The sequence below is a fragment of the Macrotis lagotis genome, chromosome 7 (assembly GCF_037893015.1).
Source record: "Macrotis lagotis isolate mMagLag1 chromosome 7, bilby.v1.9.chrom.fasta, whole genome shotgun sequence".
In the NCBI taxonomy this organism is placed as follows: Eukaryota; Metazoa; Chordata; class Mammalia; order Peramelemorphia; family Peramelidae; genus Macrotis; species Macrotis lagotis.
The window spans coordinates 162,822,664-162,966,842 of NC_133664.1; the positions used below are offsets into that span (position 1 = coordinate 162,822,664).

Genomic DNA, 144,179 nt, shown 5'->3' on the forward strand with positions numbered 1-144,179 from the left:
CAAGATCAACAAAATTAGATTTTGAAAAAAACATAAGACAATTAAAAGATTTTATCTTTTTTGAGAATTTAATTAAATAACCAAATGTTCTTCTAGCTTTCTTAGTTAAAACTTAAGTAGAGGAAAGCTTTTTTTTAGCAATTTTTCTACATTTAAAAGTTTTTGGTTAGATTTTTAAATATTTAAGCTAATTCACTGAATAGATGTAATGATCAATGTTATACACATACACACAACCACACACACACACACACACACACACACACACACACACACAAAACACTATTCTACACATTTCCATTCCCATTGCTTATTTTTTCAAGCAAAAATTTTCTATAATTTATTATTTTACAAAAAGTGTATTAAGCAAAATAAACCTCATGTACATAAAACAGTAATTAGCAACTCCTTACAAATCCAGTAGATGGTGCATGTTAGCTAAGAATAAAAAAGAAATCCGAATTTGTTAAAGGAAGGAACAATTAACTGGCATCTTACAGCCTCTTCTTTATTAAATCCATGTCCTCCATACACAACCCAGTCTTTGCTTCTTAATAATACAAAGTTTGAATTAGCTGCAAGACAGCCTTGAGTCAGAAGGGTCAATAAAGAGGCTATTGCAGTTGTCCAGGCAGGAGATGCTAATAGATTGAGAGTAGAAAGCAAAGAGTGAAAGATTTTTGTATTGATGGAAATAGCAAAATTTGGTAAATGACTAAGTTTTTGAGGAAAATGATGTTGCACAAGTGAAGATGTCACAATTTTATAGCTCTCCTTTTTCTTCCCTGTTAATATCATTCCCTTTTAATTGTATCTAGACATAGACATTTTCTGGATTTCAGAATTGATAAATATTAATAATTTTATAAAAAATTTATAAATTTATAAAAATAAATCAAATAAATGTTTTTCAAAGGTTTATTATATTTCTAAATTGTATAATCAGTACTAAGAATTTTTTGCTATTTTGGGGGGGAAAAATAATTTGATGCTGTTGACTTTATCATTTAGGTTAATCCCTCTTTTTCCAAATATCCTTTAAGGTATAGAGAAAGGATGAGATACAGATTAGATCTATACTAACAGAGTGAAATGGAAGACAAAATCAATTCTATTCATATATTTTTAAGCATCCTTGTACCCATATTCGACATGTGTTGAGGATACAAAATTCCTTGCCTTCAAAGAATGTGCATTTGTGTATGTGTGTGTGTGTGTGTGTGTGTGTGCACGTATATATGTAACCATTCTCACAATTGAAGTTTTTAAGAGAGTAGATGAAGAGAGAATATATTGCAAGTTTGGTCAACAGTTTAAATAAGGGCATAAAAATAGGAGATGGTATGCTAGGTTAGGGGAATTCAATACATGAAAGATATGATCATATCACTGAGATTATATTGTTATTAAGTACTATATATATTTCTTCCTTTAGTTAAAGATATCATATTCAGAAAGACACTGTTAAAATATACACCAGCTAAAGGTCAATCTCTCATTAATAATGAATATCAAAAATTAACAAGGATTCATTTATCATGTTATCTAGTTATCAAGTATTGGAGTCCAGGAACCTGAGGGAATAAGACACAATGTATGTAGGATTTTAGCAAAGAATGTAGGAGACAAAGTCTGTAGTATCTGGCCTTGTCCTTATGGAACAGGGTTGGATAGGACTTGGTGGTGCAGAACCAGGTCACCTGAGGGATGGTATCAATGCCTATCAGATGGAGGAAAAGGACATCAAAGATAAATTTCAATTATTTGATAATTCTGTTATAAGATCTTCATTTCTGTTTTAGTTCTTTAGTTAAGTTTGACTCTTTGTGACCCCATTTGGGGTTTCTTGGCAAATATATTGGAGTGCTGCCATTTACTTCTCCACTGGATTAAGGCAAATAGAGCATAAATGATATAGCTAGTAAGTATCTAAGGCTGAATTTGAATGCAGGTCCTTCTCAATCCAGAGCTCTATTTACTAAGCCAACTACCTGCCCTATAAGAAGTTCTCTGAAGATGCAAAAATCTAAGAAAGCCATGAGATGATTTTTTAATTGTTCATATACTATAAATGCAAATTTAAATTCAATAAACATTTATTAGGAATTTACTTTGAATGGAATACTAAACTACATGTTAGAAAAGAGAAAATATTGATAAATTTTGACATCTATACTTTTATATAGAAATTATCTAAAAAAATGGTAAACTGTACCATCTGTGGAGCACTTCACTAGAATAAGCTGACATTAAGCTAGTAACTAGTTTATATCAAGGAATCTGATCAACTGTAATAATCATTATCTAAAGGTACATTGTGTTTTTTAAATAATCTTTTTTGCCAGGAATTGAAATAAAGCTCACTGGTCTATACTTTGTGGACTCAATTCTTTTTTTTTTCCATTTTGAAATTTAGGACATTTAATTTGCCCTAGTTCTTCACATTCTTTATAAAATAGGTAGAGCTCTTGTACTGAACTGAAAAGAAAAACCCTAGTTCCAGTTCCTGTATACATATACTCAGCTATGTGATCTCTGTCTCAATATCTTCAACTGTAATATGGAGATCATAAGAGCTCTTTTGTGCCTTTGGTATTGTTTAAGGAATCATTGCAGCAGAATACCTGGCACATAAATACTTCATAAATGTTGGTTCTCATTCCTCTTCCAAGATCACATGGACCAGTTCTTACTTTACCCTAGTATGTAGTTCTGGTCTTATTGGTTTGACCTCATCCAGGAAAGATTCCCTGATAATCTTCCTATTTATCATGGATATTACCTAACTACCTATCAATTTTGGTGTGTTCTTTCCAGTCCAAAGATGATTCTTTTCAAAGAAGATAGAAGCAAACTTAAAGTCGAATAACTCCATTTTCTCTTTGTAGCTTAGTTATCATCATCCCAGCTACCTGATACAGTAGTTCTATCTCTTCATCCCCCCAGCCTACCCCAAATGGGAAGAGGCTATTCAGTTAAACTTTAAAAGATGGACTTCAAAAGGAAAAGTGATCAAGGAGGATATTTTATGGATTGATATTAGTATGATCAAAAACAGAGTTTTATGCATTTGAGTTTCAGGAGGAATAGAGAAGAGATCATTTTGGCTGAAAGGTAGGGAGAATAGAAGGGAATAATATCAGAAGGTACAGTCAGTGGTTGACTTTGGGATTGTAAACACCTATCTATTATTTATGGTTGTAATGGGAATAATAATGAGTATTACTATCTTATTTCAAATTGCTGTAAAAATTTTCAAGAGTCAAAACTTCGCAGTTTTAGGTCCGGGAACAAATATACATATATCTTTCAAAGTGTCTAATGGTAATAGTAAATTAAAGAGCCTCAGTTGAGAATAATCTAAGGTAGCAATTACATGCAATATCTTTAATCAAATTAACCAAATGATTTTTCCTTCAGCATATTAGGAAGAAAGTAAAAATAACTTTCTGAATGATTCTATCGCAAACCAAAGAATTGTAGAATTGGAAGGCACCATATAAATGTAATCAACTTTTGAGTCAGTTTTTCAAGTATTTGGCAGAAAAGTTTTATTGCACATTTTTAATCTCTTTAATTTTTCCACATGAATCCAAAATGTATCATTATAATCTAAAAAAGAATCACATCTACAAACAGCTGTAACTTTCATTTTATTTTCCATTAACATTTTCCCATGATAAAATATTTATCTAATAAGAAATATTAACCTCCATTCTACATGAACACTAATGTAATTACATCAAAGAATTAACCAGACTATGGAAACATGAGCACTACACAAAAGCATGAAAATATAAGCAGTTAGATAGATTTTATCTTGTTAAAAGTTTTGTTATTAAAAAGTCATTTTCAAACACATCTAAAGATACATGAAGACATAGAGACCTTTATATTTGTCAGACCAGCATCTTCTACTACAGTCCGTAGTTTTTTCCATTTTTCTCACTAGTTCAGCATCATGACTTCACCTGTCTGACTATTGAAGAGATACTGCTTTCCTGTCACTGAAGGAAAAAAAAAATGAAATTATCAGTGTTAGTATCCATTTAAGATCTTGCAGTTAAGATATAGCAGTTAAGGGTTTACAAAAGCACTTTACTTATCTTCTTTAATTTGATCCTTCCAACTCTGTGAAATGGATGTTAGTATTATACCCCTTTTTACAGATAAACAAATGGATGTAGAAAAAGGTCATATATATTTCCCAGAGTCACAGAGATACTGTTTATGAAGGAGGATTTGAACATAGTTCTTACTAACTAGATTCAGCACTTACTCGATTCACTATTCCATTCTATCTCATTTTCATCACTACTAAGTTCAATTTTTAATGTTTTTAAATAGGAAATGTAACTAAACAGATGTTACAGATATGTTAACATTTTATAATATTTTACAAATTTAACAATTTAGGAAACTTAAAATTTGAGAAATTTTATGATTATAACATTAAATTAATTTTACCTATAACAGCATATGTGTATACATGTTGTATATGTGTGTTTTAAAATCAAGTGCCTCTGTAATCTTGGGCAGTTCACGCTCTTGAATATTATTGGAAAAATATAGATAAGAATTGTACCAAGGGAGGTACCATAGAAACATTATTTTTTTTTTAAAACCAGAGGTGAAGTGTCCTTACTCATGAAATCAAAGATCCCTCAGTATAATCATTTTGCTTTTCTTATTCTTTGTTCAGTTTAATTACAAGGTGTTGGATTGTTTTTTTTTTGCAAGGCAATGGGGTTAAGTGGCTTGCCCAAAGTCACACAGTGGGATAATTATAGGTCATTATTAAGTGTCTGAAGTCAGACTTGAACTCAGGTACTCCTGACTCCAGGACCGGTGCTCTGTCCACTGCACCACCTAGCTGTCCCTTGGATTTTTATTCTTTACTGATTCAATGAACTTAATATTGATTCTGATGGCAGACATTTATTTTAAATGAAAACAAAATTGAAATAATTATTTTAACTTCTGTGACAGAGTATTTCTTTCAATAAAAGTCACCAAAGCCTTTATCACTGCAACATGTATGAATTTTCCAGATTAATTACATTTATCCTCTTCTATTCAAAAGTTTTCTTACTAACTAGAAGCCAGCAAACTTGTTAAATTATAAAACTGTAAATATCATTTGAAATCAAAAGTAAATCCATTACTTTGGCTCCTCCATCTGAGTCACATTTTCTTTATGCCTAGAAGAGATTTGATGTAAGATATATACTATAACAATTCAAGAAAATCAACAGTATAAAAAGTGACCATAAAATTTAATATTAATTCATATGATTATTCTTGTACATTAATTAGAAATGTTACCAACAATTTCTCACCCCTTATTACCTGCAGTTTTCCTTATTTAGTATTCACCACTATAACAATATGGCGTTTTATCAATCTTCATCTTTCCTGAACGGTCTGCCACATTTGATAAGATGGATCAATATCGTGAATATTCTCTTCTCTTTAAGTTTCCTTAACACTGCTCTCTCCTGGATTCCTTCTATCTGTCCAAATGTTCCTTTTCAGTCCTTTTTAGTCCTTTTCAGTCTCTCTCTGCTGATCCTTCATCCATATCATGCCAATGTATCATGAGTGATCTAACAGAGTTAGGTCTTTTTTATTTTGATAAAATAGTTTATAGTAATTTCATCAGCTCTCAGGGTTTCAATTATCCTTTCTACTATGCAAATGACTCTCAGATCTACATATTCAGCCCTAATATTTCTTCTGAGGTAGACTCATGTATATCCTCATATATATCTTGTATGTACCTATTTTTTACATGTTATTTTCCCCATTTGAATGAAAATTACTTGAGGACAGCAAGTGGTTTTTGTTTCTCTTTGTAGAACCTATATTTAGCACAATATCAAACATATAGTAAAAGTTTAAAAAATGCTTTTTGATAAAATAATGATAATAATAATAATAATAATAATAATAATAATATCAACCAGGGAGAACCTCTTATTTTTTACAAATTTGAGAAATAAGACCTTTATCAGAGATATTGCTATAATTTTTTCCAGTTTTCCACTGTTTTTCTAATGTTGACTGCATTAGTTTTATTTGCACAAGAGCATCTTAATTTCATTTAATCAAGATTATCTATTTTTCTTCCCATAATCCTTTTTTGTGTCTTCTTGTACAAAATGACTACTACAGATCTATTTCAAATGATTTCACATTTTAAATTGCTTACTGTTTCAGAGAGGGAGGAAGAGAATAAAGAAGGAACAGAATTTGAATTTTTTAAAAAATGTTTTAAAATTAACATGGAATTGGGAGAAAATATTTCAAAAAAGTATTCTCTAGCTATCAAAAATATCTCTAGTTACTGGTGTCATTGACCTCTATTATTGAGAACTGTTAACCTTTTTAATAAACAGATTATGCTCATAATTTATTATAACTATGTATTGTATACCTCATCAAATCCATCACTCTTTCTTAGCCAGTAACAGATTGTTGTGATCATTAATGCTTTACTTTTAAATCTCAACCAGTTACACTATATTTCTTAACATTTTATTTTATTAACTTGAGCTGCCATGAGCAATTAATATTTCTTCAGTTATTTAGCTCTGTTTTTATTTGGATGAAAAATGTACTGTAATTTTGTTTATATCATATAATCCCTGGGTTTGTCTTGGCAGGTAAATTTCCATGTATTTTATATATTCTTCAGTTATTTTAAATGGAATTTCTCTTTCTATATCTTGATGCTTGGTTTTGTTGATAGTATATAGAAATGCTGATGATTTATGTAGGTTTATTTTTACATCTTATAACTTTAATGAAGTTGTTAAATGCTTCAACAAGTTTTTTAGCTGATTCTCTGATTTTCTCTAAGTATGAAATTATATCAACTTTGAAAAGAGTAAGTTTTGTTTCCTAATTACTTATTTTTATTCCTCCAATTCTTTTCTTATTATTTTAGCTTATATTTCTAGTTCAACAGTCTTGAAAATGGACATCCTTGCTTCACTTCTAATCTCATTGGGAAGGATTCAAGTTTATCCCTGTTAAGCCTGCTCTTATTTTAAGATAGATATTACTTATCATTTTAAGAAAGGATCCATTGATTATTATGCTTTCTAGTGTTTTAATAGAAATGGGTTTTCTACATCTGTTGATATAATCATATATTGTTTGTTTATTTTGTTATTGAAATTGTCAATTATGTTAGTTTTCCTAATATTGAATCAGGTTTACATTCCTGGTATAAATCTCCCCTGGTCATACTGTATGATTTTTGTGATATATTCCTACAATCTCCTTGCTAGTATTTTATTGAAAATTTTTAATCAATATTAAGGAAATTGTTCTATAGTTTTCTTTCTCAGTTTTTACTCTCCATGATTTTGGTATCAAAGTCATCTTTGTATCATAAAAAGAACTTGGCAGGACTCTTTCTTTACCTGTTTCATCAAATAGTTTTTCAAGTATTGTGATGAATTTTTCTTTAAATGTTTGGTAGGAACTTGTAAATCCAGGCTTCAGCTAATGCTAGGGATTTGAAAGTTTTCCATCCAAGGTTATGTGATCTGGGGAGAGGTACAATCACTACTCTCTTGGACTACACTCCGTTTCTTACCCAGGAAGGGCCCATGGTCTGTTCAAATTGCAATTTATACTAACCCTCAGGGTCCCTGTTGCTTTTAGTAAAAGTCCTCAGTCCTTGAACTATTACCTAGAAGTGGGTATGATCAATGGAGTTGTCACACAGCACCTGGTCTGTTGGTGCCAGCACACAGGTACCTCTGTCATCACTTTCTGACCAGTTGTCAGTCTCCATACTGTCTCTGACTAGAAATCTCTCAAAGCTTCTGATGCTTTTGTCATCACCACTTAGTCCCATCACTGGTGTTTTCTTCATCTGGATCCATAAGCTAGGTTCCTTCCCTGTCTCACAGATCTTTCTTTTCCATCTCTTATCTTGACTTGGGTTGGAAGAATATCTTATTCTGACCTTTTGTTGACTCTGCACTTAGAATTCGATGTGAGGCATTACTTTGTTTAGAGGGGAATGCAGGAACTGTTTACTTTTTAAATTGTTTCTCAAACAACTAGAACAATATCTTATACTTGATTGATAAAACTTGATTTTTATATTCATAACTGAAGATTTCTCAAAACTGATCATGCATATTTAATGTCAAGATGATTAAGTTGAACACATTTTACTTTGAAGAATTCTGTGATGCTTCTCAGCATGGGAGAAAAATTGTTACTATGTATACCATATTTCATTTTTTAAAAACCTGCAGATTTATTGTAGTCACTATTCCATTAATTCAACTATCAATTTCTAATTTTGGTGGTGTACTGCTGACATCCTGTGGTATAGTTGGGAAGTAGCTAGATATTCTCTATATTACAGGGCAATGGTTACTTACTCCTAGTTTCTCTTCAGTAAATTTTCAGTGAAACATGGAAATTGTAATTATTTTTTGGAAGCATGGATATAAATGTTCTAATTTCATTTGAAAACACATTAGAAGTTTAAATTAACATTTCATTCTAATGAAAATTATGTATCTTTGCTTTAGGGTACCTGTAGCATACATACGTAATTTATTGTGAATATTCTACAAACAACTATGAATTTTAAATATCTGATGAGTATATGGAGCAAAAAGGTTCAAGAGAAAATCAATCCTTTACTAATTACAAACAATCTCATTGACTTAACATGTATACAAGTGTATAAATAGACATTCTCCAAAATAAACTTTGATCAGGCTTAAAGCCAGACAAAACCAGTATGAATTGGAATAAATCCCAAAGTTTTGAAACTAGGACTCTAGAGGATCAAAAGAGGAGTCCTTTACCAATATTATGCTATTTCTCATGCTAGGAAACATAAGCACTGAATGAATTGTCAAACATTTAATTCACTTATAATTACAAATAGTTGACCTATATACAGAATCACAGAGTTATAGTATCACAGAATTTGAAGACACCTCGGGGGCCAATTACAACTATCCACCTTGCCAAAAATGAATCTCTTCTACAAGATACATAACTAGTGGTAATCAAACCTTTTATTGAAGACCTCTAGTAATTGGGGGTGGGGGTTCTATCTCCTATCTATCTCCTAGTATAGCTCATTCTACTTTTAGAAGTTTCTTCATATGTCAAATCTAAACTTGCCTAAGCACTTCCACCTATTGTTTCTTCTTCTCTGAAGGGCAAAACAGTTTAAATTTAATCCCTTTCTTACATGAAGTAATTTGAAGAGTTCTTCTATCTGTTCAAAAGGTTTTTTTTTTCCTTTGATGTTACTCTTAGTTCATTTTGTCAGTTGGGCCACATATGACTTGAACCTTTTCACTAATCTGGGTACCCTATTTGAGATACTCTTGAGCATGTCAATTCTGAAAAATTGGTTCTCAGAACATGAGATGACAGTGGACAGAGTAGAGCAGGATTATTTCTTCCTTATTCATGGAAACTAATACAATGTAACCTAATGCTCTGTTAGCTATAATATAGTGGTTGCTTCCTCCCAAAATGCAGAATCAGATTGAGAATAGAATTTCCTAGTTTTGCTTCTTCTACCATCTGAAACATGATATTATCTTCAAGACCAAGAAAGAAGTTTTTAATTTCTCTGCTTTTAGAAGAGACTTAAAGCTCCAGAAAATGTCCATATATTTATAATGACTAGTCATTATAGTATAATTCTTCTCCTCAGGACTTGTAATATTTTCAGAAATCATCTATTTCCTTTTGATCTTTTCTTTTTGCATGTGTATCTATCTGGAGAAAGCCCTTTTTCTTTGTTATTCACATTTGGGTTTTTCCTTCTTCCTCTCTTCCTCTTCTTAGTTGTTATTTGAATTTTTTCATATGTCACCCTTTCCAGATTGAGTTTTGTCATATGTAGTGATGTATGAGTGAGGGTAAAGACAAATCCATACAGATGTTCCTCATTTACCTCTTGTTCCCCTATAAATTTGTTGCCTCCATCCAAATTCTTTTCTGATTAACTGGATCACTGAGTCCTGTCTCCATTTCTCTCACCCCTCCTTCCCTTGCTCTTGAACCGAGAATATTGGCCATTTCTCAGATTTCCTTTTTCTTTTTCTTTTTTGCAAGCAATGAGATTAGGTGACTAACCCAAGGTCACACAGCTAGGTAATTATTAAGTGTCTGAATTCAGATTTGAACTCAGGTCCTTCTGATTTCAGGGCAAATACTCTAACCACTCTGCCATGTGGCTGTCCCAATTTCTCTCATTTCTTAAGGCAAAAAACCCTGAATCTGAGTCAAGTTTTCCTTTAAAGGGAGTACTAATGAAAAACTTTCTTCAGTCCTTTATGTATAATCATCTATCAGTATGATTGAATGGTTGTAAGTTTTCTACTTCAAAATGAGAGAGGAAGAGACAGAGGAAAGAGAGAGAAACAGAGCCTGACACACAGAAAAAAGGAAACAGAGTCCAAGAGACAGATGGAGAGACAGAAAGGCAGACAGATAAAGAGAGACAGAGTGAGCAGGGGCAAAACAATGTTTACAAAGAGACAGTCATAGATGAAAGATCTCCTGGAGAATGAAAACTCCCTTCAGTTTCTTGTTTGTTTTTTACCACCACAAAAAAGTTACTGCAAATATTTTTTGCATATGTGATTTTTGTCTTCTTTTTTTCTATCTCTTTGGATTTAGCTAGCAGTGTTATAGCTGCATCAGAAGACACATGGAGTTTCATAACTTTTTGTTTTGGTTGTCCCCATTCACAGATCCACCATCAGTACTCTTATATTCCATTTTCCCACTGTATCTCTAACATTTTACATACATTTAGATGAAGTCACTATGTAACTAGTTTTACTTAACTTTTATTTTGTTACAAGAGACCTTTCAGGAAATTGGAATCATCTGCAAAGCACAAATATAAAAGTATTTAAAAGAGGAAGAGGAAGAAAGAATGGAAAGTCAAGGGAAAGGCTATAAGAGGTCAAAGAGGATCTGAAGGTTTTGAGCCCAGATAGCTTGAAAGGCTAGTAACTTCAACAACCTGAAGCATTAAAATTCAGAAAAAAGGACACTGGGGAAGAGGACGAGATGATGAAGAGAATGATGATGGTCTTACATGCTGAGTTTCATTGTTACTAAAATAATGATATTATTAAAAATAATAATGATAAAATAAATATTAATAATTGCTCATTTACCTCTGTTACAAATATTATTCCAGTCATTTTCATAAACAAAAACAGCTAAATTTGAATATTTTAGTCTCATTTATGAAGAAAGACAAGAAGTGAGGCAGGGGTGATTTGTACCTCACCTGAGATTGCGCAATCCTTCACAAACCGGGTTGAGAGAGTTCAGTAAGTGCATGCCTGTAGATATTTCTCTGAATGTCACTAGTCTAATATTTGTAGACTCTTTTATTATATATGTTCATTTTACATAGTGTAGATGATGCATTTCATGATATGTGTATAAGATATTTAGTATTTCTGATCTTTGATTTTAACTGGTCAATCATCCACCTGGTGAGGTGGTCAGTACATCTGCCTCATTGAAGGGGGACATTTGTATACTTTATCTATTAGGCTCTTACAGTGCAAACCCTGAATTTGATACTGTTCATCCCCCCCCACCCCAAGCATGGACCCTAGTATAAATCACTTCTCATATATGCAGGTAGAGATATATAGTAGGCAGATGGAGACACAGTATTATGGTTCAGGGGTAGATTAGGACTGAAGATGAAAGATTTGGAAGTCCTCTACATAAAGAGTACATTTGACATGCTTTCATTTCCGGGGCATTGAGGTGGTGCAGTGGATAGCATATTTGAACTAGAATCAGGAAGACTTACCTTCTTGACATAAGCTTACAGAAATTTAATGTGTGACCTTGGCTAAGTAACTTAATCCTTTTTACCTCAGTTTCTTCATCTTTAAATAAGTTAGAGAAGGAAATGACAAACTACCACACTGCCAAGAAAACACCTAATGGGATCTTAAAGAGGCAACTGGACAGTACTGGACTTGGAGTCAGGAAGACCTGAGTTCAAATTCAGTCTCAAACAATAGCTATGTGACCCTAGAAAATTACTTAACTCTGCTTGCCCATTTATAAAATGAACTGAAGGAGGAAATGGCAACCCCCTTCAATATCTCTGCCAGGAAAATCCAAAATAAGATCACAAAGTCAAAAAAAGAGGCAAAAAAATCAAAAATTAACAATAGCAACAAGTATTTCCAAGGGATAGAGAATAAAGACAAAAAGAAGACCCAAGATAAATCTTCAAGGGACATACAAAGGTGTAAGAAGAGGATTATATCAATGAAAGAGACTAAAGGTGAAACATTAGAGAGACAAGAGGAGAAACAGGAGAGTAATATCATAAAAGTCAAAGAGAATATATAGGAGGAAAGGCTTGTCAAAGGTGTCAATGGGACTAAGAATTATTTGAAAAGATGATCAGATTTAGCATTTTTGACCTTTGAACTAGCAGTCTCAAGAAATGGGCAAAATTAGATGAAAGAGTTCAATTCATTTTATATTTAGAAGAACAATTCGGGGCGGCTAGGTGGCACAGTGGATAGAGCACCGGCCTTGGAGTCAGGAGTACCTGAGTTCAAATCTTGCCTCAGCCCTTAATAATTACATAGCTGTGTGGGCTTGGGCAAGCCACTTAAGCTCATTTGCCTTGCAAAAACCTAAAAAAAATAATAAAAAAGAACAATTTATGAACTCAATATCATTGAAAACCTTATCTCAATTGGTGTTTAGGGCTTTCATTTTATCAACAGATTTTTTTAAAGCTATTCAGAATATGTGCATGTGTGTGTTTTTTTACTTATCTACTTCTTACCAGGATCAATTGCACGCCCATCATAAATTGTTGCTACCTATAAGAAAATGAAAATATAAGATAAAATTACTACTCTATCTCAAATGTGTCTTTATTTCCCTAGATGCTTATATGATCAATTCTTTTTCTATTTCTTAAATAAAATTTTAACTTTTGTCCATTAATCATACTATTTTATAAATACTGACATAATATGTAATCACATAATAAACCTGAATTAAAATTGAGGCACCAAGATACTGTAGACTGGGATTCAGGAGACCTGGGTTCTTGTCCAATTTCTACAAATTTGCTCTAGAAAACTTGATCAGTATTTCATTTCTATGGACCAGTGTTTTCTCAATGGTAAAATTGGGAAGTTGGACTCATTTATATTAGTTCTAAAATTCTATTATTCTGTTAATTCTTCTTGTGCTTATATGTATATATGTGTGTGTACATACTACATATACATTCACACAAAATATATACATATAATATGTGTTTATGTTTATTTGACAATAGAAAATATGGTAACCTGCTATTTGAAACTTGGTTACTCAAAAGTTCAAGAATGATTGGTATTTTATGCTTAATGAATCTCCTATGATTTCTTCCAGGAATTCCCAAATTGGTATAATTTACCTCATGATTTTGAACATTTCAAAGGAACAAAAGCAAAATAAGAATGAATTTTCTACACTAAGATGTTTAGTGATTAAAAGTAGAAAGCTTCACTATTATTCTTCATTTAAATAGTTTAATTTTCATACTCCAAGTTTCTAACTGTCAGTTGTTTTTTTAAGTGATTTTAATGTTTGTCTTTTTCAATTTCTACTCCTCTTTTAACTCAGTTTTGTATCACACTTGCCACTTTTTGGGTTTATGAAGTTCATTATTTCCCTTCTTAATTATTAACAGATGCATTCTACTGTCTTTTAAGCTTAAAGGTTCAGGAGTATTTAGTTTAGTAAAAATGATTTTGCTTTTTCTCTTTATACTTACATTTTCATTTCCAGGCAGCAGAATTGGCTTTGCATTTGACTTTTGTTGGCAGTTTAATGAGTCTATGTTCCTAAATAATAACATCATAGAAATACTGAGAATCTATAGGTGAGCACTTTTTTCCTGACAGCTTATCCCCCACTTGTAACTAAACTACATATTACTAGGAAAGATAACATATGAACATTTTTGTGTCACAAATCATGTCAGCATAGACTCAGGTACCAACAGAGTTCACACACTACATATAGAATCTGTGTTTTTATCTTCAGGAGGAGTACCTACTAAGACACCTTTTTTTCTTAGGTTTTTGCAAGGCCATTGGGGTTAAGTGGCTTGCCCAAAGCCACACAGCTAGGTAATTATTAAGTGTCTGAGATCAGATTTGAACCCAGGTACTCCTGACTCCAGGCCTTGTGCTCTATCCACTGCGCCACCTAGCTGTCCCAAGACACTTCTTCTACTAATATAAAAAAAAACACAATGAATAATTTAGAATTTCGATGTTAGGGACTTGCTTAAAGTAAAGAGGAATTGTTGTTTGCCCAGATGTCACACATTTTATATCTAATAATTGTCAGTAATTGAATAATTACTGACAGTAATGTCAATAATTGAATTCAAATTGATATTTTCCCTTTCTCTGTCTCTTTGTGTCTTTTTGCCTCTGTCTGTCTTCCAATATCTCTGTCTCTCTCTGTTTTTGTCTCTGTCACTGTCTCTGTATCTCTGTTTTACACACATATATGCACATTTACACACACACACACACACACACACACACACACACACACACACACAATGGAAAAATCATTACATGTCAGGAAGCTGGGTCCAAGATTCACCTTGACAGGTTATATATGTGAAGCTGTGCAAGGCAGTTCAGTGTAAGCTGTGATGTAAATGCTTTTGTTCATTGATAGTGCTGACTTTTGAAGAATTCTCTAAATGAACTTAAAGTTATAGTAAAATGAGGAAGAGAGATAGACTCAATCTCCAAATTATTTGTTTTGGGTGAATCTGTATGAGTTTAATATTATTTTTCTATTAAATGATGATCTAATAAGCAAAGGAAGCAAACCTAATCATATCCAAGAACAAGTTAAGTTCTGGACCCTGTCTGAAGTTCAAATATTTTTCCTATAATACAAATCTAAGGATTATATTTTTTTCTTTAAGAAGAATCGTATTGGTTAAGACTTCAATGTGATTTCTTTATGTAGTGGAGGAAGGCAGAGAAGGATAAGGTTCAGGGGCTGGGACCTTAAAACACATACTCATAAATGAGTTATTTATGTGCAAAAATCTATGTTATAGCTGTTAAGCAGGAAAAAATAATCCTAAAATCTGCAAAAGTCTTTAAACTGAATTAAGATAATTTTAATTAAAAATAATACATGATTCACTGTTAAAATATATTAAAAGAATTGTTAAAAACTTAAAGATGACTGAGATTAACAAAAAAAAAATTGAACTTTTCTTCTACCTTGGAATCTCGATGATTTCCTTAGTGGTAATACTAGGTTGGTTCATTTGATGCTGGTGACAATTGGGAAAGAATCTTGAACAGCCTGGAGCACTAAGGAATAAGGGAATAATATATGTTAACATGAGAGAGACATAGGTATCTAAGGCATAAGTGGTGATATTTTCAATGAATCTGACACTTATTCCTTTGTAGAAACCTATAGGTGGGCTAAACAAATGCCTTTTGGAATAGCTAGGTAAAATTTCAAGGAAAAATGTAATTTGCCCTTCTTGTAATATAACTATTTTGTCCTATACCTCCTTCTGAGAACTAACCAAACATACTATTCTTAATATATCACCTCAGGTCTTTATTAACAAAGTAAGGAGGAAATGAGATATTATGTCTAATTTGATAGATATGTGCTGGCCACAATGTTCTTTAATTATATTTCAGGCAAAAATATTTTTAATTTTGAATTACTGGATAAATTCTCAAGTCCTCAGCCTAGACATCCTCTTTCAGGGTCTCTTTTCGTCATTCTTGGTTGTCTTTCCTGGGAATTAAAATGTTTAAAAGGAAGTATTAATTCAAATCTTACTCTTTGAAGAGGCACCATGCAACAGCATAGACACACATCAAAAAAAGAACACTGGTTATAGTAATCACAGAAGAAATCCAATTATCAGGGCTCCAATAATATGAAATTCTCATTAATATAGATGTAGTCATCTGAAAATAAGAGAACATTTTAAAAAATATTAATAGCAAGATGCCTTGAAAAACATATCTTGAAGTTTTTCTCTATTGGCATTAGCTTCTAAGTATTCCATCCCTGTATGTCAACTTTCTTTTTTAATAAAATGAACCTTTAATCATTATCATTACCATAGTTAGAAAGAATAAAGCATTTTCAAATTTGAATATTTAATTTTCTGCCTACAGAGAAAAAAAAAGAGTTTTCCTTAGCTGCTTTGGTGAATATGGCATGAAATGTTGAATAAATTTACTTCTGATGTGGAAACAAGTTATTGGTTGATAATATAGGTAGTAAATTATCAAGAGAAGGAATCAAAGAAGCATGAATTCACAGACTGCAACCAATAGAAAACAAGGCAAAGGAGAAATTATTATTCAAGTCAAAGCAAAATAGGACAGAACTGTCAATCAGCAGGATTTAAATACTACTTCGCTGGATTCTGCCTCCGAAGTACTCTAGTCTCATCTACATAAAATTAGAACATCAAAAGTGATGAGGATTAGGAAGTGAGAACTCCTGTTCCTAATGGAGACTCAGCAGAATTCTATTAAACTTAAAAAAAATCAATAATGTGGAAATTATTCTCAAAAATTGAGAAAACATTCTACCAGATTCATTTTAGGTGACAAATATGGTCCTAATACCCAAATCAGAGAAGAATAAAACAAAGCACTATAGATCAATATCATCAATGGAGGATTCAAAAATGTTTAAATAGAATTTTGTGAAATAGACTATCCCAAGTCATCTCAGAAATAAACATGTTCAATTTGGATTTGTACTGGCTTCAGATTAAAGAACACAATCATATTAAAAAATATCAAAAATGGTATCATCATCTCAATAGATGTAGCCAAAGCCTTGGAAAAATACAATTATTACATGATAATTACCCTAAATAGTAGACAGAGAGGAAACTTATTCAATATCATAAAGAAATGTCCATCAGAAACCTAAAACAAACATCATTTGCAACTAGGAGCTTTCTCAATAAATACAGGGGAAAAAGAAATCAATATTATCAGTATCAATATTTGATATAATTGATAGCAATAGCAGAAAGAACAGAGAAATAAATTAAAGACACTAAGTGAAGTAGAGATAAAAATATTCCTATTTATTGATATCATGACTATAAGAAAATCCCAAGGAATCAGAAAGATATTAATTTAATAATTTAAGCAACTTCAACTAAGTGATAGACTACCAAAAAACCCTCAAAAGTCAAAAGATTTATATATAATAATAATATAGAAATCCAAATATCTATAAATATAATAAATCCCAAGAGACAATAATTGGTGTTTCCTTAGTTGTGAAAGAATTTGTTAATTTACTGAAGATTTTTTTTTTTAGAAATAAAGAACAACTTGAATAGCTGGGTTATGACAAGATAAAAAGTGTCATACTACCAAATTCAATTTACATTTTTATTGTTATATCAATCTAATTAGCAAATGGATTTTATAGAACTCTAGAAATTCATAATTAATTAATTTGGAGAATAAAAAACTAGAATATCAAGAAAAGTAATTTAAAAGACAGAGATGAAATTGGGAAAGCATTTCCAGACTTCAAATTATATTATTAAGCAATAGTCAATAAAACAATTTTGCATTGGTTAAAAAAAACAGAGAAGTAATTAAACAGATTTGAAAATGAAAAATCAGAAATAATGAAACTCACCAATTCAATATTTACTTAGGAAATTATTACTTCAAAAAGAATTCCCTATTGGACAAAAACTTCAGGGAAATCTTGAAAAGTCTTGCAGATATTAAGCATTGACTAAAATATTATGCCCTTTTTTAAAATAAACTACAAAATACTGAAAACTTTTGCTTTTTAATCAAAATTAATACACTTATGACAAGAAAATAAGCCATCAAATATGAAAGAAAAAAACAAAAAAACTTTTAATTACATTTCTTAGACAATAGGTTTTGGTACCCAAAAGACATACATATATATATATATATATATATATATATATATATATATATATATATATATATATATATATATATATATATATATACACATAAGTGTGAATAAACAATGTGTGTATATACACCTATATATATACCAATACAGATAGATAGTGTGTTTCTATGTGTTTTTTAAACACAGTTATGTAAGTAGATATGAAAAAATCCATTTTCAAAAGATAAATGATCTGATATGAACAAATAGTTGCTAAAATGAATTCCAAAATATTAATGACTAAATGAAAGAATACTTCATGTCACTAATAACAAGAGAAATAGAAGTCAACGGAATCCTACTGTTTCATTTCGTATAGAAAATTAACAAGGATATTAAAAAAAGAATAATAAGTGTAGGACAAGTTATAGGAAAACAGACACAATATTCAGTTGTTGAAACTATGAACCAAGATAAACTTTTAGAGAGCAATTTAGAATTGTGAAAATAAAATGATAACAATGTCCATAACCCTTGTTTTGAAAAGTGACTCACTTCTAGGCTTATATCCCCATAAGACAAAAATCCTATTATTTGCCAAAATCTTTATGGCATGTTTTGTTTTGTTTTGTTTTGTTTTTAGTGGTAGCAAAAATTGGGGGGGATATCCATCAAGAGGGGAATGGTTAAAAAAAACTAAGGCACATGAATATAAGAGTATTAAATATGTTGAATACAAAGAAGCATATAAAAATGTATATGATGGAATGCAGAGTAGTATAAAATGTCAAGAGAGAATATACAGAATAACTATGATTTAAAAAAAATAACCAACACACACACACACACACACACACACACACACACACACACACACACACACACACACACACAGAGATACACAAATTCAAAAGTAAATGTAGGGGCAGCTAGGTGGTGCAGTGGATAAAGCACCAGCCCTGGAGTCAGGAGTACCTGGGTTCAAATCTGGTCTCAGACACTTAATAATCATAATAATTTTGCCTTGCAAAAACCTAAAAAAAAAAAAGTGAATATAGCAAAATTTAAAACAAAGACCAGAGCTCCAAAGGAGTGGCATGAGAATTCAACTCACTCTACTCCTCTGCAGATTTGGAAAGTCCATTGGCATGGTACTATACATATATTTTAGATATTTGGGGGAATTTTAAAATTCATGCTTTCTGAATTTTTATTCTTTTTTTAAAATAAAGTTTTATTTGTAATACAGGATGCCTCTATAAGAATAGGTAAGAGTCAGAGAGAAATTGTGTAAATTACATTTTTTTCCAAAAAAAGATATAAGTGAAATATAATTTTTAAGTGAAAGTCAAAGCATAAAAAAATAAAGAAATTCTTCCCAAATAGTCAGGAATGACATTGAGGAATTTTCAGAATTGTCTATGTGAAATTCTTTTTTTTCCTTTTTTTTTTTTGCAAGACAATGGGGTTAAGTGGCTTGCCCAAGGTCACACAGCTGGGTAATTATTAAGTGTCTGAGTCCAGATTTGAACTCAGGTACTCCTGATTCCAGGGTTGGTACTCTATCCACTGTGCCACCTAGCCATCCCTTATGTGAGATTCTTTAAAATATCTTGTCTAGTTTTAGTTTCAAGAGTTAAAAACAAATATTAAAAGCATCAACAATAACAATGGGCACAGTTCCCAAGGTAATAAAGTAATAGCAGATACCAAAACAGTCTCTACTGGCTCTTAGTTTTCTGCCTAAAAACATCTGCCTTTGTTTCAGACTAGTTACCTCATTCTTTCTTCCTTTTCACTGATAAGTATCTTGGAAAAAGCTATTACAATTTGTTACTTTTTCTTCCTTATAATCTGTTCATTCCTTATTCTCCTGATAGAAGCTAAATCTAGGGAGCAAGGACATTCTATGTAGTATATTCTCAGTCCTATTTTTTCATTTATATGCATTGCCAGTAAAAATCTTAAATGGACTTTGAGCCACAGCCTTACATAACTATCTGCTGAACATTATCACCTAGTAATTTAACTTGGCTAAGAATGAAATTGAATTTACTACTTTTCTTTCTAAAACTTACTCTCTTCTCAAAAGAAATTGCCTAGTTTCGTTAATAGCGACACTATTCTCCAGGTAACCCCATCTCAAAATCTCAGATGCATCTCTGACTCTACCTGATCCGTCATCCTTTAGTATTTGTCACAGTTTTGTAAAATGAAGGTGTTCAAATATATATATATATTCTAATTAAATTATAATATAAAAATATAAATTCTTATTAAAATTATAGATAAATGGCTGCATAGGTGGTTGGAAGAATGAACAATTGAATGAATGAAGGGATTCCACCAAAGTATACATTAATAATGAATCAAGGGAGACAGGTGAGACAACCAGACTCAGCAAGATCTGGGTTCCCATCTTGCCTCAGATATTTATAATAATCAAATTTTTATATAATCTTTAACCTCTTTCCTTTCTTAGTTGTGAACTATATTTAAAAACATTTTTCTCCATCCACTCCACATTAGAGTTTTTATATCATGTACATGCTAACTTGATTTTAAGGAATTTATTGAATTCTTGATAGAATTTTTCTGTCACTTCATCTTCTGCAAAAGATATCATTATCTCGGCAGTTGTCTCTTTGCCTATGCTGATCAGATGACATTGAGGCAAAATGACCAATTGATAGTAATGTTTCTTTTTGCCTTTGATCCCAGATAAAACAAATTCCTCTAACTCCTTTGAGAATCTCCAGTGAGAATCTCTGAACCATCCCTGCATTTAGCTAGAACGTCCATATGGATTCTGGTTTCATTTATGACAGCTCTAATAAAGATGTCAGCATTGAGATGGTTTGGTCCCTCCAGTGCTCATTGATCACTGGAAAAGGATAAGGATTTAGACATTTAGCAGTTAAATCAGTGTTTATGGTTGACTTTAAAATTTTGATTTTCTGTCCCCTTTTCTGTCATTCCAACATCTTTATTGTCAAAGCAAAAGCGATTTTAGAGGAATTAGAACAGTTTTGTACTTTTCCTTGTTTCATGGTTTCCATTGCCATATAGTTCATTAGTCAATTGTAGATTATTAATAAATAAGCCTGTTCATATCTAGCTGAGCTGGTCCTCAAAATGCAGTGTACAAGATCATACTCAAAATTTTCCCAAAATGCAGAACATACCATAATTTAGCTGTAATGGAATTATATTTCATGAATTACAAATAAAAATAAGATTTGAGATATAAGACATAATTTATTCAGTTATTCAATTAGGCCTGGGGTTTTTAATTAATCACTCAATGTATTAATTTATTTATATTCAGTCATGGACCTCTAGTCTAACCTAGTGAGAGTTCTATGGACTTCTAAGAATTTTTTTAAATGCAGAAAATGTGTAGGATTATAAAACAAAGCTTAGCGAAAAATAAAGATTTAAAGTTCTCCTCATTGAAAGTTACCCACCCTCAGAAATTTATTCATGAACTTTTGTATCTTAAATTAAAAACTTTGAACTTCAAGGCAAATACAACATTCCAATGATTCAAGACCATATTATTAAAGTTTACAAATGAAAAATGCCTATTCTCTTTCTCTGCTTCCTCAGGAAACATGCACAAAATATAGATTATGGGGTAGGACATATAATAGGCAAAAATATCCAATTACCTTCCAAAGGAATCAGATATAGGGACAGTAGCAAAAATTTCTAAAGCAGGTTTTCCCTCCATGAGTAAACAATTTCCACTTATACCAGTAGATGGCAGCATAGCACATGATAATTTTTTTCAAACTTTTATTGACATTTTCTAAGGCAATATAAGGTACCAAGCTAGATTTCTACATGGAAAAAAAAAAAAGGAAAAGTTGACCCAAAAATTTAGAAATGAAATAAGCCAACAAGATGATTACTTTAAGGGCAGGAGATCAAGTATTTTTTTTTTTTATTTAATGAAGCAAAACAATTTTGATTACTGGAAATTTCTGGTAGAGTATAAAGCATTGTTTAACTCTATATTACAGTTCACAATGTAAGAATTGGGCATGTCTGGACAAAGAAAGACCAAGAGATGAGAATAAATACTGACAGTGCCTATTGTTCAGTCTACTGCAATCACAAGTGTTCAATAGACAGAACTGGTAACAATATAGTTCAGTCATTAAATCACCCAAATTCCTCCTCAGCTCCTCTGGAAATGATACCTCTACCCAGAACGAAGTCATAGGAAATATATATATATATGTGTGTATGTGTGTGTGTATATTTGCATATATATATATGTGTGTGTGTGTGTGTGTGTGTTTGTGTGTGTGTGTGTGTATAAACAATGTATATAATCAGTGGCCCTGGACTTTAGCTCTGAAAAAGAAGCAAAGGGAACAACCAAACAATCAACAAGCCTTTATATTATCAATTATCTATTACTTGATGGACATTATATGTGATTCTCTGATTACAAATGGAAATGTGACACTGTGTGTGATTTTAGGGAGTTAACAATCTTCAACCCATTAAAGAAGGATTCAATCTTTTTTGTTTGTTCGTTTTTTGATGTTTTGCTTTTAGAGTTGTTTTGTTTGATTGTTTTGTTTTGTTTTGGTAAAGCCATGGGGTTTAGTGACTTGCCAACAACTTAGTTTCAACTATCTGAGACTGCATTTGAACTCAGGTCCTGCTGACTCCAGGGCTGGTGCTCTATCCTTTTCCCCACCTAGCCACCCCAAGAAGGGTTCAATCTAAGAAAGATTTAGTAATACTCTCGGATTATAAATTTTTAAATTCTCAAACAAAATCTTGCCCTGCTTAAATAAATGAATGAATGAATGAATGAATGAATGACTAAGCAAATAAATAAATGCATGAAAGTGGTATAGCAATTATAGTGATAAAAATATTGACACATACAGGCAATACAATCATACATGTGTGTATATATATATATACACACCAAGCATATGATTTTGCTTATATATCATATGTGTCTACACATGCCCATTTTGTATACGAGTTAGGTATGTATAGTGAAGTCATGACTTTTAATTTAGGCTCCATTTTGAACTTGGCAAAAATAACCACATAGTATATTAGATAAAAACTGACTTTAAGATTAGAAAAACCTGGGTTTAAGTTTTTCCCCCCAATATCAGTAATATGCCTACCGTCATATCATTTAGCCTTTCAGCACTTTTACATAATTCTCTAAACATTAGTAATGAGAATTTACACACCTGAATTATCTTTTTGATTCTAGGTATATAATCTGTAAGGGGGAGCAGCTAGGTGGCGCAGTGGATAGGGCACTGGCCCTGGAGTCAGGAGTACCTGAGTTCAAATTAGGCCTCAGACACTTAATAGTTACCTAGCTGTGTGGCCTTGGGCAAGCCACTGAACTCCATTGCCTTGCAAAAACCCTAAAAATAAAAGATAATCTGTAAAGGAGAAGCTAGATGGCTCAGTGAATAGATGAGTCAGGAAGATTCATCTTCTGAATTCAAATCCAGCTGAAACACTTACTAGTGTGTAACCTTAAGAAGTCACTTAACCATATTTGCTGCCATTTCATTATCTGTAAAATGAGCTCGAGAATGAAATGACAAATCACTCCAACCAAGAAAATCCCAAAAGGGGTCAAAAAATGTTGGACATGGCTGAGAAGACAACCACATAATCCGTAAAAGGTACCTTTCCAAGCCTCTTCACACTTTATCTACACAACATCAAAAATTCACTCTTCTGATATGTGTGAGCGTGTGTATGCACACGCAGATATCTGCCTGTTTATGTAAATGCATATATGTCTATATAATATGAACCTAAAATTTTTTTCTGTTCATAGAAAAGATATGTCTTAGTTGTTTTTAGGGAGTTCAAAGGAAATTTGAAAGTTTGAATTTTATAAGAGAAGGAAGTATATGTAGAGAAAAATCTTTCTACAAGGATTAATGATAACAATACTTTGAATTTCTACAACATGTTAACTCCAAATAACTTTCACATCTATTATTTCAGTTGATCCTAACAACATCCTTGTGAAATAGGAAGGACAAGTAGTCTAATCTTCTTCCTAAACCCTGTACCTATAGTAAATATTTAAATATGTATTTAATTACCGGCATAGCTCTTTTTAGTTATATTGTCTTTCAATTCCTTGGCTAAGTCTCTTGTTAGACCCAAAACTCTGGGTCAGTATTTAGTTCTCCCATCTAGAGAACAACATTTGTTAGCCCAGATTTTTCTGGGGCTAGTCTGATCTCAGTCCCATCCCACTCCTATGGCCTCGATCCAAATCATACAATTAGAGCTTCTGGAAATGGGAGAAGAGTGGAGAAAGTAATATTTATCCAGTTAAATTCATTTTAATATTGGTTACCATTGCTTGTCCAATTGAATCTACTGCCAGATATTCTACCTTCATAACATTCTTTTGTGTTTCTTTACATTCTCCCCACTCACTCATGAGAAGTACCACCTTATTTAAGGTCTTCCTTCCTGCTCTGTACACTGATTTATGATATTGCTAAAGCCTTTAAGCTTGTCTCCCTGTCTCAGATCTCTACTCATTCCAATCCATCTTCCATTTTTTTAATTTATTTAAGGCAATGGAGTTAAATGACTTGCCTAAGATCACATGGCTGGGTAATTATTAAGTGTCTAAGTCTGGATTTGAACTCAGCTCCTCCTGACTCCAGAGCCAGTGCTCTATCCACTGTGCCACCTAGCTGACCTCTAGGTTATTTTTTTTAAATGCAGACTTGAAGTGAGCTAGTGGGTACAAAGAGCACTGAGCCTTGAGTCAGGAAAATCTGATTTCAAGTATAGCCTTTGACACTAGCTGTGTGTCTTTAGGAAATTCAATGAAACTCCATTTACCTCAGTTTCCTCATCAATAAAAAATAAAAATATTAATTTTCCTCGATCAGTTAAAAAAATTATTTCTCAGGGTTGTATTGTGTGTCAAACCAAATCTTAGCACAATCAAAATTGCCATATCAATTGCTTGCCATATCAATATTTTCTTATTGCTGTTGCTTAGTTGCATTTGACAAATTGTGACTACATTTGGGGTTTTCTTGGCAAATATATTGGAGTGGTTTGTCATTTCCTTCTCCAGCTCATTTAACAGAAGAGGCAACTGAGGCAAACAGGATTAAATGATTTGCTTAAGATCCTTCAACTAGTAAATACTTGAGGTCAGATTTAAACTCAAGAGGATGATGATGTTTGTCCTTCATTATCAAAGAAGACTTTGACATCAGGAAGGTTATTCCAGGGCAAGCACATGAAATGAATTTGAGTGAGGGGGTGTGTGAGAACCAGGGCAGCTAGTGATTGTCTTGAACGTGAGACAATCAGGGTTAAGTGACTTGCCCAAGATCAACCCAAATTTTAACTCAGAAATTGGGTCCTTTTGGCTGTGGACCCAGCATTTTAATCAATATACCACCTAGATGCCCCATAGAAATATATACTCATGCATATACATATATGTGTTTGTATGAGTCTACTATACAAATGCATACATATGCATAACATATATTATACATATTATGTGGATAAATAGATATAGATAGATAGATAGATAGATAGATAGATAGAAAGATAGATAGATGATAGATAGATAGATAGATAGATAGATAGTCTGGTTGTTATTATTGTTAGATGTCAAAAAACTCCAGTGGATACTTTATATCTCCAAGATGAAATATATATTCCTGTGTTTGACATTTAAAGCTCTTTTTAACTTGACCCTACTTTCTCAGTCTTTTTACACTTTACTCTCCTCCCAAACCTCTATGAATTCTATGTTACCCTTCTTAATAGTCCTCTAGCATTACACTCCATTTTATATCTCTGCAGTTTCATTGGCTGTTGCCTATGACTGAAATTCTCTCTTCTCTATTCCTTAATTTCTCTGATTTCCTTCAAAATCAAATTTAATTTCACCATCTATAAAAGACCTAGATTGGTCACCTCAGCTGTTAATGCCTTCCCCTCATTGATTACCTTCCATCTACTCCTTATCTATCATGTTTGTACTCAGTTAATTACCTATTCTATTCCCCATTAGAATGTTAGCTCCTTCGGGCTATTTTTTACTTTTCTTTATATCCCTAGCATTTAGAAACAGATGGTCACATAGTTAAGTGCTTAAGAAAGGCTTTCTGACAGTATTTAACAATTAGATTGTATCTACTTTAAAATGGATTTTGCTCATTGATCTATCATATGTGCTGTAGTTTACCCAATAGCTCACTTCATTTGTGAAAATAAGTTCTAGATAAACATTTAACCAGGAATAGAGTCAAGACTAAATAGCCACTTATTTTACTCTTCTAAAATTATTAAGCCTGTTTAGTTCAATAACCAGATCCTTCCAGACAAATCATATTTCTAAATAAATTTTGATTCAAACGCATAGATGCATTTCCACTGGACTTCAAGGTTTTAAATCAAAGGATTGGTCTGGAAGTTTAATTGACTAAATAATCTTTAATCTAGGAAAAATACTAAATGAAACTTCATTTACTAGATGACAGAATAAATGTTCAATTTCATAAATTCCTAATTTTAACTTTCTGTTGCCTTTCAGAACTCTTAAGATTTTTGCAGGTAGTGTGTTACAATAGAAAATTCAGTAAATTTGAAGTCAGAGGACCTAGATTTGAATCTCACTTCTACTTCCTGTTTCACCATGGGCAAAGTGATGGACATTTAATCTCACTCTGCCTTAGTTTTTTATCTGTAAAATAAGGAGGCTGAACTACCTCTAATTCTGTAATCCTATAAAATTATTTATTTTGCAAACATAATTCTCTCAAATTTCAAGTCATTTTTCATTCTACTCTATGTTCAAACATGATTTCCAAATTTGTTTTCATAAAATAGGGATCTTAGAGTCAAACTAGTTGGTGTAGTAGAGACTGAGCTTTGTGTCAGGAAGAATTGAGTTCAAATTTGACCTTAGAATGTTACCATGAAACAAAGATATTCAAACATAGATCCTTCAAAGATATATACATTTTATCATTGAGGACCCTTTTTCAATATTGCAATCAGTCTCTGAGATACAGTAGTCCCCAGTTACTGATCGGGTAGTTAACATTCTGGTGAAGATCCTTTCTGAAATTAACTCCTTGAATGACAGACACAGTCTATGGCTAGGCATGAACTCAAAATCTTTCCAAATTAGTAAGACCCTCTGAAATTTACTCTTTATGACTCTTATGGTTGCCTCCATTTCTGAAAGACATCAAAATAGGACATTAATGTATTTACCTCCATAAAGATAATTTGTTATATATGAAAAAAGTTCACATTTATTGAAATTGTATATTTTAACAAAATAAATGCTAAAAGAACATTTTTCCTCGTTTAATTGCATATTCATAGTTGAATTCTCTGCATGCATCAGATGCTTGTACATGAATGTACTCCAAAACTTGTTCTTAAAAAGGATTTTATCTTGCACAGGAGGGCATTTTAATACATACTTCTGTTTTTATCATGTCAAGAAAATTTTCCTTTTTTAGCTTTTAATTTAGAACATACTTAAAAAGTGTGGAAAAAAAGCATTTCTACTCATCAAGTGAGTAATTCTCCTTCACAAACATGAAAAAGTGTCGAAATAAATGACGAATGATGTACAGAAATCTGAGTTTGTATGTCATCAGGGAGTCATCCCACTTTTAGGTAAGTGACCATTGAAAAAGTAGAAGTTACCATGTGCCATTTGATCATGCGTTAAGTGTCATACAGCTGTATCCAGTTAATTTGATTTGATTCATAATCTTAATTGCTCAACTTGCTTCATTGTCCAAAAAATGACAGTGACAGTACTCTGCCTTGTCATGATTCTTTCATCAGTAGATATTATTGTAGCATAAATATACACAGAACTAAAGGATATCTACTGACATTTTAAACTTTATAATTAATTCTCAGTTTAGTTATTTGTTTTTGTTTTAACTCTTTCTATGTCAGTAATAAATTTCCATTCATCATAGTCAAATAGTAATATGATATTCAATGTTGATGGAACTAAAAAAATCTAAAAGTAAATTTTTATAGTTTGAGTTTAAAGAACTGTGGTAAAACACATAATTTTGACTGAGTTAACCAGAAACATTGAAAGAAAGTAAATAGGAAAGCAAGGAATGTTAGATCTGAGGGTGACTTTTGGGAAAATCTGATCTAAAAGATCACTATACCTCCCCTTTTCATGGATGAAGAAGGGATTTTTGACAAAAGTCAAATAGTGAGGAAGTAGCAGTCAAATTTTAATACCTCATCCATATTCTTTCTACTCTATATTACTAACATTTGTATAAGAAGATGCAATACTTTCTAAAGCCCAAACAAGCAGCATATAGAACTGGAAAATTTAGCAATCACCTGATGAAAAAAGTTTTATTTCAAATACCCAGAAAACAGATAAGAACTTTTGTTATAAATGAATATGAAGTCAGGATTATAGAAATATGTACAAATATGTACAAATAGTGCAATGAAGCTGCCTAATATTTTTTATCATTTATGTGAAATTTGTCCAATTGTTGTTTCTGTGAAATTCATAAAATAGCTACTTCTTAGGAAGTCATGGATCATTGTTCTAAGAAGAACCAGAAGAAATGCAGAATAGAGGAAATGGAGCCAGAGGATTGTCCCTAAAGTGTCCATCCATTAAACTTTTTCAATGAGAGGAGGGCTATCAGGGCATTTTTTCTAAGAACCTCGGCAGTCAAGTCTTGAAGGAGAATTTATCCTAGAAGTTTTAGGAGTAGTCTAGCTTCAGAGAGAGGCATTATGAAGGCCAAGATTCATGATACTAAGCCACAAGTAATGTTCATTTTGGACAAGAGGGAAATGAGGACATTTCAAAACCCAAAGCAAATTAATTCCTTGAGGCCAAATGATCAAGAAGTTAGTGAAAATTTGTCAAGAGATAAGAGACAGCACTCTTAGAGTATTAACATCTTCAGAAAGTGGCAGAGAAAAAATCTTTACCATCTTTGAACTGAGGTGGTCTAGAACAAAGAATTCAGTGAGAAGGTCTAAGGAAGACTTTTAAGATTTACATATGTCAGACCCTTTATTCATACATTATTTGAAAATGAAGTTTTGGAGAAAGTTTCTGGAAGATTGTGACACTACTTATCCTTATCAACTAAAACAACTAAAACTTAGCTAATATCAAGGACAAAAAGAAAAAATTAATTCAAGAGAGAAGAGGAAGCTAAAATGAGCAAAAGTCATTTTGTTATAGTTGATACATGAGACCAATAGTTGTTATTATTGTCGATGTTGTTCGATCATTTTGTCAGTCATATCATATTCTTCATGAGCTTATTTGGGATTTTCTTGGCAAGGATACTGGAATGATTTGCCACTTCCTTCTCCAGCTCATTTTACAGATGAGGAAACTAGGGTAAGGGACTAGCCCTGGATCATATGGCTAGTAACTGATGGCAGATTTAAACTCAGAGAGATGAATCTTCTTGACTCCAGGTCTAGCATTCTATCCATGTACCACAGAACTGCCCCAAGTAGGGGCAATTTTTCTTTTATCTATGATTATAACCTCCATTTCCTCTATTTTGTTTCATTAGGAATATTCTATAGTAAATTATTTTTAAAATATCTAAGATACTATATTGCAGTGAAGCAAAGGCAGAATTCGATATTAAAGGACTCAGAAAGAAAAGGACAAGTAGTGGTAGCATGAAACCAGTAAGGAATAATAATGAAAGAACAATGCATGAGTTTATTTTGCTTATGTAGGCACAGTGGTTGCAATTTATTTTTTTGTTTTTTCTTTCTTTTTTCATTGGGGATAAGATAACCAATTGAGAAGACAGATTTTCATTAATGACAAAAATTATTTTTTTAATAAATAAAGGAACCTCAACTAATAAATTAATGGGGGGACAATTTTTACAGCAAATTTCTCTAAGTGTCTCATTTCTCAACTATATGAAGAACTAAGTAAAAGGTATAAAATTAAGAACCATTCCTCAAATGATAAGTGGTCAAAGTTAGTTTCCAGAAAAAAATTGATCAAAGTTGTTAAATGTCATAAAAAAATTGCCTTAAATCACTATTGATTAGAGAAATGCAAATCAAAACATCTCTGAGATATCACTTCACATTTATCAGATTGGCTAACATGACAGAAAAGAAAATTAACAAATGCTCTCTGGAAATGTGGAAAAATAGGAATACCATTGCACTGATGGTGGAGCTGTAAATTGGTCTGACCCAGCTGGAAAACAATTTGGAATTATAGACAAATACCTATAAATTTGTGCATCTTTTTTTTTGACTCAGAAATACCACTACCAGTTCTTTATCTCAAAGAGATAAAAAGGGAGGTGAAAGACTGATATGTTAAAAAATATTTAGAGCAACTCTTTTTGTAGTGGCAAAAGATTGGACCATTGATGGGATGCCCATCACTTAGGGAATATTTGAACAAGATATGGAATAGAATTTAATGGAACCCTGTTGAGGTATAAGAAATGACAAGGAGGATAGTTTCAGAAAAACCTGGGAGACTTATATGGACTCATGCAAAGTGAAGTGAAAAGAACCAGAGTATTGTACATATTAATGAAAATATTTTAACAATGATCAACTGTGAATGACTTAGATATTCTCAGTAAAACAATGATCCAAGGTAATTTCAAAGGACCCATGATGAAAAATGTGACTATCTCCAGAGAAAGCACCAAGGAACTCTGAGCACAAATTGAAGTATAATTTTTTCACTTTATTTTTCTTGCCTTTTCTTTTTTGTAACATAACTAATACAGAAATTGGTTTTGCATGGTTTCACATGTATAATTGATATCATATTACTTCCTTATTGGACAAGAGAGAGAAAAAGCAATTGTGTAAATCAAATTTTATTTTAAAATGAACATTAAAATTATTAACATTTTTTAAAAAGCAAATAAATGGGGGGAGGGTGAAGTAGGTATATGCCTCTTGGTGCCAAAACAAAATGGCAGCAAGAGATGTGGGAGATTGATGGGGAGAAGCAGTATGTACATTCTTTCTCCCCAGACCTTAGCCTATTAAATCATAAGACAAGTATTCCTGACTCTGCTTTGAATCCCCAGGTATACGAGGGTCACAATCTTTTCTCTTACAGATAATAGAGGTATCTCAGAAAGTTTTTTTCCTACTTACCTGTTCTGAAAATGTCTTCATTGTCATGGTTCTGTAATATAGTATTGCTTTATGGAAAGGGAACTAGAATGCAACCCAGTTCTTCACATACACTCTCATTAGCTCATCATCTCCCTTAACCTCTAAAGTTCCAATCTCCTTTTATACATCACTTCCAGCACTAATAAATATCCTGCAACTTCCTCAATAGATATAGAGTCTAAATAACTTCTAAAGGTAGGTAGGGGCCTCTCCTACCTAGCCACACAGATGTATCCCATTACCAAATACCCTAGCCTCTAACAGACATTTTCATCATTTCTCACCTCTACCATAAGAAACATTTGCCAAAAGTTAGCAGGAAGAGAGAATTGGAAGTGGTGGTGAAAGAACGTAAAACATACTAGATTTTAACCTTTTTTGAAATGGTGCTTTACATTTTACTTACTTTTTCCATTTTGTCTCCCTTTATATTTCTGAAAACACTGAAAATGCTGCCCATTGTTCAAAAATAATATTAATAAAACAAACCTTTCAAAGAAAGACAGCTCATCTTCCAAGTACCAAGAAAATACAATTGAGTTTAATGCTCATGTCCCTGTGTGGACAATAGTAATTCCGTGACGAATGAATCAAGTCTATTAGCTCCCTGTGATAAAGCTGAATTTTATTGTTTTCTTCTGTATTGGATTGAACTTCCTTCTAAATAAAGCTGTTCAGTGCACTCCCAGCATATGGAGCTCATATATAGTAGAAGACTATAAAATCTTAGGCTAGAGACACTGCCAAATGCTTTTGGATTCAATTCATAGGCAAGCTAGTATATGTGACTGAACACACTTCCTTAATTTTTATAAGGCATACTTCTAAATTCATTTATAAGAGTACTTAGTTTCTGTTAAGCTTCCACAGAATAAACCAAGACACCAGGTTAAGCTTTTGTGTTTTTTCTCCCCCCCCAAGATAAATTATCCTACTTTATGATATTTCCTCCATTCTACAGGAAAGCATAATGAAACTTAATTAGGTACTTAAGACCATAGGCTCATAGATCTAGAGCTGAAAGGTACCCAGAAAGTCAGCTAGTCTGATACTTTCCTTAACAGAGAAGAAATTGAGGTATAGGGCAGAAAAGTGACTTGTTCATACAAGTAAATCACAGACATAATTCAAGTTGAATCAAGAGACAAAAATGTAATTAAAATAATTCTATACAATGCTTTGAAAATAAAAATTATGAAGTAGATTATGAGGACTTATAGTTTGCTCAGTTCTTTGCAAATATCTTATTCGGCTCTCACAACCACACTAGACCCCATTTTACAATTGATAAAAATGAGACAGATAGAAGTTTAGTAACATGTTCAAAGTCTCACAGCTGAAAAATATCTGAGTCTAAATTTAAACTGTTTGTCTAACACTAGGTAAAGCACTCTATCTAATGTGCCACTTAGCTTCCCCATTCCAATCATATCCTCTTACTGTAGCTGTCCCACAGGGTTCATCCTGGACCTCTTCTCTTCTCCTTCTGTGTATACTGCTCCATTTGGTAATTTCATCAGCACCCATGGACTTAATTGCCAACTCTACTGATAATAATTCTCAGATCTACCTATTCTACCCCAACTTCTTTGTTGACCTCTAATCTCACATCTCCAATTGCCTTTCAGACATCTAAGTAGACTCTTAAACTCAACGTGTTCACAACTGAGTATATTATTATTATTTCCCCAAAGTCTTAATCCACAGAGGGCAACACCATCCTCCCAGGTTTTCAGACTCACAACAAAGGGGTCATCCTCAACCACTCACTTATGTTTTAAGTTCTCTATCCTATCTGTTACTAAGACCTGAAGGTATCACCTTTGCAATATCATTCAAATACATCCTCTTCTCTTTTCTGACACTGCCACTACTCTAGGGTATACAAAATGTTAAGGGAAGACTAGTACCTCTGGTGTTATGGCTACAGAGTCACTTTCAGAACTTTGATATCTATCTGTGACTCAATTCTTACTGTGGCTCCAAGAAGGCATAGTATGTGCAGTGGTTATACCCCGGTAAAAACATTTCCACAGATGAAAACCAGGTTGTGGGTATACCCAGTAGGCTTCAAACCCTTTGAGGTACCTACTCCACACATGAGATAACCTCTCAGATAGAACAGGCAGATATGAATAATTTGTTCCAAGAGGTCATGAAGGCAGTGAAAGCAAGTGCTATGGAATGTTTACAACTTTGTTAGATACCAAAAACACCAAGGTCATCCAGTACATCCTAAGTCAAGTCATCACTAGTAATTTTGACTTTTTCTTGCCACCAGTCACTAATGACTCTGGAAAAGAAGATGAGACCTATAACTTTTCACAACTCTGTCTCACTTAAACACAATGTACGCAGAAGTCAAAAGACTTCACCATACCATTTTAAAAGTTCACTTCCCTTTCTAATATACTTTTCAATGATGTAAACATACATGATAAAGTTAACATATACATTGCCAGAGTCAGCTCTGTTTGTGAGACTCCAAAGGGAAGTATAGGAGAAAAGAGAACAAATGGAAGCTCTACAGAGCTATTATGCCAACCTCATTGTTGTATACCTGTGAAACCTGCACAGTATCCTGACACTTTAATTGCTTCCCTTTAAAATGTATTAGGATTATTCTTAACTTCACCTGGCAAGAAAAGGACCAGACACTGAGATTGTTCTCCAACTGAACTGTTAAACATTCAAACTCTACTTCAGAGAGTGCTACTCCAATAGGCTGGCTAGGTTGTTAAAAGGCTAAATGTTTGTTTCCCTAAAAAAGACTATTTTGTGGGTAACTCACTCAAGGCAAGTACTCACAGAGAGATCAGAAAAAGTCTTACAAAGATGGTGCTATGAACAAAGCAGAATAACAGTAATTCAAAAGAAATAAAAGATAGACATTTCCATTCTAAATATTATATGAACAATCTGTTCCTGACCTGTAGTAGAGCTGATCAATCATAATCAGAAGCACTGTACTTTGACCCTCACTTTATAATGCCATTTTGATCTTCTTCACCTACAAAGGACAACAATCACCTTTCTAATGAAGGTCTTCATCATCTTACACCTGGACTATTCTAATAGCCTGCTGATATGTCTGCCTGCTTAAAGTCTAAACCTAGTTCAATCCAACCTCCAGTCGACCACTGAAGTCATTTTCTTAAAGTGTAGATCAGACCATGTTTATCTTTCTACTCCATAAATTCTAATGGCTCCTTATGGTCTCTAAGATTAAATATAAATCTTTTGTTTGATTTCCAAAACCCTCCAAAACCTACCTCTGCAACCTTTCCAGTCTTCTTAAACTTCACTCTATACTAACTTTAACCCAGCGGCACTGGCTTCCATGCTTGTCCATTAATAAGTGACTCCATCTTCCAGTGCCTAGCAATTTCTCTAGTTGTCTCCCAAGCTTGGGGAGTTAGGTGACACAGTAGCTAGAGCAGCAACCCTGGAGTCAGGAAGTCTGAATTCAAATCTGGTAGTTTCAGACACTCACTTACTAGCTTTGCCTTGAATGCAGAGCCATCTCCATGTTTATATCTGGCCACTGGACCCTGATGACTAGAAGAGAAAGCAAGGCTGGTGACTCAATACAACACCCCCTCATACAAATCCAATTTCCTTTGCACCTCCCTGATGCCATGGTCATCTTCAAGAACAAAAGAAAAATATCATCATCAATCCCATGCCTGGAATATTCTTCCTCATCTCTATCTACTACTTTCCTTGGTTTCTTTTAAGACCAATTAAAATTAACTTCTACAGAAAGCTTTTCCCAACCTTGTTCTAGTAACTTTTATTTTTTTAACTATTTTTTATTTATCCTCTACATATAACTTTGAATACATTTCTTCTCTTGTTCCCCCCCCCCATTAAATTATAAGTTTCTTGAAAGAAGAGTCTATTTTTTGCCTTTGTTTTGTATCCCCCAGGGATAGGCATAGTGCCTTATACTTAGTAGACAGTTAATAAATATTTATTGACCCACTGATAATGTGCCCTAGAAATAGGGAAAAAAATAATAATAAATTGAAAACAAAATTTTACTGATACAAATAGTGCTTGCAGAATATTTCTGTATAAAGTTTTGAAATTGATATGCAAGTAAAATAAACTGCTTTCCTTGCATGCCCAAACATTGTCTTACTTTTGTCTCTGTCATAAAAGAGGATGAAATTCTATGAGAACTACTAAGAGATAATCCTTTCAGACTAGGCATAGCAACATACACAACAAAATGTAACTTATCTTCTTCAATGTCTTAAAAGCACAAAAGAAAGTTCAAGTTGTTCTCATATACTCCTTGGGGATTGTATTGGATATATCATATTCCACCCAAAATGCCCAGGAACTTTCATTATAAAATCATTTTTACATTATTTTATTCATTTTTAAACAATTTCAGAAAATGACTAAAACTGAAAATTACTCTTGACATATGAAAAATATCTTGAGAACACCATCATTTTAATTCCTTCATTTAAAAAGGCCAGAGAAACAATATAAATCAGGTTTCTTAATTTTTTAAATCATAGTCACAGAGACCTTTGGCAGTCTTTTGAAACCTATGGACCTCCTCTTAGAATAACATTTTGAATTGCCTAAAATATAATACTCAGGATTACCAATTAAATAGAAATGCAGTTAATGAAAGAAAAAAATTAATACCATGGCCCTGTTAAGAATCCTTCATGCAGAGGCACTAAGAACTTTATTGGAGATGATAAATTAATGGAGAAATGCAAAATTGATATCTACTTACAGACAAGAAAAGTCAGATTAGCACTCTACATAAGATTTAAATTATTCAAGTTAGGATATTGGATAGAGTTTCCAGTGCGGTGAGAAGACATAACTCTTAAAGGTGTGTAGAAAGTATAGATTGTATATAATCTACCAGGAAAAAAGAAAATCTTTTGACCTTTAAGGAGCAACTCGACTATGTGAGAAAGAAGGTATCATTGAAATATTACTCTTACAGCTGAGAGTAGGCACATTTTTGCCCTGGTTTCTCTTAATAATTTTAGTTTCACTTTCTTACTACTAAACAGATGAAAATCTCTCCCAACTTTTCTTTCTGTCTCTTTCCTTTCTATACTCTTGAACAAGACTTAAGTGTAAAGGGGACATTAATGTAATTACAAAAAGTAGCTACATCTATTGAGTTGTTCCATTGATCAAGTGAAAATTAGTCAAGAATAAGTTCTTGGGGGAGGCTAGGTTGCACAGTGGATAGAGCACCTGCCTTGGAGTCAGGAGTACCTGGGTTCAAATCCGGTCTCAGACACTTAATAATTACCTAGCTGTGTGGCCTTTGCCAAGCCACTTAACCCCATTTACCTTGCGAAAACCTAAAAAACAAAAAACAAACAGTAAGTCCTAGACAACCCATTGAATCAGTCAATTACCTATAAATTTAATGTGACCAACTCCTTACTAAATTTTAGAGGATATGGAGCACCAGCCTGGAGTCAGAAAGAACTGAGTTCAAATCTAATGTAAGACACCTAATATTTACCTAGCTTTGTGACCTTGGGCAAGTTACTTAACCCCATTGCCTTGAAAAAACAACCCCCAAAACCCCATAACTTTTAGAAGAGTGATGTACTTTGATCACTGAGTTAAAACATATGAAAACAAATAGGGAATGAATTGAGATTAGTTAAAGGAATCATATGCACCAATTTGGAACCAATTACAGATTAATTAGATTAATGCAACAAGACAGTCTTGTGGCAATTAAGGAAGTGAGAATGGGAGGAATGAATTTTCTCTCTTCCATCCAGTGATTAAAAAAATAATAGTGAAATTCAAAATATTGGGAAGTTTGACATCTGCAAAACTGGAGTACCATCAGTTATTGATAGTAATATCTGCATTGGGAGCTAAGGAAAACACTGAGGAAAGAGAGAAAAATCAAGTAGCTTTAGATCTCTACAAGATCATCTAGTTTCCCAGTTTATCAGAAAGATATACAAGGGGAACTTCATGAAGACTTCCTGAAGTGAGAAAAGAATTTCCAGTAACCAGAAGCTCTGAGTTAACATTTTTCCATAAGGGACCTCTAAATTTGTGCCCATTGTCTCATGGACCAGGCATTTTGGTTTTGTGTTAATTTGTAAACCTAATTGGAAAATGCTCCTTTTAAAATGTTCATTGTTCAGTCGATAATAAAAGGGGTCACTAGATGGGAACTCATAAGTAACAATACTGGAAAATTCCACAAAATCTCAGTTAGCAATTAAGCTATTAAGGTCTGGGACCTTAATTTTCTTTAGAAAGGGGAAGCAGGTCAATGTTTGTGGCACTCCTGCATAAAGTATGGGAGACTCTAGGTTGGTTATAATTACCTTGGCAGTTAATGACCCCATCTAAAGATGATCACAGCTATTAGCAGTGCTTCCATATATCAGTGAATTCCCCCTCCTTACTTTCCCACTTCTCTATGGCACATATACTGACAAACAAATATGCATGCCCTCTATTTTTTCTCATTCTATTATATATTATCCTTAGGGATTAACTTTATATTTTGCCATTGATTATAAAACAAACCTGTAGTTAGGAAACCAGATAAGAGAACACTTTATCACCTTCCATGCTGCTAAAATGAGCTTTCTGAACTCTCTTGTTTAGTATCAGTCATATTTACTATATAAGGTTCACTTGCTTCAGAAATTAAAATTCCAGATTTCCTTGAGGACTATGCAATTCAGAAGGAAGTGATACATATGTAATTAGATCAATGGCTTTATATCAAAACCAAACCTGAAGGGGGAGGATTTAAATTTGATTCATATAACATGATTAGGATATATTCTTCCCTTTTATCAAGCTATATCAAACATCTACGATTCAGTATTATATATAGATTAATGGAAAACAGATAGCACTTTTGTTTTACCTCAGGTTTGGCAGGGTTTATTTACTGGCACTTTATTTAACTAAAAGTTTCTGGTCATAAGTTAAAAGATCTTTGTTTAAAGAGATGGCTTCCTCTATTTTTTTAAGCTTTGTTCAAGTGCTGACATGTTTAAGGAATGTATTCAGTTAAGTTATACAAAGTTCTTGGTCAACAGCTTAGTTTTATTTGTGTCTTTCATTTTACCACATTATTTTTGTTATGATGGAAATATTTTCCCCTGGGCAAAATGGGTTATAAAATATCACTAAGGTAGCCCCTGACAATTTCTTTTAATCTCCAATTTGACCTTTTGTTTTACTTCCTGCTTTACCTAGTTATGTAAAAGGCAGAAAGTTAATAGACATTTAATGATTTATCTTAGTACAATGTCTTCAAGAATGCCATCCCAGTTAGAGAAAAATACAATAATGAAGATGAAAAGATCGGGTTGATGCTCAGAAGACTGGTAATGCATCAACAATTCATGAACAGAGAACACAGAGTAGTTGGTCCCATAGCCAGGAGTATCTGGGCTCATATTCTACCTCTCATAATAAAGGACAAGAAGCCACAGGCAAATTACTCTTCGCTAACCCAGCCAATTGTCTAATTATAAATTGCCACTTGCTGTGGTAGAAATCTTTCTCAAGAGGCACCCTCCACTGATAAGTTCACAATCAAGTGTGTTTATAGGTATATGTTTATATATTTGTGTATGCCTCTGTGTATGTGTGTAAATACACAAAAATGCATATATATGTATATATCTCTTGTATAACCACTAAAATGGTTCATAAAAAGCTTGTTACTGAGGTCACCATGGCTTTCAACAATTTATTTCAAAGTCTGAGAAATATACTGAGAAGGAAGAAAAACTGGAAGTGAATCAAAGCAGTTCACAAGAGATTTGAAAATATTATATAGAACCAATAAGACATTTGGAGAGTATGTCCACAGTTTGGATTTAATTAATGTATTCTTTTAAAAAATAAGGTATCTTTCAACTTTTGGTATTAATGAATCCTTCTTTTAATGCGAAATCTGCATTTTATCATAAAGATGGAACAAAATGTACTCAACTTATTCTCCAAAGAGGCAGTCTCTTTTGTGCACTTGTTTAGCATAGAATTAAGACATATGATTGCAATAACTTCATTTTAAGCATGCATTGCAGAGTATATATGATATATGACATATAATATATATATATATATCCTATACAATAAATACTATATTATTCATAGAACATCTAGTGTCTCCATAAAGTATTTAATAAATTCTTCATTGATTGAAGTTACTATTAAAAAGTACACATATGTAATAAAATGAAGATATGTTGAAATCAAAAATCAATGCAAAAATTGGCATCCTATATCATGAATATTTCATTCATAATATGTGTTAAATTATCCCTTAAGGGATTCAGATTTGGAATTCAGTATAGCAGGAACTCACTCTCAGACTATAATGGTACTAATTACTATTACTAATGTAATTACTAATTATATCCTTATTAAGAATCACAAAATAATACAGCAATCAAGTATATAAGATTAAAAAAATCATAATAAATATCAGTGCAGCCAAATCTTCTCCTATGTCTCAACTAGCTCTCTACATAAACTAGTCCTGGATATCCACAAGCAGCAGATCACATAAGAGATGGTAAAGATTTTGCAAAATAGGATAAACAATGTCCTCCCTGCCATGTAATTGATTTTTCCCTTAAATGTTTGATGCTGTGTCAGTCCATGGAAAGTTCACTCAATTTTCAAAATTGAGACTTCATGACTTGGGTGTGTATGTTTTTCTCTTCTCCCTCAATTTTATAACTTTACTTTTTTCTCAACGTTTTTTCTTCTTGAACCTTATTTTACTGGTTAAAATCTTATTATGCCTACTGCCTTCCTTTCTCCTGCTTCCCAGGGATCCTTCTTAAAATCCCCCTTGATGATTGACCACCCCAACTGTACTCCCTGGTGAAACTTTCTCCTAAAATTGCTCTGAATATTCCATTAGTGCCATAACTGACCACCATGGTTAATGACAAGTATTACCTTTCTTATAATTGTCCTCCTTTCTCATCTAAGAGGTCAAACTTTGCCAAAAAAAATTGCCAAAAATGATTATCAGTATGTATAAAGAGATTCAGTCTATCAAGCAATAAATTAATTTTTAAAATCCCTTTTTTTACTATGGCCTTATAAATGCCCAGATAAGTTTGTCCACTACACTTAAGATCAAACCTATATATGTATTTCATTAATAAGTAATTATTCACAGTCACATTTTTCCCTTCTTCTTTCCCCACCTTCTCTCCTCTCCCTTCTCCTCTCTTTTCCCCCTTCCCTGCTTTCCCTTTCTTTCCCTCTTTTTTTCCCAACCTCATCTCTACATTTTTCCTCCACCTTTTTTTTTCCTCCCTCCCTTCCCTGACCTAGACTAGACAGTGCGGTGGTAGAGATGGTCAAGCAGGACATTATTGGAATGTGCCATGACATGTTCTTCAAAAGGGCCATATACCCAACAGGCGAACTGACAGGCACCAGTGAAGACTATAAACTTCTGAAAAATATGAACAAACTAACTTGAAGTATCTAAACATAAGTAGAAACCTAAAGGACTTAAAGCAGAAATAGGCAACACTTCAGCCTTATCTGAACCAGATCCTTGAAGAGTAAATAGCAACTCTTGAGCATGCAGCCTACAAGTTGGATGCATATTCAAAGAAACTAGAAGTAAAGTACAAGAAGTTAGAGAGGCGATGAAAGAATTCTTTAGCATAAAGACTTTAACTACAAGAATATTTCATAAGAGCTGAAATGCATGGGATGGAAGTTATCAAACATCTATACTTCAATTCCATAAAAGAAAGCAATGCTGCTGGAGATCCAAGGAGAATCTCAGCCCTCATCTTTGGTTGGATATGTAACTGGCGATTTCTTAATTTTTTCCTAAAAATTGTACCCCTTTTTATCATTTTATCATATACTTCATTGTAGGCCCTGGACCAAGGCTAAGAAATCAAGATCAGTCCTGTCTGGAGCAAATACAGATGAAAGGCTCTGGTCTCCCTGCTCACTCCCTCCTCCTCCCTCTCCTTTTCCCCTAAAGTTCCATTTTTACTCTTTGTTCTGAATGTGACCCCGACTCCCTTCATAATCAGTTCTTGAACATAAATAATAAGTGCCAATTTGTGACCCTCAAAAATAAGTAATTCACAGATATATTTATTTGAGAAAGATAACTTCTACATTACTAAATATGTACTGCCGTTATTTGGTTGTTTTCAGTCATGGCTGACTTTTCATGATGACTTTAAGAGTTTTCTTGGCAGAAATAATGGAGTGGTTTGACATTTCTTTCTCCCACTTCCTTTTTTTACAGATGAGGAACTGAGGCAAATAGTGTTAATTTGACTAGTCCCTTTTTTATATTTTGCACCCCCAGTATGTAGCATGATGTCTAGTACAGTGTATATTTCATAAATGATCAATTGATTGATATATCTGGTGCTTCCACAAATTCAATCTTATAAATGAATATGGGTTTATGTATATATACATATATACACATATAAATATATGTGTGTTTGTATATGTATTTATATATCCAGATAGATAGACACATAAACTATTTAATCTCTCTGGATTTTAGTTTTCTCATTTTTAAAAAAATGAAAGACGAGCTCAATGATCTTTAATATTTCTTTCAGTTTGAACATTTAAACCTAAGTAACGTAGTAACATAAATGAATATATATAACATATTTGAATATATTATATATAACATATTTGAATATTATATATATATGAAATACTGGAGTGGTTTGCCAGATCCATTTGACAGAAGAGGAAACAGTAGCAAATAGAGTTAAGTGACTTGTCTAGGGTCACTCAGATAGTAAGTGTCTGAAGCTCTTCAGAAAGATAAGACTTCCTGTCTCCAGACCTGGTACCACTTAGCTGCCCTACTATAAAATTCTTGACATAGTCAACTTTAAAATAAATAGATATGTTAAAATTTCATTTGTATAATTATACATAGTATGCTCATACAAAGATAAATTTACTCATTTTCTCATTTATCCTGTTTTCACCTCTTTAAGGCCATGAGCAGATTCCAATTGGTAGTAGGGAATAAATAAAGTCATGATGACTTTAGGGGACCTGAAGAGATTTGCACACTTTTCCAGAAAGTATTGTACTATTCAATTCAGTTCAACAAACTTTTAAAGTGATTCCTAATTTTTTTCCTGTTACTACTTTAACTTCTAAGTCAATTTCATATTCCCTATCTGACATTTTCAATTAATTTCTATTTCTCTAAATGCCCCTTTCATTCTCTAATCTTTTTTGTTCTCCACCATATCAGAAATATTTAATAGTTTACCATTGTCTATAAGAAAATTAAAAATTCCTATGTAGAATTCTAAGTAACAATTTCTACTCTACACCAAAAGAAATCATCTGTCACACTGATCCTTAAGCATAACACATTTTTCCCATTTCTGTGCCCTTGCTCATGCTATACACATTACCTGAATATTATTCACACTTCCCATAACATAAAGGACTAAGATCATCAGAAGTTATTTAGTCAAAATTCCCTATTTCTACAGAAACTTGAAGCTCAGAGAAGGTAGGTGATTTGTCTAGAGTATTACAAATAGTCAATATCAGAAGCAGGATTGGAATGTGATGGCTCTCACTAAAGACCCAAAGATGTTTTGTCTCACATTTTCTATCCATCTTTCAAGCTCAGGTCAAAAATAATGACCTATGGACAACAGATAAATTCTAAAAAAATACTGTTCAATTATACAAATTCTTTTTTTTAAAAGGGCCACATCTCTTTAAATTAATACACACAAGCATAAGTATTAATATTGTTATTATCATTAACTAATTTTATTAAGTGAATTAAATAACATGTATATTGAACATAATCCACTCTGAGAACCAGAAAATATACTAAAATCACTTTACTTTTATTTTCACATAAAAGAAAGCCCCATTCACAAGTAGGAAAAAAGCACAGAGCATTTTGGGGTCATAAAAATTCCACTGTGTAAACCAAAAGAAAAAAAAAACCACTATAAGACATGAATTCATAGTGAAGGGACATGGTAGAGAATGATTTGAGACAACATTAACAGGGTATTTATCTTAAGATCCAATTAATGGCTGATAGCTACAATAGTTTTCTGTTGTTGAAGAAAATCCAAGTAGATTGAAATAATTGCTTCATTGATGTTTCTTTGTGCCAAAAATAGGAATAACTCCAGTTGGACCTTGCCAACACTTTGTTTATGCTTCCCATAGACTAATTCAAACTACTCTGTAGTTCTATTTCATCACTAAGTACTTACTGTTGTTGCAATGGTTGTTTTTGTGGCTGTAGTTGGCTGAGGGGTAGTCCAGGGCAACATATGAATTATTACAGTTGTAGTGGTTGACAGCTGACTAGCTTTATTCCCACCTAATTCATCAGTAATTTCAATAAGTAGCTGGAAAGTAGTGGGCTCTTGAATCCCTCGAAACACATCATGCTGGAAATTCTTAGTGGTGGCCAAAGAAGGAGGATCAACACCTGGTCTCTCTAGTGTGAACCAGTTGTTTGTGTTTCCTGGGAACAATGTTGTAATAAAATTAGAACGAAAATGATTTCATGTAGAATGTAGCTAATATTGCCTCTTCTGGGCAAGGCTGTTTCAAAAAGAATCATAATAGTATGTTTCTAACAGTTACAAAGTATTTTCTTTTCATAGAAAAATTTATTTTAAAATTTCTCTCACCTCTTATAATTGAATAACTGAGTGCTTTATGAGAAGAATCTTTGTCAGAACAATTCAGTTGAAGGAAGGGTATCTTAGCTGGAGCATAAATAATCTTTTCCAAATGAGGTGGATTGCAGATAGGAGGTTCGTCATTTATGTTCTAAAACATGAGCAAATGGTTCATTACTGAGACTGAGTGTTCTGAATATATTTGTTGGATAGACATGAATTAGGTTCTATATTTGAGCACATTATTCATATAATTTTCCATTCTTTAAAAATATTATACATCTGGGGTTCTTAATCTGGGGTTCACAGGTTCTTAGAAATTTATAGATAGATTTTAGGGCTCCATAAAACTGTATAGGAACAACTTTTCATCTTTTTCTTTCAATATAATTTATTCTCCTTGTAATCCTATTTATCATATTTCATATATTTAAAAACATTATTTGTGAAAGTCTATATAGACTTCACCAGACTAACCAAGAGACTGATGCTACAAAAAAGATTAAAAACCCTTGTTTTACGTGAATTTTCTATTTAATCTGCATACTTGTAAATTATGTGTCTACTTTTACAGCAAGTACATAATCAACTTTAAATAAATTTTTTTATTAATTGCCTACCATGTGCTATTGTTTTCAGGATATAAAGAAAATAAATGAAATAGTTTTTGATTTCAAAGTGTTTAAATCATACTGATGAGCAACAATATGTATGTAAATAGGTAAACATAAAATAATTTGGAGGTCAATAGGAGGCCAATGGGAACTGGGAAAGGCCATGGGTAGAAGAAAGCACTTCAGTTGAACACTTCAGGTGGCTAAGGGTTCCATGAGGAGGTGGCATTATCAAACTACTAATTTTTCACACATGAAACAATAGAGGTCCAGAGATGTTATAAATGTAATGCTTTTTTCATAATAAAATACAATTTGTTAACAGATGCCAATTAATCTGAATAAATTTGTCCCACATTTTAAATGGCCATTATATCCTAAATTATTATTTTATACCAGAGAACACTTACAACCAAAACTGATTCATAATCCCACCAAATTTAGTCATTCCTAACTACAATCAAGTCTATTTAAATCATGAAAAACAAATTGAGATCTCCATTGCATTACCTTACTATTTAGATGAACTTAAGTTGATTAATTCAACAACTATTTGCCTATCAAATCTTATCTCCCAAAGTTCTGTTCTTCATATCCTTTGATATTCATACCTACCCCTTTACAGTCTCTAGACTCCTTAGAACACTTCCAGTAAGAACATAAAGGACTGAGATCATCAGAAGTGATTTAGAATTGTTAAAGTGCAGCAAACAACTAATTTGACATATTTTTCTGCTCTTTCTTTCTTCTACTTTTTATTCAACTTTTGTTTCTTCCTTTTAAATTGCTTCTCTCTTCTAGTATCAAATTTATGCTTCTTCTCTAAGGATACCAATTTCTTTATCATTTTGTCAAAACTGACCATTCCTAAATTTAAGATCTCCCATATATGAGTAGATAGCATATATCCCCACCCTAGCCCTATGCTCCCATCATTTCCTAAACTTTGGCCTGCCACTATCATTCAACAATCTCTTCAGATCCTTGCATTGCCATTTACTAATTTTCAGAATATTTTCATATCTCCTTCAGTGACTCTTCACCACCATTCTCAGAATTGTCTATGCTTTCCCATGTCTGCTATCATCCTAGGAGTAATAGACCTGTCTTTATCATATTGATGGAATTGATATTTATAAAACTCGACACCCTGAGCTCTCAGTTTATCAAGATGATGAAATCCTAAGTTTTTCAGTTTCACTGTACCTTAATCATTCATAGGTATTGTTAAACTTTCACATCATTAAGTAAAATTCTTCTCTATCTAACACTATTCATAATCTTTTGTCCCTTCACAGTAATACTGATACCAATCTTTTCATAAGCTAATACTGTTATACTTCAATCATTGACAATTCACATTATCAAATGTATAACCTAGTCATAGATTTCAAGCTGAAAAGTTTTCTAGAGCAACCTTCTCTTTCCAAGGATAAGGAAACTGATACCTGCATTAGGAAGCAGTAGCTCAATTGGTCAAGTCCAATTTTTACATTCATAGTTTTTTTTCCTGATGTATTCCGCTTCTCTTCTACTGCCAAGTCTTTTTAGGGATATTAGAGGAAAACAAATATTTTACTACTAGGTATTCTATAAATTATTCTTATCTACCCTCTACTAGACTTTGATGAGAGTTATGGAAGTCATCCTAAAATCAAAAGAGTATATACTCTCAAACAAACAATTATCTAGGTGTAGGTTGAGACTTAATTCTCTCTCTTCCCCTTGCAGACACACTCATGATGGTAATTGATGCAGAACTCAAGTCTCACATCCTAGGGACTTGGGGTGACCAGATAATATATCACCTAGGCAAATCTTTCTGGTATATTTGAAACAAATAAATTTCAATGATTTTGTTTCTTGTAGGTTAGGAACTAATGATTACTGTTATTTCCTAATTCATATCTATATTGAAATTCAAACTATGTCACAGTGTCTACTCCCTCCTTGTATTACGGTTCAGGCTTGATCTCAGATAAATTGCCATATGGCCTTTCAGATACTTGGTGACCTTGTTATTCATCACCAGCTAATTCTCTCATAATCCACACAGCAACTATTAAATATTTTCTCTTTTCTTAATCCCCCAATTTCATCCCTAGTTGCCACCATTTTTGCATATGTATTCTCCCTTTCACTCAATACAGCACTATTTTAATTGGGACCTTTATCACGTCACATTTAGACCATTGGGTTAGCTTCTTAATTGATCTTTTCCCCCTAATACTCTCATCTATAATACAACACTCACAGAGTTGCCACAATATTATTCATAATGCATGGATCTAACCAAGTCATTTATCTGCTTAAAAAATTTTCTTTGACTTTTATAACCTAAAATGTCATATAAAAGTTCCTTGGCCAAGCATTCAAGGAATTCTACAATTTAATTGTGACCTCTTTTCGCATTGCTGAACTATGAGCATTTTATAATCAAGCCAAATTAGACCCCCTAGCAACTCTCTGATCTTAGAAAAGACTCTCTTGACTCCATGGACTTTATTTGAATTTGTTCAGGCCTTCTTTGATGGATAGTAAGCAAAACCCACTCTTTACCCTGCATATCATAACCTACTGAAATTCAAAGCCTCAACCAGGTTCTACTTCCTTTACAAATATTCTCTTGCTTGCATAACTACTTTGATCTCTCCTGTTTATTTATTGATTTGTAATTGCATAATATCTTGTTTGTATGGGCAATTTATTTCCTTGGTGCTTACAAAGTTCATGAGAAAAGAATTTTTTCTCTAAACTGAACAATTAGTGAAATGCTCTAAAACAAAAGGTATTTAATAAATGTTTTTTGAAATATAGAAAAATGGAAGAAAGGCCTAAACCTATGAGGTTAGAAGGAGTATATGACCATCAACAAGGATCCTGAAGGGGAAGCTAGGTGGCATAATGGATAAAGCACCGGCCCTGGAGTCAGGGGTACCTGGGTTCAAATCCGGTCTCAGACACTTAATAATTACCTAACTGTGTGGCCTTGGGCAAGCCACTTAACCCTGTTTGCCTTGCAAAAGAAACCTAAAATTAAAAAAAAGACCAAGGATCCTGAGGTCTCTAACAAGACCAATAAAGATTTGCCATCTATTTTTCTTCTAGTAATCGGTATATAGAGAACCCAGAAAAATCAAATACTTTTCTTAATATATGTATATATATATATATATATATATATATATATATGCAACATGAAAGAAGAGAACAACTGAACAGAAGAGATCAATGAATAAGGAATGAAACATTCAAGAAGTAGAATATTTGTAAAGGAATCAATACCTGTTGTGACATTAAACAATAGAATTGTTAAAGTACAGCAAACAACTAATTTGACATATTTTTCTGCTCTCTTTCAATTGCAATTTTCTTATCAGATAGAATGATTCATTTTATTAGAGGTTCTCAGAAGGCAATTTGAAGCCCACAGCATCATTTTTAATTTCAATTATTTCCCTGTTGATTTTGCTAGTAATATTTTAAACTATTTTTATTAATTCATATTTACTAATAGAACTATATTCTGATTATTTTTATAAAAGTCATACTATAATAGCATTACTACTTTTTGCTAATTAAATCCCAAGAAAACACAAATCTCAGTTTCTCCCTAATTTGAGGTATCACCAGATTGTGGAATCTAACACTCCCTGTCCTATACTAAGTAACTAATGGTCCAGTATCTCAGTGATAAAGAAGGAGACTGAACCTCTCTCAATGATACCCAGTACCTGTATATTCCTTCACAGGGATGTGCTTACCCTACTACATACATTATAATCTATTTGACATTTAAAATCCTTCACAATCTAGTTACAACCTCTAGACTGATTTTATATTACTCTCTCTCATTCAATCAAAGTTCCAACCAAGTCTGTTTCCTTATTCTTCCCATTATGTTACATTACAACTACTCCTCTCTCTATCCACCCTACATCCCAGGATGCTCTCCCTCCACACCTCTTCTACTGGGAAACTCTTAAGAACCATTTCCTGCAAGAGTCCTTTCTCAATTTTCCCAGGTATTAAGTGCTTTCCTCAACTTTCCTCCTTTCCCCCACAAAATACTTACTGTATTTAAACTTTATATAGTTTCTATTTACTTATCTTACTACATATTAGTGGAATGTAAATATTGATAGACTATTTTTCGTTCTGGATTTGTATCCCCAAATAATACAGTGCCTTTCACCTAGTAGACAATATACATACACCCTTTGAAATGAACTGAATTTTTAAAAGTACTCATTTGAATTAATAGAGACATTTTCCCATGTTCTAAGTTCCCTTAATTAATTTGCAGTTCTGAAAAAATATGGAGAGACAGAGAGAGAAAAAGAGAGAGGGAGGGAGAGAGATGGGGAGGAGAGGAAGGAGAGCTATTGTAGAAAGAAAAAATATTCATGGTCATTTATGTTCCATATTAAAGACAGAAATTTATTCTCTAAAACTATCAATATTGTGCTAATTTCTTATGATTTCAATCTATCATTAGCAGACTGAACAATATTATCAATGAAACTTATGAATTGGAATAAATTATAGATTCAGTATTTCACAATTAACTAGCTGGAGAGTAACTTGAGAGCTTCTGCATTCCAAGTCTCATATATAAAATGACTCAAAATAAAACAGAATTAAATTTACTCTGACTGCAATAGTCCAAAATGGACAGATGTTTAAAGTCAGAATTAGTCAGTTTCTCAATCTTAAATAACTCTGTACAGTGATCTTTCTTGAGAGTTTATCTCTATCAATTTATCATGCCAATGAATGCCCTAAAAGATCACTGTGAAGCAGACAAATTACAGACTTTATGATTCCAATTTTATATTTCATCAGAAAGCAGCATGGAGTACCACTTTCCTGATCCTATTAAAGCAGAGATGAAAAAGAACTGATAGGTGTACTTTGGAAGTTCTAAAGAGATAGCTAGCTTACTATGGTATGAAAGCCTGTAAAACTCATTCTAACTTCTTTTTTTTCAGGGAAGTGGATAATGGATTTAACTAGTCGCAGTCTGGTTTTATAATCCAACCAAAGGACCTAACTTTTGTTAATTGATAGTTTATTTTTCATATACATTTTATACAATTTTTTCAACATTCATCCATAGCCACATGTACATTTTTAAGCTATAAAATTTCCTTCCACCCTCCCTTCCCACCTCCCTCTCCTCAGCAGTGAACAGTCAGGTTAACATTATACATACATATTTGTGATAAACATATTTACTGATTAGTTGTTTTCAGTATGAGGAATTAGAATTAAGGGAAAGAAATACCTCAAAGAAATTTTTTTAAAAAGTGAATGTAGGGTGGTGGAGCCAAGATGGCTACAGGAGAAGAGTCTCTCCTAGGCATTCTCTCCAGAATATTTCAAAAATCTTAAAATTCAGATTCTAACTAAATTTGCAAGAAACAAAAAACCACAGAAAGATCCAGTGAGGCAACTCTCCAGAACAATGTAACCTGGAAAAGAGTGGAAAGGCTCCTCTCCATGGGGTTAGAGGAGCAGACTGCCAGAGTGAAGAAATTTCAGCCTCCCACAGAAAGCCCCAGGGTGCCTGGGAGCCTCGGCTCATGGCAGTAGGGGCAGTTTCCTGACCTACACCCCAGGAGTACCAGGCACAAATTGGAGGATCAGAGGAGGGGACCAGAGTTAGGAAATGCATGAAGCCCAGACCCTCAGGGCAGTTGCAGCAGTCAGCTTGGTCAGCTCAGCAGCAGCTGCCACACAGCAGCCCAGATCCAGGAAACCAAAGCAGGAATGGAACCAGTAAGCAGGAGCTGAGCAGGAGCCCCCAGGCAACTGAGCCTTGAGTGCTCAGCCCACCAAAGGTAGGGGAGTGGAGAGAGACTTTAGAGGTCTGTCCTCTGTACCTGGAACAGGACTCTGAGGCTCTGACCACATTCAGATTCTGATCACAGTCTAGGCCCCCCATAGAACAGGGCACCCCCCACCTCAGCCCTGTGGCAGAGCTTCACACACTGAGATTCTTGTGGGGGGAGTTGTCCCAATAATACTCAAAAGCTCAGGAAGCACCCCAAAACCAGGCACAGGCTGGAGCAATTGAGCAAACAGAGAAAAAAGAGGAACACCATTGAGAAATACAGTGTATGATACCAAGAAGGATCAAAATACTCAATGTGGAGATGAGGAAGTACAAGCTCCTGCATCTAAAGACTCCAAAAAAACCGGAAATTGGACTCAAGCTATGACAGAGCTCAAAAAAGATTTTGAAAATCAAGTAAAGGAGATAGAAGAAAAGTTAGGAAAAGAAAAGATAGAGATGCAGGAAAACATTAAAAAGAACTCAACAGCTTTGTTAAGGAGATCTGAAAAATGCTGAAGAAAATAACATGTTAAAAACCAGTAAAGTTCAAATGGATAAAACAGTTATAAAAGTTACTGAGAAAAATGCTTTAAAAAGCAAAATTGGCCAGGAAAGGAGATAAGAAAGCTCTCTTTGAGGAAGACAAATCCTTCAGATGTAGAATAGAGCTAAAGGAAGCTGATGACTTTATGAGAAGTCAAGACACAATACTTTAACACCAAAAGAATGAAAAATTAGAAGAAAATGTGAAATATCTCATTGAAAAAACAACTGATCTGTAAAATAAATTCAGGAAAGATAATTTAAAAATTATTGGGATACCTGAAAGTCATGATCAGGAAAAGAGCTTTGACCTAATTTTTTAAAAGAATTCCTACAGGAAAATTTCCCGGATACCCTAGAAGCAGAGGGCAAAAATAGAAATTGAGAGAATCCACTGATCTCCCCAGGAAAGAGATCCAAAAAAAAAAAAAAACCCAGTCCCCAGGAATATTATATCCAAGTTCCAGCACTCTCAAGTCAAAGAGAAAATATTACAAGCAACCAGAAGGACACAATTCAAATATCATGGAGCTACAGTCAGGATCACACAGGACTTAGCAGGAACTACATTAAGGGCTCAAAGGACTTGGAATATAATATTCTGGAAGGCAAAAGAGCTCAGAATGAAACAGAGAATCGACTACCCAGCAAAACTGAACATCCTCTTCCAGCAGAAAAGATGGACTTTCAATGAACCAGGGGAATTTCAATTGCTCCTGTGGAAACAACTAGAGTTGAACAGAAAGTTTGACCTTCAAATACAGGACTCGGGCGAAGCATAGAGAGAAGGGTAAAATATGAGGGACTTAATGATGATGAATCGCATGTATTTCTGCATAGAAAAATGATACTGATAATATTCATCTGAAACTTCTCATTTAATAGAGCAGGTAGAAGGAGCTTTTATAGATGAAGCACAAGAGAGATTGCTGAATTTGAAGATATAATATATTGTAAAAATGGAGTCAATGGTTAAAAGGGAAATGTAATGGGAGTAAGAGAAAGGAGAGGTTGAATAGGCTAAGATATTTAGTAGAATAAGATTTTTTTATTGCAATGAGCTATTGCAATGTTATGGAAGGGCGAAAGGTAAAGGGGAATGGGGAACCTTCCCTCTCCTTGGAGGTGGCTTGGAGAGGAAACAGCATACACACTCAATGGGGTATAAACATCTAGACTAAAAAGGAGAGAAAGGAGACAGGGGGAAGGGTGGGGATATGAGTGATGGAGGAGAGGGTGGATCATGGGGGAGAGTGGTCATATATAACACATTTTCTTTTTCACTTCTTGCATGGTGCTGGGATTGGTGGCCTGTCTGGGACCATGGGCCAGGTTGTTGCTGGTCCTTAGGGGTAGTATGTGGGCTTGGGGTCTCTTGGCCCCACAGCCAGTGATCAGTCTGCACCACTCAGCTAACCTATAGCACATTTTAGAAGAGGGACAGAGTGAAAGGAGAGAGAAAATATAGTATATGGTAGAGGGGAAGTCTGAATGGAGGGAGTTAGGATCAGCAATGGCAAGGGTGGAAACATATGGAAGAAGCTTTTGTGATGGACTTATCATAAAGAATGTGATCCACCAGAGACAGAGCTGGTGGTGTCAGAACACAGACTGAAGCACATTATTTTTCTCTTTCCTTTATTTCTCATGAGGGGCTATATTCTTTGTGGGGGGAGGGGGTATTATGTTTACTCTTAAACAAGAATATTTTAGTAATTATAAAAAAAGCATCATTTGTACAAAAATAAAAACTAATTAATTAATAAAAAGTGAATGTAAGGGCAGTTAGATGGCACAGTGGATAGAACAGTGACCCAGGAGTCAGGAGGACCTGAGTTCAAATTCGACTTCATACTCTTAATAATTGCCTAGCTGTGTGACTTGGGGCAAGTTCCTTAATCCTGTTCCCTTAAATAAATAAAATTTAAAAATAAAAAGTGAATGTAGTGTTCAGATTCCTTAGAGTTTTTTTGTTTGGTTTTGTTTTTGTTTCTGTTCATCTGCATGGGGAATAGCATTGTCCATAGCTGACCTAATAGAGTTGTCCTAAATCTCTGAACTGCTGAGAAGAGCTGCATCCATCAAGAATGATCAACTTAGAATGTTGTTGTTAATGTGTATAATGTTCTCTTGGCTCTACTCCCTTCATTCAGCATCAGATCCTGTAACTCATCCCATGCTTCTCTACAGTTCATCCATTGATGGTTTCTTATAGAACAATAGTATTCCCTCAGTTTCCAATTCTTTGCCACTAAAAAAAAGCTGCTATGCATATTTTGGAACATATGAGATTTTCCCCATTTTTTAATGATTTCTCTTGAATATAGGCCTAGAATTGGAATTGCTGGGTCAAAGGTAATGATTGCTTTTATTACTCTTTGGACTTAGATCCATATTGCTCTTCATAATGGTTGGATTTGTTTACAACTCCAGCAGTAATGCATTAATGTTCCAGTCCTCCCACAGCCTCTCCAATATTGTTCATTTTCTCTTTTTGTCATCTTAGTCGATCTGATAGGTATGAGGCAATACCTCATAGTTGTTTTAGTTTGTATTTCTCTAATCAATAATGATCTGGAACATTTATTCATATGATTATATATAGCTTTAATTTTTTCATTTGAAAACTGTCTATTCATACCCTTTGACCATTTATCGATTGGGTAGTGATTTGTAACTTTTTAAATCTGAGTCAATTTTCTATATAGTTTGGAAATGAGATCTTTATCAGAACTCCTAATTGAGAAGATTGTTTCCCATCTTTCTGCTTTTCTTGAAATTTTGGCAGCATTGGTTTTATTAGTGTAAAACTTATTTAATTTAATATAGTCTAAATCATTCATTTTGCAATTTTCAATGTGCTGTATTTCTCACTTGGTCATAAATTTGTCCCCTCTCCATAGATCTGATGGAGCATTTCTTGGTCTATTAATTTATCTGTGTTATCACACTTCCTGTCTAAATTTTGTACCCATTTTGACCTTGTTTTAATATAGGATATATGATGGAGGTCTATGCCTAGTTTTTGCCGTACTATTTTCCAGTTTTCTAAACAATTTTTGTCACATAGTGAGCTCTTATCCCAGAAGCTAACATCTTTGGTTTTGTCAAACATTAGATTTCTATAACCATTTGCTCCTGTTTCCTTTGCACCTATCCTAAGCCACTGATCCATTACTCTATTTATTAACCAGTACCAGGAAATTTTGATTATTGCTACCCAACTTTTTTCTTAAATTTGAGGTATTTTCAGATGTGATTTTATCATGAAAGAATTGGTTTCTTGCAAAAATCACAAAGTATGCTTGGATACTGTATACAGTATTTTAATCTTGCCATAGTATTAATAAAATCATTATGTGCCTGATAACAATAGAAATGCACAAAATTCATGAATGTTTCACCATGCTTCCACAGCCTCAGTGAAACAATGGCAGCGATTGGACTTAAGCTACTTGAAATAGAATTTCTAGGAAATTCATAATTCTGTTTGCTTACTCTCCAAAGCTTCTAATGATTCATGTGGAGAGAAAAGTATAAAAAAAGTGCAGTTCAAATCTGATTCTCTTCATGCATTGATATTACTTTGTCTTCAAGTAAACATTCAGACAGACATTGGAAATTCTGAAAGTTCATGGTTTATTTTTTTTGTCATTGTCATGGACCACAAGCTGATTCTTGCCTTAGCAATTTGGTCTAGGAAAATATAGGTAAGAAAAGTCAGACAAGAAGAGACACTCTTGTAACTCATTTTGCCTTCTTAATTTTTCTATATGCCTCATATCTATGACTAAAAGTGTTTCTTTTCCCATTTCCAATGATTGAGATATATATGATGCAATCCCTTATTTGACTCCATATTTTTGGCTTTATGGATCTGACTGACAAAAAAGTACTGAACTTCAGTTGTCTGAACAGCATTAGATAGTTTATCCTTCTCTCCACAATATATAAAAATGACCAAAAATGAGATTCAGAGATATTAAAATGTGACTTATCTTGCTTATGACATTAGTGAGTTTCAGAGGTAAAATCTACTGCAGATCTTAACATCATAGATTTAAAACTAGAAGGAACCTTAAGATTATTTATCCCAATTCCCTAATTATATAGATGAGCTAAGATATCAGAAGAAGGATTGGAATGGACAAGATCATGCAAGTGGTAAAATAGCAACAGTGGAACTTGAACTCAGGTACTGAAACTCTGAGTTCATCATCTTCTTTGTGGCTCCAGGCTTCTCAAACCTACTTGACAGTGTGCTTGGGAGTATCAAATAAGATGATAATATGTGAAATCCTTCATAACTATCAAGCACCATAAAACTTTGTGGTTTGTCTCTTTCGTGTCATCTTCAAAGTGGTACTTTGTCATGTTTCCTTTTGATATCTTCATTACTGAACTCCAGGTGCAGTCTGGATGGATAGAAATGCTCCATTGTACAGCATTCTTTTTGAACAGCCTATCAGAGCTGTTTCTTGACACTGAGTACAAGGTGATCCTGCCAGTCTTGAATCATCAGTTCCTTATATCTGTGATGTTGTTTCTGTTGCCTGGGATTTAATATAATATTCCAGGGCTTCATGCCAGGTGAATTTTGGCACAGGACCATTATTACCCTGGTTTGCTGAATCTCCAATTACTGGGTAATGCAGTACATTCATTCCTCTCAGTGTTCCTAATAAATAACATTAGAAGGATAACTAGTGATTTACAGAAACCTGGTCTTTCCAAAGGCTAGAAGAGATAGATGTGCCAAATTTGTAACTGTTCACACATTCTCAAAGCCCAAGTGCTCATCTTGTTGAAGTACCTATGGTCAAAGAAGTCCTATTTATTGCTTATTCTGTTTAAAGATTACTTTCCCCCCTCCCCCTACCTCCTCTTTCATAAGCAGCCACAAAACATAAGTGCTACAGGCTAAAGAAGATATGTTAGTAATAGTTATGTGCTTTAGAGCAGATGTCCATTAAATGCATTACAACAAATGTTGAATAGCAGAGGTAGCCAAAATGTTTGGAAATCTATTGGTTTTTTAAACCTGTTAGCAATTTAAGAGAAATGTATTGAATCTGGATTAACTTTAGATAATGTATGAAAAAATTTCAAATGTTTATCTTGTTTAATGCTTAATTAAGAACTGTGTTAAAGCTTATACAACTGCATACAACTGTCTAGTAATTATCTTTTTGCATATTAGGAATAGATGTTTTTATTCATTTGTAGGTGGAATGATAATAGTACTATGATAACAAAAACTATTTATATCTCCAAATATGTAGACATCTATGAATGTTTAGTTTCAGAATAGTTCACTCAATCAAAAAATATTATTCAATACATTGAAAAACATAGGGGAGGCAAAATATTTTCTCTAATACAGTCTAACATAGTGCAAAGTCAGTTATGTCAAATTCTGATATACAACCACAACTGTGTAGTATTCGCTGCAAAGTGGCACTAAGAAATTTCTCAGCATGAGAAATTCACATGTCTAAGAATAAAGCACTTTTCTGACTAATGTGAGAGGCATATTTTTACTTTTAGGTTATGATATGAATTTTTCATTTTTAATTACATAAAGTTATGCAAAAGATTATTCTTAAGGTTGTATATATTTATTTCACTAAACAAATTGACCAATTTAATGGTTTTATATAAACTAATTCTTCATGAATAGGATTTGTCCAGGATCAAAGAATTTCAGACTTGAAACTAATTTTCTTCAATTTAAATTTTAAGTCCTCTATGTCAAAAATTGACAGAATAAAATCAAAATAATGTACTGGGAGATCCATGATTTTTCAAATTCTATAGATAAGTAAATATTAGATATGAGTGTTATATATTTCTTTACTATCTATCCTCAACTTTATGCAAAGCTGAAATCTGAAATGTTGTATTTATCAGAGGAATATAGTTTACAATACAAAATTATTGTTAACCTTCCAAATGGAATTTCCCACATTGTTCCATGAACTAGGAAGCTTCTTTACTATATGTAATATGTTTTGACTAATTAGGGAAAAAAGCATTATATTATTATGTAATTTTATTATCTTATACTTTATTTTTTCTTCCTTAAGGATATGATTTCTCTGTCATCACATTCAACTGAGATCAATTTATAACATGGTACCAATGTAAAGACTAACAGAATGCCTTCTGTGGGGGGTGAGGGGAGGGAAGAAAGAATGGGGGGAAATTGTAAAACTCAAAATAAATAAAATCTTTCTTTAAAGAAATATGTTTTGACTTACATATACACATAAAATGTAACTTCTAAGAGTCTCAGTACTAGAATCCATAAAAATCAGGGTAGAGATTAGATTAAATTAACTAACTAACTTTCAGTTCAAAGGTTTGATGAGTTGATAGATATTTATTTCATGGGCAAGGTGGCTTTGTTAATCAAACAGTTACAAAGAAAGTTGACTTTTGATATGTACAAGTGGATTAAAGATAAACTGTTTCTTTCAAAGTCTTATTGACTGACTTGCTTCAAGTTGTTGAAATTAGAATTTATGTTGTATGTTTTTCTTTGTTGACAGTAACAAAATCCCTAGGTAGCTTAACTTAGCAAAGTATATGAAAGTATTTTGTAATTGACTTTATTTTAAACTGAATGTTGACTGATTGAATGAATGTATTGCATAACAGGAAACTTATATAAGGAGTACATGCAGGATGTTGCAGTGACCCAGAGAGTGGAGATGTCCTAACATTAAGTCACTTTGAAGTTTTTAATGTCACTTATTCTGGGTTGGTTTGAGGTATAACCATGGGAACTGCCATACACATCTAATAATTGGAAGCAAAATCATGCATACTAGACTCAAAATCCAAGTTGATGTAACTGGCAATTCTTTACATGGTTATATTTTGAGATATGCTATATAAAGTATCAGTAGCAATAAGAATTTATTTCAATTTGTTTTCAAATTTATTTGCCTTTATTATTCTATCATAAACTTTTTCTTTCACCTTTTTCCCTTTTCTTCAAACCCTCCCTCTAAGACAGGTGGAGATTCATTTTGTTCAAAGGATGTCCAGAGTCATCCAACCAATCTTATTATCCTCAGGTATAGTGATTTATACTTTAGAATTATCTCTTGCCTCTCTAAGTTACAGGTTTTCTATTCTCTTAGAATAGATCTACTCTTCATGTCCAGAAGGAAAATAAATCATATTATGGTATTAATAACTTCATCAACTAATCCTCATGCAAGAATATTCTTTTTCAAAGACCTACATGTACAAAAATATTTCTCATACTTTTTTGAAGTGGCAAAGAATTGGAATTTGAAGGAATACCCATTAATTGAGGAATGGCTGAACAAAACATAGTCTATGAATGTGATGGAGTACTATTGTTCTGTAAGAAATCATGAATGAATGGATTTCAGAAAAGTCTGAAAAGACTTACATGAACTGATACTGAGTGATAAGAGCAGAACTAGTAGAACATTGTACACATTAACAGCAACATTACATACTGATCAACTTAGCCCTTCTCAGCAATAAAATGATCAGAGACAAGTTGAAAGGGTGTGTTATGGAAAATACCATCCATATCCAGAGAAAGAATTATAGATATTCTGAATGAAGAGTAAAATATACATTTTCCATTTTAAAAATTTATTTAATGTTTTATTTTGTTTCTATCTCATGTATTTCTCTTTTGATTCTTTTTTCACAACATGTCTAATATGGACATATGTTTAGCTATAGGTGCATAATCTATACCAGATTATACTCTGTCAAGGGAAGAGGGGAGGGAAAGGAGGAAGGGAAAGAAATATAGAATTGAAAATCTTACCAAAAGCTGAATGTTGCAAGTAGTTAGAAAAATAAATAAATTTATATAAAAACCAATCTTTTTGCCATTTTAATGTGAATTCAGATAAAATATATTTCCCTGGATTTTAGTAGAATTTCAGTTGGTATGGCAGGTAGAGAAAGAAATAGTGGACCATGAATATGAATACTAAATATTTAATCTGTTACCCATTACTAAAGTTCTATCCTCACACAAACCTGATTATTAGGATTATGAATTTAGAGCTAGAAAGGATTTTAGTAGCAATATAACAGAATACTCTTATTTTACAAATGGGAGCACTGAGGCTCATGAAGTTCAAGTGATCTACGCAAGTTATTAAGGTGGCAGGATTGAGTTTCAAAGGAAACAAGCAGAGGCAGCTAAGTGTTCTAGTAGATAGAGGACTGACATGAATCAGGAGGACTTGAGTTCAAATCCAGATGCAGACATTAGCTTTGTTACCCTGGACAAGTCGTGTAATCCTAATTGCCTCTAATAAAAGAAAAGAAAAGAATAGGAAAAGAAATAAGAATGACACATGGAAGGAGTGATGACTTTGGCATCCTCTCTGTTACTTACTATCTGTGTGATATTGAGCAAGTCATTTAACCTTTCAGAATCTCAACTTCCTATCTATTAAATGATAGGTTTGGATTTAATGACTTCTGTGGTCTGAGAATGGGTCCCTATAGCTAACTAGAAATCCAGAACTTTTGCATACTGCCCAGACTTCTCAAAAGTTCTTTGATTCATTCCCCTCTCCCTTGCCTCTGTTTCCCCTGGAAACATCAGGATTTGGTTTATATCTAATCCTCTCTGCAACAAAGGAAAGAAAAGGAACTTCAACTTCCTTGTAAACACCCAGGCCAACAAAACATCAAATAGAGGCCAAGCTTTATTTAACCAGACAAACACACACCACACACACACACACACACACACACACACACACAATCACACACAAACAGACATTACTTCCTCTTTGGCTTCCCAGTGCTACCCTAATTACTTTCCCTCCTCAAGGTTGATAGAATTTAGTTATCTAATTTTCAGTTGTGTTTAATTCCAACAGCATTTAGGTTTTCTTGACAAAAATATTGAAGTGGTTTGCCATTAACTTCTCTAGCTTATTTTACAGATAAGGAAACAGACCAAAAGGGGTAAGTAATTTGTCCAGGGTCACATAACTAGCAAGTGTCTGAGAACAGATTTGAACTCGGGAAAATGAGTCTTCTCAATTCTAACTCTATTCTTTCACTAGACCACCTTAGTGATTGAATGGAAGAGGATATGAGGAAAAAAAAACCACAAGCATTTCCCTTCTTATGACCTTCCACCTTTCCATGTTTATACTTGAAATGGGCCCCACAAAATTTTTCTTGGGGTGAAAAAGCCCCAAGAACCTGATTTTTTTCCTTCACGTAATGTGTTTTTCTGTTTCTGGCCTTTGTTTCTCAGGTTCCTTGCATGGTCCAAACATTCTCCTCTGATTTGTCCAAGAGTTCTTGCATGATCTAAGAATATTCTGCTTAGATCTCTTTGTCTGGGGGCGGCTAGGTGGTACAGTCGATAGAGCACCAGCCCTGAAGTCAGGAGGGTCTGAGTTCAAATCCGGAATCAGAAACTTAATAATTACCTAGCTGTGTGGCCTTGGGCAAGCCACTTAACTCCATTGCCTTGCAAAAAAACATAAAAAAAAGATCCCTTTGTCTGGTACCATCTATAATGCATGTGGTTCTACCAAGGGTCTACTGTATGCCCAGGCCTCTCTTCAAGAAAACAAATCCACCACTCTGTTGAACTGATTTTCTCTCTACATTTTTCTCTCTGTAGTTCTCTTTCAAAGACAGAACTCCCAAAGTGAAACACATTTGTGTAAACTATGCATTCCAGTTATCAATCATTAGTCATAATTCAATGTGGTCAAAGAAGCAAAATAATGGTGAGAACCAGATTAGAGCAAACCCACACAAAGAGTCAATACTATCAAAATAGTTTCATTTCTTATTAAAGAGACATAATCATTGGTAAATAAAAGAATCTGTCAATAGAACCACAGGGATTCTTAACAGCTCTAGGATATAACTGCATCATTAGCAAAGTTTATCTTTGATTTTCAGCTTACGTACAGGAGCAATAAGGAACTGGTCAGCAAAGTTGGAACATATAATGAAAAAGTTGCATAGTGTTCTAATTCATTCTGAATCAGTTAATTATAGTATGACCATACTATTCTGTTTATTAAAATGTAGTAATTTAATCAAGTATTGATTTTCTTCATAAACTAACCTTTTAATTTAAAAATGAAAACATTGTCACTAATCTTACAGTTTTATATTTAGCTAGTGAACAAAACTAATACCATGAAATAATTATAATATTTTAATGCTATACTCTATGTATTGGCATATGAGTTGGGAAGTTATGAAAATCACTATCTGTTACTGTTGTTCAGTCATTTAATCATGTCCAACTCTGTGACTCCATGAACCAAATTTTGTCAATACTGTCCATGGGGTTTTCTTGACAAGGATACCAGAATGGTTTGGCATTTCCTTTTCCAGTGGTTTAAAGCAAATAGAGGTTAAGTGACTTGCCCAAGGTCATATAAGCTAGCAATTTTCTGAAACTGGATTTGAATTTAGGTCTATCCTGACTCCAGTCCCAGAACTCTATCCACTGAGCCACCTTAGTGCCTCCAGAATTTCATACAGACTAAACTTTTTAGTGTAGAAAAGATGTATAAAAGTAGAACAGAAGTCCTGAATCCAATCCAACAAAAATTGATTAGTCACCAATATGTGTAATATATACTGAAGATATTAAGATAGATTTACACACATGGATCTTATTTTCCTCTAGTAGGGCTTTGAATGTGAAAACACAAATATTGATATCATAATTTCCAGAAGGAGCACTGAGAAAAAGCAGAAAGTCTTTGGTTAGAACAGGAGTGGAGAACCTTTTTTCTGCCAAGGACCATTTGGATATTTATAACATCATTTGCTCACCATACAAAATTATCAAGTTAAAAATTTGCCTGCTATATTTGGTCAAACATTTCATTAATTTATCTCTTAATATTTCTAGAATTTTTTGAATTTTGAGTCCCACCTGCAGTTATCTTAGCAGCACCAGACCACATGATTTTGTGAACCTTTTATGGCCCATGGGCATGATGTTCCCTGCCCCTGACTTAGATATGTACCATGAAGAAACTTAGTAGTCTAAGAAGTGGAGGTAAAGAAGAAACACATTCCTATCCTGGAGAACAACCTGTGCAGAAGTAGAAGATGGTATGTTATGTTTGGAAAGCAACAAGGAGCTTTCTTTGATTGGAATATTGAGTACATTGAGTAAATGGGAAGAAAGTATAATAATCTGATCAATATATTCTAGAGTCAGAATGTGAATTTATGTATCTAGAAGGCATTCTGAGCAGCTAATATTTCATCATAGTGTCAGGAAGAATTAAATGCAATTTCTTGAATAAGGGAGTAGAGTGATTTAATTTGTGCTTAGATATAAAATTTTGGCAGCTTTGTGGAGAATAAATTGGAAAAGGGAATGAATGGAGGTAAGGAACACAATGAAGAGGGGAGAAGTAGTAAGGATGTGAATTAGAATGGTAACCATGAATGAAGAGAAAGAAACATATGTGAAAGATGTTTTTGAGGGAGAATCACCAATACTTGAATAATGACCAGATAAACTTAGAGTTAAGAGTAAGGTAAAGATGACCACCAGTTTATACATATGGATTACTGTATATTTGTTGGGGGGGGGGGGTTGTGTGTCTGTAGAAATAATTTACACATAGAGGAAATTTCCTATATCAATGAAAAAAGAGGTTCTCTTCTTAGACATAATTATATTGCTGAAGTCATACCTCATAAATTTGAGTTTAATTACTTGTGCTTATTTGTACTTATTTACTTTATGCAAATAATCAATATATTTACATTTTCATATATATTTACTCTTTTTCTCACCCATTAGAAAACAAACCACTTGCAAGTAGATTTTGTTTCCTTCTTTGTACATAGAATAGGAGATGTCCCAGGAGGCGCTATTCAAACTAGTTATGGATTCTGTATTTGTGAATTCACCTATTCCCTAAAAAAAAGTATTTGTAACCCCAAAATAAACACTTGTGCTTTTGGACATGTGCATAGCAGTAATAAATAATCATCTCAACCATATTCTCAGCTGGGGTTGAACAAGGTGATACTGCCTTCTTGATTCAGCTGTACCACTGTAAAGAAAAGGTCCTTTTCAGTCTAGTTTAATATGCTGTATTTTTCACATTTTTGAGCTTGTTTTGTTAGAGATTTCACAGTTTAATTGTCTCCAAGCATAATGTTGTAGTGCTTTCTAGTGTTCCTAAGCACAAGACTATGATGTGCCTTAAGGAAAAAAAATGTGTTATAGAAATTTTATTAAGGCATGGCTTAGAGTGATATTGGTCATCAATGTTGATGAATCAACAATCTGGTACATCCAAAAAAAAGGAGGAAATTATCTGATCTATACTCATTGGTACTCTGGAAAGTTCTAAAGTAAATATTGCTACCAGACTCTCATAGGTGCCTAATCCTCTATTACCCCTAGGATCAATAGTTAAGCATTCTCTAAGTCAATGTTTGTGGTGATTTTATAAAAATAATTGTACTTCATAGAAGGTAACTATGATGAGAATCTAGTGTGTGTGTGTGTGTGTGTGTGTGTTTGTGTGTGTATACATACAAATATTTAAGTATATATAGTATTTGTGTATATATATCACATACTCTCATATATTATATATGTATATACTTCAATATAATATACATAAACCCAATTCAGAAACAAATATAACAATTTGACATCCAGAACTCTCAAGAAAGAAATATTTTCTGTTAATAGAAATCACTACGTGCTTTGCAACTTCTAAACATATACATATACATATACATGTACATTTACGTATACGTATACATATACATATACATATACATATACATATACATATACATATACGTATACATATACATATACGTATACATACACACAACTATATGTATGCACATGAGTATTCTGTTCTCCATGAAAAGACTGAAAAGAAACTGATATTTTAATAAGGGAAAGAAGAAATACATTTGTCAATATAGCCAATATAGAGGGAATGAGTACCGATATACACAAAGTAATTCAATTCAAATTAATTTGGGAAGTATAGCCCTAAAAATATAGTTAGATAAATAGACAGACAGGCAAACAGAGAGATAGAGAGAGAGAGAGAGAGAGAGAGAGAGAGAGAGAGCTAGATGATAGATGGATGATAGATGGATAGATAGACAGAAAGACAGATATCAAACCTATAATTTCATTGATATAGGGAACTCCCTCCATCAATGCAGTTCAGCAACTTTTCTGCAACTTAGACTCTTAAGAGAGTTAGTTGCCTCTATCACTGATATTCTAAGTGACTGGTTCAGAGTCATACAATTAATATATATATATATATATATATATATATATATATATATATATATATATATATATATCAGAGATGGGACTTGAAATCAGATATTCCTGATTTTTATGTTGGCTTTCTATTCTTCACTGATGCTGTATCATTGTCAGAAATAATTTGGTTTTTACAAAAAGTTGTAATAATGGAACATAAGCTCTGGTAAACCCTGCTGAGCTAAAAAGTATTCAAGTAAAAGTCTAATAATAGAATTCTGTCAGTAATTAAGTTCAGAAAGGCTCATTATCAGAAGATTGGCTAACAGATGACAAAATTTTTTGGCTATAGAAATTCATGAGACCCATTTACTAAGGTGTGGAAGGGTTGTGATATGCATTGGCAAAGGAAATACCCACATCAATGAAATCATGAATTTTTTAAAGCACTGAAGTAATTACCACATGAGATAAGTTCCCTAGTCCTCCCAACTATCAGAACCAAGTGAAAAGAGATTATTGTTTCTCTTCAAAGTGAGGTGATCTTTAACTTTGTTACTCCAAGAAAAAAGGATGGACAAGGAAATGGTCAGATTGTTTCCACCTTCAAATGTGCTTTCTGGTGGTCATTTTTCAGATAAACAAAAAAACTTTGTTTTTCTTAACCAATTCAACAAAATTTGATTGGACATATCCTGAATGCAAAGAATTATACTAGGTACCAGAAATTAAAATATAAATGACAGAGTCCCTGCCTTTGAAGAAGTTACATTCTATGGGGTAAAAATTAGTCTCTGCATAATTCATTCCATTCTCTTATTCATTAGTCGTCCTAATATTCTGTCAAAATTAACTGTCTGATACATTCAAGGCACTCTACATTACAAAGAAACACAGTGAATGCAAGACTCTCTCCCACCTAGATGTCTGCTAGTTTGACACTACACAAACGATAAAGGACCTGGAATTTAAGCTTATACTACTTAAATGCAGTGCATTTTATTTCAGTTTTGATAACTAGTAAAATGGTCTAGAAAACATGTTCTTTGCTAGCCTGTTGGGATTATTTATTTATTCTCTCTTGTTTAAAAACCATTCCTTTACAATATTTTTGTACTTTGTGGGATCAGTTTTCCATATGGTATTTGTAGTACTTACTGGAAAGTTTGTATTTTGGCTTTGTCTCTTATAAAACACATGTTCTGGAGTTCTTGGAAGTTGATCGAACATCATATGTCTCAATGGACTCTTGAAAAACTCTTTTTATATCAACCCTGGGATTTAGACATATACTGGCTCTAGCCTGAGGCTGGGTTTTAATTACTTTAACCTAAAAGGACTTCCCACTTGTGGGTGGGCATAGCTATAATTTTTCCTTCATCTCTTTTCTTAAATAGATTTTCTCTTGCATACATACAAAAAAGTTAATTATAATGCTTCTTAATCTTGGCTTCTTAATAATTCCATTGCTTAATTTTAAGAATAAAAAGAAAAAAGAAAAATAGTTTATGTGCTTTTAAAAAAATTAAATGACTCAAACTTTTATTGAGATTCTAAAAATATTCAGACCTTGCTTTTGGATATCCTTATTTTGGCTGAAAGAGATGTAAAAGTACCAAAATCCATCAAGAAAGCTTTTCTTGTGGTATTTGCAGTGCTGCTGGAATTCTAATGTATCATCAATCTCCCGAGAAATCTTGGTTTCCATAGCTCATATTATTGTATTTCTGATGCATTGCACTAATATAAGGTAGTACTTAGAAAGAAAATGGTACTGGGGCCAGTTTGAGGGTGCCTGCTAAAATAAAATCTGGAACTCCCTTTGTCCATCTCTAGCCAACATTCCATAATTAAAAAGGAATGAATTTACAATAACTACTGGAGAACATCCTGCAATGGTTGTTCTAAGCTAGTACTTCATATTCCACATGTCCAAAATAGAAATTCTCCTTATTCCAAATTAACTTATTTTCCTAATCAATTTATTTCTGGTAAACACTACCATAAATCCCTCATTTATCCTGTTTCATAACACCAGTCATATATGATTCTTATCTTTCCTTCATATATCCCATCTAGTCATCATGGTTTCTCTACCTCTCTTATCCAACCCCATCCACTGCCTCATCCTAGTTCAATAAACCATTAAACAAAATAAATCTAAGACAATTTTGGAAAGAGGGACCAGAAAAACACTAATATTTGGAGGATCAGAAAGGGCTTAGTGTAGAAAGCAATGTTGGAACTGAGTCTTAAATGAAATGAGAGGCTAAAAGGGAGAAAGTGAGTCAGAATGTATTCCAAGCATGGGGAAAAGTCAGTGCAAAAAAGTGGAGATAGATGATAAAGAACAGTGTTTTGGGAACAGAAAGAATGACTATTCTGGCTAAATTGCAGAAGGGAAATATATTATAACAAGGCTGAAAAGGTAGGCTGGGACATGGTTATGAAGGGATTAAAAAGCCAACTCAGTTTATATTTTGTCCTTAAGACAATAGGAGCCACATAAGTTTTATGAGTAGTAAAATTACATGGCAAAATCTGCACTTTAGGAAAATCACTTTACCAGTTGAGTAAATTAAGACTTGGAATAGAAAAAGGTTTGAGGCTGGGATAACAATTGGGACATCAGTGCAATAGTTCAAAGGAGAAGTTGTAAGAATCTGAAGTATGGTAGCAATCATGAAATTAGAAATATAGAGATGAGGGGTGACACTTAGAAGTAGCAATTCAGCCAAACTCTACCAATATTTCCCTCCAAACAACCTTAAAATAATACCTCAAATTGAATTTTGGAGATCAAATAAATGGTGAGCGTAATATATTTTACCAGTCTAAGACAAAGAGGTTGGCAAGAGAAGTCTGTGACAACAGGGTGTGAGTCAATCCAGAGTGTAGGGAACACCAGGAAGCACTAGCATCATTAAACTAAAATTGCTCTTTCTCAGTGATTTTTTTCTCCATAATATTTCTTTACCAGAAAAGTGAATTGCCAGTCCCTTTTATAAAGGGACTACATACTTCTTTGTAAGTCTATCATTAATACCACATAATCTCTAAATATTGCCTTTTCTCTGAGTTTTTGTATCATTTTTCCTCCCTTTCTTCTTTTCCTGACTGGTTGCTCTTTCTGAATCTCTTTCCTATATCCTCATTCTGGGTCATGATCTATATCTGGTCTCCAACTGTGGTTATGTTGTAAGGTTCTCTCATGAGCACTCATCCTACATCATTCTTGGGTTCAAGTACTATTTCTATACAGGTGACATCCAGATCTATGTAGCTAACTCTAAGATACTCCTAAGCTCCAATACCACATTAGTACCTGTCTGGTAAACATTTCCAATTGGATTTTGGCATAATTATTTTTAATTCAATATGTCAAAATTTGAAATCATTATCTTTTATCCCAAACCCACTCCTCTTCCTGACTTTTCAATTACTGTCAAGGGAACCAATAACTCACCCAGCTTACCCAGATTCACAATCTTTTAGTCAACACTGCCTCTTCATTCTCTCTTATCCCATATGTCCAATCAGTCACCAAATCTTGTTAATTCTAGCTCCTCAACAATTCTTGTATCTTTTTCATTCTCTTCACTTATAACAACCACATTCCTACAGTCACTTATCATTTCTTGATTGGACTCTTATAACAGAATCCTAATCATCTCAATTCTCTCCCCTCCAATCCATGTTCTTGTTTGGATGATTTTCCTAAACTTCAGACCTAACCATGTCACTCCTTTGTTCAAAAAAAAAAAAAAAAAGAAAACATCATTGGTTCTCTATTTTCTCTATAATAAAATGCAAATTCCTCTGTTTAGTATTTCAAGTCCTGCATAGTATGGATCCAACCTTGCTTTCCAGGCTGATAACTCATCACTACTCTTCCTATATTTCATATTACAACAAATTGTCTCTTTTTTGTGCACAACATTCCATCTTCTGCCTTCATTGTCTTGATACAAACTGTTCCCCCAATAGAACTACACTCTCTCCTGACTGCCTTCTCTGAGAAGTTTTATTACCTAGCTCTAAAGCCCTGTTCAAACACCACCTGTTAAATGAGGTCTTTCATTACCCTGGAAGCTATTAATAATGACCCCTACTAATCCTTTGTATGTCCTTTCTATACATTTTATGCTATATTTATTTACTTTATATGAATAAATAACATTTTTCTGATAGATTTGGTAATGATTACTTTTATTTTTTTGCATGTGATTTTAGCCCTAGCATTTAACATAGTCTCTGACATACAAAACTACAATGCTTAATGTTTGCCCTTTGTTTAACTGAATAATTCCCAGGTTGACTTTTCCACCTCCATGACTCTCTTCATGCAATTCTCTTCCATCATTGCTACTTTTTGAACTTCTACCCTACCTTTAAATTCCTTTTGTTATAGAAGATGACTGACACTGGAAAGACTTTTCACAGGGTTGGGGAATTTTTAATTTTATTATTCAGATATACAGCTCTATTTAGAACAAAAGCCCAATTTCAGTATCCCAACTAATTCTTGGAATTTTAGCCTTCATCATGGGGCTCATAGCAACAGAAGCTTTGACAAACATACACACAAGGAAAAGAGGTTTGACCATCCTATTCTGTCATCAATGAAGCTGTATCAAGCAAAAGTCTCTGCCTATACATATGCCACTCACTATCTTTTAAAAATATGCATTTTATTGTTCCCTTTTCCCCCCACTAACTTTTTAGTCTCTCCCCTATAATTCTATCAGTGTTATATAAACCATTGCTTATAAAAATAATTTTAAAAGCCCTTGAAGAACTCTCACTTTAATAAGGGAGACAGAAAACATGTTAACTATGAATAAGCAAGATATTTAGGACATATCCACATATAGGATAATTTTGAGATTATCTCTTAAGTCACTGGCACTGGAATGACTTCTTTCAGAAGATAGAACTTTGGCTTAATCTTCACAGGACCCTAGGACAGCTAGGTGGATAGAGAACCAGCCCTGGAATCAGGAGGACCTGAGTTCAAATCCATCCTCAGAATCTTAATAATTATTTAGCTGTGTGGCCTTGGGCAAGTCATTTAACCCCATTGCCTTGCAAAAAAATAGGCCTAACAGGACCCTGAGAATCCAGGAAAATGGAGAAGATAAAAGAGAATTTCTGGAAAGGCAGACAACCAGTAAAATGTTCATAAGAAGATCTGGCATGAAGAATAGCAAGAGGACCAGTTTTACTAGATTATAGATTGCATGGAGGGGAATAAAGTATAAGACTTGGAAAGGTAGGAAGAAATTTAAAAAGCTAAATAAAGGATTTTAAATTTTATACTGGAAGGAGTCACAGAAATTTATTGAATGGGGATCTGGGAGTGCCTTAAAGATCAATCTGACAACTGAGATGAAGATAAAAAGAATATAATGAGACCTGAAATAGGAGGCCATCTAGCAGGGTACTGCAATAGCAGGATAGTACTAGTATCAAGGGGGTGGCAGTGCCAGAGGGGAGAAGGAAATATAAGCGAGAGATGTTACAAAGATACACATCAATTAGGTCTTGGCAAGAGAATAGAAACAAGAGACAGTTAAAGAGCCAAGGATGGCAGTTAGATTATGGAACCTGGGTAATTGGGAGGATGGTTGTACCCTTGACAATAATAGTAAAGTTAGGAAGAGGCACGGGGAGGAATCAAAAGAAAGGTAATGAATACAGTTTTTTGGATGTGTTGAGCTTAAGCTATCTATGGGACATTCAGTCTGAAATGTATAAAGACCATTTTGAAATGTGAGACTAGAGGAAAAGAAGGACAAGAGAAATTAGAGACAGATATATATCTGAGCATCATTTACATAAAAATGATGACAGTCCATGAAACCTATTGAGAAATAGTAGAGTGGAAGAGCAGAAGAGAGCATAACAGAACTTTTGAGGATATCCATGTTTAATGAGTATGACCTCAATGAATATTCAGTTAAGAATATCAAGAAGGAATAGATCAGACATGATTAGATGACACCTAAAGTGCCAAATATTCATAATGGCACAGTGATCCATTATTGGGTCCTCAAAATTTGCCACATTTGACTGATGAAGCTGTTGCTGGAATGGTCCTGTCTTTATTTTTCTCATATCTCATATCTCATATCTCATATCACATATCTCAAAGATATGTGTAATTTGTTCAACAAAATCCAATATTTTTTCCTTAATTTGATTTCATCCACTGACTTGAATCACTTCACTCCTTAGTTTTTGCACCTGGTAGATACCTTTAAATGACTGATTGGTTTAATACAAGTACCATAAAATTACTTTCATTTGAGTACCATAATCATAAAAATATTTTTACCTAATAAAGGTATTTGAGTAAAGATCATCATGCTAGTTATGTTAATTGTGTTTGGTGTATAGTTTCTTATACTTGGATATTATAAGAATGGCATTTATTCTTCCTCATCTCTCCCTCCAGAATTTATAGCCTCTTTCAAAGTTCAGCAAAAGTTCTATCTTCTTTACCAGTCCTATCTGGATTGTCTTATTACCCCAGACCCCACCCCCCCAAAAAAACCTTTCCCTGTTCTAGTCTTTTCCCTTGGGAAATTATTTTGTAAATATAGTGAAAATATTTTACATTTACTTAAACGTATTCATGGTGTTTTCCTCTTATGAAATGAAAGTTTCTTGATTTCAGGGCTTTTTTTTGTTTTAATCTTTTTGATTCTAGTGCTTAGAATAGTACCCAGAGTATAACATTTTTAAAAATGCCTGTTAAATAAATAAATATTTGAAGTTCAAATATGTTTAACTTTTAGGAAGAAGTCATATTTTACATGGATGGCTAACCTTTCCTTAGAGCATAAATCATGCATTCAATGTTCAAATAAGATATAAATGTAAATTCTAAATTGCTAATAAATATTATTTAAATGCTTATTTTTGCTCTAACTCTAGTAAAACATAGATATGGAATTCCATATATTCCATTTGATATGTTTTCAGAAACAACTAAAATATATAGGGATATTATAAAATCATACTTAGCACTGCTGCTGAACATTTCCTCATCACCCATAGGACAACAAAGTTCCAATAAAAACAAGAGACAAGGACAAATTAGTGAAATTAATTCCAAAAACAGTTACTCCCTAAATGATTTAATATGGAACAAAATAATCCCTTTATAAGTAACAATTAATTACAAAGATATCCCAAGTTTATGTAATTTTGCAATCATATTATACTATTTAAAATTGGCAATTTTATGTATTTTCATCAAAAATCCCTATTTATTAAAATTGATCAAATGACTTTCATGCCACTAAATTTATTATTAGTAGTTGATAACAATGAGAAAAAAAACTTTTACACCAGAAAGAAAACCCCACCTAATGCTATCACAAAATTAATGCATGTGTATGACCATAGTTGAGTCTATATAATGGAATTTCTTAAATTAATGGTTTCAAATGAGTGTACTCTGATATGTTATACTACATATCCTTTCTTCAAATTTAATTTCTGCTTTTGTTTGCTGTTGTAAAAATTAAGATATCACTTGAGGACTGTACCTCAAAGTCATAAAAGCTTACCCAAGACTGGCATTTAAAGTCTTGACATTTTTCCCCCAAACCAGTTGCATTCAAGTGTCAAAGCCTATAAAATCAGAAGATTCTCAAAGTTTACTTGCCTTTGATACTCAAAAATTACATGATGTTCAAACCTCGTTTTCATTGCTAAGGAGATTTTTTTATTCTTGTCTACTTCAGCCCTTTTTGATCTCCCTAAACTTTACACAACACAATTTAAAACATTTTAGTCATATACAATTCACCCTTTCTTGTAATGTAGTCTTCTCTTTTCAGTTAAAGCTGGAAATTCAGTTAGGAAAAGGAATCATTATTTAATTTTTTTTCTAGAACTTCACAGATGATGGAAAGGGAAGGAAAAATTGGAAGAACAGCTACCAGTCTAACATGACTAGAATGAATAATTAACGAAATAACCTTAGGAGACATTTTGTATAATTATGAATAAAGTTAAATCGGAAATTCTAAATTAAGGAAGATTTTAAATATTTGGCTAAGGACTTTGTATTTCATCCTACTACTTCTAGTTCTTTTGCTATCAAAGAGGACCACACCAACCAAATAATTAATCAGTGGCATGAATTGCACAATTATTGTTTATTCTAGTGAAGAGTATACTATGCAAGTCATCCTCACTTGACTTTATAAAATCGTTCCAAAACTGCAAAAACCTTGGTAAGATTTTTGACATGACAAGATTTGTGCAATGGAGATTTGTGCAATTTATAGATTAAAAGGTAATATCTGAGAGTGTATTGAATTGCTTTATGATCATTTAAAATAGGAATAATGGTTCCTTGACCAGTGAGGAAGTTTTCCTAATAAGATATTTTAAAGATGCTTTCATCTGGAATTTTGCAAAACAAACTAAGATGAGATTTTAGATATATTATTTCCTTATTGCAGAGAGAAACTTCTCTGCACCTAGCTACATGAGTTTGGGGGCAATGTAGATTCAGATAACATTGTTCCTTCCCATACTGGTAAGACTAGGATATTCTCCTGAGAGACTAGATGAGGATGGATACAGGGTTGGGAGAGAATAGAAAGTGAGTCATATAAGAGGGGAAGAAGTTAGAGGGAAGTCCATTAGGAGAATTCCATTCAGGAGTTAGAGGGGTCAGATTGTTTTGGCCAACACTGTGCTGTTATTAGGCAACCTTGTGTGCTTTGGACAGTGAGTTGGGAAGGCAACTAATCAAAGGTTTCAAAGAGTTGGCTGAATGAAAATTAGGAAGAGATCCAAGGTCAGAGTATAAATTCACTCCTGGCAGTGGCCTTAACATAGCTATGTTGAACATAACTATGCTCCACCAGGACCAGTGGAACTTTACTGCACTGGAACTGATGGGACATCTGAGATCGGAGTTCTGGGAGGATCCAGTAAGTTGGATGGTTTTCCCAACCAACAATTCATGCAGATAATGAACAAATTTCCCTCTACTATTTCGATCTGAGGATTAAATCCTCAGTTTTCCTCTTATTTTGAGTTGTTGACTTGCTGTTTTAGTCTCAAAGCAAGGTAGACATGTGATTATTGTTGATTCATTATTTGTTGAAAGGGAAGACCAAGAGATGCTGCCAGTGAATGCCCAGTGGCATATACAGAGATAAAGGAAAAGAAGTTCAAGTCTTCTGTTTCAGCTCATTCAACTAGCCTTGATGCAAATGGAAAAAAAACTCTTACTAATAATTGATAATTGATGGATCTTCTAAATATTCTAAGCAAGGAAATGAGCTTGAGTAAATTCAGCATATTAAATGTAGTCAATTTCTGAAGTTTATTTAAGCAGATCTAACTGGTAAGTAAAGAACACAAAATATTTCAGAATCAGGACTGTTCACTCATGTTAATTAATTCTACTTCCTTCTTTATATTTTCCTAGCAAAAGTACTAGCTCCACTGTGTCCTAAGAGACGCAGAATAAAATGCTTGATTAAAGATAAATTGTCTTTCCAGTGAAGGTAGTAGTTAAGAAAATGCCCACAGAAAGGCAGGGGTTATGAATAGCTAGTTTTATATTAATCTAAATGCCTCCAACTCTACCCTGAAAAGGGAAGAAAAGGGAGAAAAATAATATTTATCTACCAAGCTAAATATCATAGAAATTAGGAAGTTGATGAGTCATAAGATTTATAAATTACCTACTACATACCAGTTAATTTTGGGGATCCAAGAAAAAGAATAGTCCTTGGTTTCAAGGAGCTTATGTCCTGTCTAATGAAAAGCTTATTATCTAAATTAGTAGTAGCAAAAACCACAAATTCAAAGTGGATAATATACAATAAAGAAAATAACATTAAAACCTATGGTTTAGATATCTATATACGAAAGTACAAATTATTAATTCTGACCAAAGTGAACTACAAATCCTAATCGAAGGCAAAAAATCTGACCACCTATCTAGCTGATCATTACGACTTCGTGAGGTAGGACTAATAAATAGATCATGACTCTGGAAAAACATGTTTTAATTCAAAACAAACATGACAGAGAAAATGGGAGAAGTGTGGGTAGTACGTAGTAGTGGACAGATTAGACCAGATATTAAAATGAAAAATTTAATAGTGATCATAGAGGAAGCAGCTTCAGTAAGTGATTGAGTCAGAAATTAGAATACAAGATGAGTAAGTTGGTAGTAACATACTTTTTTTTTTAAATTATAAAGTGGCTTTACTCAGTTCACCTATATACAAGAGCATCAAAGTATTGAGTAAAATAGCATTCTGACTTTGAATTCCTAATTCTCATTTATGTGAAGAATATGAGATAGAGATAAAGATAAAGATAACATTTAAGTTTTCCTTAGTTATCATCTCTCCTTTGCAAATGGTAAAATGATATATATCTTGCTCAAAGATTCAGTGATTCAATAGTCCACTCCCTTTTATTCTTTTTATTAAGGATGTTTCTCTGGGAAATGGAGAGGAGGATATGGAAAATGCAGGTGCTATGAAACAAAACTTATCAGTGAGATATATTAAAAAAATAAAAGTAACAAATTGAAATATATATATATATATATATATTTCAATACATTCATCTATGCATCTATTTTCTTTTCAAATATTTAAACCATATTTTAAAGGGAAAATACAAAACAAGTGTGTAGCATAGATTTTTTTAGAAATGATGTGTTTATTATGTTTTGATTTATGTAAAGCTATTCTAGTATATCTTTGGTTATAAGCACTACTGTTAGAAAACTAGGAATACAAATTTACACCTTTTTGGGGTTTGTTTTTGTTTGCTTGTTATTGTGGCTGTCAACAATAGAAGAAGAAAAGGAATTCCTCTTGGCAAAATTCCTGTCTTGAATTTATTTTAAAGTGGACAAAAATAGGAATACACAATTATGAATCTTGCTTATTGAACCTCAAAGATGATTTTATCTTAGGCCAGATTCATATAGATTTTAGATCATTCAGCACTTCATAACATGATGTCTTTCCTTTTCTTCAATTATATTTTCTATCTTGATATTCCCTGTGGATTCCCACATCAATTTAATGAAAAAAATGCAAAATCAGCAAGACCACATATAATTTTATACTTGTAATAAAGGATGTATTCAAACATTACGATATACTCTGAGAGCTTTTCACAATATAATATGTTCCATTTTCTTTCTGTACTCACAAGTAAGCATCGCTAAAATTCATTTTGCCTAGACTTTTATCACAATTAAAATTTGAATATTCTTTTTTTATTAGCTCAAAAAATCAACTATTATTTCAAAAACAAAGTCAACAGAATGAGGGTATGTCACAATCTCAAACGTGACATGTTATCCTAGCCACATTTTTGATAAAAAAAAAAACAAAAGCTTTGTCTCATTGGAATTTGCATATGCCATTTTTTGCCCTATTTGCCCATTATTTTTTTATTATGCAGGATACACTCAAAAACTTGGAATAGAAACATCACTGTAATAATGTTTAAATCCTATGTTTAATAAATGTTTAAATACTAAGCACAATTCAGCTGTTCTGCTAAAGATAGTCACTTTGCACTTATTTGAGGAATTGAAGACTCAAGAAAATGTCTAGCAATTATCACATCTATCTGGGTCTTCACTGGTAATACAAAATTGCTTCCTTGTTCCCCCAATTCACATAATCTGGGGGGACCTATAATCCTAAACATAATTAACATTGAAATTCTGTGGAACCAATTAAAGATAAGAGTTTTCAAATTTCAGCAGAAGTATGTGCAGAAATCAGTTCACTCTATGAGAAGTTAACTTAGTTCTGACAATTTTAAAATGGTTTTGTATAGACCATACTTGCTAGAAATTCTGAAATAAGGAGGAAGAGAGACATAGGAGGGTCTGAATTATAGTTTTGTGGGTGACAAGTTAAAGAAAAAAATTTTGATAGTTATTTTGAAATTTTGAATTATTGCAGAATTAAGAATGCTTGATGGCAGAAAAGAAAAGAACTTTAGAAGGGGAGATTCAAGATGAAAAAACATAAAGGGAATTAGTGATCTAAAAGCCCCTAGGGAGAGGCTCAAAATTTTCACTGAAGGGTTAGATTGAGCCATCATTTTCTGAAAATGGAGGAAAGAAGAAGAGGCATGGTAGACAAAAGAGGTTTGGAAATGGGAATTATAAATGAGAAAACTCATGATAGATGACTTTAATCTTCTGAGAAAAGTAAAAAATCAAGGTTATTTATTAAAAGATAAAAAAATACATGTGGAATTGGAGTGCTTTCAGGAAAAAGGAGGTTTGAAAAAAGCCACAGTAGGGAGAGATTAAATCAGAGAAGAGTATTAGGTGGTGAGAGTTCAGTGGTGGGAGAAACGTGGCAGAAAGATGAGTATGCCTTTCCAGAAAAGCTTCAGCCAAGTAAGGAATAGGATGCTGGAGGTGAAAACAGGGATTTCATTTGGAATATAGTAATACCTCAAGATCACAATTCTAGCCTATGACTGACATTATCTTTGTTGTTTCATAGAACTTTTCATTATTCCTAATCATCATTAGGGTGACTATATAGAAAGAGAAGTAGGTCATTCCCAAGGGAATCAAGTCTGTTCTCTTCATATAAGGAAGCCTAGAAACTAACTAATCAAATCCCTGGAAAAAAAGATGAACATTAGAGGAGGCACTGAGGCTTGATGGAATATAAGATGGAAATAGTTGATGTTTGACTCTAGGATGAATTGAAAATATATGGAAGAGTAGTGGTGGGCTACTGGGTCATGGGAGATGTTAGTGGTCCAGATCTGAGTAAGAGACCTGAATAATCACATTTCAGATTTGGAGGTGAGTATAATTGAAATGGGTATAGTTGATGATCACTGGAAGAACATGTGGCATGGAAATAGTAGGATGAAAGACTTTTTCAAAAGAAAATGTGCCCTCTAAATTTCAGCATCAAATCTATGTTGATTCCATTCTAGTAATACTTGTACTTAGATTGTCTGCATTTTCACTGGACATATGAAAATGGTTTTATGACTTCCTCTGAATAGATTCAACAATTCAGGAACAGATGAAGAGGAGCTAAATAGAAGAGTGGTCTAGGGTTGAAATTTATCTGGGAAAGAATATTTTAAGTACCCAGGATCAAGGACCTATAGTTCATAGCTAATTCAATATAAGCTAAAAGTTCTGAAAGGAGTGTGAGGGAAAAAAACATATAAAACTAATGGAATGGGAAATGGAGAGTGATCAATAAAATGGTGGTCAGCAAAAAATGAACAACAGGTTTGGCATACGTATGATTTTAGAAGAAATAGAAGATTGAATGATAAAGATTAGGCAAGTAATACTCAGAATTAAGGTTCTTAGAAGGGAAGTAAATTGGGACAATTGTGAGGTCTAAATTGTAACCATCCTTGGATATTTCTTATAATCACAGAATTTAGAGCTGGAAAGAACCTTAAAGATCAGTTTAAATGACTTGGACACAATCACATAGCCAACAAGTGAAAAAGCTAGTATTTGAAACATCATCTTCTACTTTCATAGGTAGGAAAACCTCACAGAAGATAAATCCCTGGACTTGAAGTCAGGAAAATCTGAGTCGAAATCCTGCCTCAGATTCTTACTAGTTTTGTAAACCTGAGCAAGTCAATTAGCCTCCTAATCTCAATTTCCTCTTCTATAAAATGAGTGAATTGGAACTCAATGGTCTCTAAGTAAACTCTAAGCTCTAAATATATGATTCAATAATTCAAATCCAATGTTCTCTTCATGTTAATGTGTCATATTAATGCTAAGGTAGATTATGGAGTAGACTTATAGTCCAGGGAGTTCAACTGTCATTAATATAATCATTTTATTTAGTAGGGTTGCTGGTAGTAATTTGAGTACCAAATTAGATTGTGATCTATGTGCTAAATATTATTAATGAAAGTGGGGAAAATGGCCAAAGAGTTAATATATGACATCATTAGTGTCATTACTCAAACCCTTAAATGGGGTTTATGAACAAATGACATGAATTTCAAAGAAGATGTTGAGTGATAGCATCAGAGTGAGAATCTGATGTTCACCAAGTGAACAAGAGATATGACAATTCTTTCTCTTGTCTCTGAAATAAATAGCTATTGTTGGAAAAGGGAATATGAATTGTAAGAATGAAAGGAAGTAACATAATTGGGTTTTCACATAATATAAGAAGCAAAACTTAGATTTCAGTGAGGGAGCCATCTAAATTTAAAAATGCTGTTCTCATTTATTATTTTAGAAAATATCTTTAAATAAAGCAGCTCTTAATTTTGGTAGAATCATTTGAAAAAAGTTTAAAAAGGTCATTTGAGGCACTGAGTTCTCTAAAGCTATGGGATTACAGTGTAACATATATGATAGACACCTCCTATCCAAAAACTTGCAGTTTACTTCTGTGATTCTGACTGCCCTTAAAGAAATAATCATTTTACCCCAGATAGTAAAGTATATACTATTGTTTAACAGCTTTTACCTGTGAGACACATTTTATAAATCTCTTCCATAAATATACAATTGTCAAAATATGAACTTCAGTTAAAAATATTTGCAAACATATTTTCATCCTGGGGGATTGATAGTAAGTATAACCTTAAGAAGACTAATTTATATCAGCTAACTAAGTTGTTGGAAAAGGGAAATCTCTAAACTAGTTTTCTTGAGAGCAAATCAAAGTACAACAGAATTCACAGGAGCAAAGGGCAAATGTTTGCTGTTGACCCACAGAAAAACACAAAATATAAACCATTATTAAAAACAAAAGCAAAAGAAACAATCCACGAATGTGAAACTGAAGGGGTGGGGAGGGCGTTCCTTTTTTTTTATCCTTTTTTTGTATCCTGTGTTAAAGCATTTCAATGAATACCCAAATATTTAAGTTAAAGGGGATAAATATATTTAAATGGAGTAGAAGGCATATACTTAAATTTATAATGTAATCAATACTCAGCTGTTGTTTCTGTGAAAGTAACTTAAATCCTCCTTTGAGTGTATTTTTAAAAATCATTGTGTAAGGATAGCAGGCTCATGAGCTTCAACAATGACTACTCTGAGTCACTGTCTAAACCACTCAAGTTACCTTATTCAATTTCTTTCCACAAAGTTTTTTGGACTGGTTCCTTGTGTTTTCCAGACATGATTAAACTGTAGTGGGGGGTTGTAATACTGAGTCATTATGTGGACTGATGAGGACTTCAGTTCACAAAGGACACATATGCAAGTGTAGTGTTCCCATATAGAAATATGCACTGGCAATAAACAACTTCTGTGGTTTTATATGTCTGTTAACAGAAGCCATTATCTACCTAATGTTATTCACTGAGTTTGGAAAAGAACAATTTAGTAACTAGATAGAGAAAAGTGTGTTCCAAGCTCTTTCCTCTCCATGGAGTAACATTAAAGGACCTTGTAATACACACACATACACACACACACACACACACACACACACACACACACACACAGAGACACGCACATGCACGCAGACAAATGAAGTTTTCTTTTGAACTGATTACCCTCGGCACAAAAATTGCTAATTATTACTCTGGCTGAAGGACTAGGGAAAGGTATAAGACACTCAGATTTTCAAAAAATGAAAAAATATAAACTCAATCAGTAAACTTTGGCTCATCACAGGATAGTAAGTCATATTATTAAAGAATTAACTAATGAACCTATAGAAAAAGAAATACTATTTACAGTGTGTTTCAGATAATTATAAGGCAGCATCAACAGTGACAAGAACACAAGATCTGGGAATTAGAGGGTCTAAATTCAATTCTCACCTTTTGTACCAATCATAATTGCCTTGGACAAATTCCTTAACTTTTCTGACTCAATTTTCTCAAATATGAAATAAAGGGATTAAATTACATAGCTTCTAAAGTCCCTTCTATTTCCAAATCTCTGCTTGATAATTAACCTCATTCAATTGACAGAGGTCTTAACTGATAAATCAGGGCAATTATTGAAGTTTGTTAGATTTTGACAAAATATTTTGCTAATCTTGTGAGGAAAGAGAGATTTGGACTAATCAAGAATCCAATTAAATTGATGTCAAGTCTAAGGAATAGTGTTTAATAGTGTAAAGTCAACATGGAAGGAAGTCTCTAGTAGCATGCTTCAAAAAATGTGTACCCTTTGCATTTAAAAATTATAATCAGTAACTTGAATAAACTGATCAATGACATAGCTAATGTGTTGAATTATAGGAATTCAAAGAGAACACAATAGACTATAACATTGTATTTAATCCAATAAAATGAAATTTAAAGAAATGTATTTTAATACTTGTTTAAAAACATTGATTTCATAAAATGGGGGAGGTTAAACTAAATAGTCATTCATTCAAAAAATATGTGAATTTTATTAGACTGAAAGCAAGGACTACCATAATATCCAAAGAACTGATGTTTAGTTAGAGAACAATACATGGTTACTATATGCTACCTGTAAAAAAGACATGCTAAGATCAGTACTACAAATGCATAATCAAAGAAACATATCTCTGGAAAAGTTGAAAAAAAGTTTGTAGTTAAAGTGTGATATAACTGATATACAGCATCTGAGCACCATCAATACCCAAAATATGTCAAAATTTAGACAAAACCTCCTAAGGTATTAGTAAGCTCACCTGTTCAACATTTATGGGAAGACATAAGCAAACATTATACAACATGAAAATATTTAGAAGGGTTTTTGATCTGAACAAATGGAGGAAGTGTCATCATGGTTCGATTGAAGTATAAAAGCAAATTCAACATGTATTAATATTATGATATGGTATCCAAAATATCTGATGTAATATTATATTCTTTTAAGAGAGGCATAGTATTTTTAAGTTATATGATCAATAAGATAGAAGTCTAGGCATTTTTAATTCTGTGTCTTTCACAATATTCTCTAAATGAAAAATTGCATTCTCAAGAGAAAGCAATTAAAAATTAATCCACAGAACAAGGTAGCATGTCCAATAATAGCCTATTCTTAACTTGATAATCTTTAACCTGATTGCTTAGCTAAATTCTGCTATCCATTAGTTTACTCTTTGGAATTCTCACAAGGATTCCCTTCCTGCTTCAGAGATTCTGAAGGCAAACATCATTGCATGCCCAGACTTTACCTTTTCTTTTTACTTTTTTTGTTTTTATTTTTAGGAGCATCTTTATTTTTTTTATCCATATGCATATGTATATTTTCAAGTTACAAAATTTCTTTCCACCCTCCCTTCTCACCTTGCTCTCCTCAGCAATGGGCAATCAGGTTAGCATTGTATATACATATTTTTGATAAACATGTTACAGATTAGTCGATTTTTGGTGTATTTACCTCTTTTCAACAAGAAACAAAAATGTAAAAATGTTACATAGCCACATAAAGAGGAATGGGATAACAATCAAAGAGAGTGAGCAATCAGATTTCTTTATAGTTAGGGTTACCCTGAGATGAGGGAAACCCAAAATTGTGAAGAGTCTTCACAAATTACTCACCCTCCTCCACCCACTCTAAAAAAAATGACAAACACTGACCAAGTTAAGTCAGAGAAATAAAGAACTAATCAGGAAATCAAGGACAGGAAGACAGCTTGTGTGTCTGAGTAGGGTCTAAAGCAAAGGGTGCTAAAATCTGAACCATTTCTGACTCCAAAGAAGCTACTTAGGTTAGGGTTCATGGCTGGTGAAAAGTATATCTACCATGAATCATGAATTGAGAGAGAGAGAGAGAGAGAGAGAGAGAGAGAGAGAGAGAGAGAGAGAGAGAGAGAGAGAGTTTAGGAGTTTAGGACCAGGTCAGATAATTCACTTGGTAAGATAGCTGGCATTTTATGATCATTTCTGGAAACCACATTTTAGGAAGAATATTGTTAAATTATGGAGTATATTCAGAAAATAACCAAGATATTCAAGCAATTTCTATTGTATGAAACATAGTTATATAACAATTGAACTAGATGACCAATGAAGCCTCTTCCTACTGTGAAACTCTGATTTTTTAATTGATAAGAAAAATAAAATTTAAAAACTAGTTGAAAGATTCATGATTGTTTAAATGTAGTTTTAAATTTGGGCCACTAATTTTTCAAATGTGTCATTCTCTCTCCCCAAATACTGACAACCTTAAAGCTAGCTATTCCCAGTGAAAATAGACTCATAATTACCAGAACATTGATGGTCACAAGAACAGCACTACTTCTCTGTCTGAGTGGATCAGGTTCAATATCATTATTGATATCTGTTACTCTTACTGTTAATTTGTACTGGGCTTGAACCTCTCTGTCTAATGAATCCAACAGTTTTATCATTCCTGAAACAAAAACAAAAGGAAGCATGTTATGTGATTATCAAGAAATTCAAATTATCTGAGGTTCAGTCAAAGAAATAAGAAAAAATTAGATTAAAATGAGGATATCAATTTATGATGCTATAAGAAATCACATCATATAATTTATATAAAATGCTTTGCAAACTATAAAACATAAGAGAAATATCAGCTATTAGTGGGATTTGGAATTAGATATGATTTAACTGAAATAGATGCTCTGAAGTTTATGTTTTTAGAGAGTTGCCTGAGGTATTGAGAAGTTAAGTAATTGAATATGCAACCAAATTGAATCAAGGAAAATTTTAAGGTCTTTCTGACTACAATGGTAACTTTGAGTTGCTGCATAAATTTTTCTTTCTGTTCTTGTAAGTTAAGGTTCATGCCCAGTTACATCAATGTTTTCTCTTTGGTGGACTGAGTGATTACTTGCTTTTACATGCCTAAATGTCATGCAGGCAGAATTAGAAAGCCTAGATCTTTCTATATCTTCTTTCAGAGTCAGAAGCCATAAGACTTAGAACCATCAAATCATCATGCTTTCCATCAATAAGGACAACTTCATGCAAATGGGCACAAACTCTAGGAACATCCTTGTTAATAAAAACAGAAATACATTACAAATGCAAATTTCAAATTGATGCTCTGATATTACCTGTGTTTGGTTCAATGTAAAATTTGGAATGTGTCCCCAGATTACCTCCATCAATTGTATATTTTATGTTATTGAATGGCCAGTCTGCATCAGTAAATACAACTCTCCCAATAAGGGTATCCATTGCACTGTTTTCAGGTACACTGAAGGTAAAAGCTGGCATATTACCAATTGGATTTAGTTCATTTATACGAATCACCCGTAAAATAATTGTAATGATAGCTGTGGGAAAGAAGCATTTTTATTTTGTCATGTAGTTAAAACATGAATACATGTCATTTATGTTTTACATTTTCTTAATTAAAAAATTCTTAAAATAGTTTTTCTTAAATATGTAAAATAGATATTAAATTCTTATTTGCATTAGGTGTGCCCTAGGAGCTTCCTTTTATTGTTTACTCAAGCAGCTATTTATTCTAATTTAGCATTTCATATAAGCAACCACTAAACCAAACCAAGCAAACTAAACTTTGTTTTTAAACTCATATATCTGCATATATGACATACAACTATTGTGTTGAATATGTATTCCAAGTGCTCCTTCTCTACTGCCTAGTTTTTTTAATATCACTGGCAGTCTAATAAAGAAATAAATAAAATAATATCCACATATCAAAACATTTTTCTTGACTTTAATTTAATTTATTCAAACAAGATGCATTTGATTTAGATAGAACTACATATATATATATATATATATACATTTTTACATGTTCTTATGCACTAAGTACATTTATATCCCTCATAGAGTTATCCCATCAAATATTACATTATCAATAAAGTATGAATAAGCCACATGCTAAAGTCAATTCTTTCTAGAATATTCTTCAGTGAATTCCAACAGATTGGTCAAATTCAGCTCTGGTGTCTGGTTTGAGAATTTGTTCTTCACTTGGATTTTTACATATTTAATTATATGTTAGCTACTTTCTAGAAGACACTCACCAATAAACCCCATTCACATCTCAAAAACCATTACAAATGCCATTTTCTTCACGAAATCTGATTCTTCTCTCAACAACTACTTCTCCCCATCAGAATCTGAACATTTTTCTGGGTAATACTCTGATTTAATTCAATTCATGTCAATGAAGATTTAGGAATATGTGAGGCAAAAGAGAATATTTTTAAGTAAAATATTTAGGAATGTCTTGATGGAGAACATGGCACTTGCAGAAAGAGGATTTTTTTTAAAAAATGAATTTGAAAAAGAAGTGTGTTCCACATAAAAAGATGACTTGTAAGATGAATAACAAGTTGAATTCAAGAATAGATGGTAATCTATTGAGAATGAGCATAGGGTGAAAGAGGAAGAGCAATTTTAAATCAGTCTGTGTAGTTAGATTTCAAAAGATCCAGAAACTAATGAATTTCCTTCTTTACTTTTTAGATCCTGACCCTGAAAAACTGGTTTGCAGACCATTGTAACTTGATTTCCAGTTACTCTTTGGATTTTCTGAACTTTTCTATTTCCCCCTCAACAGCTTTTCTACTTCCTCCTCTTTCCCCAACCCAACCCACATTCTCTTGTCTAGTTCATGTCATGTGTTATATTCTCCAGATAAAATTTAATTTCCTTGAGAAGAAGAGCTATCATTTTTTCCTTGTATTTTATCCCCAGTCCTCAACACATTGCCTTAAAAAATTTAATCCTTTTATTTTGTATCTAAGCATGTGTGTATGTATGAATTTTACTATTAGACCATAGTACTGTGATCCTGGACAAATCACTTAACTCTGTTTGCCTCAGGTTCCTCATCTGTAAAATGAATTAGAAATGCAAATGCAAAACAACTCCAGTATTTATAAGAAAGCCCCAAAAGGAGTTATAAAAAGTCAGACATTATTTAAAATGATTAAACAGCATCTATCTATTTCTCTCTCTATCTAATATTATGTATTAGAGTTATGAGAGTTTGCGTCTCATCCTCACACAGCTCCATAAAAACAGAAACTTTCTGTAATCTAAATTCTATCTTCAGGACCTAGAATATTGCTCTGCACACTCATGTTGCTTAATATATATTTGTTGAATTGAAATGCATTTACAAAAAAGAAGCATCAAGTGAATCACTCCCCTAAGCTGCTTCTGATGAACTTAGCTACTTTATGGAAGGAAAAGAAGCATAGAATATGTTTTTTAGGTTTTTTTTTTTTTAGCAAGGCAAATGGGGTTAAGTGGCTTGCCCAAGGCCACACAGCTAGGTAATTATTAAGTGTCTGAGGTTGGATTTGAACTCAGGTACTCCTGACTCCAGGGCCAGTGCTCTATCTACTGCACCACCTAGCCACCCCCATAGAATATTTTAAAACTTAATTCAACTTCAACAAGTTTTCGATTGTTTTACTCTTTCCATGTTTTGAAGAAGGAATGAATGCCAGGAGAATTGACTGAAATGTGAGGTAGTGTTATAAGCAGTTATCCTTTCCTTTCTCCATGTTGCTTCAAGGTTCCTGATTTCCCCTATTCTTTTCAAAGAGAAGGGTGTTTTCAATTTTTAAAATATTCTTAACTTTTCCAGTTGTATACAATGAAATGGGATTTTTTGCTTTCTTGTATTTTTTTTCTCTTCTGTTCATTTCATACTTTTAGTTTTTTCTTATTTGTTTCTCTTTTCCTTCTCTCCTCTTTTTCCTTCTCGGTCTTCTTTCTGTTCTTCCTTTTTTTCCTGCCCTTTCTTCTCTTTTTTCCTCTATCCTTTCCTCTCTTCCTTTTTTCCTTCCTTTGTTTTCCCCCCTCCCTTATTTCCTAGCTTCCTTCTTTCCTTCCCATTTTCTCTCTATCTTTCTTAGAAATCAGGTCTAAACTCAACCAACTTGTAAAATCTGGTCTTAAACTGAAAGGGAATTTTTGGGAACTATGATCTCATTGAAAGTCAATCAGTAAGCATTTATTAAGTACTCAATCTGTTCCAGGCACTGTGCTAAGTGATTGCAACATCAAAAAAAGGCAAAAGACAGTCCTTGCCCTTAAGCAAATAAATATATATATATATATATATAAACTTTATAGAGATTAATATTTACATAATAAAGGAAATATATTTACATAGCACTTAACACATATCAGAAACTGTGTTAAGAACTTTGCAATTAGTATCTCATTTTAGTCTTCACAATAATCCTTAATGGTTGGTGCCATTTTATCCCCATTTTAGAATTGTAGAAACTGAAGCAGAGGTGAGTGACTTGCGTCTCTGAAGCTGTATTTGAACTAAACTCTCCCAGACTCCAAAACTGGCACTATTCTAGTCACTAGAAAATAATTAAAAGAGGAAATTAAAATTAAAAGAGAGAGAGATTAGAAAAGGTTTTTTTTATAGAATATGGGAGTTTAATTAAGGCTTAAAGCATCCCAAGGAAGCCAGGAGGAGAAGAAGAGAAGCATTCCAAGATAGGCAAGCAGATAGGAAAGAAAGGCCCAGAACCAAGACATGGATGATTTGCTTGTGGAATAGCAAGGAAGTGATATTGGCTCAATCAAGATTTAAACGATGGCAAAAAAGGTTGGACTAGAGAGAGGATATTGGGCAAGGCTAAGAAAGTTTTGATTCTGGAAATGAGAGGGAATTATTGGAGTTTATCAAGAAGAGGAGTAACATAGTTAAACCTTTCCTTTAGGAAAACTGCTTTGGTGGTGAATGAAAGATGGATTGAAGAAGGAAGATGCTTAAGGCAGATGAACTACCAGCAAGATATAGCAATGGTCTAAGTATGAAATGATGAGGTCATTCTCCAAGGTGATAGCAGTTTCAGGAAAAAAGGTGGATTATTCAAGAGATGTTACAGGGTGAAATTGTCAGACGTTGTTCATAGGTTGGATATGTGGACTAAGGAATGAAGAGGAAAAAAAGTGAACTGGGAGGAGAGTGGTGAGCTCCACAGTAGGAGAGAAATTCAGGAGTTGTGGGAAATGTTAGAGAAAAGGATAATGAGTATAGTTCTGTTCATGTTGAATATATGATTACTAATGGACAACCAGGCTAAGAAATCTGATTCAGGATGGAATTGAGAAATTGAGAAATTATTGATCCAGTATAGAAAACACTACACTGGACATAATTTTTCCTCTTATAATGTCTCTCCCACCCTACCTATTCCTAGTTCAAGATTCTTGTACCTCTCTGATGAGCTGGAAAATTAGCTCTTCTAATACCTTAGTTGAATCAGCCATTTTACCCAGACCAACCCAAAAATCATATCAATGCCAAGTTTATTAAAACTTTTACAATATCATTCCTTTTTCTATTTATATGTTGTTGCTATAGAAATAACTGAACTCTGAAATACTGTATTTCTATAAAACCATTTAGTAACTTCTTTGGTTGCATATTTATTTACTCTCCAATGTAGAATCCACCTAATCCAACTGCATTCTCTTAATGAGAAAGCCCTCCCTTTCACCAAGAATTAAGGAATGCCCAATTTTGATTTTACCTTTAAATGACTGTAATGTTCTGCTTCAACAAATTGGAAATTATACACCAGTTCAAGATCCAGATTGCCATTGGAGTGTGAAAATCTCATTTTCAAGGGTTATTGTGTTATTTTTACTCAGGACTTTAATTGGCAACTATCACATTTAATCTTACTTCATGTTTATCCTCCTTAATTTAGAACAGTACTGATTTTTTCCATTGTGCATTCTTTTCTTTCCTTGACTTAGAATTTAAGGCAGAGAGCATTTCTTTAATTTTTAAGGCTAATACATCGTATTCTACAGTTCCACTAACTTCTACTTCTTATTGTTGTTCAGCCTTTCAGTCACATCCAATGTTTAGTGACTCATTTTGAGATTTTCTTGGCAAAGATATTGGTGTGGTTTGCCATTTCCTTCTCCAGCTCATTTTACAGATAAGGAAACTGAAACTGGGTAAAGTGACTTGCCCAGGGTCACACAGTTAATTATTTATTTGAGGCCAGATTTGAATTTAGGAATATTAGTCTTCATGACTCCAGATCCAGTAGCATTCTATCCTCTGGGCCATTTAGATACTACTAAATGTTTCCATTTCATGTTTTCTGTTGAATACATTTAAAACAACTGTCAGCTTCTAAATATTTGGTGGCTTCTATCTTGTTAAAAATGATCATGAACTATATTCAATAAATAAACAACAATGTAGCATATATTAAGAATAATATTTCCAAAGTAAAATACCTTACAACTCAATTTCATTTCATCTCTTTAGTTATTATGAATGCTTCAACAAACATTTGTGATTTCTCAAAATTTGGTAACTGTAACCATTTGTTAGCCATGATTAAAATAAGACTCCACAGCAGTTCAATTACAATGCTTCATAAAGGGATCAACATCAATTTTAAGTGAGGTAAGGAATTATCATGATGAGGCAGTCAAAATAACTTGGAAAACTTGGCAAGTTTAATTTTAAAACCATATCAATAGAAGACACACAGCAGAAAAATATCACACTTGTTTGAAATACGAATATAATTTTAAATGGAGAAGAATCATGGAAGTATATTAAAAGTATTAGATAAAACACTAAATGGTAGAGAGAAAACAGCTTTCAAAAAAAAGCTATATGCTATTTATGTCAAATACTCATAAAAATATTTAGAAATGACACTGGAAGGAGTACACACACATTTATGAGAGTGGAGAAAGAACTCTTAAACTCATCCGAGTTTTCAGTGAAAGTGAATATGACACTAAAGAAAATACAAAAAAGTAGAAGCAAACTAGAGGAGGTCTATTTTAAGGTGACTCAATTTTGTAAAATGCTGAGTGGTTTAATAATCAAGATATTTTAAAGAAGGAAAAGTACTAAAAAAATATTTGTGACTATCATAAAGATTGGTGGAAAATTCAAATACAACACATTTCTCTAAAGTTGATGAATTTCTTTGATGCTCTTGCTTATGGATTGCATATTGCTTTTTTTAAAATCAAACTTGAGGAAACATTACCCCCTCTAAGGAAGATAATTACACATCGGCAAGTATATTAGGTTTGGTCTAATAACAATACTTAAAACTAAAAGAATATCAATTGTCTACTATAAAACACAACTATTGAGTTGATCAGTATCAATCCATGTATCTTAATGAGAAACTGCAGATAAACAGTGAGCTGAGCTAAGAACTGAAGAAGAAAATTGAGATTACATTTGGGAAATTAGGCAACACTTCCAATAAGATCAGAGTGCCACCTTAGATAATATTCCTTCATTTAAACACCAACAATCTTCTAGTTTTTCTATATGCCTGCAAGGCATGGAACATCACAATCTCCAGAGAATCAAAATTTGACATCATCCAAGAAATAATGAAAAGATAGAGGCATAAATAACTTGTGGCATATATATTATTGGCATGGAAGTAATGGTGGGAAGTGCCCATTCAAAAGAGATATGGGCCTAGAAATGGAGGTGTCTCAGATCATGTAATGAGAATGATAGATAAGAAAAACATGTTGCTATAATGAGAAAAAAAACAGATTAACAAAAATTACAGGAAGGCTCTTAATAATTGGATCAATTCTTATGCAGTATTCGTGAAATAATATAAACAAGATTTGCAGAGTATGAAAAGTTTTGTCTAGTTTGAAGTCTGCACCACTGGAGGAAGTGTCTACCTCAATAAGATACAAAAAAACCAGTGAAATGTTTAAATAAAATAAATAAGTTGTCACTTACTTGATAATTTTGGGTTGCCTCCATCAGATACTCTAACAAAAAGAGTATATTTAAATTGCATCCCAGCAAAAACAAAATCATCATAATTCAGTTGATTAGGTCCAATCTGTATGTAGAAAAAATTATATCTATAATTATTTTTTCTGATCACCAAAATTCTATTTTGATTGCAAAAATAGCCATTATGCAAATTGCAAAATCAATATTTTTTAAAGAAACATCCAAAAACTACTATGTAATTCAAGCTCCTGAAACTTCAGTGATTTCTGAGAAAAGATTATAGAGTAGATAAGCAGGGAGGGCTAACCTTTCTTTTTTAGTCCACATGTATCACATGTAATATAGGATAAAAGAAGTCTGGAGAAATGCCACACCTGACAGTGGAAGATTGGGGAAATTGTGAGAAAACTTCAACAAAAATAGTGCAACATAGGTACAGCAACAGTAAATGAAAACTTTAAAGCAGATCCACATACTATTTCCCTTTTGGACAAGCAGTAGAGAGAAGCAGTAGAAAAAAGTGATAAAAACCTGAATGTTTTCAAGAGTGACAAAGAACTGACAGGAAAGAGATCATAGAACAGGGACCCAAAAACCAAAAAGAAGACAGTAGAGAGAGATAAGGATGAACAATGACTTTATTTTATTATAGGCTCTTTGAGACTTCTACAAGCTTTAAATTTTTTATGATAAACATAATCATTGTCTTTACTTTTTAATTTCTCAATGCGTAGGGTTAAATAAGGGAAGCAAAAGATAGTTTAACTGCATGTGAATTCTTTTCATCTTATCCTTTAATCTTTTGGTAATTTGGAATTTTTCTTCAGTCATTGTTCTGGAAAAATATGGGAAATACAAAGAACTCTAGACAGACTTTTGTGAAATAATGTCTAATGATAGGTGAAAGAGTAGAATGGAATGAGTCAAAATTATGACCATGAGTGCAAATGTGAATGAAAATGAATGAACTGAATACTGATTGGAATTTCAAGCCACTCATAAGAGTATCAAAATTGATACACTCAAAAGTTCATAAAATGAAATGATTTAAAGATATTAAAGATATTAACTATTTATATTTTTATTTATCTTTAAAGTTACTTAAATAAAATATTTCAGTTTTAAAAATTCCTAGGAAAGGAATAGCTAGATGGTTCAGTAGATTGCACACTGGTCCTGAAGTTAGGAGGACCTGAGTTCAAATCCAACTTCAGACACTTAATTGCCTTAATTGTGTGACCTTGGGCAAGTTACTTAACCCCATTGCCTTAAATAAATAAATGTTTGCTTAAAAATTCCTAGGAAAAGATCCCATTTTCTAACCACTTTGAAGTTATAAAAATGAATCTCATTATTCCAGATAAAATATAAAAAGAATTTCTAGGAAAGTAAGGAAATAAAGAAACAAGTGCCCAAAAAGGAAGGTTACAATGCATATTGGTGATGAGTATTTTTCTATGTTTATGTAGGGTCACTTGCATGCTATTGATCTTTGACACTTCACAAAATCCCACTCTATATTTTCCTTTCCTTTTCCTTCTCTTCACACTAAAGCTAGTTGGCAACACTTGGAATATGCAATAGCCAAAGACTAAATTTGCTTTTAAGCGAGGAACTATTGCTTAAACTATTTCTATAAGGCAATAAACACTTAGAGACTGCTAGAAATTAGTAATATCATGGAGTTGAACATATTTAAGGGACATTAGTGGAAATAGAAAATGGGGGGAAGAAATAAATTAGAACTCAAGGTCCTAAACTTGAATTGTTTCAACAGGAGTGAAAAAGGGTAGGGATATGAAAGATATTGTGGAAGTAGAATAGATAGATCTTAGCAAATGAATAGATTGGGGGAACGAGAGAAGGTAGAGAATGTCCTGAATAGAATTTAGTACCTAATGAATGACACTTTTTATTTTTTATGTAATTGAATATAATCCTATGTTGGTCTTATTTTGTTTTTGAAGACCAATGACATTACAATATTGAGGATTAGTAATTTCTTCACTTATATGAGAAATGAATTTAAGTAAGGCAGAGGTGCACAAAATCATCAACCTCACTCTTTCTTCCAGAATCATTGAAGTCCAAAGGCAAGACAAAGTTAAAATGACTACCAATTGCCTGAGATGCAATGAATGACCTTGGCATCTCATATATCTCATCAAACTCCAACTGCTCCGTAGTGATTCCTTCTGCCACCTTCATGGCTGTTGGAACAAACTGCCATTGTCCATATGTTTTGTAAAGAGGGGAATCTTCACAATGCTTATGGTAGGTATCCCACAGATAACCAATGAGTTTAAAACCTGTTGATTGCCATCAACCTGTTTTAACTTTGCTAGGATGGTTTTACATGAGTGTTAGTGCTACATACATTACAGCTTCTTGATTCACAAGTGAGAGTTGGGTGATAAGTGACCACTAAAGGTGAGTAAATAACCCTAAAAGGACTCAGTAAATGCTCTTACTAGATGTGCTAGTCCTGCCTGAGCACCTCTTGGCACTCCAATAATAGCATACACTAATTAGTTTTTAACTCTAAATTCTCACTGCAAAAATTTTTAGCATTCATTGCTGATGATCATTGTGATAGCATTTTGTGAATTAATTCTTTTCCAAATCAAAAAATGTAGTAATTCATTACAGAACAATTTGTTCTAATTTTCTTCCAATGATTTAAAAATGCATTCCAAAATTAATAATAAAATATCTGTTGGTGATTTAAGGTTCATTTGAAAACATGAGAACATATTCTGCTATCAGCTATTTAAACTACTGAATTTCATTAAAATTTTCATTATAATAAAAATTCAACCTCTTTTCAATCTAAGGGAAATCTCTGTGTCATTACTAGGAAGCAACTTTAAAATACTTACTTTTATTTCATTGTTGATGAGGGAAAATGTTTCATTTGAAAATTTGTCCATGATCAAGTGATAAGTGATGTTATTATTGGGATCTGTTCCATCCTGATCCGTACAGATTAAAGATACTAAGTGAGTTTCAATTGGAATATTTTCAGGAAATTCAATTCTACATAGGGGGGAAATGTATAAAAATAGTTATTAGCATGATAACCTACATTCCTTCAGATAAAAAATTCTTAATTATTTGAAACAATATGTTCACATTTCAAATGCTTATCTTCCCCTGCTCTAAGGAATTTTCCTTTTAAAAAGAATTGTGCCATTGTTGAACTGATCCAGCCATTCTGGAGAGCAATCTGGAACTATGTCCAAAGAGTAGTAAAACTGATCCTACTCTTTGACCCAGCAATACCAATATTAGGCCTATATTAAAAGAAATCATAAAAAAACAAGAAAAATATCACATATTCAAAAAATATATATAAAAAGATATTTTCCTATTGATATTTTCTTTTTCCAATTACACATTGTGAAAGATTTTCAATATTCATCTATGTGCATATTTACATGTTTCATAGTCTTCTTCCACCCTCCCTTTCCACTTCTCTACCCTCAGTGGTGAACAGTCTAGTAAACATTGTACATGTACATTTGTATTTAACATGTTTACATATTACTCATTTTCTATATGAGAAATTAAGACTAATTAGAACTAGAAAAAGAAAGAAAACTATGGGGTAGGGAGGAAAAACATAAGAAAAATTTTTTAAAAGTCAACAGTCTTTATTCAGATTCCATAGTTATTTTTTTTCAGTTTTGTTTTGTTTTGTTTTCATCATCTGGACGTGGATAGTGTTATTCATAACAGGTCTCCCAGGGTTGTCCAAACTCTCCAGATTTCTGAGGGGAGTTGCATCCATCAAGGTTGATACAAAGAAGAGCAGTTCTTTTTTGTGATAAGGAATTGGAAAATAAGGGGATGTTCATTAATTGGGGAATGGCTAAACAAATTGTTATATGAATACTATGGAGTACTATTGTTTTATAAGAGAGCATGAGTGGTTGAACTCTAGAGAAGCATGGAACAAATTACAGGAACTGATGCTGAGAGAAGGGAGCAGAACCAGGAGAACATTGTACACATTAATAACAACAATATGAGATGATCAATCATGATGGATGCAGCTCCTCTCAGTAGTTCAGTGATCAAGGACAAATTTGTATGGTATAAAGTCATTCACACCCAGTGGGGAGACAAAAAAACAAGGAATCTGAACACATACTATATTTACTTTTTTAAAACTTTTCTTATGTTTTTCCTTCCTTTCTCATATTTTTTTCCTTTCCTCTTAGTTATAATTCCTTTTTTATAAAATGACTAATATATAAAAATATTTTAACATGAAATATATGAACATTTCCCAGACTCTTCTCCACCGTGAGGAGTGGAGAAGGAAGTTATGGTTGTAAAAAATGTGAAACTCATAAATTTTCAAATGGATGAAAGTTGAAAAACATATATAAAAAGCTGAAAGTTGAAAAATACATATATGAATATATATAGCATGTAATTGGACAAATACAATTTCAATTAAATAAATGATAAATAATAAAAAGTGCTGGTGCATCATCATGATATTATCATTTCTCTGTCCTTTCAAAGGCAGTACTAGCAAGGCACAATCTCTGGTAAATTCTAGCAAAATTTAAAAGTTTTGAGTATAGATCTAAGAACTGACCAAATCCAGTATCCAAAAACAGTATGCATAATTTGAATATTCTCATCATTAGCAGTCTGTGATAAAGTAATTAATTCACCAGCTGGGAAGCAGATTACAAAAAAATTGGTGACCCATCAAAATTAAGTATCCTGTGGGACTTTTTCTAATAGTAGTCATTGTCTAGATTTACAAATGTATAATTTCAAAATTATCCTTTTATTGAGAGAGAGAGAGAGAGAGAGAGAGAGAGAGAGAGAGAGAGAGAGCATGCAATGAAATGTAAGGAAGCAATCCTATCTCACTCTATTTCTGTTAGTCTTTCTGTCTGACATTCAAGATCCTCTTTAATATAATGCTCTTTACTTTTCCATTCTAATTTTAATTTTGATATTCTCCACATACTACAAACAAATCATAATATTTTTTTCCTAAATATAAACTGCATTCTCAAATATATATTATTTCATTCCTTGATGTCTATAAGTAGAATACCCTATATTTCCCATTGCCTATTGAATTCTAGAACACTAAGTTCAATTCAAAAGCCAATTCTTCTCAGATATTTCCCCCTCCTTCACCCCCTGGTTGTGGTCTTCCCCTCAAAGGTCACAGAGTAACCTTTGTAACTCTCTGATACATATCTCATGTAATATTGTGAATCAATGATATATGAATATATCATCTCTCCACTAAATTGTAAGTATCAGGTTTGTGCTATATCTAACTTTATATCTTCCCTCTCATCTAACAGTTCTATGCACTCAGTTGTTGTTTTTCCTTCATTCTCAAAAAAGACCAAGACATCAGGGAGGTGATGCCATGATAAATGAATTGGATTTAAGAGAGAGCTACTATAGATCTACATCCCATGCTCTATACCAAAATAAGGTCAAAATGGGTACAGGATAGAAGTGGCTAGGTTGCACAGTGGATAGAACACTGGCCCTGGAGTCAGGAGTACCTGAGTTCAAATGTGACCTCAGACATTTAATAATTACCTAACTGTGTGGCCTTGGGCAAGCCACTTAACCCCGTTGTCTTGCAAAAAAAACCCCCAAAAAATGGGTACAGGATTTAGACATAAAGGGCAATACCACAGATAAAATAATAGGCCAAAAAATTATCTATCTATGTAAAGAGGAAAAATTTATGACCCAATAAGGAATAGAATACATTATAAACTACAAAGCGAATGATTTTTGACTATATTAAATTAAAAAGGGTTTGCACTAATAAAATACATTCTGTCAAAATAGAAAGAAAGCAGAAAGCTTAGAAATAATCTTCACAATTAGGAGTCCTGATTAGGGTATCATTTCTAAAATATATAAAAAAACAGCATCAAATTTATAAGATTACAAATCATTCCCCAACTGAAAAATGATCAAAGGATATGAATAGTTTCCAAATGAAGATATTAAAGATATATATACGTATATATATAACCATATGAAAAATGCTCCAAATCATTAATGATTAGAGAAATGAAAATTAAAACAACTCTGAGAAAAAGGGAAAATGATCAATGATGGAGAAGTTGTGGGATGATTGGGACATTAATGCAGTGCTGGTGGAGTTGTGAATTGATCCAACCATTCTGGAGAGAAATATGGAACTATGCCCAAAGAGCAATAAAATTATTCATACCATAGGTCCCAGAAATTCCAATACTAGGCCTATAACCAGAAGAAATCATAAAAAGCAAGGAAAGTCCCACATGTTCTACAATATTCATAGCAGCTTTTTTTGTATTGGCAAAGAATTGGAAATTGAGGGCACTCCCATCCATTGGGGAATCGTTAAAAACGTTGTGGTACATGACTATTATGGAATACTATTGTTCTATAAGAAACCATAAATGGTTAGACTCTAAAGACGCATGGAATGAATTACAAGATCTGATGTTGAGTGAAGGGAGAGAACTACGATAACAATGTATGTATTAACAACAACATTATGAGATGACCAACCCTGATGGATGCACCTGCTCTCAGTTGCTCAGAGAGCTAGGACACCCTATTAGACCAGCTATGAACAATGCTATCCCCATTCAGAGGAAGGAAAATGAAACAAAACAAAAAATCCTTCAGAATCTATTGAACACTACGTTCACTTTTTTTAATTCATTTTTTTTTTATGTTTTTGCAAGGCAAATGGGGTTAAGTGGCTTGCCCAAGGCCTCACAGCTAGGTAATTATTAAGTGTCTGAGACCAGATTTGAACTCAGGTACTCCTGACTCCAGGGTGGATGCTGTATGCATTGTGCTACCTAGCTGCCCCACTACATTCACTTTTTAAAAAATATCTCTTGTGTATTTCTTTCCCTTAATCCTCATTCCTCATAGTGAAAATGGCTAATCTGTAAGCATGTTTAACACAAATGTATATGTACAATATTAACCTGACTGTTCGCTGCTGTTGGGAGGGAGATGGGGGGTAGAAAGAAATTTTTTAACTTAAAAAATATACATATACATATGGATGAATGTTGAAAAACTTTCATATCATGTATTTGGAAGAATAAAATATCAATAAAAAAAGAGAGAGTTTGCTGTGCCAATTCAACAGTCTCACTTTTTCCTCCAAAGTAATCTGGATCCAGAGGTCAGATATGGCCTAGTTGAGAAGACTAGAGATGTCTCTAGATATGAGGCAATCAGGGTTAAGTGACTTGCCTAAAGTCACACAGCTACTAAGAGTCAAGGGTTTGAAATCAGATTTGATGTCCTTCTAACTTCCTCTATGTTATTGTTAAGAGATGTTAAATAGATTAAAGAATAGAGGGAGACATTCTATGACCTCTGTTCATATCCTTGTTTTGTTGCTTATTACCCGTATGATCTTGGGCATGTGATTTATATCACATGGCACTGATTTTCTCACCAACAAAATGAGGTTAACCCAAATATCTTAAAAATCCTTTCCAGTTCTAAATCTCTTAGGAATCATTTCATATTTTCAATAGTCTGAGTATACACTTTCTTATGCTAAGTCTGAAAGATAAATGAAGCCTCTGAACAGACATTAAAGCTACAGATCCCATCAAGAATAAGAGAAGATTCAAAGAAGTTTTCAACAGTAGACATCATGAACGATCTTCAGTAAAGGTCTGTTTCTTTGGGGGGGAAAAGGAGAAGTAAAGCCAAGCAAGGCTGGAGAGGGGGATAACCAGCTGGAGACGTTAAGTCAGTGGGAAGCTTTATGCTAAGTGTAATAGCTAAAAGTCGAATTTGTATTAAATTGAAAGAGTAGCATATATATTTTTTATTTTATAACTATTTTTATTAATTGTCTCCCTGCTCTCAAGACTCAACAATTATCCTAGAAAAGATATTTTATGGAACACTAAGCCTAAAATTTAGAATTTCTTGAGTCTACATTAAAGTCCAATGGATTCTAAATAGCAAAGAGACAAAGTGCTAAGATGTTCTGAGAATTTATGAGGGAGGCAACAACTTAAAGACTATGTTGTTTGCCATTTGCTTTGTGTCCCCCCCCCTTCCTCACCAATTTAATCCTTAAACATTAGGATTTGGGGAGGTCAGTTTTGTTTGGGGGTGTTTTTTTGGATTTTTGCAAGCAATGGGGTTAAATGACTTGCCAAGATCACACAGCTAAGTATTAATTGCCTGAGGTCAAATTTGAACTCAGGTCCTCCTGACTCCAGGGTCAGTGTTGTATACACTATGGCATGTAGCTGCCCTTGATCCTTAAATATTAGTGAAGATTTTTATTTATATTCCAACTTACACATATAGGTTCTGAGTACACTGTGGTAGGTTATCATTTACATCCTGTAAAATGACAGTTACTGTTCCAGTGGTGGAATGCACCCGATCATTATCATAAGCTCTGATTTTTAATATCCAAGAATGTGGAATGACAGGATCTTCATAATCCAATGGTTGTGAAATTGTGATCACTCCAGAATCTTAAAAAAGAACAAAAAAGATCAAGAAATACAAAAAGATGTAATAGTACTTTATGAATCCTTTACTCTTTGGATCAAAGAATTGATACGATACCCTAATCTCAAATACACAATGTTTTTATTTGATAGATATTTTCCTTTAGTACAATAATGAAACATGAAATAGAATGTTTTAAAATACATATGTTTCATCAATTCTCTTAAACTTTTAGAAGACATATGTATAAACATTATGATCCAATTCTATTCTGAATATGTTGGAAAAAGTTGACAAGGGTAACACTTTTATTACCTTCTTAGCCTTTTTACAGTATCAAAGTTTTTAAATGAAAGTTATTCCATGTTTGCTACAAACAAAAGTTGATGTAACTTACAAATCACTAGTTATTTATAAACAGGACTAGATTGAGATTTATCTGAAATTATGATCCCTTCTCCTATATCCAGAAATCATAGAATCAGGGATTAAGTGCCTCTTGGAGCCTTACATGTCAATTAGACTACACAAAACTGTGCATTTTAAAGATGAGGAAACTGTCACTGTCTGAGGGCACACAGGGAAAAGGGCCAAGCCAGGACTCATTGAGGCCCACTGTCTCCAATATAAAGTGCCCTTTTCAACTACCCCACAAGATCTCCCTGTATGACTATTCTCTTTCTCTTAGCTATTTTCCAAGTGTCCATAGTCTGCTGCCTTACCCCCTCTGTCTTTGTCTTCGTGATTCTGTGTCTGCATCTGTGTCTCTCTTATTTCCTGACAACTCTTATCACTTCCTAGATAATTCAAACAGATCATAGAATTGCCATGTAATTGAATAAATTGTAAGTATGTTGTTTGGAAATGTTATTCTTCATATTTGTTATGCTAATATGATTTAATTTACATTTCTATTGAGAAAGGAGAAGAAAGGAAGAAAAAGGTAACGAGGGACAGTGGGAAAGAAAGAAGGAAAGAGACAGGAAGAAGTGAGGGAGCAAAGGGGAAAGAAGAGGGGAGAAGAGAAGGAGAGTAACAGGGAGTATTTAAGTATATACGTTGCCTTTGTAATCATACAATCATTAATAATTGTGGGCTATACTTCTTTCTATGCCAAGATGAGAGGTGCTAGATACTTGTTCCTACCTAGACTGTTGTTCAAAGTTCTCTTTACACGGAGAGAATAAGAAAATTCAAGGCAGATGCTGTGGGGACTCAAAAATGAAAAAGGAAGGAGAGATTCTGAGACAATGCTCTCCCACAATATTTGTTCATGTTAATTACACATTTTAAGGACCTTATTTCCCAAATCCCATAAAGAGAATCTGACTAATTTTGTGTAGAATAATGAGCAATATGTTTCATACTGTATTTTGTAGAAATATGAATAAAATAAAATTTGTAACTTACCATCATTTATGGAAAACCCTTTAAAAGTTCCTACAAATTCATAGTGGACAGAGTCTCCTATGTCTCTATCAGTTGCAGTTAATTTAATTAGTTCTCTTCCAAGGGGTAGATTTTCATAAATGTGTATAGGTGCATCTGGTAAATATCTATAGAGGGAAATTTTATCATTCAAAATAAACAAAAAAGTTGTATTTAATGGACTGTAGATTGTAAAATTTAACATTTCAATTATTCAGTTAAATTGCATAATTCTTCCTTCATTTTCATTCTCACTCTCATGTAGTCACTTTACCTCCTTAAAAAAATACAATAGAAAAGCAAAAAGAATCTGCACTCTAATTATACCTCTGAAAATAGCCAGTTATGCATGCTAAATATATTAAGTACCATGTTCTGACTTCACTCATGAATTAAAATAGACAATACTATTTAACTAATAGAGATACTTTATTTTGTACATTACCCTTACCCTTTTAACGGTAACAATAATATGAATCAATGCAACACACTTCTATTTACATTACTTTATACTAGTGGGGGTGGGGATAGAAATGTGAGAATTTAAATACTTAGTTTCTTCCAAAGCTTACGCAAAGACTGGAATCTCATCATTAACATTCTGGATGTTTACTGTGATAGTGCCAGTGCATGACTCCAGAGACATGTTTCCTCTGGTTCTGGCAGCAATCACTATCTGGAAACGCTAAAACAAATAAAAGAAGACAGTACATTTTTACTCCCTCAAAAGTGCAAATTAAATTTACATCACATTTAAAAGAATGTTTAGAAATCTAATTTGAAGATAGTTTGAGACAACAGCATAGTCCAGAACAACTACTAATTCCTTTTTAGTCCTTTCATGGATAAGGGGAAATTGAGATTCCTCATAGCCCCAGATTCTTGTGGTTTATGCTGGCTCAAAAAATGTTATAAAAATAAAAAATGGTATTTGGCATCTTGTATTTAAAGCAATAGGTATTTATTTTAGGAATGAAAAGGCAACAATACTTGTTTTAAGGGAAGAACAGTCTATATCATAAAATTTCTCTTATTGTTTGGGGGAAACTTGAACAAAAGGATATTATTTACTTTAGGGAAAATACTGATAATTGAGTTCATGATGCCAAATAAAAATAAACAGTATCTTCTCAAGATTGGTGTAAGTAGACTTGAAAAGTGAGCTTAATGATTTTAGGTATTAGGATAAATAAACATTTATATATTTGAATTTGATTATAAATTGAATTAATTGTATAAATGAAAGTTAATCTCAGATATCAATATTAGAATGAGTATTAATTGTACATTTGTTTAATAGTAAATAATTATTGAGTACCTCTTATTCATTAAAAACCATATATTAAGTGTCTGTAGTGTGCTAGACTATACTAGAGAGATTCAACTTCTATGAAAGTCAGTTTCCTTTCCTCATGGTATTTATGATGGAACAAGTAAGTTTAACCTTATATTGAACCAACAAACAATGCACTGAATTTGACATTAGAAGAGGGACAAAAGAAAAAGTACAATACCTCTACCTTTGTAGAATCTAAGAAAGGAGGTGAGTGACAATCTAATATGTTCAAACATGGTCCAGTTTTGTTGGTTTGTTTATCATATATAATTTTAAATCTAACAATTCAGTAAAGAAAAACTAGATGAAATCCTAATGTGTTAAATATATCTGCACTGAAAACACAGTATATCTCACCTAAAAATTGTACTGATTACTGATAATTTTGTTAGCTATACATCTATTTTGAAAAAATGCATTTATCCATTAACCAACAGTGAATGTCTATTATATGCTTATTTTTATTTCATGTTACTTGTTAAAATTAGAAATGAGATAATTACTGGTCCAAATAAAGGGGAAAACCTATCAAATCTGTTTTGAAAATGATGCTGAATTTTCCCCTCATTTAACTTTTTTTAACTAACTTGCCTGACTAATAATTCAATCAGCTTTGTATAAAAAGAAAAATTAAGAGATATTTATTCCTTCGAGCCTGTATGACAGAAACTATTCTGCAAGCATGGAGTACATCAAACAAACAAGAAAAGACAAAAAGGATGAGGTATAATTTAGAAACCTTAACTAAAATCTGATTTGAACAGCATACTATTAATAAATATAAGGTCTAAGTTGCTCAAAGACAGATATAAACTGCCTAGATATTGGATCGGAGAATGAAAGAAGTTTCTCTACGTGTGATCAATGGAATACTGAACACATCTGTGATGTGAAAAATATTGATAATCATATTCTTTTTTCTTAGATATCAAATGTGTTTATTTGTGAAAATATACAGAATGTGAAAACTGTATTTTGCTTAAAATGTTGCTAATTTCCCCCCCTCTAGTTGTAACTGTCCCATAACTGACCCCAAGTCATTTATTAATAAATTCTATCAACATCTTTCAAGCCTCAGGGAACTTTGTGGCCAAATAAGTTTGAATCTCCTCTCTCATCTCATTTTTTTTTTAGTTTTTGCAAGGCAGTGGGATTAAGTGGCTTGCCCAAGGCCACACATCTAGGTAATTATTAAGTCTCTGAGGTTGGCTTTGAACTCAGGTACTCCTGGCTCCAGGCCGGTGCTCTATCCACTGCACCACCTAGCCGCCCCTCTTGTCTCATTCTTACTAGATATAAATACCAAATTTGAAGCACATATTGATTTACGACCTAATACATACCAAAGACATGAGTTTCTGAGATAAGAATTTACTATTTGACAAAAATTGTTGGAAAAACTAGAAAATAGCATGGCTAAAACTAGGCGTATCTCACCTATACCAAAATAAGTTCAAAATGCACACAGGATTTAGACAAAAAGGGAAACACCATAGATAAATTAATAGACTATGGAATACCCTATCTATCAAATCTATGGAAAGGGGACAAATTTATGACCAAATAAGAAATAGAATATATTCTAAATTGCAAAATGAATGATTTTGAAATATTAAATTAAAAAGTTCTTGCACTAATAAAATCAATGCTACCAAAATTAGAAGGAAATCAGAAAACTGAGAAACAGTCTTCTCAGCTAGTTCTAATAAAAGTCTCATTTCTAAAATATATAGAGAACTGCATCAAATTTATAAGGTTGCAAGTCATTGTTCAATTGATAAATGGTAAAAGGATATGAATAGACAATTGTCAAATGAAGAAATTAAAGATAGATAGCTAGATATAGACCTATATCTATATCTATATATGATGAATATATAAAGATACCAATCATATATAGATATAGATATGAATATATAACTATATAAAAAATTGTTCCAAATCAGTAATGATTAGAGAAATGGAAATTAAAACAACTCTGAAATATCATCTCACACCTGTCAGATTGGCTAAGATGAGAAAAAAGGGAAAATGATCAATGCTGGAGAAGTTGTGTGCTGATTGGGACATTAATGCACTCCTGGTGGAGTTGTGAATTAATCCAACCATTTTGGACAGCAATATGGAACTATGCCCAAAGAGCAATAAAATTTTCAATACCCTTTGACCCAGCAATTCCAATTCTGGTCTATATTCAGAAGAAATCATAAAAAAGTGGGAAAAGTCCTACATGTTCCAAAATATTCCTAGCAGCTCTTTTTTGTACTGGCAAATAATTTGAAATTAAGGGGATGCCCATCAATTGGGGATTGGATAAGCAAATTATAGTACATGACTATTATTGAATATTATTGTTCTATAAGAAACTATAAATCATCAGACTCTAGAGAAGCTTAGAATGAATTACAGAATTGTATGATGAGTAAAGGGAGCATAACCAAGAGAACAATGTTTGTATTAACCATAACACTGTGAGATGATCCATAGCTGATGGATGCAGCTGCTCTCAGTAGTTCAGAGAGCTAGGACAACCTTATTAGATCAACTGTGGACAATGATATCCCCATCTAGAGGAAGAAAAACAAAACAAAACAAAACCAAAAAATCCTTCAGAATCTGATGAACACTATATTCACTTTTTAAAAAAATATCTCTTATGTATTTCTTTCCCTTAATCCTAATTCCCCATACCAAACATGACAAATCTGTTAACATGTTTAACACAAATATGTATGTACACTATTAACCTGACTGTTAATCATTGAGTGGGAAGGAAAGGTGTAAGGAAATTTTGTAATTTAAAAATATAGATAGGAATATGGATGAATGTTGAAAAGCCTTCATAACATGTATTTGAAAAATAAGATATCAATAAAAATAAATAAATAAATAGCTTCTTTTTTGCTCAAAAAAAAAGACTTACTGTAAGCAAACATAGAAATTCATAGTTTACTCTTGCTTAAAAATCTAACAGTCCAAGTTCCAGGAAAATGTCCCCATTAATTCAGACCTTGTGGAGTGGGGAGGGGGGAGAGGAGAGAAGATGAGGGAACATGTGCAGTGGTGAATAGAAGATGGTGACCATCTTCCCCTGTTCTCAACAATTCCAACCAGAATCTAATCTAGTAACCATGAGGGTACAGACATGCAGACTCTACAAAGAAAGTCATAACAAAACCCATTCATCCTCAAACCCTAAACACTATGGGAAATTTTGAGGAATGGCATCAAAGAATTCTAGTCAGAATTCTGTATTTTCTCCCTCTTTTGAAACTCATTTAAATTTAAAAATAATGTGTTACATTCATATGGCACCTAAGATTATGAAGACAAGTTATTCCATTTGATTATCAAACCAAGTTTTTACAATAAAAAAAATAAAAAGATTGGATTTGGGAGTCAGAAGACCCAAGTTTGAATCCATTTTTCTATGCCCTTATTAACTTTGACATTGGGCAAAACAATTTACCTGTATGGGTCTCAGTTTTTTCATCTGTAAAGTGAGGAGTTTGAACAAAATAAACTCTTAAGGTTGTTTTAGTTGTGAGTATATGAGGCTTTAATCCTCATTTTGCAGTTAGTGAAACTGAGGGCCAGAGAGATTCCAAAATGGACCCAAAGTCACAATTGTCAAAAACAGTGGATCTAGGACTCCAACCTTGGAGAGGGAAAGGAGGAGGGGGGGGAGGAGCAGACAGAGAATGAAGATGAGGAGGAGGGAGAGGAGGGAATAAAAGAAGAATGAGGAAGAGGAGAAGTTCAATAGTAGAAGATAGAAGGATATAATTATTTTGTGAAAAGAGGAATATAGGGAAAAGATCAAAATAATTGATTATTTAATTATTTCAGCTAAAAATGTAACAGAATATTTGGATATTTGAAATTAAGATGAACCAAGAGGCAATAGATAAACTTAAATATTTAGTTTGTTTTTCTGATCCTTTATACTTCATTCTTCTCTCACAACACTTATTAATTTAAATTTGATCAAAGATTTTTAAAACTTGGGCCAGATCTCTATGGTAAATCAAAGTCAACAATTGAATCAATCCTCCTGATAATTTAATAAAAATGAAGCATATAATTAAATTTAATTATTCTAAATTTTACTTCAGCTCTATTTTTCATAACTATGGAGACATAAAAATGCTGAAATAATAAATGTTGATAAAATTTAAGAAATAACATTATTAATGTTACTTTATACTTGCCCAGAAAAATAATAACAATAATGTTCCTGGTCTTAAGTGAGTTTTCAAATGAGAGGAAGAAAGAAAGCAAAGAAAAATAACAGAAAGAAAAAGAGAGGGGAGAGACAGAGAGAGAGAGAGAGAGAGAGAGAGAGAGAGAGAGAGAGAGAGAGAGAGAGAAGCACTCTGGTCTTGGATTTAGGAAGATCTAATTTCCAGTATGTATATGCCATGGAATTTATTACTACCAACAAGTCATGTAACTTCTTATTGTCACAGATACCTCTTTAACTGAAGTTAGAATCTGAAATTATACAGCGAGTTGCATCCTGAACCTTCTACACACTAATGAAATTGTAGATTTGGACCCTGCAATATGCCTACATGCACATATGCATACATGCATATATACTATGTATAAATATATAAACACATTTAGATTTGTAAATATACAAATACATGAATAAGTATATTTTATGAACTCTACAAACTTTTAAAATGTTTATTCTTATTTTCAATTGAAGCATTATTTATAATCATTGGAGAGAAAAATTCAGAAAAATTATGTTGTTTTATAGGGGTTTGAAAAAAATTGTTCTCAAAAAAGCACACACACATATGTGTATATATATATATATATACATAAAAATTGTGTAAATTTTTCAGATTTCCTTGGGGATTTTATTTTCTTCAATCCTTACCTTAAGATTTGTTTCATAGTCCAGATGAGGTTCAACAGTTTTGGAAAGGATGCCATTTGTTGAATCCAAAGCAAAGTAATTGGTTGCATTAACTGTAGAGCTTAATATTGAAAACTAGAAAAACAAATGGTTAATATTTCAGCAAAAGGCATATTTTGATTCTTGACATTGTTGAAAGAATCTTATTTGGCAAGACTTAAACTGAAATTAATTTTGTGAAGACAGATCCCATAAAGAAAAGCAGAACCTTCAGTCAGTTCCAAACTTCAAAAACAATCCATACATTCTTTCAAACCCTTAGATGCATGTTTCTCAATATCTCTTATTCTCAGTATTACAGGTTTTTGGTAAATATTTATTGTTTTGTGAAATTATTAATTGGAATCTTTATGTTGATTTTTTTAAGACTTAGATAACAAAGAAAGTCATTTCCTACTTCTCTACTTAACTAATCACCACACAAGGAAGAAGCACTGTGTTAGTTGGAAGAAAATGCCTGATTTTAGCTCCATGTCAATTGTCTGAAGGTCCAAAAGAAACAACAGTTTTGGACAAACATACTGCTTTAGTGGGCATAAGCATACTTCTATTAATATCTATCAATCTATGACTATAACTAAGTCTTTTAAAGGTACAGTTGCAAAATTACTATAGAGGCATTCCTGACTAAAGATAATCAAATGTAATATAATAATAATAATAATAATAATAATATATTCTCTCAATCAAGGCAATATGTTTTAAGTAGGAATTATTGTCATATAAAATTTTAGCAAAGTTCCTAACATGAACAATAAAAAATTGCTTTCTATTTCTCAACTTTTTGAGAGCAAATTGGTTTACATTGGCTTGTCTTTCAGTGGGCAGCTAAATTGGTTACTTTACGATAAAATCTAATTAGAGATAATTTTTTATAAAAGACTGGGCTTTTCTCTTTCTTTTCCAGTTGCAAAAGTTTTGTTGTCTTTTTTCCCTTCCTTTGTTTGTGATTTGGGGAATGGAGGGGTGTGGGGAGCCTTGGTTGTTACTTGATGAGTCTTCCAAAGTAGACAAGCTAAGGAAATATCTGAATATCTTCATTGCCAAGACAGATTTCACAGGGAGAAGGGGTTTGTGTATGTCTGTGTGTATGTGTGTGTGTTGTGTGTGTGTGTTTGTGTGTCTGTGTGTGTCTGTCTGTCTGTGTGTGAATAGCTGTATATTCAGAGCAATGCTTCATTATAATCAATTTGCCATGTGCAAATGCTCTACTTATAGACTCAGTTCTCTAGAGAACTTTACTAAGCTTCAGCTTTAACATCGTCACTCAGGAACTTAAAAGAGACAAACTAAAATATTCAAATAGATTCATGATTTCATATGTGTGGATCCTGCCTCCTCTGGGACAAAGAGCAACCTTGTCATTCCTTCTCCTTAAGTCTGGTACTTATATGTCCACCTTTTTCTTTAAATTTTTCAAAGGGAAAAGCATTTTTAAAATTTTATTTATTTAAGGCAATGGGGTTAAGAGTGATTTGCTCACAGTTAGGCAATTATTAAGTGTCTGAAGCCAAATTTTACTTCACGTCCTCCTAACTCCAGGATTGATGCTCTATCCACTGCACAGAGGCAATGCATTTGAAGTTCTTAGGTTCTTTTTCATATTTATAGATAAGAATAGCACATTAATTATTCATCTGTTATCCTTAATTCTCCTCTTAAGGTCTAACTATCAGTCTTTCTGCATACACTTGCCTTGGTGATATTCACTATACTGCAATTGGTAATATGGTCAGGGAAAATCCAGAATCAGGAAAAACTGGAGCTTAAATGCTTCCATTGGTACTTACTAACTCTGTAACCATGGTCAATTTACTACTTTATATTTCTAAGTTCATTCTCCCTACCTGTAAGATAAAAATTAATACCTCATAAAGTTATAGGAAAATATCAATTTAGGTAATACATATAAATCACTTTATAAATCTTGAAATACTCTATAAATGCCCAATAGTATTTTTCTACACATTACATAGTTGATACTATGCCATAGACTTCTTGGTACCACCATTCATCATTCCTTTGGGTCACTTGTATTTTAAATTCTTTGTCCCTGATTCATGGTCATAAAACTATCTTCAGGAGAATATTGCTGTTAAAAAAAAAAGAGCACTTCAAGAAACAACAAGAAACTCGAAATAATGGAAAACATTTAGCAGTTTCCTTATAGTGATCTTCCTTGATTTTCTCTTTCGATTCAGTTGAGAGCCCAATTCATTATCAGGTCTGGGCAGTATTATTTCAATGAATGCATCTTAAATACTATGAATACAATGACTACTAATTCTAAGAGTTAGTCTTTCATATAACAACATAAATTGGACAGTATGCATTTTGATATTTTTGTTCTTTTTAGATTACTAAACATTTCTTACATACCAGTGGATTTTATGGAGGATAACCTGTGGAATTGTAGCACAATGACATTGATTAAGAGCTGTATATGGAGAACCTAGTCACTGATAAAGAATATTTCTAATTTAACTTACCTTCCTTGATACTTATAAATGAATAAATTTCTTAAGTAAAGCTATCTTCTTATTTTATAATTTGCTTGTTGCCACAATCAAGTTGGTGATGCAGTAGAAAAAAAAAAGATTTCTATAGTTGACATTAATCATAGAATGATTTATGTCTTAATTAGAAAAAAACAATTGCTTGGAGAAGAATTTTCAGGCAGTATTTTGTTTTATTATATCAAATTACTTTTAAAACTAATAAAAAAGGCAAACTAATCTTAAAGTTATTCTGTATAACTCTTAGTTCTATTTCTCTAAAAAGGTAGCTGATTAGAAAATCACCTATAAAAGCCTGATCCTTTTCTTTTTATATTTTTATTGGATACCAATTCTTATAAAAATCTGCATTATGAAAATGTAAAACAAAATGATCTGTAGTTGATGATATCTTCTCAAGTGCTGGAGCAGGAGAGATGGGAGGGGAGGGATTAAAGTACTACTATATGTTAGATTCCTTTTGGAATTTTCCTTTTATTTGAGATTTTTTGATAAATTTTTAAGTAAACAATTACTTTCATTCTTGAATATATACCTTTTGCTATCCAAGCCTTTGAGATATCCTTTATTAAAACATACTAACTTTAAAAAAAGGCAAAGGAAAAGAAGTACAACCAAAGTGGAATTATATAAAATGCTCTACAACTGCATTTCCCAACCTGCAAAGAAGAAAAAGTAATGAATTTTCTTTTTTTTCTCAAGGACAAGTTTGTTCATTATAATTTTCTAATATTTTTCCTTCCTTCCTTGCTTGCTTCTTTCCTTTCCTTCCTTGGGAGGTAATAAAAGTCATTATCTTCTATTAGCTTTTCCATAATAAAAATTTCTACTTGACAAGGAAATCAAGTGCTTGATTCAGTGGCTTCTGGAATTTTCTGTTCTTGTCAATGTGAAAACTGCTCTTCATGACCTAAACTTATCAAAAAAAAGCAACGTCAACAACATTTTTTTTTGGTTTATGTCCTGTTCTTCAGTATTCATAGATGATTTAAATAGGCTGGGTTGGAGCAACTATCACTGCACACAATGTCTTCTAATTTTTATCCTTCCATTTACTGTGATATCAACTTCAATATTTCTTTAACCAGTGTTGATCTGACTTCACACAAACAGCTAATTCTCAAGTTATTCCTTTAAGTCACCACTAATTTTCTATTTATAATATATAATCTTTGTTTTCATTTTTGCTCTAAAGTTATTCAGTGCAAGTCTAACTAGCAACCAGACACAGCAACCAGACACAGTATCCCTCAAAGACAATAAGATTTCATGTCTTGTAGTCAGACAAGAAGAATAAGAATATTGATATTAAAAAGGTGGGACTTTCTCATGGAGAAGTTGGGAGTCATTGAAAGAACTTTGCAATTTCCTAAAGACAGATTTTCTCTCTGCCCATTTATATGTGTGTAAGCATATGTGTGTATATATATATATATATATATATATATACATATATATGTATATATATACCTGTGTATATACATAGAGATAGGGGGTAATAGTCTAAAATTATTTATAAATACTAAAAAGAAGGAAATTATATTTACACACAAAGAAAGGCACATATAATAAGTATCTCTGAGAGGGAATTGAAAAGATATAGCTGGTGTGGATAGTCTGTAATAATTTGTAAAAATAATTACAAAAGAGAAGTAGAAAAACAATGTTATCAAAGGAATATATGAACAAAAATGAAGGTGAACTAGTCATGTGATGAAAGCGAGGAATTAACCCAGTGGAGCCCTTCCACTAGTATTTTTGCCATTTCATCATCATAGTGAGAGGTTCTAGCATATTGGGGAAAATATTTGTAGCTAAATTGAGGGGAAATGCTCAAGAGTGAGATAGAATGAAATGCCTGGATCACAATCTGGATAGTTAGAGGGGAAAATATACATTGATGAGATGGGATCAGAGATATCCATTCCAAACAGCTTCTATGGGTCTACTTCCTGGTAAGAATCTAATCCATCCTTAACTGAAACACTCCTCAAATAGCAAGCATGAATCTATCAACAGGAATCCAATGACAAATAATTAGCAATAGAATAATAGAAGCTCACAGTGTCTGAAAAGCCTTGGGACTTGATTTTTGATTCTAAGGAAACATTACATGAAGGAATCTGAAATCTGTCATACTATGTGTCAGTGTAGTAATATAAATTATCATATAATATGTAATCTAAGAGATTTAACATTTTTATCACTATAATTAGCATATAGTCCAAACTTACTCTATAAAACCATGGGAAAATCTAAAGTCATTAAATTGTTTTCTATTTTATTCCTCTAACCCTTGCTAATCTGTAACTATGTTGTCATCCCTTCTTGATTAATCCTACAGAACATTGAAACCAGAAAGCATGTAAAGATCCAGAATTTCCTTTATGTGAATTGTGTGCGTAATAAAGAAAATATGTCTGAAGTGGGGTGTTTAAAAGGAAATGAAACATGAAAGGTTATTCAATCAGTTTGTGTAAATGTAATAAAATGGATGAAAATAAACCTGAGTACAATTTTTATATAGTGTTCTCAGTCCACCTATGTCAGTTTATTGCCTTTTCTTTTCAAAATGCATTGTAATTAGTCCATGGAAACACAAAAATTTCTAAAATTTGAAATAAATACTAACTGAAATGATTTCATGCATATTACTGAATAAAATATTTTTATAGTCAACGTGGAAGTTAGAAAAAAATAAATCAATGAAAAATGATCATTTAAAAGAGTATGAACTTACTTCAACCTCTTGACCTGGGTCTGGGTCTCTTGCAAGAATCATGTATATGAAAGCAGATCCTGGAATGTTTTCAGGAATAACTACAGAGATACCTAAACCATTACAGAAAACATTATGACTTATAAAGTAGATTATTACCACTATTTCTTACTTGAGACTATTCCTTCTACTAACATGTGTTCTTCCATTTCAGGCTCTTAACTGAGAAACATCACAGCTGTTTTGTTTGCTCCTTGTTTTCCAGGCTAGCTAACATGTCTCAATATCCTTGTTCCCCTTCTTTTACATACTTCCAGATTTGGCTAAGTGTAGATTGAGGGGGTGTTTAAATGACCAGTCCTGCTGAGTAGAATGTGGGTGGTCACTGGGACATGATCCACCCTCAAAACAGCTGCAGAATTTAATGTAATTGTTTGATTCATTCATGTCAAACTCTTGGGTAGTCAACTCTTTCTTTCATATCTTCCCTCCCACTGCCCAGAAACCAGAAGAACACAAATGGCTAAGTGGATAAACACACACACACACACACACACACACACACACACACACACACACACACAAACACACAATCTTTCTTTCATTATCACAGCCTCTTCACTTATCTGGGAAAATTGTCCAAGAGAAAGTGTTCACTATATCCTAATGTAGAATTATATGATCTATTTTATTCCAAATATTTGAACAAATGCACTTTTTTTAGAATGAGAGAATTCTTGCTAAATCAAAGGAACAGAAATCAGAGAACTGATACATTAATGAGGATTCATTGAACTAAAGAATCACTATTTTTGTAGGTTAAGTAACCAGGTCTGAATCTCATAGTCATGTATTTTGACTTTTGTAGAGTCTTGAATGCATCTGTCTGACTTAGTTATTTGACTTATTTTGACCTCAGAGTATATGTGATACCATTTAGAAGCAGATATTCCAAGTTACTGATCTACATTTTGTTTGAATTGAGGCAGATTGGCCACATTTGTCCACTGAATTTCTATAAATGAATGTGACTTCTAAAAATAGTTGCAATGTGATGCTCAGAAAATACAGGAAGCTATCCCCAAACCCCTCCAAACAACTTTAATTAATACCCCCCAAACAAATTCTGGAGCAATGGAGCCCACAAAAGGAAGGTTGAAATAATTTTCCAGTCTAATACAATTTAGAAAGGTGGGTTGCACCAGGAAGAGAGTGGAGCACAGTCCAGTACAGGTCACAATTCAGCCAACTAATGGTAGGCCTTGGCCGCAACTGACTCAATTGTGCATTAGTGGTTTCCAGACCTTTTGGCCCAAAGATATTAAGGGACAGGAGATGGGGGACAGACAACTGATCAAGGGATTAGGGAGGTTCCTTTGGGGCAGGAATTTGTTACGTTGCCCATGCTTGGATTTATCTCAATAACAGGGTGAAGAAGAGTACTGGCACACTAAAGCTTGAATCCACAGAGGCCCAGGAACCTGGTCACAGTACCAGGGCAGAAAAAAGTGCTTATGATTTTACAGATCATATAGATCTTTTTTCCTTTATAAAAAAATCAGTTGTACAGGACAGAAAAGACAAGAAAAGTTGAACATATTTCCCCTAGATCATACTACCCTGCAAGAACTAAAAATTGCTAGGTCCCCAGAATTATCTCTATAAACAGTTACACCAAAAAACCTGAATCTTTGGAAGCAGAGCTCCATTTTAGCATGGAGTTAAGTCAAAAAATAGGTTAGAAAAATGAACAAACAGTGGAAAATACTCTGACTATAGAAATTTACTCAGGTGACAAGGAAGATAAAAAAACATAAATTCAGAAAACAAAGATAAAATCAGAATTACTATATCTAAAGCTACCAAATATGTGTATATATATATATATACATGTATATATATATATATATATATATATATATATATATGACTTGGTCTCTGGTGTCATGGTAGAGCTCAAAAAGATTTTAAAAATCAATTTTAAAAGGTGTGGGAAAATTGGGGAAAGAAAAGAGAGAAAATCATTTTTAAAAGGTCAGCGACTTGGTAGTGGCATAAAAAAATATTGAAGAAAATAAACAGAATAGGACAAATGCTAAAAAACGTACAAAATCCAATGAACAGAAGAATACCTTGAAAAGCCGAATTGGCCAAATTGTGTAAATTCATTGTCAAAAAGAATTTAGAAAGTAGAACTGCCAAATATAAAAATAAATTTAAGAAAACACTTAAGGATAAAAACCTTAAAAACTAAAACTGGGGGCAGCTAGGTGGTGCAGTGGATAGAGCACAGAGCACTGACATTAGGAGTTCAAATCCAGTCTTAGACACTTAATAATTACCTAGCTGCGTGGCCTTGTGCAAGCCACTGAACCCCATTTGCCTTTACAAAAATCCCCCAAAATAACTAAAACTGTTGAAATGGAAAAGGAGGTACAAAAATCCATTGAAGAAAATAATTCCTTAAAAATTAATATACTGATGTAATCATTCTGGAGAATAATTTGGAACTTATGCCTAAAGGGGTATAATATCATGCATTCCCTTTACCAAAACAATACAACTACTGATTCTATATCCCAAAGAGATATTTTTTAAAAAGGAAAAAGATCTGTATATGCACAAAAATATTTATTGCAACTCTTTTCATGCTGGAATGGTGGAATAATTTCATGGTGAACATTGATGGTATGCCCATCAATTGGGAAATGACTGAAGAAGTTGTATATGGTTGTGACAATACAACCATGGTATAAGACATAATGAGCAGTTTTCTCTCAAAAAAATCTGGAAAGTCTTGCGTGAAATTATGCAAATTGAAATGAGCAGAACAAGGAGAATATTGTTTACAGTCATAGCAATAACTTATGATGATCAGCTATGTATAGCTTAACTATTTTCAGTAGTATAATGATCCGAAACAACTCTGAAAACGTTATGATAAAAAATTCTATTCATCTCCAGGGAAAGAACTGATGGAGTCTGAATACAGATTAAATCATACATTTTCTATACTTTATTTTTCTTGGGATTTTTTTGGCAATTTTCTTTTACAAGACTGACATGCAAAATGTTGTGTATAACTGAACCTATATCAAATTGCTTCGCAAAACATTAATAACAATTGTGTACATTGAAGGCTAACATACCTCCTCCAGTAGAAAAGCCAGGATCACAGATAACAGGATCATCAACATTCTCTACAAAAATTGTAAATGAGTAGGAGCTGGTATTATTTCCATTATCTTTGGCCTCTATTTCCAAAGGATAGGTACTTGGACGATTTGAGCTATCAAGAGTCAAAGGCTGAAGCAGAGTAATTATGCCTGTTACTAATGAAAAAGAAAAGAGAATATGAAAGTGGAATAATTGGGACTCTTTTTAAAAACTTGGTCATTTTTCTTCTTGAAGAAAGCAATGTTTAGTAAATCTTTGTGATCTGATATTTTGATTTACATTAGAATAGTTATTGTTTAAATTTTAAAAATTAAGTATTAAAAATGACTTTTGTTTTCTATATTTTCTTTTAGGCTTCCATATTTTCATGTTCTCTTTATGCTCATTTATTGTCCAGACAAATGCTATACTCAATATACTAATGTGTATTTGAAGGTACATTTTCGTAAGAGACTTTTAAAAAAATCATCAAAACCAGGAATCTGGGAACATAATTTCCAATGATAGAAACTGAGGGAATCTGAGAAGGCATAAGGAATATATATATGGCAGATACTATTACCTAGATTACTCACATCATACCAGAGGTGACAAATTGTATAAACAATTATACATTTAACATTAAAAATAGTAGATTAGGGGGCAGCTAGGCGGTGCAGTGGATAGAGCATCGGCCCTGGAGTCAAAAGTACCTGAGTTCAAATCTGACCTCAGACACTTAATAATTACCTAGCTGTGTGACCTTGGGCAAGCCACTTAACCCCATTGCCTTACAAAAACTAAAAACTAGAATAAAATAAATAAAAATAGTAGATTAAGCCATTAAGCCAGTAAGGCAATTAGAGGAGTGTGGTGAATAGAAGGCCAAATGTGGAATCAGGAAGACCTACTTTTGAATCCCACCATATGTATTTATTTGCTATGACACTCTGGGAAAGTCATATAACTTCTCTTAGTCACAGGTTTCTCTTATAAAATGGGAATAATAATAGCACTGGTGTCAAAGAATTATTGTGAGGTTCAAACTCTAAAACACTATATAAAAGCTATTAATACCACTATTAAATGTATTAATATAAATAATATAAAATCATAGGATTATATAAATATATGTAGAAAAAGCCATTAGCAAAAGCATTCAAAGAATATCCAAAAAGCATAAGAACTTTGCTATTTAATATTATAAATAATATTTATTTAAAACCAATAACTGTTACAATATTTGTAATGCAAAAATACTAGAAGTCTTCCCCCAATGTTTTTTTTTGGCATTATTAAGTGTCTGAGGCCTGATTTGAACTCAGGTACTCCTGACTCCAAGGCCGGTGCTCTATCCACTGCACCAGCTAGCCACCTCTCCTCCAATGTTTTAAGATAAAGCAAGAATATTGATCACCACTATTATTTTTCAGAAATATAGTTGCAAAATTATAGATTGAAAGAAAACATGTTTCATGCCTATGTGTATAATTTATTAATTCCATATAATTGGTACATCAATATGTTTGTATATATTCATGTGTAATATACACATGTATATTGCATATATTTTTATATTTCTTTCCACCAAGATAAGAAATAAATAGATAAATTATTTAGATAGAAAGGGGCACATCATTAATAAATCTGGAGAACAAAAATGAAATTAACTTGTATCAACAAGAGGAGAATAATTTATAAACAGAATATGGGAGGACACAGAAGATAAAATGGACAATAATTACATAAAAACTTTTTAAAAATTTTGATCAAACAAACCTAAAGCAGCTAAATTTAAAAGTGAAACAGTTAACTGGCAGAAAAACTATTCTTTGAAACTTGCTTCTCAGGTAAAAGCCTTACTTAAAAAACTGATTTAAATTTAAAATACTGAAAGCCATTTCCCAAACTGATAAATAATCAAATCACTTAATAATTAGATAAATCAAGTAAAACAACTTTTATATTCAGTTTTTACCCATCAGGTAGACAAAGGTGACAAAAAAAGGAAATTTACAAATATTGCAGAGGCAATAGAAGAACAATTACATTGATGAACAGCAATTATGGGAAGTTATTGGATCTATATCCCAAAAAGTGACTAGATCCATTGACTCTTTTACTATATCTTTACTCAAAAGAAATCAAAGAAGAGGGAAAAGTTCCTATATATATGTATGTATATGTATGTGTATATATATATATATATGTATGTATGTATGTATATATATATATATACACAGAATTGCTTTTAGTACTTTTTCTTAGTTTAAAAGAATTAGAAACTGAGATGTGCTCATTAATTGGGGAATGGCTGAGCAAATATAGAACTAAATATAAAATAAGAATATAATGAAATACTATTTTCTAAAAAAATCCAAGAAGGGGATTTCAGATAAATTGGGGAAGAATTGAGAAAAATCATTCAGAATACAGAAAATATAACCAGAAGAATAATTTATACCATAGATTTTTAAATCAATCAAATAAGATTTGTTAAACACCTACCATGGACCATCCAAAACCCAAGCTAACCCTTCAATATATATATTGAATATATATCAATATATAATATATATGTATATAATATATGTATATGTATATGTATATACACATACTTTGTATGAACATGTATATGTTATCTCCCCTGAAGTAATAAAAATGCATTGAGAAATAGAATCACTTCAATTTTTTTGTCTTTGTATTTCCAATGCCTTGCACACAATTATTGTTTTATCAGTCCTTGCTGGCAATTTGAACTGCAAGACAATATTTATATAGAATGTTTCAAATAATTATAGAGAACTCAGCTCATGGTTGAAGCAAGGCAATGTAGCCAATATGGCAATATGACCTAATTTAATTTATAGATTTACCATCATACCAATGAAATTATTTTTAAAAAATAAAATTTTTACTGAAACAAATGGTTAGAATACTAAAAGGAAAAATATTTAAAAAGACAAGAATTATAGGGATCTAGTACTACTATATTACAAAATACATCAAAAGGCAATATTTGTAAAAATTTATTAGTACTGTTTAACAAAAGAGGAAGACTGATAACTAGGACAGACTAGGTAACTAAGACCCAAAATCAATTGAACATTTTTATTTAATATCTAAAAATCTAAGAACAAAAACAGGAAAATGCTAAAGCAATTTAGCATAAATAATATTTAGACTGATATTTTCAAAAATATACTATACATATACTAAATATACTAATATTAGACTATATTTTCAAAAATATACTATTCAAAAATATACATTAAAATGAATATTTGTCCAAAAAATAAAGGGTAACATTATTTGAAATATAGGTGAATGGAGGAAAATACCCCATACAATTATTACTTTAGGGAAAAAATAAGGGACATGAGCATAAAAGCAAAAAAATATATAATTTAAATTATTAAACTTTTAATGGAACTATAATAAATGAAGTTATCTAGAGAGAGTAATAGTTACATAAAATATTTCTAATAAAGGTCTAGTTAGGAAATGTAGCAATTTGAAGCACATTAAGAGAATTAGCAAGATCTATATTTTGTCTGCTCTCTAACACATCCTACATGAGTCCAAGCAAATCACTTAACCTCATTGTGCTCTAGAGAACTGTTTAAGATGACAAATTGCATAGGAAGCATTAATCCATATTAATGAAGAGAATTCAAATTTATCCCAAGGGTATATGGCCCAAAGAGCTCAAAGATACATCTTAAGACATAAAAAAAATTATAGCTCTTTTCATGGTTTCAAATAATACACAAAGTTGAAGGAAAATGATTGTCATTGATTCTGAAATGACTGAACAAGTTTTGGTGTATGCCTCTAATGGAAAGTTATTTGCCAGAAGAAAAGGAAAAAAATGAATAATTCAGAGTTACTTGGAAAGATGTGTTTGAACTAATCTGGAGCATGGCATCCAGAACCAAGAAAACAATTTACATAGTGACTGAATTAATGTAAAGGAAAACAAAATTGAAAGACATCACAATTCTGATCAATGCCGTGACCAATCTTTACTTCAGAGGACTGGCAGTAAAATATGCCTCCTTCTCTTGGCAGGAAGATGATGGAGTAAACTTGAAAAATGAGGCATTAATTGGCAGACATGGTCAATGTTTTGATTTATTTTGTTTATAATTTGTTGTTAGAAAGAATTGTTGGAGGAAAATTATTGAGAAGTGACAATGACTTTAACATATTAAAATTTATGATAATTATTATAGTAAATAAATTAATTGAAATAGTAATGCTAGAGAAATCCAAAGTCTCTTCTAGTCTTTTTAATATATTTGCTTATCTTCTTTCCATATACAAAAAAAGAAAAGAAACAATAAGGGATTTTATATGAGAACACATATTTTTATTACCTACAACTTGTATTTTTGTCTTTGTTCCGATTGAATCTGATTCTTATCTCTTTCATGATTTTTTTTAATTTTTTGGTTATGTCTAAAATTTAGAATTTTTTAAATTTCTTATTTAGTTCATCATTTCTCTGTCAGGAGGAGGTTTCACATTCTTCATCACTGGTTCTCCCGAATTCTGGTTCAATTTTTAATTGATCTGAGTTCCTTAACTCAAAGTTTGTAATGTTTTTAAAACTGTCTAAATTATCCTCCTAGTTTTCTTCACTGCATTCCAAATCTTTTCATATAAGTCTTTTCAGGTATCTCTTAAACCTCTTTCACCATTTTTTACAGAAATTGTCTTCTATTACAATTATATACCATACATCAAATAATAAACACAACTTAATTTCCAGTTCTTTGACAAAAAAAACAAAAGAGCTGCTATAAATATTTTGTAACCTATAAGATCTTTTCTTCTTTCTTTAACCTCTTTGAGGGTATGGCCTGTTATCGCATCTAAGGTCATAAATATATTTTAGTGACTCTGAGCATATACCCTAATTGCTTTCTGAAATATGTGTATTAATTCCCAGATTCACCAGCTGTGTATCCATGTGCCTGCTTTCATGTTGTCCCTCCAATATCTGTAATTTTTATTACATGTCAACTTTGATAAATTTATGGATATAGGTTGTAATTTCAGAAATACTTTGATTTGAATTTACATGATTCAGGTCATTTATCATTTGGGGTCTTCTGTATAGCTGCTTTATATGCTTAATTTTTTTTCATTTTTTTCTTTTAATCCACCTGTATAAACCTTCCTATTATAAACAAAAAATATTCCCACACAAATATGTTAGCAATATATTAGAATTCCATTATATCTCTCTCAAAGATTTTTAGAGTATTTAGCAGAAATTGGCAAAGTATTTTGTCAAGCAAAAGAAATTCATACTTTGGCCATTTCCAAAGACATATTTTTAATTTTGTACCTCTAGTACAACCTCTATTCTTCAGTCATAGTTATTTTGATTAGAGTTCTTGTATCTTTCAAAGTTGTTTTGCTTTGCAATACTTTAGTCAATATAAAAATAGTTCCTCTGCTCACTTAACTGTGTATTAATTCAAAAACCATCTTCCAGAGGGTCTTTGAAATTAATCTCCTTGTCATTTTTTGTGTACAATATTTCATTAAAATGCAAAAATGAAGTGAATTCAGTCTTTTCATATGTATGAGCATCCTAATAGCTTCTAATTCTTTGATACAAGCAATTGTTCTATAACCTGTGTGATATGTTGCAGTAGTCTCCTTGATAAAATTATATTTAATTATTTTTGTCACTATTCATTAGAAATATTAGTCTATAAACTTTCTCTGTTTTGACTCTCCTTGGATTTTGCTCTCTTCTTGCTGGATTGTATTGATAATATAAGAAAGGTTCATAATTAAAATTATTCATTTCCTACTATTGAATTATTTCAATTTATTTTAATTGTCTTTCTAGGATGTTTCAAGTAAAACTATCATAAATAAAAAGAAATAAGTTGATTTCCTTATTAATTGTGTTCATTCTCTTGATTTTGTTGTTAATAATATTTTATTTTTCTCTTATCTCCTTTTTACCCTACATATATCTTGCTTTGTGTGTGTATATATATATATATACATATATATATATATATATATATATATATATATATGTTTGTTTACATGCAGCTTCCTTCATTACAATGTAAATTTCTTGAACACAGGTACTATTTTTTGCCTCTATTTGTATCCTAAGACTGAACATATTGTCTACCATGTAGTGGCATTTAATTGATTTTATTGATTGGGGATTATGATTTTCCTTTATCATTGCTAGATGTAGAATTTCAAGAAGTAGAGCAAATACATATTTATTTTATCTCTGATTTTTGGAGCCTCTAGTATTTCTGAATTATAGACAATGCTAGCTTTTGGTTTTAGAGAGAAACTACCTCTCCCAAGTATTTTTAGTGTATTTAACAGAAATTGGCAAAGTATTTTGTCCATTTTTTTCTTTAATTTTTAATAAAATTACAATTTTTTTGCATTTTGGATATAATTCTAATATGGCCACAGGATATAATCATTTTATTATGCTGCCTTGTACCTAATTTAGTTTTCAATATTTTTGCATTGACATTAAGGATTAGGGTCTATAATTTTCTTACTTTACTTTATTTCTCAAAGATATATATTTATCAAGAATGCATCTGAATCATAGCAAAGTTTTAGGACATTTTAAACAATTTTTATGTTAGGAATTTTTGTGAATAGTTGATAAGAGTACAGTTATAAATGAATCAGCTGGAGATTTTGGAGGCGGTGGAAGGGTTTATGGCTTGTTCAATTTACTTCTCTAGGCTTAGGTTATTTAAATTCTCCATTTCGTGTTTAATCGTTCTGTATAATAGATAGATGGATGGATATATAAATATTTAAACTGCATCCCTTCCATTAAAATAATCGACTTTTTAGTACAAATAAAATAATATTTAATAATTTCATTTATTTTTGTTCAATTATTATGAATTCTCTTTCTTCTTTTTTGACACTGGTAACTTGGTTGCCTCATTCTTTTTTAATATTTTATTTTTCCAAATACACATTAGGAAAGTTTTTCAACATTCTAACATTTGCATATATATATATTTTTAAGTTACATAATTTTCTTCCACCCTCTATTCTCACTTTCCTCCCCTCAGCAGTGAAGAGTCATCACATAAACATTTATGTTAAAAATGTTTACACATTAGTCATTTTTGGTATGGGGAATTGGAATTAAGGGAAAGAAATACAAAAGAGAAGTTTTTTTTAAGTGAAGTAATATGCATCAGATTCTGAATGTTTTTTTTTGTTTTGTTCCGATTTTCCCCCCTGGATGGGAATAGCATTGTGCATAACCAATCTAATGGAATTGTTCAACTCTGAACTAATGAGAGCAGTTGCATCCATCAAAGTTGATCAACTCACAATATTGTTGCTAATATGTCTAATATTCTGTTGGTTCTGCTCCCTTTGCTCAACAACAGATCCTGTAATTCATTTCATGCTTCTCTAGAGTCCAACCATTTATGGTTTCTTATAGAACAATAGAATTTCAAAATATTCATATATCATAACTTGTTTAGCCATTCCCCAACTTATGGACACCCTCTCAATTTCCATTTCTTTGCCACTACAAAAAAAGCTGCTATGAATATTTTGGAACATGTGGGATTTTTTCCCATTTTTATAATTTCTTCTGGGTATAGGCCTAGTACTGGAATTGCTGGGTCAAAGATATGATCAGTTTTGTTGCTCTTTGGGTATAGTTCCATATTGCTTTCCAAAATGGTTAGGTCAGTTCACAATTCCTCCAATGCATTAATGTCCCAATCTTCTCACAATCACTCCAATATTGATCATTTTCTCTTTTTTGTCATTTTAGCCAATTTGATAGGTGTGAGGTGATACCTTGTAGTTGTTTTAATTTGCATTTATCTAATCAAAAATGATTTGGAACATTTTTTTTCTCATTATATATAGCTTTAGTTTCATTTAAAAACTGTCTATCATATCCTTTGACCATTTCCTTAAAAATATGATGCAATTCTCTATATATATTAGAAATGAGACCTTTATCAGAACCCCTAACTTTGAAGATTCTTTCCCAGCTTTCTGCTTTCCTTCCAATTTTGACAGCATTGATTTTATTAGTAAAATTTTTTTTAATTTAGTATAATCAAAATCTTTCAATTTATGATTTAAAATGCACTCTATTTCTTAATTGGTCATAAATTTCTACCCTTTCCATACATCTGATGAATAAAGCATTTCTTAAGTCTATTAATTTATCTATGGTATTGCCCTTTATGTCCAAATCCTGTACCCATTTTGACATTATTTTGGTTTAAGGTATGAGATATTGGTCTATGGCTAGTTTTTTGCCACACCCTATTTTCCAATATTCCCAAAAATTTTTGTCAGCTATTGAATTCTTATTCCAGAAGTTAATGTATTTGGATTTATCAAACAGTAGATTATTATAGGCATTAACTACTATTTCTTTTGAACCTAGTCTAATCCAATGACTCATTTTTCTATTTCTTCACCAGTATCATGTAGTTTTGATGATTGCTTCTGAAGAGTATAATTTTCAACCTGCTAGAACTAGGCTACCTTTGTTTTCATTTTTCATCAGTTCCCCTGATATTCTTGGGCTTTTGTTACTAATTTTTGTTACTATTTTTTCTATCTTAGTAAAGAAGTTATCTGGTAATTTGATTGGTATGGAACTGAATAAAGTAATTTAATTTGGGTGGAATTACCATTTTTATTATATAAGCTCAACCTAACCATGAGCAATTGAAAGTTTTCCAATTGTTTAGATCTAACTTTATTGGGGTGAGAAGTGCTTTGTAATTGTGTTCATACAGTTTCTGGGTTTGACTTGGGAGATATATTCCTAAATATTTACTGTTGTATACAGTTACTTTAAATGGAATTTGTCTATCTTTTACTTTGTTCTTTGTATATAGAGATGTTGAGAGATTATATGTTTATTTTATATCCTGCTACTTTGCAGAATTTGTTAATTGTTTTGAGGTTTTTAGATGATTTTCTTGCATTCTCTAAGTATAGCATCATATCACCGGCAGAGTGAATGCTTTGTTTTCTCATTGCCAATTCTGATTCCTTCAACTACTTTTTCTTCTCATTGCTAAAGCTAACATATTGCTACAATATTGAATAGTAATGGTGATAATGGGCATCCTTGTTTCACCCCTGATCTTATTGGAAATGCTCCTAGTTTATCTTTATTACATAGAATATTTGTTGATGCTTTTAGATACATACTACTTATTATTTTAAGGAAAACTCCATTTATTCCTATAATTTATATTGTTTTTAATAAGAGTGGATGTTGTCTTTTATCAAAGACATTTTCAGCATTTATTGAGATAATCATATGATTTCTGCTGGTTTTATAATTGATATGTTTAATTATATTGAGTGTCTTCCTAATGTTGAACCATCCCTGCCTACCTAGTATAAATCCTACCTGATCATGTTGCATCACCCTAGTAATAGCTTGCTGTAATCTCTTTGCTAAAATTTTATTTAAGATTTTTGCATCAATGTTCATTAGGGAGATTGATAATTTTATTTTTTCTGTTTTGGTTCTTCCTAGTTTAGGTATCAACACCATATTTGTGTCATAAATGGAGTTTGACAGAACTCCTTCTCCTATTTTTAAAATAGTTTATGTAGCATAGGAAATAATTGTTCCTTAAATGCTTAGTAGAATTCAATTTAAATCCATCTGGATTTGGAGACTTTCTTAGGGAGTTGGTTGATGGTTTCTTCAATTTCTTTTTCTGAAGTATATCTATTTAAATATGTTATTTACTCTTCTGTTAATCTGGGTAGTTTGTATTATTTCAAATATTCCACTATTTCATTCAAGTTAAAAAAATGTATTGGCATTCAGTTCGGCAAAGTAGCTCTGAATTATCTCTTTAATTTCTTCCTCACTGATGGTTAGTTCAGCCTTTTCATTTTTCATGCTGGTAATTTTCTTATCTTCTTTCTTTTTTTAAATCAGATTAAACAAAAGTTCATCTATTTTATAGGGTTTTTTTCATAAAACCAAATCTTAGTTTTATTTATTAGATCAATGGTTTTCATCAATTTTTTTAATCTCTCCCTTGAGTTTCAGAATTTCTAATTTTGTATTTAATTGGAGATCTTCATTTTGTTCTTTTTCTAATTTTTCTAGTTGTATACCCAGTTCATTGATCTCCTTTTTTCTCTATTTTATTCATAAAAGCACTTAGAGATATAAAATTTTCACTCAAAACTGCCTTGGCTGCATCCCCTAAGTTTTGGTATGATGTCTCATTGCTATCATTTTCCTGGATGTTATTATGATTATTGATTATTTCTGCAATTTGATGTTTGATCCACTCATTATTTAAAATTGTTATTTAGCTTTCAATTAATTTTGGTTTATCTTTCCATGACCTTTTGTTATATATAATTTTATTGCATCATAATCTACTTTTCTGCATTTTTCTACCCTAGTAGATAGTCAATTTTGGTATAGCTACTATGAACTACAGAGAAAATGGTATATTCTTTTGTATCCCCATTAAGTTTTCTCTAGAGGTCTATCATATCTAAGTTTTCTTAAATTGTATTGACATTTTTGCCTTCTTTTTATGTAAATTGTGGTTAGATTTATCTACTTCTGAGAGAGGGAGATTGAGGTTCTCTATTAATAAAGTTTTATGTTATTATCCTTGTAATTCACCCAACTTTTCCTCTAGGAATTTGGATGCTATACTACTAAGTGCATACATGTTTAATAATGATAATAGCTTCATTTCCTATTAATACCTTTTAAGAAGATGTAGTTTCCTTCCTTATCCCTTTTAATGAGATCAATTTTTGCTTTTACTTTATCTAAGATCAAGATTGCTACTCCTAATTTTTTTTACTTCAACTAAAGCAGAATAGATTTTGCTCCATCCTTTTACTTTTACCCTGAATGTCTCTCTGCTTCAGATGTATTTCTTGTAAACATTTTGTAGGATTCTGATTTTTATTTCATTTTGCTATCTGCTTCCATTTTATGGAAGATTTCATCACATTCACATTTACAGTTAGAATTACCAATTCTTCATTTCCCTCCATACTATCATTCCCTATTTATATTATTCTCTTTCCTTTCTTTTTATTCCTACTCACCAAAATTTTACTTCTTCCCCCCTTAAGCTTTTCTTTAAAATTTACCTTGCATTTTATTTTCACTAATCCTTAGCCTTTCCCTTTTATCAGTCCCTCCTTCCTTCTTTCCCCTCCCCTCCCCATAGAGTAGGATAGATTTTTAAACCCAAGTGGGAATGGCTCTCATTCCCTCTCTGAGCCAAATCTATTGAATAGAATTTACTAAGAGTTCATACTCTCCCATCTTTCCCTCTAGTATAATAGATCTTTGTGCCTCTTCACCTGGTGTTATTTATCAATCAAGAACTATTAATCAGATATCATGAATCAAAGCTTATTTAATTGATTGATATCTTGATAATGTCAAGGTCTGATCAATCAAAGTATAATCACAGATTGATTGAATGATTGATTGATAAGCTGCATTGCTTCAAAATCACTAAGTACCCTCCCCTTTTCTGTCTCATTAGAAACACACTTCTCAAGAGTCTTGAATTACATCAAATTATAGTCATTTTTTACCTTCTCCCCTTTTCAAGTGCTATCCAAAGACAATTATTTCTCATGAGCCAAATTATCATCCAAAGTCAAATTATTTCATGAATCATATACTCCTCCCCCCAACATACTTTCTCCCCTTTAGCTCCCACCCAGGATACTTAATCCCTTGTTAACTAAAGTCTGGATTAAGTACAACTTTTATAGGTAGGTTCTCATCCTCTGCTCCTAAAGCCACTTCTGATTTTATTAACTAGTCTCAAAGTGCTTTAAGTACTGAGGCACTCTGAGTTTCTTAAGAACTTTACAATTAGTTGTAAGATATGGGAGACACTGACTCAGGACTGCCCAGCATATGATGCCCTCATCAGAGAAAGTGCTAAGTTTTGTGAGCAAAGCAGAATTTAAGTAGGTCAAAGAAAAATGAGACACTTAAACTTAGAGTAAATACCCCTACTTTTTATCCAGGCTTTTTGTCTCAAATATAGTGAAATCATCTTGATTCTCTTCAATGGAGAGATAAGAACCAAATATACCTATATCCTCTTAGTCCAATATCTTCGATTACATTCAACCCTTTTACTATCCTAAGAGAAATACAATTCTCAAGAGTTACAAGTATTATGTCTTCCCTTATAGGGTTGTATACAATTTGATGGTCTTGACTAACAATTGTTTTGTTTTGCTTTGTTTTTTCCTTCCCCTTTTTATGCATCTCTTGAGTCATGTATTTGGCAATTGAATTCTCTGTTAAGTTCTGGCCTTTTTATCAGGAAATTTTGGAAGTCCTCTTTTTTGTTGAACATCCATCTTTTTCCCTTACAGTAAACATTGAATTTTGCAAGGTTATAAATTTTTAATTACAATCCAAGGTCCTTTGTCCTCTGATATATGGTGTTCCAGGTCCTCTGGTCCTTCAATGTTGAAGCTGGTAAGTCCAATGTAAGTTTGGTTGTGTTTCCTTTTTGTATTTAAATTGCTTCCTTTTTCCTGCTTGCAGTATTTTCTCTTTTACTTGAGAATGCTAGAATTTGGGTATAATAGCCCTTGGAGTTTTTATCCTGGAGTCTCTTTTTGGAGGAGTTCTGTGTATTCTTTAAATGTCTATTTTTGTCTTCTTGTTCTAGCATATTTGGACAGCTATCCCTGACAATTTCCTGCAAGATGTTTTTCAGTTCTTTTTTTGATCTAGGATTTCTTGCAGTCTAGTGGTTTGTAAATTATCTCTCCTGGATCTATTTTCCAGGTTGTTTTTTGTTTTCCTCAAAGGTACTTTACATTTTCTTCCATTTTTTTTTCAGCTTTTTTTGCTCATCTTGAAATATCTGAGTTCTAATCCTGGATTATGGGGAGTATAAAGTCAAGCTTTTTTATGCTGTGGTTGGAAACTGTTCCTTTGTTTGTTGTTGGCCAAGATGTTGCCTATGCAGTCAGGCCTTGCCAGAGGTTTATTTTCTCTTCTATATCCAGGTTCTCTCTATGCAGTGGTCCCAACCAAGTCCTGCCTTTTTCAGACTTTGGGGTTGGGACACTCCCTGCTGGCTTGCTATCTAACTGGTGGACCTGATATTGTTGTCAAGCTGTTGGGACCTGGACTACCTTGTGACTAAAAGCCTCCCACTGGCTTTCCCGCTTTCTTGCCTTGTGGCTTTATTTACCCTTTTACCCCAAAGAAACAGACCTTCACTGAAAATCCTCCATGATATCTACTGTTGAAAACTTCTTTGGATCTTGTCTTTTTCTTGGTGGAATTTGTAGCTTGAATGTCTATGCAGAGACATTTAGCTCTGTGTAGGGAAAAGCTCTGGGAGCATTCTAGCTTCATGCCCTCATCTTGGTTCCACCCCAGAAATCCTCCATTCTTTTTAAAAATCATAATAGCTAACAATTTCCATTTTTAAAGTTGTTAATGCTTTTTTTGAAAATCATTATGTCAGTTTTTATGTGGGGTTGTGGGATATTTTGTTTTCTTTTTTATTTGCTCCTTTTCTAGATTTTTTTGGTAGCAAGTTATCATTTCTCTATTTTACTAACAAAAGTAAAGTGATATCAATTTTCCCCAAAGGATTGTTTTTACTGCATCCCAAAAGTTTTGGCATATCATCTCACTGTTGTCATTTTGTTTGATGAAATTTTGTAATATTTCTATTATTTATTCTTAGACTCATTAATTCTTTAAAAATAAATTAATCTACATTTAAATTTGAGTCCTTTTTTCAAAGGCAATTTATAGATTGCATCGTTTAATGCATTATAGTCAGTAAAGAGTTAATAAGGTAGTTCTTTTTTTTCCATTTGTATATGACTTTTTTGTCCTAATACAACATTCTTTTTTGTAGACATACTGTGAGCAACTAAGAAACATTTGCATATGCACATATGCACACACACACACACATATTTTTTCAATTGCTTTTTCAGTAATTGCCAGTTCTAGAATATCCTTTTAAAAATTATATTTAAATCCTTAGCTTCTTCTTTGCTTATTGTTTTATTAGATTTATCTGTGTGCAAGAGTGTTGTATTGGGGATAGCTAGGTGGTATAGTGGATAGAGCAACAACCCTAGAATCAGGAGGACCTGAGTTCAAATTTGACCTCAGACAGTAAATAATTGCTTAGCTGTATGACCTTGGGCAAGTCACTTAACTGCATTGCCATAAACAAATAATTTTTTTAAGTATTATATTGAAGCCCCTAAATATACTCTCAATTTCCCTCTGTAATTCAATTAATCTTTCCTTTAAATATATAGATGCCATGTACTTAGGTCCATGTATAGTAACAATAATATGATTTCTCTATGATGGTCAAATGTAATGCAAACTCTATCTTTTCAATATGTCTATTTCCACTGTTACTTGACTGAAAACATAATTATTATCTCTGCTTTAAAAAAATTTGCATGGATCATAATTAATTTGGATGGTGTATAGCAAATTTTAATTATTTGTAAGTCTTTATTTTTCTAATGTGTTTCATATAAATAGCCTATTTTTTTATTTTATTTTAACATTCATTCTTCCAATACCCTTCATTTTATGGTTGAAATCATATTATTCACATTCATAATTTTCACTATGAATTGTATAGTTCCAACCATCATATCTTCTTATATACTCGGTCCTAATAATTATAACCAATTAATTCTATGAAGTAGTTAAATACAGTCAAATTAAATCTAGTCAAAGTTATAATTATGCAAAATATTGTAAATTGCTTCAGCTCACTGGAAATATACAGTGTTAATTAAAATAATATGACCACTTTGGGAATTTATTATTCACACTAAAAAGGGATACAGCTATACTTTCTTCCCTTCTTTATTCCCCTTTTGAAAGGAAGAGGATGATGAAAAACAAAGACATTTTTCTTAACAATAGTGATTTGAAATTGAAGAGATTTGAAATTGAAAAGACTTTTTCCCTCACTAGATTTCCCCTTCTATCTTATCTTTGCCCAGAACCAGATCATTGGTATTACCTTTATTTTTCTCTTCTTACCCTCTTTATGATCTATTCTCATAAGGTGAAATTTATTTTTCTTGAAATTATTTCCTTTCAGTAAAAACATCACTTGTACAAAAATATTTATGGTAGCCCTGTTTGTGGTGGCAAAAAAAATGGAAATTAAATGAATTTCTTTCAATTGGGGAATGGCTTAACAAGCTGTGGTGTATGTATGCCATGGAATACTATTATTCTATTAGAAATCAGGAGAGATGGGAATTCAGAGAAGCCTGGAAGGATTTGCATGCACTGATGCTGAGCAAGATGAGCAGAACCAGGAAAAATATTATACACCCTAACAGCAACATGGGGGTGATGATCAATCTTGATGGACTTGCTCATCCCTTTAGTACAACAACCAGGGACAATTTGGGGTTAACTACAATGGAGAATACCATCTGTATCCAGAGAAAGAATTATGGACTTTGAACAAAGACCAAGGACTATTACTTTCAATTTAGGAAAAAACCCATTATCTTATTGTGTAATTTTGCTATTTCTTATATTTTATTTCTCTTCCTTAAGGATATAATTTCTCTGTCATCACATTCAACTGAGATCAATGCATAACATGAAATCAATGTAAAGACTAACAGAATGCCTTCTGGGGGTGGGGGAGGGAAGCAAGAATGGGGGGAAAATTGTAAAACTCAAAATAAATAAAATCTTTCTTAAGAAAAAGAAATTATTTCCTTTCTGATTCTGCTACTTCTGCTACTCCTATTGAGTCCCATTTCCTTTATCTGCATCTCTATTTCCTTGTTAAATGTAATGCTTTCACCAATCTTTATGTGTGTGTGTGTGTGTGTGTGTGTGTGTTATGAATCTGTCCAGTTCAGATAAGAAATGGACAGAATTCATAGCATATCCTTTATCCAGAACTCTTCCTCTATATGTGATTATGTTTCTTACATACTCTCAATTTTGAAGAACAGTAAATTATACCACCTTCTTCTTCTTTCCCCAAGAGTATTCTTTTTTCAATTATTTTTGAAGTTAGATAACATGGGTTCAAATTATGACCTTCCCATTTTTGTCTCTAAAGACCAATCAGAAGAAACAAATTTAAAAAAAAACCTAGTTGTTCTGTTTGTCTTATTGAATTCCTTCCGTGTCTTGAACACATTAAGATTCAAAGGGACATTTGTTTTTTCTCCCTGTATGAGGATATATGTACTTACTATTAATTAGCTTCATTATATTAACCAAGTGCATTTACATTTCTACATTTCCCTTGACTCCATATTTATAGTTCAAAGTTTCTACAGTTTTTTCTATTCTTTTCCTTAATCATGCTTTGGACAACAACAAGATCAAATTAATTAAGAGAAATTAATTGTGAGTATTCACAAATTAATTGTAAAGCTTCAATATTTTAATCTTATAATCATAACAAGGTATGATTAATTGGAAAAAGATTCTGATCCTGGGAAAGAGTGAAGGCAAAAGAAGAAGTGCATATTGAATACATTAGTTCCATGGAAGCCATGAACATGATTTTAGACACACTTCAGGAGATAGTGAGGGACAAGTGAGTCAAGTGTGCTATGTATGGTCCATGGAATGATGAAGAGTTGGACTTGACTGAATAACATCTTTTCCACTGTAAGATGTGGATCCTTAGATGTATCACTTTTATTTGTCTTTTTTTTCTTTTACAATATTATATTCTAAGATTTTCATCTAATTCTAGCAACTACCAGTTCTTGTGGGATATGAATCCTCTTTTTTTTTTTAATTCTTCTGATCGCTTGCAGTATTTTTATTTGACATAAAAGCTCCAATTTATGGCAACAATGTTCCTTGCATATTTTCATTTGGAGTTTTATTTCAGGAGGTAATCAATGAGTTCTACTTTTTTTACTCTTCTCTCAGATTCTAATAAAAATATTATATTTCAAATTGTAATTTCTTTAAATTTGCTATCTTTTTTGTTTTTGATTTTGAATTACAGTTAAGTCTTATGATTCTTAAAGTATATATATCCTGGAACTGTTTTTGAAAAATAGATATCTAGGGGTGGCGAGGTGGCATAGTGAATAAAGCACCAGCCCTGGAGTCAGGAGCACCTGGGTTCAAATCCAGTCTCAGACACTTAATAATTACCTAGCTGTGTGGCCTTGGGCAAGCCACTTAACCCGGTTTGCCTTGCAAAAACCTAAAAAAATGGATATCTAACCTTTCTTTTTCCTTTTTGCAAGGTGATGGGGTGAAGTGAGTTTCCTAAGATCACACAATTAGATAAGTATTATATGTCTGAGGTCAAATTTGAATTCAGGGCCTCCTGACTCCAGGGCCAGTGTTTACATTGCACCACCTAGCTGCCCCTGATATTTTACATTTTCTACCATCATTTCAAACTCTTTTGATCTCATACTTATTGTTCTTTCTTAGAGTCACTGATTTATATTTGGTGTATAATATTTGGTGGATAATATTTGACCAAGATTTATCACTTTCTTTCCTATGCTATTTTTCTTCTTTCTTTCCTCAAATTTTTATTTCATTTTTAATCTCTTTATTTCCTTCTAGGTATTTAGGCAGAACTTTGAGGAGTTCTGTTTGCACAATTTTAACTTTCAGGGAATTATTACTAGAGGAATGTTTTCCAGCTTCTATTCTAAGTTATTTATGAACTTTATGATTCATTAATAATATTGAGCTCTTTCATTTATATTTTACTTTTATTCCTATTGCTTCATTTCTTCCTGATATTTTTGTAATTGCTATGGATAAGTCACTTTTTTCCCCTCTTTAACCCTGGACTTTGAGGTCTACCTCTAGTCAATTCTTTGTTCTTTATTTTTTCATTCATTCATTAATCGATTAATTAATTTTCATCCATATGCACATGTATATTTTTAAGTTACAGAATTTCTCTCCACCCTCTCTTCGAACCCACCTCCCCTCAGTGGTGAATAGTCATATTAGCATTGTACATTCATATTTTGAATAAGCATGCTTACAGATTAGTCATTTTGGTACAAGGAATTAGGATTAAGGGAGATACATAAGGGATAATTTTTATAAAGCATTCATCAGATTCTGAAGGGTTTTTGTTTTTTCTTTTTTTTTTGCTTTGTTTTTCTTCCTCTGATGGGAAAAGTATTGTCCAAAGCCAGTCTAATGCAGTTGTCCTAGCTCTCTGAACTGCTGAGAGGAGCTGCTTCCATTAAGGTCAATCATCTCACAGTGTTGTTGTTAAGGTGTACATTGTTCTCTTTAATCTACTCCCTCTGTTCAGCATCAGATCCTGTAAGTCATTCCATGCTTCTCTAGAGTCCAACCATTTACAGTTTCTTATAGAACAATAGTATTCCATAGTATTCCATAGTATTCCTGTACCATAACTTGTTTAGCCATTCTCCAAATGATGGGCATCCCCTCAATTTTCAATTCTTTGCTACTACAAAAAGAGTATTTTGGAACACATAGCACTTTTCCCATTTTTTATAATTTCTTCTGGATATAGACCTAGAATTGGAATTGCTGGGTCAAAGGGTATGAACAATTTTACTGCTCTTTGGGCATAGTTCCATATTGCTCTCCAGAAAGGTTGGATCTGTTCACAACTCCACCAGCAATGCATCAATATCCTAATCCTCCCACAACCTCTCCAATATTGATCATTTTGCCTCTTCCTCATTTTGACCAGTCTGATGGTTGTGAGGTGATAATAGTCATTGCTGTTTTAATCTGCATTTCTCTAATTAATAATGTTTTGGAACATTTTTATATGATTATACATAGCTTTAATTTCTCTGAAAATTGTCTATTCATGTCCTTTGACCATTTATCAATTGGGGAATGACTTAGAACCTTATAAATTCCTTTATATTTTAGAAATGAGTCTCTATATATTTTAGAAATCATTCTTTTCTAAGAACTCCTGGTTGTGAAGATTGTTTCCCAGATTTCTGCTTTCCTTCTAACTTTGACAGCATTGATTTTATTAGTGCAAAGCCTTTTCAATTTTATATAGTCAAAAACCATTCAATTTGCATTTTATAATGTATTCTAATTCTTGTTTGGCCATAAATTTCTCCCCTTTCCATAGATCTGATAGATAATTTCTTGGTCTGTTAATTTATCTATGTGCCCTTTATGTCGAAATCCTGTACCCATTTTGCCCTTATTTTGGTAGGGTATGAAATGCAGATCTATGCCAAGTTTTTGCCATACTATTTTGCAATTTTCCTAAAAATCAAATTGTGAGGTCTTATCCCAGAAGCTGATGTCTTTGGGTTTGTCAAATAGTAGATTACTGTAGTCATTTATTGCAATTTCTTTTGAACTTATCCTAATCCATTGATCTATTCCTCTATTTCTTAACCAGTTCCAGGCAGTTTTGATGATGGCTGCTTTATAGCACAATTTTAGATCTGGTAGAGCTAGGTCCCTTTACATTTTTTTCTCAGTTCCCTTGCTGTTCTTGACCTTTTGTTACTCCAGATGAATTTTGTTACTATTTTTTTTCTAACTTGGTGAAGTAATTATCTGGTAATTTGATTGGTATGACACTGAATAAGTAATTTAATTTGGATAGAATTGCCATTTTTTATTATATTAGTTATACCTAACCATGAACAATTAACATTTTTCCAAATATTTAGATCTGATTTGATTTGGGTGAGAAGTGCTTTATAATTGTGTTTATATAGTTTGGGGTTTGTCTTGGGAAGTAGATTCCCAAGTATTTAATGTTGTCTGAAGTTACTTTAGATGGAATTTCTCTTTCTATTTCTTGCTTTTGGGCTTTGTTATTCATACATAGAAATGCTGATGATTTATGTATTATTTATTTATATTATGTATTATTTATTTATATTATATACTACTACTTTGCTGAATTAGTTAATTGTCTCAAGTTTTTTAGATGATTTTCTCAGATTATCTAAGTATACCATCATATCATATGCAAAGAGTAAAAGTTTTGCTTCCTCATTGCCAATTCTGATTCCTTCAACTTCTTTTTCTTTTCTTATTGCTACAGCTAGCATTTGTAATACTTTTTTGAATAAATGACATAATGATGATAATAGGTATCCTTGTTTCACCCCTGATTTTATTGGAATTGCTCCTAGTTTATCTCTGTTACATAGAATATGTTGTTGGTGGTTTAAATGGACACTATTTATTATTTTAAGGAAAACTACATTTATTCCTAACTTATTATTGTTTCTAATAAAAATGAATGTTGCATTTTATCATAGTCTTTTGACATCTATTGAGATAATCATATGATTTCTTTGGTTTTGTTATTGATATGTTCAATTATGTTGAGTGTTTTTCTAATATTGAACCATCCCTGCCTACCTGGTATAAATCCTACCAAATAGTGTATTATCCTTGTAATAACTTGCTATCTCATTATTAAAATTTTATTTAAGATTTTTACATCAATATTCATTAGGGAGATTAGTCTTTAATTTTCTTTATCTATTTTGGTTCTCCCTGATTTAGGTATCAGCACCATGTTTGTGTCATAAAAAGAGTTTGGCAGAACTCCCTTTTCTCCTATTTTTTAAAATAGTTTATGTAGAATGGGAATTAATTGTTTCTTAAATGTTTGGTTGAATTCACTTGTAAATCCATCTGATCTAGAGACTTTTTCTTAGGGAGTTTATGGATAGTTTCTTCAATTTCTTTTTCTGAAATGGTATTATTTAAATAATTTATTTCCGCTTCTGTTAATCTGGGCAGTTTGTAGTTTTGTAAATATCCATCCATTTTACTCAAGTTATTCAATTTATTGGCATTCACTTCAGCAAAGTAGCTCCAATTATCTCTTTAATCTCTTCCTCATTGGTGGTTAGTTCACTTTTTTCATTTTTGATACTGGTAGTTTGGTTATCTTCTTTCTTTTTTTTAATCAGATTAACCAAAGGTTTGTTTATTTTATAGACTTTTTTTTATAAAACTGGCTCAGTTTTATTTATGAGATCAATGGTTTTTCTTGCTTTTAAATTTATTAATCTGTCCCTTGATTTTCAGAATTTCTAATTTGGTATTTAATTGGGGATCTTTAATTTATTCTTTTTGCTAGCTATTTTTTAAATTGTATACCCAATTCATTGATCTGCTCTTTCTCTATTTTATTCATAGAAGCATTTATAGATATAAAGTTTCCCCTCAAAACTGCCTTGGCTGCATCCCTTAGGTTTTGGTATGATGTCTTGGATATAATTATTGATTATTTCCATTATTTGTTGCTTGATCCATCCATTGTTTAAGATGAAGTTATTTAATTTCCAGTTTTAGGGTTATCTTTTCATGACCCTTTATTACATGTAATTTTTGTTGCATCATGGTCTAAGAAGGGTTTATTTATTATTTATGCCTTTTTGCATTTGAATAAAAGGGTTTTTTGGCCTAGTACATGGTCAATTTTGGTATAGGTGCCATGTACTTCCAAGAAAAGGGTATATTCTTTTTTCTATCCCCATTAAGTTTTCTTCAGAGGTCTTTCATATCTAAGATTTATAAGATTTCATTTACCTTTTAACTTCCTTCTTGTTTATTTTGTGTCTAGATTTATCTAGCTCTGAGAGAGGAAGATTGGGGTTCCCCATTATTAAAGTTTTGCTATCTATATCTCCTTGTCATTCATTCAGCTTTTCCTCTAGGAATTTGGATGCTATACCATTAGGTGCATTCATTACCAATGATGTCTTTTTTTGCAAGGCAAATGGGGTTAAGTGGCTTGCCCAAGGCCACACAGCTAGATAATTATTAAATGTCTAAGGTCACATTTGAACTCAGGTACTCCTGACTCCAGAGCTGGTGCTCTATGCACTGTGCCACTTAGTCGAACCCCAATGATGTCTTTTAAGAAGATGCAGTTTCCTTCCTTATCCCTTTTAATGAAATCGATTTTTGCTTTTTACTATATCTGAAATCAGGATCACTACCCCTGATTTATTTTTACTTCAACTGAGGCATACTATGTTTTCCTCCAACTTTTTACCTTTACCCTGCATGACTCTCTATGCTTCAAATGTGTTTCTTGTAAACAACATATTGTAGGATTCTGGTTTTTAATCCATTCTTTTATCAGCTTCTATCTTATGGGACAGTTCATCCCATTCACATTTACAGTTAAGATTGCAATTCTATATTTCCCTCCATGCTATCTCTCTCTGTTTATATTTTTCTCTTTCCTATATTCTTACTCCTCCTCACCAAAATTTTACTCCCTTTCCCCTTCGACTTTTCTTTTAAAATTTAACTTTCAGTTTATTTTCACTTTTACCTTTGCCTTACCTTTTATCAGTCCTTTCTTCCTTTATCTTTCCCTTTCCCCATCTCCCCCTTCCCTGTAGATTGGGATAAATTTTTAAACCCAAGTGGGAATGTGTCTTATTCCCTCTCTGGGCCAAATCTATTGAATAGAATTTGCTTAGATTTCACACTTTTCCTTTTTTCCTTCTAAAATTATAAATCTTTGTACCTCTTCACTTGGTGTTGTTTTTCATGCAACAAAAATTACATGTAATAAAGGGTCATGAAAAGATAACCCAAAAACTGATTGGAAATTAAATAAATTCATCTTAAACAATACTCTTAATCAGGTATTGTAAATTACAGTTTAGTTATTTGATTTCTTGATAAAGATCATATTATTATCAAAGTATCATCACAGATTGCTGGTTTGATTGCTTGATAAGCAACATTATCTCAACTTACATCCAATTATATTTATAATCATTATCCCCTTATCCCCTTTTCAAGTACCCTCCAAGGACACATAGTCTTTCTCATGAGCCAAAGTATCATCCAAGGCCAGATCATTTGTGCCCTCCCCCAGGCCTATTTTCTCTCCCACTTTACCCACCTCCCCAACTCAGGGTACTTAATCCCTTGTTAAGTAAAACAAGACCTATTTTTCTCTCCCCCCTTACCCCCTCCCCTATCCAGGGTATTTAACATCTTGTTAAATGAAGCACAGCTTACTTTGTCTCACACTTTACCCTCCCCCACACACACACAGGTGTACTTAACCCCTTGTTAAGGGAAGGGTAGATTAGGTCAAACCCTGATCTAATTAACTGCAAGAATCTTAAAGATCTCTAAGTACTAGGAGGCTCTGGAGATTTCACATGAGAACTTTACAAATGACTGTAAATTAAGAGATTCTGATGCCCTCAGTAGACAAGATGCTAAGCACAGCAGAGTTAAAAAAGGTCAAACAATAATGATACACTTAAATTTAGAATTAACAACCCTGCTTTTCATCAGGACTTTGTTGTCTCCAATACAGTAAGGCATCTTGGACCTCTTCAATGGAGAGACAAGACCCAATTATACCCATATCCTTTAAATTCAATCTCTTCAATTATATTCGACCCTTTAATTATCTTGAGAGAAGTAAAGTTCTCAAGAATTATAAGTGTTATATCTTCCCCTTTAGGGTTTTATAAAATTTGTCTTGAATAACATTTGTTTTATTTTGTTTTTTCCTTCCACTTCTCATTTATCTTTTTTAATGCAACCCTTGAGTCCTGTATTTGGCCATTGAATTCTCTGTTCAGTTCTGGTCTTTGTGTCAGGAAATTCTGGAAGTCCTTTATTTTATTGAGCATCCCTGACAATATATGCTGAATTTTGCAAGGTAGTACATGCTGGGTTGTAATCTCGGGTCCTTTGCTCTCTGATATGTATTATTGCAGGTCTTCCCATCTTTCAATGTGGAGGCTGATAGGTCCTGTGTGAGTCTGATTGTGTTTTCTTTGTATTTGAAGGGTTTTTTGCTGCTTGAAATATTTTTTTCCTTTATGTGAGAGTTCTGGAATTCAGCATAAAATAGACCTTGGAGTTTTTATCCTGGAATCTCTTTTTGGAGGAATTCTGTGTATTCTTTCAATGACTATTATGTCTTCTGGTTCTAGCATATTAGTACAGTTATTCCTGATAATTTCCTGCAAGATATTTACCAGGCCAGGTTCTTTTTTTATCTCGGATTTCTTGCAGTCCAGTGATTCATAAATTATCTCTCCTGGATCTAATTTCTAAAATATACTATACATTTTCTTCAATTTTTTCAGCCTTTTTATTTTGTTTGATGGAATCCTGTAGTCTCATAGATTCATTATTTCTATTTATTCAATTCTAATTTTTAGGGTTTTATTTTCTTCAATTACCTTTTGTGTTTCCTTTTTTAGATGGTTATTTTTACTATAAATGGAGTTGATTTCTTTGGTTAATTTTTCATAATTTTCCTACATGACTCTCAATTCTTTTTTTTTCATTTTGCTTCTTTCTCTCTTCTTTCATTTTTAAATTCTTTTTTAAGCTCTTCAATGAGCTGTTGTATTTGAGTCCAATTTATGTACTGCTTTGATACTTCCTCTGTGAGTGATTTTTCAGTTTTCTACTTCAGACGTGACATTGCAGTCATCTTTGTCTGTAAAGTAGTTTTCTATAGGGAGTGCTCTTTTAACTTTTCTGCTTATCTTTGTTGGTTTAGCTCTGCTCCTGGGATCTAGGAAGGTTAGATCCAAAGTTTTTTTGTTTTAGTTTTTGTTTTTTTGCTGGGTCTGGGGTCTGATCCCTGGTTTATCTTTTGCCAAGATAGTGACTATGCAGTCCAGACCTTGCCTTTACAGAGGTTTACTTCCTCCTTTATTTCCAGGTTCTAGCTTAGCAATGGTTTGTTCCCATCCCAGTCCTATCTTTTACCACAGTGTTTCCAAGATTCAGACTTTGGTTGGGCTCCTCTCAGCTGGGTTGCTATCTAGCTGCTGGGACTTGTTGACAAACTATTGTCAAACTGTCAGGACTTAGATTGCACTATGGCTAAGAGCCTCCTACTGGCTTTCTCCACTCTTCCACCTCCTAGATTTTACTTCCCCCTTTTTCATAAAGAGACAGAACTTCACTGAAGATCCTCTGTGATATCTACTGTTGAAAACTTCTTTGAATCTTTTCTCTTTTTTATTTGGTGGGATCTGCAGCTTGAATTTCAGAATAGAGGCTTCATTTTACTTTGGTAGAGAAATGCTCCAGAAGCATATGGCACTATCTTGGCTCCACCCCAGAAGTAGCAATTCCTTACTCTTAACATTTCATTTTAGCATTTGTCTTCTGTTTACTCATATGTCCCTTCTAAGTTTCAGATTTGAGTTTGTGTATCACTCTCATTTCTCTTCCCAATTTTTTCCTCAACCTCCCTTAATTGCTTTTCAAAGTCTTTTTTTTTTTTGAGCTCATCCATAGTCTGAGCCCATTTGCTATTTCTCTCAGAGGTTTTGGATATGGAAGTTTCAATTTTGTCATCATCTGTGTATGTGTTTTGATCTTCCATGGGACTAAAGTAATTCTGTATAGTCAGATTCTTTTTGTTTTCTGTTTACGCATTTCCTCAGCTTAAGACTAATTTACAGCACTTGCAAGGCTTTAGGATTTTTTTGGGGATGGGGGACAACCCACTGGGACCTTTATTTCTCCAAGGTCTTATGCTATCTTGCCTGTGCTTTGATATGTAGATGCCCCCCCCCACTTCCCTCTGCCCTGGAGTTGTAAGGAGGAGTCCTGCTTGGCTATCTTAGTATGGAAGCCCAAACTGCAACCTGGATCTGAGTGTGGGCAAACAGCAGTGTCCTACCCCGAGGGAGAGCAGAGAAATTTCTGCAGTCTTTCCTGACCCCCTTACCATCCATGGGCTTTGCTCTGGGGGTGCAGGCTGCTTTCTCAGATTCCCACTGCAGATTCTGAGGCCAGTGCTCCCTCACTCCACACTCATTCTGGTGTAGCAGAATTCTCTCCCTGCCCCTTCAAGCTGTTCCTGGGCTGTGCTGTGACTGGGCCTTTTTCCAACTCCTGGTTCTGGTGAAACATACCTTTCCTATGGAACATCTAAGTTAGCTTGGACTGGGAAAATGTATCACTCAATCTTTCTGTGGGTTCTGCCCCTCTAAATTTTGACTAGAATCATAATTTGTTGACTGTTGGAGTTTGTGGGGGAAGGAGTTCCCAGGAAATGCTGCTTTCATGCCACCATCTTGGTTCCACCCCTAAGTTTTTTGTAACAAGATCAGCTTCCATTCCTCCTGCATTTTTGGATGAAGTATTCATTCTTTCCTTATTCCTAATCTCAATTCCATTAACTCCTGCCATTGATGTCTACTTCTCTAAATATGCCTGCATTTAGAGCACTATGGAGTTCTAATATGCCTACTAATTTAATATTCCTACTAATAGCTTTCTCTATTCAGGGGGTATATTTTAGGCTTCCATGCTCCATGTTGACCTACTTGTTATAAGGATTGTAGACAAGATAGATAAGATTTACCACCTAAGGCTATTGAGTATTGGTTTTTGTCCCTGCCAGGGTATCCCTTCCCAAACTATAATGGCCTTCTTTCCCAACTTCCTGATCTAGGAGCTTTTTTGGTTTTCTGTCCCACCAGGGTGTTCCTAAAACATATGCTGTTATAGGTTATATGGGTTTATTTGAACTCTTTAAAACATTGTATTTCTCAATGCTTTTGATAGTCTTTTATGAAGTTGAAGTCTGTATGAAATAATATGTTATTTGGCAGATTAATTGATTATTATTATTATTATTATTACATCCAGGCTGTGTGTGTGTGTGTGTGTGTGTGTGTGTGTGTGTGTGTGTGTGTGTGTGTTTCTTCAGACCATTCCTGGAGCTGGGGAGAACCAGGTTTCTCTGTTAGGTTTCATATTAGTTTTGTTTTTAAGCAAGAAATTCATTGAACTCAATTTGACACACATCTAGGAAATATATACAAGATAACTTATGGTTAGAGCAAGATTTACAAAAATAATAACTAAATCTTTGCCCTCAAAGAATTTAATTATATCGATGTGATCCAATAAGCATAGGAGTTAATAAACAGAAAATAAATAGAGAAGACTTTGTAAAAAAAAATACTAGGAAAATTATTTTCAATGGAATTGCTACAAATTTATAAGAACCAGGTGTCATTCTCCAATAGATAATTGTTTAAGAAAAATAAACAGGCAATTTTTAATACAATAAACTCAAAATATCTATACCTACTTTGCAAGTATTCAAAAACATTAATAATCAGATAAATGCAACTTAAAACAACTATCAGGTAACACTTTGTACTCAGAAAAAATGACAAACATTATAAAAGATGACACAGTTCAGTATTGTTGAAAATTCAGGGAAAACCCAAATTAAATTTCCTATTCAGTGCCTTACCATTCAAATTACCAAATAAACACTTTACTGAGCTAGAAAAGGTAGTAGCAAAATTCATCTGGATAGCAAAAGAGCAAGAATAGCAAGGGAACTGATAAAAAACTGTAAAGGAAGGTGGCCTACCTCTACTAAATCTAAAACTATACTATAAAGCAGCAGTCATCAAAACCACCTGGTACTGATTAAGAAGTAGAGGAACAGAGCCAAGAAAGCAGCAGGAAAAGAGCCTCTCCTAGGTGCTCTCTCTAAAATATTTCAAAAATCTTAAAATTATGACTCTAAATTTTTGAGAAATAGAACCTACAGAAAGCTCCAGTGAGGCAATTCTCCAGCCTGAGATAACTGGGAAAATAGTGGAAAAACTCCATTCCATAGGGTTAGAAGGATGGCCCCCCCAGAGTGAATAAACTTCAGCTTCTAGGGAACAGCCCCAGAGTGCTGGGGAGCTGTGGCTTTCAGCAGCAGAAGCAGTTTCCTGACCTGCACCCCAGAGAGTACCTGGCACAAAATGGAGGATCAATGGGAAGACCTCTGCCAGAGCAAGCCCGAAGCCCAGGACCTCAGGGTGGTTGCAGTAGTCAGCACAGTCATAGTAGTCAGCATGCCCAGATCCAGGAAACGGAAGCAGAAGCCAGCAAGCAAGAGCCTCCAAGCAACTATGCCCTGAGTGCTCAGCCCACCGAATGTAGGGGAGTAGAGAGAGACTTCTGAGGTCCGTCCTCTGTCCCTGGATCAGAACTCTGGCCCCTGACTACATTCAGATCCTGGTTGCAGTCTAGGCACCCCCCATAGAACATAGGAAACCCCCCCCATCCCATGGCAGAGGAGTACACTTGTGGTCATTCGAAGACCAGGAGAGCAGTCAGAGCTTCACACACTGATGTCCTTGTGGAGGTCCCATACTCAAAAGCTCAGGAAGCACCCCCAAACCAGGCACAGGCTAGGGAAATAAGTAAACAGAGAAAAAAGAGGAACTGGACCATTGGCAAATAACTTTGTCTATGATCCCAAGGAGGATCAAATTATTCAGTCTGAAGATGAGGATGTACAAGCTTCTGCATCTAAAGACTCCAAGGAAAATGGAAGTTGGGTTCAGGCTATGACAGAGCTCAAAAAAGATTTTGAAAATCAAGTAAGGGAGATAGAGGGAAAAATTGAGAAAAGAAATGAGTGAGATGAAGGAAAATCATGAAAACAAAATCAGCAACTTAGTCAAGGAATTAAAAAAAAGTGCTGAAGAAAATAACATGTTAAAAACCAGCTCAGTCAAATGAATAAAACAGTTTAAAAAGTTATTGAGAAGAAGAATGCTTTAAAAAGCAGAATTGGCCAGATGAAAAAGGAGATAAGAAAACTCTCTGAGGAAAACAAATCCTTCAGATGTAGAATGGAGATAAAAGGAAGTTGATGACTTTATGAGAAATCAAGATACAATAGTTCAACACCAAAAGAATGAAACATTAGAAGAGAATGTAATGCATCTCATTGAAAAAACAACTGATCTGGAAAATAGATTCAGGAAAGATAATTTTAAAATTATTGGGATACCTGAAAGTCATGATCAGGAAAAGAGCCTTGACCACATTTTTAAAGAATTCCTACAGGAAAATTGCCCTGATGTACTAGAAGCAGAGGGTAAAATAGAAATTGAGGGAATTCACCAATCTCCCCAGGAAAGAGATCTAAAAAAGAACCCCCAGAAATATTATAGCCAAGTTCCAGAACTCCCAAGTCAAAGAGAAAATATTACAAGTGGCCAGAAGGACACAATTCAAATATCTTGGAACTGCAATCAGGATCACACAGGATTTAACAGCAATTTCATTAAGGGCTTGTAGGGTTTGGAATATAATATTCTGGAAGGCAAAAGAGCATGGAGTGCAAATGAGACTCAACTACCCAAAAAAACTGAACATTCTCTTCCAGGGGAAAAAGATGGATTTTCAATAAGACGGGAATTTCGAATGTTCCTGTTGAAATTACAAGAGCTGAACCAGATTTGACCTTCAAATACAGGACTCAGGTGGAGCATAAAGAGTGGAAGAGAAGGGTAAATTATGAGGGACTTAATGATGATGAACTGTATGTATTCTTGTATAGAAAAATAATGCTGATAATGCTCATATGAGCCTCCTCACTTGGTAGAGCAGGTAGAAGGAGCTTTTATACATGAAACATAGGAGAGAGCTGAATTTGAAGATATAAGATATTGTAAAAATGGAGCCAACGACTAAAAGGGAAATGGGAGTAAGAGAAAGGAGAGGTGGAATAGGCTAAGATACTTCATATAAAAGACATTTTTTGCAATGAGTTTTTGCAATAATATGGAAAGAGGAAGGCGAGAGGGAATGAGGGAACCTTCACTCTTATCAGAAATGACTCAGAGAGGAAACAGTAAACACACTCAATAGGGTATAGACATCTGGAGTAAGGAAGAGAGAAGGGGGTCAAGGGGAAGAGGGGGGATGTGGGTGA

The 144,179-nt window shown here is 32.8% G+C and overlaps 1 protein-coding gene and 1 pseudogene across 3 annotated transcripts; one reads left to right on the forward strand and one right to left on the reverse strand.

The window, feature by feature from the left end:
* Positions 1-3,680: 3,680 nt before the first annotated feature.
* Positions 3,681-114,477, reverse strand: LOC141493124 (cadherin-related family member 4-like). Of its 3 annotated transcripts, XM_074194036.1 has the most exons (17): positions 114,399-114,477; positions 111,271-111,362; positions 105,976-106,089; positions 100,321-100,433; positions 99,731-99,876; positions 98,163-98,343; positions 92,701-92,857; positions 89,822-89,927; positions 83,160-83,381; positions 82,344-82,489; positions 43,896-44,037; positions 43,470-43,726; positions 15,904-16,034; positions 15,321-15,413; positions 13,835-13,904; positions 12,851-12,887; positions 3,681-4,007 (listed from the first exon to the last, which is right to left on the reverse strand). In XM_074194036.1, the coding sequence occupies exons 2-17, from the start codon at positions 111,310-111,312 to the stop codon at positions 3,949-3,951; spliced, it is 2,016 nt and encodes a 671-aa protein (XP_074050137.1). In that variant the 5' UTR covers positions 111,313-111,362; positions 114,399-114,477; the 3' UTR covers positions 3,681-3,948. The 3 variants fall into 3 exon arrangements, with proteins under 3 accessions (XP_074050137.1, XP_074050138.1, XP_074050139.1); XM_074194037.1 differs by lacking the exons at positions 105,976-106,089; positions 111,271-111,362; positions 114,399-114,477 and adding an exon at positions 103,547-103,704; XM_074194038.1 differs by lacking the exons at positions 99,731-99,876; positions 100,321-100,433; positions 105,976-106,089; positions 111,271-111,362; positions 114,399-114,477 and adding an exon at positions 99,043-99,191.
* LOC141493891 (biogenesis of lysosome-related organelles complex 1 subunit 2-like) lies at positions 40,562-40,866 on the forward strand (annotated as a pseudogene).
* Positions 114,478-144,179: the final 29,702 nt, after the last annotated feature.

Excerpts from the sequence above, each read along its gene's own strand:
- LOC141493124 (XM_074194036.1), bottom strand. The coding sequence starts at position 111,312 with ATGATTCTTGCAAGAGACCCAGACCCAGGTCAAGAGGTTGAA. Across the intron at positions 99,877-100,320 it reads GATGAGATTCCAGTCTTTGC|ATATTTACCAGATGCACCTA; the intron begins GTAAGCTTTGGA and ends TTCCCTCTATAG. Across the intron at positions 12,888-13,834 it reads TGCTGCCTGGAAATGAAAAT|GTAGCAACAATTTATGATGG; the intron begins GTAAGTATAAAG and ends ATTTTCTTATAG.